The 134,317-nt window shown below is 46.1% G+C and overlaps 2 protein-coding genes across 6 annotated transcripts; one reads left to right on the top strand and one right to left on the bottom strand.

Annotated features, from left to right (window-relative positions):
• Nucleotides 1-14,929: 14,929 nt before the first annotated feature.
• On the bottom strand, nucleotides 14,930-42,905 carry GVQW3 (GVQW motif containing 3). 2 transcript variants are annotated; one of them, XM_028167828.2, is made up of 2 exons: nucleotides 41,999-42,905; nucleotides 14,930-15,298 (listed from the first exon to the last, which is right to left on the bottom strand). In XM_028167828.2, the coding sequence occupies exons 1-2, from the start codon at nucleotides 42,461-42,463 to the stop codon at nucleotides 15,014-15,016; spliced, it is 750 nt and encodes a 249-aa protein (XP_028023629.1). In that variant the 5' UTR covers nucleotides 42,464-42,905; the 3' UTR covers nucleotides 14,930-15,013. The 2 variants fall into 2 exon arrangements, with proteins under 2 accessions (XP_028023629.1, XP_007187613.1); XM_007187551.2 differs by lacking the exon at nucleotides 14,930-15,298 and having other exon boundaries at nucleotides 41,622-42,905.
• Nucleotides 42,906-43,104: 199 nt separating this feature from the next.
• THAP12 (THAP domain containing 12) lies at nucleotides 43,105-98,933 on the top strand. Of its 4 annotated transcripts, XM_057553815.1 has the most exons (9): nucleotides 43,115-43,550; nucleotides 56,334-56,454; nucleotides 59,845-59,952; nucleotides 63,966-64,002; nucleotides 65,510-67,304; nucleotides 73,312-73,461; nucleotides 80,488-80,686; nucleotides 81,851-81,890; nucleotides 98,875-98,933. In XM_057553815.1, exons 1-9 carry the CDS (start codon nucleotides 43,462-43,464, stop codon nucleotides 98,880-98,882), a joined length of 2,547 nt encoding a protein of 848 aa, XP_057409798.1. In that variant the 5' UTR covers nucleotides 43,115-43,461; the 3' UTR covers nucleotides 98,883-98,933. The 4 variants fall into 4 exon arrangements, with proteins under 4 accessions (XP_057409801.1, XP_057409798.1, XP_057409797.1 ...); XM_057553814.1 differs by lacking the exon at nucleotides 98,875-98,933 and having other exon boundaries at nucleotides 81,851-81,950; XM_057553817.1 differs by lacking the exons at nucleotides 80,488-80,686; nucleotides 81,851-81,890; nucleotides 98,875-98,933 and having other exon boundaries at nucleotides 43,117-43,550; nucleotides 65,510-67,393; nucleotides 73,312-73,402.
• The last annotated feature ends 35,384 nt before the right edge of the window (nucleotides 98,934-134,317 follow it).

Here is a 134,317-nt window from a genome sequence, read left to right as displayed (position 1 = left end):
GACAAGCTGGAACCTGCTGGCACCTCCATGTCTGCTGTCAGACCCATGACTTCAGAGAGCAATGGCTGCTGATTCACTTCTGCTTCCCAAATCTCAAGCAACTATTCTTTTTAAACCAAGTTTAACCTAGAATCATACAGTTGCAGCTTAAGCAAGCTGACACACATAAACTGCCTCCATCATCACAAAGTCATTTCTGTCTTTTCCCAATTTTCTACAATGGAAAAAGAGTGTCCTTTTAAGTCTAACAGGACCTGAGTTCTAATCCTCCCTAGCTGTATGTTCTCAGGTAAATTACATTTCTGGACCTTAATGGATCAGGAGCCCTTGCTCTGTGCTACCATAGCTCTCTGCTTCTCTCTGCTGTAGCATTTACTTCATTTTCTTGTCATTATCTATTTATGCATCCATTTCCTCCACCAGACCACAAGCTCAAGCACGGGGATCATATCTGATTCTGCTCTCTAGTTATGGTACCTAACAGAACCTGGCACAGAATAGATGCTCAACAGATGCTTGCTGAGAATGAATCCTTGAAATGGAGAAGAGAAACTCATCAGACTATCAAGCTAATAATGGAGTTCAGCACAAAGACGTTAAGGAATTGTACCCTTCTCTGTCCCTATCATGCTCTCAGCACACTAAAAACAGGCTCCAGATACCCTTACTTCATCCATAGCTTCTATCTTAAACCATTCCACTTCCCAGCCTGTTTTAATCATCCCGATTCCTGGCTCCTGGGCTTGTCTTCTCTTTACTACCTACAATCACCTCTTGGACTTTTACTTGAAATGTTCAGGGCTTTGGCTTTCTATCTTGTTTTCCCCTCTGATTAAACTATTTCTACTTTCTTGGCATATTTCTCACCCTCCTAACCCTAGATTCTCAGGTCAAAGACTATAAAAGTTCCTGCCCTCAAGGAGTTCTCAGGCTGGCGAACAAAAGACAAGGAAACCAGCGATTCCAGGACAGTGTAGTAAGAGGTCTGGTTGAAGTATGTGCAGGGTACCGTGGGAGCAGAGAGAGAATGAAGAGCACCGAATCTTACAAAGAGAAGGGTAGCTGTCAGAAGGAAGTATAGTTTGATCTGGGTCTTAAGAAATTGCTTAAGAAATTCCCAGGCAGAGAAAAGGGAGGACATGCATTGCAGACTGAGACCAGCATTGCAGGGGTGTGAAGACAGGAGAGATCAAGTTCTGGGGGGGGACTGCAGGCGGGTTGGTGTGGTGGGAAGGGCTTGGAAGCACAGTTGGGAAGTGGAGGGAAATGAGCCAATGTTTTAAAATTCGGAGATTTCACATAAAATCCTGGATTTCCAGCTTCTGTTGAAAAATCAGAAGATCTGTCCACACCAGGCTCTCATTCTCACGTTAGCTGAGTATTGTTTGTCCTTCTTAGATGCCAGGGGTGTTATATAACTTGCAAGTCTCCACCACACCCTTTATCATCACACTTGCACTCTTGTTTTTCTTTAAGGGAAGAAATATTTCTTAGTACCCATGTCTCTGTGAAAAGTGGGGAAATGGAGGTTAGATTACAAGGGCCAGGCAATCAAAAAAAAAAAAAAATGAGGAATAGCATGTTTCTTTGTGGACGTGAAGAAATGTGTATCTGTTGGAGAACTGCAACTTTCTCTTAAACCCAGGTCCCTCACTCATTTATGTTACCTGCAGGGTTTGCTACATAAGGAGTGATGACTTCATGGGGCTGCCTTACTTTTCATAAAACTTTGCAATGTTCACAGGCCATCAAGAAGGAATGTGCCAGGAGTGCTAGTCTTAAAGAGGGTGTAGGAGACATGTGTATGTCTGGCCAGAGCCTGTCGAAGAGAAGCCAGCACTGACTTTCAGAGCCTCAAATAGGTGATGAATCAAGTAGGAAGAAATTGAGAGGGCTCAGAAAAGGGCTTGTCCATGGCCCAGAGGCAGCTAATGGCAGGGGTTCTCTGCAGCTGGTGACAGCGTGGAGGAAATGCTGTGCAACCCCTGCTTCCAGATCCAGGGCCAGAAGACCAAACTGCTCTCAGTAATCATGCAGAACTGGCCCAGCTTCTCAGTAAGAGGGTTACTGGATCCTTCAGAAACCCCCCTAGTCCTCACATCCTGGGGCTGACAGCCCTGCACTTCCAAGTACTATCTAAGGCCTCCAGCTTTCCCAGAGCCTGGAACTCCTCCTCTGAGCGCCTCACAGCTGGCTGAGAGGCTGCCTTGAGCTCCTTTGAGGCCTCCTGTCTTCAGTGATAATTCTCTGCAGCTTGGCTCTGGCAGTCTTACCTCCTCTCCCTGTGTAACTGATCCTGGTCCTCTGGCTCTGTCAGCGCCTCTGCTGAGTGCACCGTGACGTGTGTGAGCCTTGAGCTGGGCGGGAACCCTCAGAGCGAAGTGTGAGTTTCTTCCCAGGCCATTGAAGCTGCCTTTCCGTGGTATGCAAGACACTTGGGCTCTGCTAGTAGGAAAGGAATGCCTTCATTAGGTGGTAAGGGAGAAGGGATCCCTTAAATCTTCAAATTGATCTCCCCGATTCCCCATCTTTTCCCACATCAATTCTGCTTGTACCTGCTGAATTAACATACACTAAAGCCTGATGCTGAGCATGCTTGTGTGTGGTTTTCTTTGTTTGTTTGGCCATGCAACGCGGCTTGCGGAATCTTAGTTCCCCGACCAGGGATCGAACCCTCGCCCTCGGCAATGAGGGCACAGAGTCCTAACCACTGGACCACTAGGGTATTCCCATGAGGATGTTATGTTTCTGATCAAAAGCCTTCATTGGCTCCTCACTTCCTACCAAATTCAAACCAAGTCATCTGCCCTGGCATGCTGGAACTTTCTCAGAATGACCCCAAATGTTTTTCTAGGCTTCTTGGCACCTCTCAGGTAATCCTAGACTCTTCAGCAAAGGAATGGACCTTAGCTGTTATTTTGTCTAATCCTGCATTTGATTATAAGAATCTCTTTGTGACATCCCGGCTTCACTGCCAGGGGATGATGCAAGGTAATTTCCTGTCGGGGGAGTTGGAAAGTGGTTAGGTCCATCCAGGTAGAACTAAACCTGGGGCAAGAGAGAAATTTTATATACAAAAGCATTAGAGTTAGTCCAGTTGTGTCTTACTGGAGGCCAGGCTATCCCTTACAACAGATGTTCTCAAGCCACAGTGGCAGGAAAGGCCCAGTCTGCTGGTAACGGGGGACTCAGACCAAACCAATTCATGTGTCTGGGTCCCTTTCAATTGCAACCATCCTGCCTTGCATCCTGTGGCTGCCCCTCCTCTTCCTAATGGGCACCATCATATCTTAAGCACCACACATCATGGATTCAAGTTTCTGAGAATTTCATCCCAGAAACTGGGAAGCAATGAAATGTGGAGGAACAATCCTGGTCTTTGGAGCCAGCCAGACCAGGTTGGGTTTTCATTGTCTTGCATAGTATGATGTGGTTAAGAACTCTGGCTCTGGAGTTAGGCAGAGCTAGGTTCAGATACTATTCTACCATTTCCTATCTCTGTGACTAAGGACAAATTACCCAACTTCTCTGAGCCTTCATTTTCTAATATGTAAAATAGGGACAATAACAACAGCCTCATTGATTTTTGGTGACAAATGATAAAGTACATGTGTATCAGCTAGAACGTCTTCAGCTGCAAGTAACAAATAAAAACTCAAAATTGCTGAAACAATTAGGAAAATTTATTATCTCACAAAACAAGAAGTCTAGAAGTAGGGAAGTTCCAGGATTGGTTTATTCTTCAAGGACTCAGATTTGTTCCATCTTTATGCTCTTCCAACCTCAGCTTGTAGGCTTTCCTAGGCTGGCCTTCCTCATGAACATAAGATGACTGCCACAGTTCCAGACATCACATCCTGACACTACAATATGCAAAAGTAGAAGAGGATCATCTCTTTTGTGTTTTTTTTTTTAAGAGTAAGAAAACCTTTCTCTGGTGTTATCACAGAATACACTGTCTCTCTCCTCGAAGTCTATATATGCTACTTCCTCACCGATGCCCCCTCTCACATCTTTGGCTGGAGCTGGGTCACAAGCCTGCCTTTAATCCAATCACTGACAAAAGGGATAGAATCACCGTGATTGGCTTGGCCAGTCATACTGAAGATAGAGTCCCCTTTCCTTAGGGATGGATATCTGGACAAAACTAGGATTCTGTGAGCAGAGAAGGAGTGGGATGGTTGTTATGTAGACAACCAACGTGTCTGTTACCACATGGAATCTGGCACATGGTAAGCATTAAATATATGTTAGCTATTGTTGTTATTTACTCTTATTAGCTGTGCAAACTTATTCAAGTCACATATCTCCTAAAGTGCCAAGTTTCTAGTTTGTTGGATGGTTATAAAATTAAATGAGATGGCATATGTAAAGTCTTAGGTGCTTAGTAAATGTAGCTATTTATTGTAGTGGTACATAATTATTGCAGCAGGCTGACATCTCCAACAAAGGCTCCTGGGATTGACCTCACTAGAGCACTAGAAGCAGTTCAAATTTAATGTTCTATAGTTGTGATTGTGCATGTTAATTTGCCAGCCCTAATCCTTCAGGAACAGTTACCTATGCCTTTGTGTCAGGAGACCCCGTAAGACAATGATTCTGCTAAGTGACCCACTGTGCTGGCGCCCTTGCCCCTAGAGGGCACTGGAGGCCTCCCCTACTCACGGGTTTGATGGCCTAAGACTAACAACCCATCTACCACCAAGAGTAGATCTCACTTCTTGGCCTTGAGTCCTCACCTTAGGAGGGGAGCTTGATGGGCAAGAATCATCTTCTCCACGGCACCTAGGACTATAGCTTTGTCAGATCCAGATTCCCATCCCAGCTCTATCACTTACTAGCAGTGTGACCTTAGGCAGAACTCTTTATTTCTCTTTGAGTATCATTTTCCTCATCTGTAGAATGGGGATGATAATGCAATATCCATTAGAGTTATGGTAAAGATTAAATTAGATGGTAGCTATACGTAATGCTTGTCAAATTGGGTGAAGCTTAATAAATGGTGCCTGTGTTCTTTTAAGTACTCAATAACTATTTGCTGATTGATTACAGAAGGTGAATTCATGCACATATGCACTTGAAGACAGTGATAATTAACCCAAGTCCAATGCTTATAATTTTACAAACTAAATTTTCCCAGTAGAGGTAGAAATTAGCCTTGACCTAATTTTTACACATGATGATACTGAGCCTCAGAGAATAAGAACTTAGTCTGGATCTCAAAGCAAGTTAATGGCAGAGCAGGGATTTGAACCCATGTATCTCTGATGCCAAAGCCCCATACTCTTCCACTGACCCATCTTTCCCTCTTACTCTGCTCATTTGAAGGCAGTGACCCTCACTAACCACACTTTCCACATCCTTCCCCACAGCAGTCTCTTTAGCCTCTGAGTTCTGAGAGCACTTGCTTGAACCTTCCATTGGTTCACACTTATGAGTACCTCCAGTTAGCCAGGCCATAAACCTGGGCTTACCCTCCACCCTTCCCTCTCTTTCACTCTTCATGTCTAATAGGTTACTAATGTCTGTCAATTCTACCTTTTAAATAACCCTGAAGTCGTTACATGCTTCTCTCTTCCCACTACCACCACCCAGCTTCAAGCCTCCAACATCTCTCTGAGTAATGCGGCCTGGAGTAATGCAGCAGCCTCTTAACTGGTCTCTCTGCCCCCATGCCATTCTCCAGAATGACATTTCTGACAGAGAAAGCTGACCGTGTCACTCATACGCCTAAAACTCCTTCAGAACAGGTGTCCCTGCTCACCTGCGCAGCCTCATCTTTCATCACTTTCCCTTCAAATTCTGGTCGCTGGTCTCTTGTGATGACCTGCCATCCCTGAACAGACACACTGTCTCTCCTCTCCAAGCCTTTGCACATGCTACTTCCTCTGCCACGATCAATGCCAACCCCACTCTCAGGCTTGCCTGGAAAACCCCTCCTCATCCTTCAGGCTGAGGTTCAGGAAAGCACCCCCTCTTTCTCCACCTCCTACCCACAACTCAAATGATCCTGAAGCACCTTGCACTCACTTCTATCATTGCACTGATCTCCCTGGATTGATAACTTGTAACTGTCTTTTTCTTCTCAATCTTTACCATGAGATTGTAAGACCATTAGTTGAGGTCAGGGTTCCCCAACTTATTCATTGCTCTACCCTCTGATAAGTAGCTCGTTGAAGTGTTATCACTGCACTGAAGTCTTATCAGTGAAGGGGAGCTCTGCAGTTTCCAATGAAGTTGCCATGGGTGTTGTGTGGAGCCCGACATAGCACCACGTTCACCTTCCCTCCCTCTTCTCCCCCAGAATCCCAACCGCAAAAAAATAGCATGATGACTTACTTCCTTGGGAGCCTTCCAGCAAGTGGAGCATTTCAATAAACAAATAATAAAAGTGTAGAACAAATGGGAGAGGGAAAATGTAGGCCCTCAAGAGAAGGATTGAAATCAGACTTGGCAAGAGGCTGTGAATGCTTCTAAGTCTGATAGATTTATGATTGGGAATTTTGTGTTTCCACATGGACCTTGCCTGCCTCTATTATGCTAACAGGCAGGGCTGGAGTGAAAGTGGTTTGAGGAGAGGAGACCTAGATTCTTCTGACTTGGAAAGAGCTTTGAGTTTGTACATTCCATCTTCAAACACAGGGATCCTAAATGGTCTTAGGGGGATACAGATGCCTTTATGCACACGTGTGCTCTCTCTCTGCTCTCCCTCTCTTTCTCTCTCATGACACACACACACACACATATCTATATGTAAGGATTGATTTTTTTAAAAAACTTGGTCACATTCTCATACTTACCCAAGAAATTAGATAAGATAGAAAAGAGACCCATAAGCTTTTTTATTTTTCTGGATCTCAGGAGGATTTAGGCATTTTAGATTCTCCTATTTGTCTGAATCAAACCAAATGTCTCCATCCCATGTCTCAGGATTCCATTCCTTCTCATTCATGCCCTAACTTTCATCAAAGAAAGCCAGGGAACCTGTGACTTCCACTAACATTATAATTGGGCAGCCACAGGATCAAAGTTTGAGTCTGATTTTCAATTACATTAGTCCTGAAGCTGTAATAGGTAAAAAAATTATTTTAGGGCTTCCCTGGTGGTGCAGTGGTTGAGAATCCGCCTGCTAATGCAGGGGACACAGGTTCGAGCCCTGGTCTGGGAGGATCCCACATGCCGCAGAGCAACTGGGCCCGTGAGCCACAACTACTGAGCCTGCGCGTCTGGAGCCTGTGCTCCGCAACGAGAGGCCGCGACAGTGAGTGGCCCCCACTTGCAGCAACTAGAGAAAGCCCTCGCACAGAAACGAAAGACCCAACACAGCCATAAATAAATAAATAAATTAAAAAAAATTATTTTAGAGCCATAGTAGAAGCTCTCCGTTTCTCTTAATGTGCCTAGAACTGAGAGTTTAGAACTCTGAGCTTGTGATTTTCTTCCAATAAGCCTTCTGGTGCCGTCAGAAGCAGCCAACCTGTCTCAAAATCCTTGTAGTCACAATTCCCACCATAATAGTCATTTCAGCAGAAATTTGGTCTCCCAAAGACTGGCCTTGAATAGGCATTTCATCCCAGGTATTCACAGGTGACAGCTTTTTTTCATTTTTTTTTTTAAATTTCACAGGCGATAGTTTAAGTAACTCTTGCTGTTACATGTCATGGATTACTAATTACTGGAAGAGGCAGTCCAACCAGGGGCCCCAAGGGTCCCTGTACATCCTTGTTTTATATTTATTTATTTTTGGCTGCATTGGGTCTTCGTTGGGTCTTCGTTGCTGCATGCGGGCTTTCTCTAGTTATGGCGAGTGAGGGCTACTCTTCGTTGTGGTGCGCGGGCTTCTCATTGCACTGGCTTCTCTTGTTGTGGAGCATGGGCTCTAGGCCTGCGGGCTCAGTAGCTGTGGCTCACGGGCTCTAGAGTGCAGCCTCAGTAGTTGTGGCGCACGGGCTTAGTTGCTCCGCGGCCTGTGGGATCTTCCCGGACCAGGGCTCAAACCCGTGAGCCCTGCATTGGCAGGCAGATTCTTAACCACTGCGCCACCAGGGAAGCCCACTGTACGCCCTTGTTGAGTGTGCCAAACTGCAAGGCCTAACCATGCTTGGACCCTGGGTCATTTCTGTAACTAGTCTCAAAGGCAATTAAGTAGACCAAGGTGACCACAGCATGACTGTTGTACAGCTATTCACTCACTCCCTTGGGGAAGGAGACTGGCTTGTTGGTTGCTTGTTGTAAAAGGTTCTGAGCCCTTGTCCAGGGCTCCTCAGTGACAGTGCAACCCCATTGCATGTGTAGCTGCCATCTGGGCCCATTGCATTGCCCCATGGGACTTGGGGGCAAGGAAACCAGCTGTACCATGCTGTTGTTCCTGCTCTTTGCAGTGCTGTGAAATACACTGTCTTTCTCTGATCCACTGAACTTGTCTACTTTGGGGACCTCTGGAGTGTAGCAAGCCAACTTGGAGTCTTGTTACTGCCTGCCATCTTCCATGAGGTTGGGGTTCTTCCCTGACCAGTATCCCATTTTCCACTGGCAAAGACCTCATAGCTGAATTCAAGCCCAATCAGGTCATATAACAATCCCAGAGTCTCATCTTTGAGGGTCAGTTTCCCAACCACTTTCCATATCAACTACTGCATCAGCCAGTGTTTTTCCAGTCAGAAAAACAAATCCTTCTAGGTCTGTGCTGTCCAGTACTGTAGGCATTAACCGCATGTGGCTATTTACATTTAAATTATTAAAATTAAAAGTAATTAAAATGTCAGTTCCTCAATCACACTAGCCACATTTCAAGTAGCTACATATGCCTAGTCGATACTGTATTGGTCAGCGCAATTAGGACATTTCTATCATCACAGAACGTTCTATGGGACAGCACTGCTCCAGATCATTTCAAGCAGAAAGGGATTTAAAACAGGAAATTGTTGAGCATATGGGAGTAGACCAAGGAAGAAAGGGCTTAGGAGGGTTAGAAGAGAAAAAGGGACATGAAGAAGGTGCCGCCACCCTGGGAGAAGCCAGCCCACAGTAGGTAACTGATCTATTAGGGGTGTCACTGCTGGGGGCACCACCAAAAAGCGGGACAAAACGATGCCTTCTTCCTTCCTCATGCCTTTCAGTCTCCTGCCAATACCTTCCATCTGGCAAGGGAGGCTTGAAAAATGTAATTTGTGAGTTCTTATACTTCTTGTAATAATAAAGAGAGCAAAGGATGGGGGGAAGTGTATCTTACAGCAAACAGAAATAACTGCAGAGTAGGGGTCTTATCAATAATAATAATATTATTAGGAGCCGCCAGGAATCCCACCCTGTAGCTCACATCCATTCCCTTATCTCTAGCAACTGCCCCCTGCCCTTTATGTTCCAACTACATGGCACTACTTTCAGTTCTGCCCTGAAACCTTATGATATTGCACCTCCTCAGATCTTGCATATACTGTTCCTTCTGCCTGGAACACGCTCTCCCTTGCTCTTCACATAGCTGGCTATTCTCATCCTTCAGATATTAGGTCAGATGTCACCTTCTCAGAGAGACTTTCCATGACCATGCCAATCTGTCTAAACCAGCCTCAGCTCCCCTACCTCCTGCCTCAGCCATCAAGTCATCCTGTTTATTTTATAGTCCTTGTTTCAATTGAATATTATCTTCTGTGTTTATTATGTCTCCTCTCACTAGAATGTAAGCTACAGGAAGGCAGGGGCTTTGTCTGTCTTGTTTGGTACTGTGTTCTCAGCATTTAGAACAGTGGCTGGCATGTAAGAGGCCCTCAGTAAATATATACTGTCTAAATGAATAGTTTCCGTCCATTCTTAAGGTCTGAAATCTTTCCTGTCTCTCTAGCCGGGTGAGGTATTTCTGCTATGTGTTCTAAGAGGAACCCATACTTCTCCCATTGTGACACTTAAAATTACTGTAATTACTTATATCTGATCCCTTGCTGGACTTAAACTCAATGAAAGCAGGGACCATGTCTTTCTTGTTCACAGTTGAGTTCCCAGTGCCTAGCACAGTGCCTGGGATATAGCTGAAAGTGAGAAATTACTTGATGGATTTGGTAATCATATTGTTCTACCAAAGAGTTTGGGAGAAGATTTATTAGTGATGGGTATATTGAAACTAAGCAAAAGAAAACAAGGCAGTTACTAACTTTTGGAAAAACTCCAGGAAAAATCTTAGCAAAACTGGAAATGCTATCACACAGCCCTGCACAGCTTGACTATGAATAATATTTACACAGTCGTAATCAGGGTCAACAGAACTGTATAAGTTATATTAGACTTTGTAAGTTGTAAACGTTTTGACATTTTTCTATACTGGTTAGTAAATATCAATAGTAGCTACCCCAAGCTCCCTGAGTACCCCACTGCCACTGCTCCAGCTGCCCTTGCCCCCCATCTTAAAACTCCTTGAAACTTCTCAGGATCCACAACTACAGAGACAATACCTGGCACAGCCTGGGGCTCCAGACCCTGCTGGAAAGGCCAGCATCTCTTTGGATCCGTCAAGTGTCTGTGTCAGTCAGCAGCCTACAGCCCCTCCTGGGCACTGCCTTTGGTTTCCCCAGACAGCTTAACTCAGCACTGCTTGTTACACGTACCGGGGCCCAGGGAGCCCTGCGTAGGAACCATCCAGAGACACCCAGCTACCAGCCAGTGGCCAGCCTGCCCCACCTCCCACATATCAACCCCCATTCCTGAATGTTCCGCCTTCCCCCAGCAGGCTCAGACCTCACCCCTGAGAGACAGCAGTCCTGGAGGGAATGCTGGCATCTCAGATGGCAAATATTTTTAATGGTACTCCTGGTCATAATATGTAAATACCACAGAATGATGTAACCCAAAATTGTGATATAATTATATTGGAAGATAGGCAGGGAAGTGGTGTTAGAGAAATCTTCCATTGTTCAACGTCAATATATAATGTCTGAACTTAAAAATCAAGAAATAACAGTAGAGCTATATTATTTGGAAAACAGAAGTAAATACCAAAAGAAACAGCTGGAAGAGTTGAAAGTGTCTAGTTGTCTCTGAGGAGAAGGGCTTGGTGTGGGGAGAGATGAGACAAGAATCTAGTGTTTTCTATTATAAGCTTTAAAGAAAATTTGACTTTTGAACCATGTACATATTACTTTTTTTTCTTTTAGGAGACTATTCCAGGAATCCTGATGAGAGGTGATGGTCAATGGTGATGGCAATGAGAGAGATAAGTGGATGCAAAATTATAATTAGGATATGAATTAGCATAACTTGGTAATTGCCTGGTGCAAAGAGTGAGAGAGGAGGAGAGGGAGGAGACTCACACAGATTTGGGCGTGTAAGCTGGGATTAGAGGATGGCGGTTTCTTGGTGAGCACTTGGATGCCAAGGGTCCCTCCAATCACCACATGAGGCAAGAGTGACTAACTCTGCTTAGGAGGATTGGAAGTAGTTCACAAAGAAGGGGTATTTGAACTGGGTCTTAAAGATAGTATAGAAGTTCCCAGTTCCACAAAAGATGAGCTCTGTGGTGAGAGGGTATGTTAAGGGAAGGATATTCTCAGGCAAGGGTGATGGGAAATAATAGGAAGTACAAAGGCACAAAAACATGGAAGCATTATTTTGGAGGGAAGATATTGAGTTGTCCTGTGTGGCTGCAGTGTGGGAGGCGAGAAAGAAAGAAAGATGTTGGGGAAGAAAATGGTGAAAACTAAGCAGGAACGAGAGTCTGTGGCCAGAATCCAAGAGCCTGTAATGTAGTCCAAGTGGTCCTCTCTCTCGAGCTGGTGGCGGAATAACAGGTACAAACCTTCTGGAAAATCAACTTGGAAATATACATCAGAAGCTGTTCAAATGTTTCTAACCTCTGTTCTAGTGATCCTATTCCTGGGGATTGTTCTTAAGGAATACTTTTTTTAAAGGATGGAGTAAGCAATATACATTAAGATATTTATTACATCAGTATTGAAAACAGTAAAAAATTGGAAAACAACCAACATTTTCATCAGAGGAGAATACCTAAGTACAAGATGGCACATTCATCCAATGAATAATAAATACACAGACTGGAGTGCTTGTCAGAATTTAGGTGAACTCACCCAGGAGGCCTGCTGGGCTCAGGGGAGAGGAGAAGGTCCAATGTGGGCAGGAGAAGAAGGGTGGAAGCAGAGTGGACCCAAGGCCAGTCCCAGCAAGGGCACAGGCAGGGCAGCCACCGTTATGGGGCATTTGCCTTTTTGGTATCTCATTTAATCCTCACAGCAATAGCAATCTTATGAGGGTGGTACTAATACCAACCCGATTTTACAGACAAGGACCTGAGGCTCAAAGGAATGGAGCAATCTGCCCAGGGATATCTAGCTTCGAAGTAGATTCCAACCCAAGTCTATGTGATGGCAGAGCAGTCAGTGCTTTCCTCTGCACCATGATGGCAAGTGTCAACAACCACCACGTTATCTACAGGGCATCCCTTTTTACATGGCCCTGGCATCTTTCTTCAGTCTTGGGGTAACAGGGCCAAGACTGTGTGGACACCAGAGATTGGCAGTAAGTAGCAAAATGAAAAAGCTGTATGATGACATATTCTTATTGCTCACAAAGCTGAGCAATAAGAATATGTAATTGTATCAGTGATCAAAGCTGCCCCCCAAAACTGTGCTCACAGTCAACAGCAGGAAGGGGCAAAAAGAAATGGAAACAGATAATGTGTGAGTGGGTTATCTCTTTCTCCTATTTTTGAGGTTTCTGTTCTTATCACTGTATTATTTGCACAATAAAAAACCAATTTACGGGGCTTCCCTGGTGGCGCAGTGGTTGAGAGTCTGCCTGCTAATGCAGGGGACACGGGTTCGAGCCCTGTTCTGGGAAGATCCCACATGCCGCGGAGCAGCTAGGCCCGTGAGCCACAACTACTGAGCCTGCGCGTCTGAAGCCTGTGCTCTGCAACAAGAGAGGCCGCGATAGTGAGAGGCCTGCGCACCGCGATGAAGAGTGGCCCCTGCTTGCCGCAACTAGAGAAAGCCCTCGCACAGAAATGAAGACCCAACACAGCCAAAAATAAATAAATTAAAAAAAAAAAAACGATTTACAATGAAAAATGGAAACATGGAGAAAATATGAGTCCCTGGGGTGGCCCATGGCCATGCCTTGAGCCCAGCTGCAGCTCCTGGCCTTCCAAAACCATTCTGACAGCAGCATACATAAAGAAGAAGTTGGCTTCTTCTGAACAAAGGAGGAAAGGAGAGAAATGTAGTGTGTGACCCATGCCAAGAGGCCTCAGGTCCTTGCCATCATGCTTCAGATGTTGGTGTCATGGCTGCATCTATGTGACCCTCTCACCTGGGCCGGGGATGTATGGCTGTGACCAGAGCTTCCCAGTCCAGGCCACTTTGTATCTGATGGTCGTTGCTGTTCCCCATTCATTTTTGTTGTTGGCTCTCCCACCTGGGGCTTGGGTTTGGCCTTGCTGGAGGAAGAGCCAGTACAGGATTCTCTCTGATTGAGGGACAGAGGCCAAGGTAACCTCAGCCAGCAAAGACAACAGTGAAATAGCAACATCCATGCCTGGGTTTCAGAGCTGGGGCCTAGCGACTCTTCTTTTGTTCATGCTCACACTTCCTATCTGGCTCAGTTTTACTCTGTCGTCTAGATCACCATTCCTTTCAGGATTCCATGCACTTGCCCACGCTGTTCCTTCAGTCTAGAGCACCCTTTCTGGTGCTTCCTGACAGAGCTAAACCCTGCTCATCCTTTAATACCACGTCCTTGATGAAACTTTTCCCAGTCTCCTTTTGGGGAATGAATCATTCCCTCCTCTGACTCACACAGAACTTGATTTGTATCTTTCCTATGGCAATTGTATTTTTCTGCAGTATGTTATAGTTATTTGTGTCCATGTCTGTTTCTCCCACTGAATGGCGAGCTTCTCAGTGTGGCCAAGGAGCATGTCTTATCCAACTCTGATTCCCCACACAGCGTGGCCAACGCCTGGTATATGGTAGGTGCTCAATCAAAGTGTGGAATGACATTAAATTACAACGACTGAGTTCTTTGTCTTCCTGTGTCATGGATTCTCTGGGAAAGCTGTTGAGATTGTAGGCAGATGACCAATTGGTTTCATATCCCTTTCTTTCCAGTGCATTTTGAAAGGGGCTGGAAGAGGAAGAGAGTTAAAGCTATCTGTGGATCCATATTGCAGAGATTTCAGCCAGGGGTCCTTGGAGAGGGTAGTAATATGAATAATAACTAACGTGTGCAGGGACTCTTATACTTTCACACCCATTAACTCTGCTGGGTCTCACAAGGACTGTAGGATGTAGGCTGGGTAGGCAATATCTGGCTTGTCCCAATGTTACAGCTGAGGAACCCAAGGCTCAGAAAAATGAAGTGATTTGCTCAAGATTACATCAACTCAAAGGAGAGCTGGGACTCAGACCCAGACCTGTTGACTTCAAATCACACGCTCTTGGGATTGCAGAGGCGACAAAGACACAGACTCTCTTCCTCTTGATAAATGTTTGCAGAATGAAGGAAGGAAACCCACAGTTTAACCCTTGAGGAGGTGTACCTGCATCAGACCCCAGTTGTTATCCTTACACATGTTTATTTGCTCATCTAGGGGTTTAGCTCCTCAAAGGTAGGATCCATGCCTTCTCCTTTATTTCTCTCCCCACAGCTCAGGCCTTTGGCAGGCGCCTCACTTTTGCTGGCTCTTGGCTTCCATGTCTATAAAACGAGGAGGCTGAGCTAGAAGTTTAAGTCGGGTCACATCCCCACCAGCGCCCAGCACAGAGCCTGGCCCACAGTTTCCATCACCCTCCCCGTGGATGACTCTCAGCTCCAACACTAGAGGCCTCCAGGACTCCAGCTGACATGATGGAGTGTGTACCCTGCACGTCGCAGCCTCTTCCCAGGCTGGCTTTGGAAACCGAGCCTCCTCCAGAGAGCAGGACTGCTCCGCTCACGCAGATCAAGTTGGGAGCCTCATTAGTCATGTCAGATGACATAGTTAACACTTGGGGCTGGCACAACCAGTTCATCAAAAGCGCCTATGTGCCTGGCTCCATCGCTGCAGCTGAGGAACTACTGTATGTGGAGCAGGCAGCACATCAGAGGAGCAGTGCCAGAGAGCTTCCAAATTGGTTTTGATTAATTGCATGGACATGTCTTTAATTGGTGCCAGGGTAGCGGCCAGAGAACTTATGGGAAAGCAGGATGTTATGCTTTCATTCCCTGAAGTCCCATAAAGCAATGAAAGATGAGGAACAGAATCACTGCTCGTTGAAAATTTATTGACCGTGCAGACCCAGAAAACAAAAATTAACTATCTGAATCGAAACCTAACCTCATTTTCCCAACTCATTGGAAGCCATGCATGTTCCCCTTTGTGCCCCTGGCTTCCTGCTGAGATGTACAACTGAGTGAAAGGTGTGATTTCTAAGGAATGAGTGCTGTAGCATGGAGACGGCACCCTCAGCTTTCCCAGATGGGCGCAGAGGTATCTGGGAAGGTCCCTCCCCTCAGAAACATCTCTTCCTCCAGCGCATCACCATCCTATGACCTGATATCAGAAGTTGATCCGCTTTGGGTGAAGTATTCATTTACACATTCATTCTTTCTTTTCCATCCTTAGAGATTTGTGTTGAGTGTGTCCTAAATACATAGCACTGTTCTGGTGTCATGGAGAATACAGAATGGAATGGTGTCAAGTACAGATCCTTCCCAAAGGGAAAAGGTTATCTAGGAGAAAGGAGAGGACGGGTACGCAAATGAACTAATGCATGATGGGTACATCACAGAAAATGAAGCATTGAGATTTGCCATCAAGAGGACTTGGGTTCAAATCTCAGCCCTGCTTCTTATTTCTGAGTCACCATGGAAGTCACTCTGATCCTCTGAGTTTTAACTACAGGATAGGATAATAACACTGCACCTGGCTGCCATGAGGCTTATAAGAGGTAGCAGAGTTGAAAGAACACAGTGCAGGACCTGGCACCGATCAATAAAGGGTTGCTAATCCTGAATAAGCGGCACCAGAGAGGTTCTGAGAAAGTGCTATGTGAGAGTTCATGTATTCAAGGAACAAATATTTACCAATTACAGACTCTGTGCCAGGCTCTGGAACGGGCATTAGGGATTTAGACAGGAAGCTCTGCCATTGACAAGACGGAGATCCACTAGGGAGTAGCAATGCTATAGTATGGTAAGAATGGCAAGTCGTTACATGTGTGCTGACAGAAGTCTGCTCTGAGCCAGTGGGGAGGAAAGGAGACAGTGGTCACTTTTACCCAGGGAAAATAAATAGGATAGATTTGCCTGAAGAGGCGATGCTTGAGCTAAGTCCTAAAAAATGAGAAGATTTTTGTTTGCAGATAAAGCACAAAAGGGTATTCCATGCGCAATACCATAGTGTTCTTTTTGTTTCTAGAACAAGCAACGGTTATCCCCTGAGATTTTGGAATTAGCTGCATTCTTTGTATGGAAAGTTCTTCCCCTAAATTTCCCCAAAGGGGACTTCTTGACATTTATAACCTGGTATTTTCTTATTTATTCCTTTGTTTATTTTATGTCTCCCCGACTAGAATGACAGGTCCAAGAGAACACAAGATCTTGGCTGTCTTTCTCTCCACTCTATCACAATGTCTAGAACATTGCCTAGCATAGTGTAGGTGTTCAATACATGTTTGTTGCCTGAATAAATAAATAAACAACAGGAGGCACAGGAGGGCCTACTGCAATCAAAGAACCATAAGCACACTGCCTGGTGCACAGTGGGCACTGAATTTTTTTCTCATAAAATTGAACAACAAGGAATACCTAAAGCATAGGCTGGAGGAATTGAGGTGGGAGATAACAGAAGAGGTGGCCTCTGAGCTGCTCGCTGAAGGCCAAGAAGGATGACAATGTGATGGGGATGTTGGGAGGGGATCAGGAGGACTAAGTAAGATAACTTTTAAATCTCTTCCAACCTTGAGCTTCTAAGACTTTCTCCCAAACAAATCATCTCTTGCCAACCTTCCGGGTCTCCTCGCTCACACTCCTCCTTTCTACTCCACTCTGTCTGGAGGCTGTAAGGACATCTGACACACCATTTCCTGCCAATGTAAATCATGGACTGATATGTGATGCTTGTTCTCAGTTTTTACCATCCCCCAGGTGGAGATGGCCCTATAACTCAGGGTGGAGGCCCCAAGCAAAGGCAGCCTTTCCACAGGATGGCAAACAAGGGGGAACTTGTTGACCCACCAGCACCTTCCTGGCCCTGCTCCCAGGTAATTTTATGTCCTCTGGTCCTGGATATGCTCCTTAGTTGGATGCACCTCAGTTCACTTGCTGGAGCACTGATGTGTGACTGTTTAACTGCCGCTGCTTCCTGTCCCAGGGATCCTGGGCCTCAGGGAGCATGGGAAAGAGACAAGAAAGAGAGCTTTATATGAGGTAAGCTTTGCCAGTCCTAATAAAGGCCAAAAACTAACTTACACTTATAGAGTGCTTAACAATTTACAAAGCCCTAGAGAACTCCTGTTCATCCTTCAAGACCCTGCACAAATGTTACCTCTTTTCACCCAACTTCAACTCCAGGTAGAGCTAATCCTTCCCTCCATTATAGCCCTTATTACCTTGTAACGAATTTATTTGCGTATGTGTCTCATTTCCTTCATCAAACCATCGGCTCCTTGGGGACAGATCTCTTCTCTCCTAGTAAAACACATTTCTTTTTTCTTAAAAAGTAATTTTCATCATACATATTTTCTACTTATGAAAGTAATATTTATAGATATAATGATACAAAATTGTATATATAAAAGTATAATGAAGAAAATTTTAAATCATTTACAATTTCATCACCCAGATAAAACCACTGGTACCATTTTGAGTATATCTTGAGCCTTTTTTTAGCATATAGAAAGTAAAAATGGACTATGTAATGCATGTGGTTTTATAGTCTGGCTTTAGCATCTATTCCATTGTGAACATAAACACGTCATTGACAGTTCTTCAAAAACATCATTTTAAATGGCTGCATTATTTTCATGTAATGAGTATACCACAATACACCTGACAATTTCCTCATTGTGGGACATTTGGACCAGTTACTTCTTATTACTGTTTTACAAATAAAATAAATAGCTGTATACATAAATCTTTGTCTGCATCTTTGGCTATTTCCCTAAGAAAGATTCCTAGAAATGGAATGTCTAGGTCAGCTGGTTAAAACTCTTCAAAGGTTCTTGATGCTCACTGCCAAATTGCTCTGAGAACCAATCTACAATTCCACCAATGCATGAGCGTGCCTATCTCACAACGCCCTGACCTACATTTAGTATTATCCCATTGGGAATCTTTACCAAGCACCGTGTTCTTTTCACAATGCCACTCAAGGTGAGTAATTTTTTCTTAAACACACCAAAAATTATTCAACCACACTTAGAGTTGTCTTCTTCCAAGATATCAACCTAGGAGGGTATATTTATTTGAACAGTTCTTCTGCTGCTTTTCCTATAATTTTGATTTGAAAATTGCCTGAAGAGCAGACAACCCGTTCTTTTGCATCTCAGTTGCACTACAATTCTGTCTTTGGGGAATGATTTTTTATTTTTGGCAATAGTCAAAAGCCATTTGGAACTCATGGTAAATGAGATGAGGAGCTGCAGCTGGGCTTGGGTCAGAAACGTTGTGTAATTTTACAGTCATGACATTGAGGTTTTTTGTGACTTGTGAAGGGTAGTCCCACAGGAGTTTTTGGGCAGTAGTGGCATCATCAGAACAAGTGCCAGGCCTCCCAGCATGATCATGCCAAAGTGGCTACACGCAAGTGTAGGCACAAGTCTAGCACGTGTAATTATGGGACCTCTTCTTATGACTTCATCGTTACTCCGTGTATAGCTCCAGGTACAGGTGTCAATTCATTTCAGAGCTGGTCCTATCCCACTTTCTCTCTTCATCAAGCCCACTTGAGCCTGATGTGACTCCAACACCAAGATCTTAGGGGCCAGTTTAGGGGGAGGGTGGGCCATGGTGAGGCAATGGAAAGAGCGTTCGGACTGCAGTCAGAAAGAGCTGGGTCTGAAGCCTGGCTCTGCCTTTTACCAGCCATGTGTTAGGCCTCATTTGTAGATGATTTTACTACACAGGATTGTTAGGAGAAATGGGGACTGCATAGAACCATACAGACATAGATACACACATACACACACGCACACTCACACACACAAAATAGCTAACATGTATTGAGCACTTACTCTGTGCCCAAGTACTGTGCTTTACATGCATGTGGCACAGCCTGCTGTTTGGTCACCCAGAAGCCATTTCTCCCTTGCTCCCTCCCACCACAGCTCTCTCGTAGTTAGGGGTGATCGCATATGGCCCAGTTCTGGCCAATGAGATTTAGATAGAACTCTCCTGGGAGTTATTGAGAGAGCTTTTGCTTTCCTGATGAAACAGGACTGCGAAGTCGGAACTGTCTTCCCATCCTCACCCCTTCCTGCTTTGAACTTGGAGGTGAAGGTTGGGCATCGCAGACATTTTGTAATCGATGGAAAGACCAAAGGAGCACCTCTGTTATGTCAGAAAGTAACTACCTATTTGTTTAAGTCACTGTTAGTTATTGCTTGCAGCTAATAATATTCTAATACACGTGCATAAAAAGTGTCCACACATAATAGATGCTCTATAAAGTGTTTCCATTTATACTCATATTCAAATATACTTCCTCCATCCAAAGAACTAATGATATAAATGATGATCGTCTCATATTTATGCAGTAGTTGGCAATGTTCAAAAGGTTTTCACATCCATTTTGTCATTTGATCCTCACAACTCTGTAAGGAAGGGAACTTTTTATCCTAAAGATCCTTTTTAATTGCAAAAGAATACTTAAGAAGTATTTTAGAATGCTTATATGTTACACATAGGCTTGTCTTCTTTTCTTCCTTTTTTCCTTCCTTCTTTCCTTCCATGCCAGTCCTGGGCCTGTTTTTCTCAGACTCACCCCTCAGCCTTCTTCTGCTCTGCCGTGCTCTGTAGCACAGGGAGGTTGACCCATTCAGGCTGTGAATCCAAGCCCTAAGACATCTGACTTTGGCCCAAGGGAAGTACTAGCAGGAGACTGGGGGTAGGTTGTGGTGGGGGAGGGGAGGCAGAGGGATGTCCCACCCCCCCCACCCCCCCATAACATCTGCCTGAGGTGGTATTTCCAGATACACATTTTCCATGGCTCCTGCTTCCACTGCTAGGGCTCCAGCTTCTGATCATGTGGCTCCTGGCTTCCATCTCCTGGCTCCTGGTCCCTGGTGACACTGCCTCCTCCCTCTGCCCCTTTGCCTTATGGGTAGCAGTGGTCTCCTTGATAAGCTCTGGGATGCCTCTCTGTCCCCTATCCTATCACCTGTGTAACCAGTCCTCCTCATTAAGGTCCCTCTACTGTAAATACTTGATGTGGCTTCTTTTTCCTCAGTTAGAGTCATTGATCCACATCACCTTTGTAGGGCGCCCACTCAGGGCCAGGCTCTGTGCAGAATGCACAGGGCAAGAGGCACTCTGTCTAAGGAGCAAAGTGAAAAGCCTCAGAATGTGCCAGTCTCTGCCATCACTTGGGCTTCTTCCTTCTTCCAGAGGCAAACCAAAGACAATGTGCAGGACCCTTGGTATGTCCCCTTCACTGCCCACTGCACGAGTGAGCTTGGGGGTGCTTCTGGATGGAGCAGAAATGCCTGTTGGCTTTCACTTCCTCCCAGGCAAATGCTTCTGAGAGCCAGGGGCTCTCAGGCTCAGGACAGCCCAGCTTCCATGGCCTACGTTTTACTCCCTCCCCTTCTCTTCAAAACAGCCTTAGCTAAGAAGCAGGAAGAATCTTTTCCAGAGTATTTGCTTCAGCAAAATGCCAGGGGTGAATTATCCATAAAGGCTAATAATGGAGAGAAGCCAGAGGTACCAAGTCAACTTTAAGATGCCTAGATATCTTGCATGGGATTTTGCAAACAGACTGGACACAAAACCCATTTCCCCATTTAAAGTTTTATGGCTTTGGCAATTTGGACAACCATTCTGAGTTTCCATTTTCTTATCTAAAAAATGAAGACAATAAATGTCTTTCTCACAGAATGATTCCTTCTGATCTGGGAATTTCCAGAAACATGATCAACTATCCTAATATAGATGGGTTTCCCATCCCACCCCCTGCTACAGACACGTAGAGATGCTGGATGAACTATAACAGACGTTATATTTTTATTGCCAAATTTGAAAAATATAAAGAGAAATCCCCAGATATCAAAAATGAAAAAGAAATGAAAAACTCAAAGCCAGAACAGGTCATAGGTGATGTGCCTTAGCTGCCACAGGGATTTCACACTTAGCTATAGATCCAGAGATCTGCAGGCCAGGGTTCCACCGAACACTACGGAGTAGGAGATGGGGCTCCGGCCCTGGGCAGGTGAGAAAGCTGGAACTGAGCCCCTTGCATACAGCTCTGACATTGGAAGCTCTGTCCCCTTCCATGAAAAGGAGACTGGAAAAACTCTACCCCAAGGTTAGAGAAGTTCAGGGAACCTTGATGTCTGAAGAGGCCTTGGGAAGGGAAGAAATGGCACTCAAGAGAAACAGAAATCCCAATCGGTGCCAAATGCATATGGAGGTTTAAATTTACTCTACCTGTATGTGCAGACAGCTAGTGAGATAAATTAACAGAAAAATTGGTCCAGACCTTAAAATTCTTAGGTTAGGGCTGAAGTAAGACCTATTAAAATTCTTAGGTTTAGGCTGAAGTGAATTCAAAATAGCTCTGCAGGGATGTTTACCAATCCAGGGCTTGCAGAATCCACTAGAAAAAACAATCCCTGATGAAGCTGCTCCTGAAAAGTATCAAACCACAAGGAAAGAAGTGAGCAAAATGGAGAGTCAACCAACACAACAAACTGGAGAGAAGAAGGGTTAAAATAGAACCATTTAAAAGAGACTGTGGGTGGGAGGGAGTGTCAAGAGGGAGGGGATATGTGGATATATGTATACATATAGCTGATTCACTTTGTTATACAGCAGAAACTAACACAACATCATAAAGCAATTATACTCCAGTAAAGATATAAAAAAATTAAACCTCTTTTCTATTCAACTATAAATTAAAAAAAAAAAAAAAGAGAGACTGTGGGGACTTCCCTGGTGGCGCAGTGGTTAAGAATCCACCTGCCAATGCAGGGGACACGGGTTTGAGCCCTGGTCCAGGAAGATCCCACATGCCACGGAGCAACTAAGCCCGTGCACCACAACTACTGAGCCTGCGCTCTAGAGCCCGCGAGCCACAACTACTGAGCCTGTGTGCCACAACTACTGAAGCCCACGCGCCTAGAGCCCATGCTCCGCAACAAGAGAAGCCACCACAATCGCACCGCAACGAAGAGTAGCCCCTGCTCACCGCAACGAGAGAAAGTCCGTGCACAGCAGTGAAGACCCAACTCAGCCAAAAAAAATTTTTTTAATTAATTAATTAATTATTTTTTAAAAAAGAAGAAAATTCAATCTAGAAAAATAAGTTAGATGTAAGGAGGGGGATGCAGGTGAGGTGCTAGAGTCAGCTCTTATCAGCCCAAAGAGCGACTGTTAAATTTTAAGGAGTTTTGAGAACTGGTTGTAAAACAGTCATTGCTAAAAATTAAATTATACAAACTTGCAATTAAATGAATTACTTTTAAAATAAAGGTAAAAAATCCTCACAATGCATCACTTCTTAATTATTTTACTATAATTTTTCTATTATCTATGCACTTGAGGTTATTATCTCCTACATCTATATGGTAGAAATACTATAGAACGGTGTGCTGCTATGCATCTTTTTCCTTCTCTATATTTCAGTGATGTCACATTGGTAACTTGAGTATTTGCACCTCAGAGCTCAACAAATGCTACAAGTCAGGGCTCCCTTACTCTTACTACATGAGAACTGGTTGTTAAACATCTATCAGCACACCACTGAACATAAGAAATAATGGTTTACACTGCTAGGTATATATCCAAGAGAACTGAAAACATATGTCCACAAAAATACTTGTACACAAATGTACGTAGCAGCATTATGTATAATACCAAAAAGTGGAACTAACTCAAATGTCCACCAACTAATGAATAGATAAATAAAATATGGTTTATCCATAAAATGGAATATTATTCAGGCATAAGAAGGGATGAAGGACTGATACATGTTCCAACATGGATGAACATTGAAAACATTGTGCTAAGTGAAAGAAGCCAGACACAAAAAGCCATATATTACATGATTCTATTTATATGAAATACCCAGAATAGGTAAATCCATAGAGACAGAAAGTAGATTAATGGTTGCCAGGGGCTAGGGGTAGGAGGAATGGGGAGATTTCTTCTGGGGATGATGAAAATGTTCTAAAATTAGATAGTGGTGATGGTTGCACAATTTTGTGAATATGCTAAAAACTATTGAATTGTATCTTTAAAATGATGAATTTTATTGTACACAAATCATATTTCAATAAAAAGAAAGGACTAAAGAAAGGTAGGCAGAGAAATTGCTATTCATGTTTGTAAATCTAAATAAATTCTGGCTGTTAAAACATCTAATGGGGGGGGTGAGTGGTTAAAAGTCAGTTGGAACTAAAATACTAAAAACCAAATTAAGTGGAAGATAGAGGGGGTGGAGAACAGAATTAAAGAACTCTAAAGTTCCTGAAATTTTCACAGTGTGCTAAAGATAGTGATTAACTTAACAATGTTAGGTTGAGTATGCACATTGATAACATAAGAACACCCACTGAAGGAATATAATTAGAATGTATAACTTCCAAACCACTAGTGAGACAAAAAAGGGAGTAAAGAAAACAACCAAAGTAAAAGAGGGCAGGGTAAGAGAATAAAGCAAATAAAACACATGGCAAAGGACAAAACAAAGGGGGAAAATATCCACAATATGTCATAAGAAGAAGAAATGTAAACATGCTTAAGAAAAGACAAAGATTCTCAGATTGGATTTTTAAAAATCCAGCTGTATGTTGGTTACAAGAATGCATTCAAAAGATAATGACACAGAAATGTTAAAAGGATGGGGGAAATATATTAGGCAAATACAAAATGAAATAATGCAACAGTAATAGATTTTAGGCCAAAAAGCATTATTAGGGATAGAGTCAAATGCCTTAATGATAAAAGAGACAGTTCATCAGGAAGATATAATGACCAGCACATATTTGTACCAACTGGAAACATTGCCTCCAAATATATAAGACAGAATTAAAAGGAGAAATGGACAAATCCACATAGTGGGAGATTTTGACACATCTTCCTCAGTAGCTGATAGAGGAAGAAGACAAACTATTTGTAAGGCTATAGAAAATTTGAACAACGCAAAGGTCATTTTTTCTTTCCATCTTTCCATACATCCATTCCTGGGCCTTGAAAGTTCCTCCTCCCTGTAGCTATACACTGAGTAAATTGCCAAGCCTTGTGGATTCTCACTGTGCAGTGGGCTTGTTCCCTGCCAGTACACTTTCATCCTGGAGTTAGTTCTTTGGCTCAGGCTTTAGTTGTCTTGCCTGAACCATTGTAATTGGTTCCTAATTGACCCCCTATATTTATGCAGAACTGCCCAAATGACATGTGGTTCAGTAGTTTTATGTTGACACTATACATTTTATTGTTGGATTAAGCCAGACCAAAGGTACTACAATATTTCAGTCCCAGTGGAGTCACTTTTACTGAACTGAGCTCTGGTGTGAAGCTATCGGCTATTTGGAGGGATGGTGAAGACAAAATCCTGGGAAACTCCCTCTGGCTGGTATATTATTCCAGGCACACAAAGTATCCTCTTTATGAGGAAATATTGCGAGGAAACATTCTGAAATCTGTACTTCACTTATACAAGAGTTCGTATATATTTTATGGACACTAAATCATGTAACCAATATTTCCACTTTGCTAGGGTCACTAGAGAACTCACAGCCAAATTTGCTGGCTACTTTTAACAAGTCCCCCCTTATCCGCTGTTTTGCTTTCTACAGTTTTAGATACCTGTGGTCAACTATGGTCCGAAAATATTCAATGGAAAATTCTAGAAATAAACAATTCATAAGGTTTTTTTAAAAGTAATTTAATATTTTATTTATTTATTTATTTTTGGCTGGGTTGGGTCTTTGTTGCTGCGTGCAGGCTTTCTCTAGTTGCGGCGAGCAGGGGCTACTTTTCGTTGCGGTGCGCAGGCTTCTCATTGCAGTGGCTTCTCTTGTTGCAGAGCTCAGGCTCCAGGCACATGGGCTTCAGTAGTTGCAGCACGCGGGCTCAGTAGTTGTGGCACACGGATTTAGTTGCTCTGCAGCAAGTGGGATCTTCCCGGACCTGGGCTCGAACCCGTGTCCCCTGCACTGGCAGGCGGATTCTTAACCACTCCGCCACCAGGGAAGTCCAACAACTCATAAGTTTTAAATTGCACACTATTCTGAGTAGCTTGATGAAATCTTGTGCCGCCTGCTCTATTCCACCCAGGATCCCCAACCATTAATGTCGTCCACTCCTGACATCCAACCATCAACATTGTCATGATCTCAATGATCATCTCAATAATCCAGTATCACTGGAGCAGATGATCCTCATCAATACATCAGAAAGTCAATAGTAGCCTAACAATACGTCACAATGTCAACTTTATTCACCTCACTTCATCTCATCACATAGAGATTTTATCATCTCACATCATCACAAGAAGTGGGGTGAGTACAGTACAACAGGATATTTTGAGAGAGAACACATGCACAAAATTTTTAGTATAGTATATCATTATAATTGTTGTTTTGTTATTGGTTATTGTTGTTAATCTCTTACTGTGCCTAATTTATTAAACTTTATCATAAGTGTGTATGTATAGGTAAACAGTACATACAGGGTTTAGTATTATCCATGGTTTCAAGCACCCAGTGGGGGTCTTGGAATGTATCCCCTGTGAATAAGAGGGGAGACTACTGTATTCAGAATAGTAATAGCCAATATTTATTGAATGCTTGCTCTGAACCAAGCACTGTTCCAAATGCTTTACATGTTAATCTATTTAATCCTCATCTCATTCCAATGAGATAGGACCATTATGATCCCCATTCAAAGATGAGGAAATGCAGGGGACACGGGTTCGAGCCCTGGTCTAGGAAGAGCCCACAGGCCGCGGAGCGGCTGGGCCCATGAGCCACATTTACTGAGCCTGCGCGTCTGGAGCCTGTGCTCCGCAACAAGAGAGGCCGCGATAGTGAGAGGCCCGCGCACCGCGATGAAGAGTGGCCCCCGCTTCCCACAACTAGAGAAAGCCCTCACACAGAAACGAAGACCCAACACAGCCATAAATAAAAATAAATAAATAAATAAATAAAAATTTAAAGATGAGGAAATTGAGGCCCAGAAAGATTACATAACTGGCCAAGGGTTTATAGCTAGTAAGATGGAAAGCTAGAATTTGAATCCAGGCAGTCTTTTTTCCAGAGTCCATACTCTTAACCACTATATGATATTACCTCTTTAAGTTTTATGATATGCATGCCTGTGTTCTAATCATAACCCCTAGCTCTATTAATTTTCTATGCTTATACTGTTGCTTCTGGCCCAGATGTAGTAATAGGGTTTGGACTTACCTCTGGACAAAATGTATGAAACAACAGTTTTTAAGACATTGGATATCAGACAACTAAAGATAGTGATTCCTAAGAGACAGGAAATAAGTGAAGTAAGCCCTATGATTGTCCCTGCTTACCTCCTGGAGAGGATTTCCAGGCCATGGTACCAAGGGAGTAAACCGAGGCAGAGCCCAGTAGTTTCCCTGAGTTCAGGAGATGGAGTGAGGAATCTGGGCTGGTCAAGGTGGTGAGTTCACAGGGAAGAATGCCTAAAAGAAGAGAGGTGCACAAAAAGGAAGCTGTGGCTATCTGCTGAGGGTCCCCCTTGAGTCTTCAGCATGCATGTGAGGAAACTACCTGAAGCCAGAAAAAGAACCATCCAAAAGAATTAGAAGGAACAACTCTTGGAGATCACACAGGTCCAGTTCCTGTTCCCAGCATTCAGAGTGGCAAGGCATATTTCACAAGGCATCAGATCGGCTTTGCCACAATAGTGGGGCAAAATTAGCCCTAGGCGAATTTAGTACTCTAGTCCCAACAAAGCTTAAAAGCTCTTTCCAAAAAGCCAGAGGGCCCATATAGAAGGAACCATGATGAGGGGGAAAAAAATCAGTCAATTTAAACTGACCAAGATAGGTAGAATGGATAGATGAGGACATTAAAATAGTTATAACTATATTCCACATGATCAAGAAGCTAGAGAAAAGAGTGAGCTTGTTAAATAGAGACATGGATGATATAAAAAAAAGACCCAAATCCCAGTAGTAACAAATGCAGTATCACCTGGAGCAAATGATCCTCATCAATACATCAGAAGGTCAATAGTAGCCTCACGATACATCACAATGTCAAATTCATTCACCTCACTTCATCTCATCACACAGAAAGACAGATAAGGACATTAAAATAGTTGTAACTATATTCCGCATGATCAAGAAGCTAGAGAAAAGAGTGAGCTTGTTAAATACAGGCATGGGCAATATAAAAAAGACCCAGGGACTTCCCTGGCAGTCCAGTGGTTAAGACTCCGTGCTTCCACTGTAGGGGGCATGGGTTCTATCCCTGGTTGGGGAACTAAGATCCTGCATACCACATGGCACGGCCAAAAATTTGAAAAAAAAAGACCCAAATTCCAGTAGTAACAAACACAGCCAGTGTCCATGTTCTGGTTTCTAAAGACCATTCTCCAATAAAAGGAACCAGCGTTCTTTAGAGAAATGGTTGATTGCAGATCTGGAACAGGGAAAACGCAAGATGATCCTAGAGCATAATGTAACAGTAGAAAGTAAGGAAGTGTTCAGAAAACAAAAGGATGGAGCATGTCAAAGAGACACAGAAATCAACCTGATAGGGCATCCAATGGCCAAAGCTGGAACAATTTGACCAATAAAATAAATAACATAGTATTGGATTATGATCCAAAATATTAAATAAATATACATGAGTCCAAACTGATATTAACAAATAAATTGGGGAGAAAAGACAACTATTCCATATAGGAGAATTCTGAATAATATATGCAGATACTCCCCTCCATAGGAGGTAGAACTTAATCACTCCCCTCTCCTTGAGTGTGGCCTGAACTTAGTGATTTGCTTCTAAAGAACAGAGTATGGAAAGGGAAGAATAGTCACTTTACAGTAGGAAAATCTAGCAAAACTACCTTAACCAAGTGTTTAAAGATAACATCACCAATGATGTTGTGTGGCTATCATGTGCCCTCTAATTTGATGTAATAAGGACACTTCACCTCTATGTTATTCTTTCTCCAAACCCATAACCCCAGTCTAATCATGAGGAAAACATCAGACAAACCCAAACCCATTCTATAAAATACATGACCAGTACTCTTCAAAACTTTCCAAGTCATTAAAAACAAGAAAAGAGTTAGAAACTGTAATGGGTCAGAAGAGAACAGGAGACATAACAACTAAGTGAAATGTGATATCTTTAACTGGTTCCTGGAACAGAAAAAAAGACATTAATGGAAAACTGTTGAAATCTGAATAAAATGTGAAGTTTAGTTACTATTAATGTACCAATGTTGATATCAGTTTTGATAAGTGTACTATGGTAATGTAAGAAAATAACATTAGAAGAAACTGAAACTGGATGAGAAGCATATGGAATACTTTGAAAATTTTCTATGAATCTAAAATTATTCCAAAATTCAAAAGCTACTTTAAAAAACCCAAATCAAAATTCTAGGGATAGAAACTACAATGTTTGAGATAAAAAATACATAAAATGGGATAAAAATAGATTAGATATTTCAGAAGAAAGGATTAGTAATTTGGAGACACAGCAATAAAAACTACACAAAAAGACACAACAAGATGGACTTCCCTGGTGGAGCAGTGGTTAAGAATCTGCCTGCCAATGCAGGTGACACGGGTTCCATCCCTGGTCCAGGAAGATCCCACATACCGCGGAGCAACTGAGCCTGTACGCCACAACTACTGAGTCTGTGCTCTAGAGCCTGCGTGCCACAACTACTGAAGCCCACTTGCCTAGAGCCCGTGCTCTGCAACGAGAAGCCACCGCAATGAGAAGCCCACGCACCGCAATGAAGAGTAGCCTCCACTCGCTGCAACTAGAGAAAGCCCAGGAGCAGCAATGAAGACCCAACACAGCCAAAGATAATTAGTTAATTAATTAATTCGAAAAAAAGACACAACAAGAGGAAAAAAAGACCAAAAAAATTGAATAGAGCATCATTGAGTTAAGTAACAACTTCAAGTGGCCTAACATACATGTAATTGAAGACCTTAAAGGAAGTAGAGGCAAAAAAATTCTTTTGAAGAAATAACAGCCATAAATTTTCCAAAAATGATGAAAACTTTAGGACCACAAATTCAAGAATCCCAGTGAACCCCAAGCAAAAGAAACAAGAAGAAAACTATACCAGGTCATATCTTAATAAAATTGCTAAAGTCAGTGATAAAGAAAAAGTCTTAAGAGCAGCATGAGAGGAAACAGTACATACAGGGGAACAAAGATAAGAATTACAGCAGACTTTTCATCAAAAACAATGTAACCCAGAAGATAGTGAAGCAAAATCTTTAAGATACAGAAAGAAAAAAAAAAGAATTGTTAACTTATAATTTGAAAATATCTTTCAAAAACAAATGTGAAAATGGGGAAAGAATAGTCTTCAACAAATGGTGCAAGGACAGCTGGCTATCCACATGCAAAAGAATGAAGGTGGGCACTTACCTCACACTATATACAACAACAAACTCAAAACGGATCGAAGACCTAAATATAAGAGCTAAAACTGTAAAACTCTTGGGAGAGAACATAGGGGGAAATCTCCATGACTTTGTCTTTTGCGATGGTTTCTTAGCACAAGCAACCAAGGGAAAAAATAGATAAATTAGACTTCATCAAAATAAAAAACTTTTGTGCATCAAAGGACACTATCAAGAAAGTAAAAAAACAATCCATGGGAATTCCCTGGCAGTCCAGTTGTTAGGACTCTGCACTTCCACTGCAGGGAGCACTGGTTTGATCCCTGGTTGGGGAACTAAGATCCCACAAGCCGTGCAGGTTAGCCAAAAAATAAAATTAAAAAGTATTTTTTTTTAAAAAAGAAAAAGTAAAAATACAATCCACAAAATGGCAGAAAATATTTGCAAAGGATGTATCTGATCAGGGTTTAGTATCCAGAATATATAAAGAACTCTTACAACTCAACAACAAAAAGACAAATGACCCAGGACTTCCCTGGTGGCGCAGTGGTTAAGAATCTGCCTGCCAATGCAGGGGACACGGGTTTAAGCCCTGGTCCGGGAAGATCCCACATGCCACGGAGCAACTAAGCCCGTGTGCCACAACTACTGAGCCTGTGCTCTAGAGCCCATGAGCCACAACTAGTGAGTCCACATGCCACAACTACTGAAGCTGGCACACCTAGAGCCTGTGCTCCACAACAAGAGAAGCCACCGCAATGAGAAGACTAGGCACTGCATTCAAGAGTAGCCCAGCTCGCCGCAACTAGAGAAAGCCCACGCACAGCAACAAAGAACTGACACAGACAAAAATAAATAAAATAATAAATTAAAAAAGACAAGTGACCCAAATAGAATGGGCAAAAGACTTGAATTGACATTTCTCCAAAGAAGATACACACAAGGGCCAAAAAATACATGAAAAGATGCTCAGCATCATTAGTTATTAGGGACATGTGAATCAAAACCACGAGATACCACTTCACACTCATTAGGATGGATATAGTAAGAAATGAAAAGTGTTGGAGAGAACGTGGAAAAATTGAATCCCTCACCTCGTACACTGTTGGTGGGAATGTAAAATGGTGTAGTTGTGGAAAATAGTCTGGTGGTTCCTCAATAAGTTAAACATATAATACCACATTACCCAGCAATTCCATTCCTAGATATGTACTCAGGAAAATTAAAAACAGATGTTTAGGGACTTCTCTGGTGGCGCAGTGGTTATGAGTCCACCTGCCAATGCAGGGGACACGGGTTCAAGCCCTGGTCCAGGAAGATCCCACATGTTGCAGAGCAACTTAGCCCATGCGCCACAACTACTGAGCCCATGCCTAGAGCCCGTGCTCCACAACAAAAGAAGCCACGGCAATGAGAAGCCCGTGCACCGCAATGAAGAGTAGCCCCCACTTGTTGCAACTAGAGAAAGCCCACATGTAGCAATGAAGACCCAAGGCAGTTAAAAATAAATAAATAAATTTATTAGGAAAAAACCAAAAAAACAGGTGTTTAAACAAAAACTTGTACACACGTGTTCATAGCAGCACCACTCATAAGAGTCAAAAGGTGGAAACAACCTAAATATCCATCAGACATTTAAACATCAACAGATAAACAAGAAGTGGTATATCAATACAACAGCCTATTACTCAGCCCTAAAACGTAATGAAGTTCTGATGCACGCTACAACATGGATGAATCTTGAAAACATTATACTAAGTGAAAGAAGCCAGACACAGAGATCACATATTGCATGATTCCATTTATTTGAAATGTCCAGAATAGGCCAATCCACAGAGACAGGAAGTTGATTAGTGGTTGCCAGGGGCTAGGGGAAAGGGGGTGAATGGGGAGTTCACTCAATGGATACAACATTTCCTTTTGGAGTGTTCTGGAACTAGATAGCCGTGATGATTGCACAACACTGTGAATGTGCTAAATGCCACTGAAATGTACACTTTAAAATGGATAAAATGGTGAGCTTAATCAGAAATTTAAAGAAGCAATTTCCATAAGTCTATTCTTTCATTCATCTATCAAACATTTATTGAACAGCTCCAGGCAAGCTTTATTCTGGATGCAGGCAATACAGAGAAATCAGATGTGGTCTTGGCTTTTGAGTTCCTAGGTTGGTAGGGGAGGAAAAACATTCTGCAGACCATTAAGTTCAATTAAGTGTTAGGGTTTCCTTCACTTAGGAATGGGCATTGTACACTGTGGGGACCGCTTTGCCCCACAGAAGTGAGGGGTAGAGAACAGCAATGGTAAGGCTGAGGCTTGAGTGCTGAGTAGTTTTCCAGGTGGATGGCAGCAAGGATGGATTCGAGACAGCGGGTGTGACTTGAGCAGGCTCAAAAAGCTGGCATCAAAAAGCCTCCGGTTTTCAGCAAACTCCAAACTAAATAGCACGTGTGCAGCAGCACAGAGGATGGACTTCAGGACAGTGACGTGAGAGGTGGGTGACCACCCTGTCTGGCTGCAGTAGGTGACACTAAGACATGTTAGGGGAATGACCTGGACTTGACTGGATGTGAGAGTCAAAGGAAGTGTGATTCCAAGATTGGGCCACTTTGTTGGTAGTGGAAACTGCCAGTCCCTAAAGTGGGTCTGCAGGACATTCTGTTCTCAGGGGACGTGAAACTAGAATTTATACTCCTCCCCATCTTATGTATTCTACTATTTTTTAATGATTTTTTTTGTATTTATATTTGAAACCTACTTCCCTTTTCTCTGGGCTTCCTCTGTTTTCCTGTTTGAAATATATGTTACTCTGGAAGTGTCATGGCATAGTATAGTGGCATTTACAAGTGAAGTGTAAAGAATTTTCAGAACATCTAGAAACGCAAGTCTAGGGTTTAGGAATATAAGCCCTAACGATGTGATATCGTTCATGCCTTCAGACACTGTGTCATAAATATAAACACACCCGGAAATTTGAGACAGGATAGAAGAGATAGTTGAGAACTCTATTAGGATTATGTGCCCAGATTTTTAAAAATGTATATGAGAATTTTTTTTTAAATAAATAAATTTATTTATTTATTTTGGCTGCATTGGGTCTTCGTTGCTGTGCACAGGCTTTCTCTAGTTGCGGCGAGCGGGGGGGCTACTCTTTGTTTTGGTGCGTGGGCTTCTCATTGCGGTGGCTTCTCTTGTTACAGAGCACGGCCTCTAGGCGCACTGGCTTCAGTAGTTGCAGCACGCAGGCTCAGTAGTTGTGCCGCACGGGCTTAGGTGCTCCACGGCATGTGGGATCTTCCTGGACCAGGGCTCGAACCCGTGTCCCCTGCATTGGCAGGCGGATTCTTAACCACTGTGCCACCATGGAAGTCCCTATGAGAAATATTAAAAACACAAAACATAACACACTACTTGGGAAGAACATCTGGAAAAAGTGAATGACAGAATGCCAACATTTACTTGTGAATACACAGTCTGGGAGAAGGACCAGGGGGCCTGGACACCCCAGGAAAACTTGGAAAAACCTTTGCACCACCTTCTCTGTCATAAATATGTTCCCCCCAAACTGCATGTAAATCAGCTGTTGGTAAATCATATTTATCAAATGCAAGGGTGACCATTATTTTAAAGTTATCTTAAGAATGTATACTTTAGCAAAGGAAATTATTACCAATGGAGTAATGGAAAAAACCTCACTGGACTGAGAGAAATTCAAGGTCCTTCATTATTATCCTGGCTCTGCCACCAACTAGATGTGTGATTCAAGAAAATTCATTCAATCTCCCTGGGCCAATTTCTTCATCTAGTCTGGGTTGTAATTCTGAATTTTCACTTATTAGATTCTTAAAGCAAGATACAGGGGTACTGGCCCACAGCCTAACGTCTAGTTTCTTCTGAAAGGTGATACTGCAGGACAGAACTGAGGGCCCTTTTACATAAGAGGAGCTGGGGATGGCAAGGCCAGCAGGCCAGTTACCAATGCTTTGTGTGTTTTGCCTCTTTGTACTCCACTTTCTCATTCCCACAATCACCCTAACTGTGATGATAACAACTTTTGTTCCAAATTCTTTACAAAAGCTTGTTCCTTAGAGCTGTCCTCTGGGAGAGACTGACAGTCTAAGATAGGAGCCCATTCTCAGTGGTCTCTCCGCCTCCGGCCCTTTCCCTACCCCCACAAGGCCGGTACTGCCTAAGGGCAAGGGCTATACCCTCTGTGCCTAGTACAGGCCCAGGCCTAAAGAAGGAATTCAGTAAATGACTATTCACTGGATGCTTCTGAAGGAGAAAGCTGAGGCAGAGAGATGGGTCTGGTGAAATAACTGAATCCTAGGGGTGAACTTTTGGCTGCTTCTTTAAACATTTCTGAACTTCCCAAATTTTCTACAATGGGCAAAAATATATAGAAACCACAAGTATTAAACCCTCTTTTTCCAGGCTTTTAGTCAATGCCCTGGTTTCCCATAAATAATGTAAATTTTGTCCAGTTCTCCGATGTTTGGAACAGAACAAAGGTCAGACATCTTTTCTTTAAGAGAAACAGCCAGTACAGTTTCCTAGTCCATTTTGCTTAAACAGCGAAGAAACAATGCATTTGTCTTTGTGGACAAATGCTATCTAGCTCCAAGCAAGGACCCCTGCCAACTGGCTTCAGAAAAGGTCAATTATCAACAGTGTTTAGGCACCACCTTGATTAATCTGCCATACAGGAAGTATAAAACACATCTGTAAGCATTCTTTTGTCTTCTTAAGCAAAATAGGTTTAGGCCATATTAACTCGCAAGAGGTAGAAGGCAAAGGGTCAGGCCTTTCACTGATTACTACCATGCTGTAGACTAATCAGGAACTGTTAGGAAGACTGAAGAAGCAAAGGAAATTACTCTCTATTGAGTACATACTACATGCCAGATATTGTGCTGGGCACCCCATATACATTATTTTAATGTAAGCCTCACATCTAACAATCACTATCTAACATACTATATTTTCATTCATTTATCTTTTTTCTTGTCTGTCTCCCCCACTTAAATGTAAGCTTATAAGAAAAAACATTTTTTTTGTCTTGTTCACTGCTGTATTCTCAGTGTCTAGAACAGGGTCAGATACATATAAACAATCAATAAATATTTGTTGAATGAACAAAGTGAACATCTCCATGAGACAGGTTTTATTATTCTCCTTTTATGGATGAGTAACCTGAAATGCTCCAGTGGTGCAAATGAACTGCCCAAAGTCCCATGGCTTGTTAAGGAGCAGGACTAAAACCCCAGTCTCACTCCTTTGTTCTTTCTATAGACCAAGAGACTTAGACCTTGAAGAACTTTTCCAGCTTGACAAATCTGTAACCTAGATGCCTATAAAACATGTATTTACTTTGGGTACTCATTTGAAAATCTGAAATTTCACCAAGGAGCTATATTTGGCATTTTAATGATAAACATTTTGCTAAAGTAACAATGAAAGACACATTTCCCCAACAGAACAACAATTTCATCTATGGATGGACAGGAATTATCTACATCATTTCATACCTGAAAATCCTGTGAATGATTACTCTTCAGATATAAATAAAAGCACAGTAATTCTGGACACCAACAAAAACATTTGCAAACCTTCAAGTTTCCTAAGTTACATCATTAAGATGACTATTGATATTCATGTGGTATTCTCAGTGTGGAATATCAAATACTCCCATGTACATCCGTGTTGAGTGTCCCAGCATGGGAGGAGGTAGGCTCCGCACATCGAAAGCCATTCCTATCCTAAAGAAATTATATGAAGCTCAAGGATTCTTCAGAGAATCAGTTGTAATAAAATCCATCTCAAGAATATTCGTTTTGTATGAGAGAATGCAAGAATAAGGTTAATTTTACCCAGGAGAGTACTTCAAATCCTTTCCATTTGTCAGAATATACTTGATCCATATGTGCTCCTTTACCTCCCTAGGACCACATAACAGGAACATGCCATTTGTGGTGTCTTCTCATATCACTTGGGATTTTTGTAGGGATTCTGATCCCCTTCTCCTTTGGGGAAGGCCCGTTTCCCTTCTGTCCCACTCCTGCTACCAATACAATAGTATCATACAGTCTCCATGTGGACCCAGCCAGTTAATTGTTCCTGGACCAAACTAATGGCTTGGCCCCATTCTCTCCATTGCCAACTTTTGGTGCTATTGTTTTATTCTGATAATAAAAGTATTAATAGTTTAGAAAAATATTTTTGGATTTATGTATATAATTTTGTATGTCACTCTTTTCACTTATAAGTATTTTGCCATGCTGTTTTAACACTTCACAAACATTAATTATAATGACTGCATACTAGTCTATAGTATCGTCATAGTGTAATTTACTTAACCAATTTTCTACTGTTGGACTTCTGGATTGTTAAAGCATAAACTTTGCCCACATTTCAGACTATTTCTTTAGGACAGATTCCCAGAAGTAAAATTAGAGGATCAGAAGTTATAAACATTTTTAAGGCTCCTGATACATAACTGCCAAATTGCTTTTCAGAAAGCTGTTGCCAATTTACACTTCCAACATTGCCAGCGTGTTTTTCTACCAATATAGATTGGTCTAAAGGATAATAAAATTTAAGTGGAACAAATAGTCCTTAAATTATTAATGCAGCTGGAGAGGCATCATGACCACAGCAGAGAGGCCTGTGGCAAAGGTCAAACCTTTTTCCAGGTATGCAATTAACAATGAGTTAGTGTGAGCACATGGAACAGAAGTTTTGCAAGAGTGAACAGCAATATAATTAGATTTCAGACTGTCAGATCTAAGGCTTGTGTCTGCTTTGTCTGTTGCTGTACCCCAGCACATAGGACACTGCCTGGCACATAGAGCCACTCGATAAAAATTTGCTGAATTAACACAGAATCTCCTTTCAGATGCAGTTTTTCAGCAGCTGTAGGATTTAGCCACTCCTGGATTCAAAGGAAACATGACTGGCTGGATTAAACACCCTTGCAAAGGTCTGTTCAATCCTGAGATTCTATTTCAACTTTGGAAAATCAGTTTAAATGAAGGTGACACAATATGGCACTCTTTAGGAGAAAAACAAGTAAACATATCTAAAAGAACATAGCTTGGTACCAGTTGCCAATATATATATGTAATTTTTTTACAAGCATGCAAAATAATATAATGCAATGAGTTTTCTCACCTCCATAGTAGTCACTTTCATAGGTGATAACAAACTTATCCAAATGCTGTTCATGGTCAAGGCAATTTTGGAATTACCTTCAGTTCATTCTGTTATCATTGGTTATAACTTGGCACCATTTTCAGTATTGCCAATTTTTTCTGGAAATATTACAAGGGCAAAATATAGGTAGTAGTTTGTGTATTATAATTTTTAGCCGAGAACAGCACAAAACTTATTTTGTGAATCAGAATATGGTCAAGGTAATACAGTCAATCATTCAGCTCTAGTTCACGCTCCCGGCACCATAAAGACTACCTTCAATATTCCACAATTTCTATAGTAGTAAATTGTCAGGCATTGCCAGATCAGTTTGGCATTAACAATGTTACTGATGGATCAATCATCTGTCATTTTTATATACACATTTTATATACATTAGATGAGGGGTCAGAAAACTATGGTCCATGGACCAAATCTGGCCCACCATCTGTTTTTCTATGAACTGCAAGCTAAGAATTTTTAAAATATTCTCAGTGGTTTGAAAAAAATATTTTGTGACATGAGAAAACTATATGAAATTTAAATCCCCGTATCCATAAATGAAGTCTTATTAGGACACAGCCATGCTGATCTGTTTCCATATTAGCTATGTCTGGTTTTGCATTAAAATGTTGAGAAATTACACTAGCCACTGTATGGCCCACACAGCCTAAGACATTTCCTTTACAGAAGAAGCTTGCTGACCTCTTCACTAAATCCAAGTGGGACCTAAGAAGTACTAAAGTTTCCCACTACAGATTTTTTGTTTCTGGATATTAATACTGGGAGAAGGGTGATGCAACTGGGACAGTATTTGCAAGGATCTGATAAGACAGAGACTACAGAAGATAAATATGAGTGCTGCCTCAAATAGGATGTAAAAGCCTAGCAGAATCTGAGGGGTCTGATCCAACTAAGGAGTTGGAGAACGCAGGGTTACATATACAATCCCAGCAGCAAAGAAGACTCTTATTGAGCCACATAGGACCCTGGTGACCAATCCCAAGGAGCCTAGTGAGACTTGCTGGCAATGAGGTCTGTAAATGGCAGGCTGGCTGATCAGTACATGTGATACAGTGACAGTTCCCAATAGTACCCCATTCCTGTACTAGATATCCTCAAGTCATTTAGCATCCAGATTTATCCGGGCACCTCCAAAGTCTGAACTCTAAGAAATGGATCTGAAGGGAAGACTCTGGAAAGCAGGCCCCAGGTACACATTCTTCCCAAACAATAACATTTCAGTGAGAACTCAGAGCCAGGGGCAGAATTCAGAAGACTGCAGAACTACCCACGTTTTTCGAAATCAAAGATTGGTGAATATTTTATTCTTTCTGTTTTTGATCATTACCAGTGGGACAGGTGGAAGGTGGGATGATGGGTGGAGAACGGACTGGATAAACTCAAGGATGGAATGATCTGCCCTGGAAAGTGTTTATTCCTCCCAGACTTCCAGCTGTAGTGTATACCATTCCATGTGGATTTTGAACCAGAATGGGGAAGGGGAACGTCAGCCTGAAACCCAGAGAGATTCCTTGACTGTGTGTTTAGCTTGAGAATTATGGTCAAGGTTTGCAGATGGCCAGCTCTCTTCCTGACATCCTACAGAGAGCCAGGCTTCATCTCTTATGGTTAGATGGAGCTTCTCCTGCCAGGGAAAATAGAGTTGCTGGGAGAGTGCGATTTGCATATTATATCTCTGAAAAACTTTCATAACTCCTGAGTACTAGAGGTAACCAAATTGCCTCAAGAAACTGGTAATACTGGTTGCCTCTGGGGAGTGGAACCCCTGGTGGCTAAGGGTGAGAGGGAGCTTTTTTGTTCCTTCCCAGTGTGCCCCTTATATATGAAGGCAATCTGGGGCCAGGGATGGAGCAATTTCTTTACTCAAGACTATAGGGCTGGGAATTCCCTGGCGGTCCAGTGGTTAGGGCTCTGTGCTCTCACTGCTGAAGGCCCGGGTTCAGTCCCTAGTTGGGGAACTAAGATCCCACAAGCTGCGTGGCACTGCCAAAAAAACCCCCCAAAAACAAAAAAAACAAAAGACTATAGGGCTGAAGTGGGGACGTGGAAGAGGGATATAAAAATCAGAAGAGAGAAAAGTTGCAGTTGAGTGGAAAACCATGACCAAAAGGGGAATTCAAGGACAGCACACCAAAGTGGCCAAAAGCAGCTATTGGAGGGTGTGGTCCAGAACCAGAAAACAAAGCCCAGGGAAACAGAAGAGCAAGAGCAAACTGGAGAATAAACTGAGCGATATCTGAGAAAAGTCAAGGACAAAGGCCTAGGGCATGATGGGTGGAACCCTGAGATTACAGGATCAAAAATCTCAAGAGGCCTAGGCAGCAAGGTGCAGGCCGGGCAAAATTCATGTCAGAAATAAAACAGATTTGGCGGGTGGACACATAAGGGGTACTGTTACATGAGAACTCTCTTGTCTGAGGACACTCTTTTGAGATTATGCTCTAAACTGGTGTGTAGAGATTCTGAGCAGCCATGTGTGAATGGTTTGCTCTGCATGAATATTTTTACTTCCCTCCAAACTTGAGGCTTCCTAGGGTTTATTATCATCTTATTGAATATTTTCTGAGAAGCCTTGCAAATGGGCAATGGGTTCAGGTAGTGCAGTTCAACCTGACTACTGCCCAGGACATGATCTAAAGTAATAAGTTAAGTCCTTTTCATTACAGCTACTTGTAACAATTTGAATTCACCCTCCTGATTACCTGCTTCTGGTTGCTTTGTGTCCAAACCCTGTCTGGGACAACATGGCTTCCAGTACCCTACTCTCCAACATGGTCTTGGTCCAGCATCTTTGGCAGGGTCACTCCAGCCCTGTTTACAGGACAGGAATAAATCTAGAAATAAGTTCTCTCAGGACCTCTGTGTTATCACAGATTGGAAATAATGCCTGTAGGTACTGTTGTGGGAACCTGGCCTGGGCATAGGGGCATACAATTCTGCAACAATTACCCCCTGGGCTGAGCAAGGATTAATATTGGTTCAGTCACCAAGTTGCCAGCCGTGGTGGCTTTCTTCCAGAAGTGCATTGTCCCTGTTGCAAAGGCCTCATGGGGAGCCGAGGGCATTATCCGATGCAGGAAGATGTAATGATCCTGAGATGGAATGTTTAGAAATTGCTAAGTAGGCAGACGTTTGTGAGCTGTTGCTTGGTTTGAGAACTTTCCTGAACAATATCTTTTATTTGTGAGATAAGGTCTAAGTTTCAGAGTGCCTCAAAGCTGACAGGTATTAGTGGGAAACATGTTATTTTTTGAAGGTGATAGTGAAAAGAACTAAAAACAGCTGTGTTGAATGAATGTTGGGCCTCTACTATCAACCAATACTGTTTACTAACTTACCAGTTAAATAATAGGAATGTAAAAATCCTTGGGTTAAAACATAGACATTGGCCAATCCTGTGAAATGCTGTTACTAATTATTCCCCCCACCCAACACACACACACACACTCCTCCACCAGGTGTTCTGAGATGTTTCCAGTCTATGTGGTATTACTTGGAACCCAATTGGGAAAAGTTCCATTCCATAAACCCTGGCAGAGAGCCAGAAAGAGATAAAGGAGTCTAAACTAGGAAGGATTGCTTTTTTGAGGGTTTGATGAGAAAATTAGATAATCAAATAAGTAAGCTATTATAAACCTATCCACAGACTCGGGGGAAGCAATTTATAAACTACTAGCATAGAGTTGGGGGCAGAGGGAGGAAGCAAATCATCCCAAATTATTTATCTTCTGTATAACACCATTATCTTCCTCTTTGGACTTTGCTATTTCAGCCAATAGTGCCCTCATTTTCCTACTGATGGAGGTTCGGAGCCTCATGCTGCTCCACCTGCCTGGGAAGCAGGCCCTAATTTCCTAGCTTCCTTGTCTCATCCTTCCTTACGGATCCAGCCCAGGAACCACCTTATCCATGGAGTCCACCCAGCCCTTGGTGATCTTATTTCATAATGTCACACTGTCAATGCTCAGCAGCGTTCTAAACACTGCAGGTGCTCAAAAAAAACACCTGACAAGTTTGATATTAGTTACTAAAAACAGGCTGCTGTGTGGGAATCAGCACGTAGGCAGCAGACTCCCTTAATTCAAGATCTAGAGTGTCACCTTGTCTTCCTCCTCACATATCACAGCCTGGACCTGAGTGCCCTGGTTTCTATTTTCCAGGACCAGATCCTCCTCCTCCATCAGAGGGGATACACCCAAATGAGGGGGGGCGGGGTTCCAAAGCACAAGACTAGAATGAAACAAACCCAGCACTTCTGTTAGGGGTAGGTCTGTGAGAAGGTCAGGATGGGTGGCCAACCCCTGAGTTCTGAGGGGCTCCCACTGAGTCATTTGGGAGGGATCGGCCCGTAGCATTGCTCAGTATGTCAGTATGCCACTGCCTTCTGTACCATACCTCAGGCCCTGACTGTGAAGCAGGCTGGAACTGTAGGCCTTCTTTTGGGGTCCTCCCAGCAGAGTATGCCTCCCGGGGCACAGAGAGAGAGAGTCCAAGAGGTCCTGCTCCCACTTTTCATTCGTATGATCCCCTGAGGCAGAATACTGAGAACAAAGGAAGAGGACAGCCACAACAAGCTAAGGTCTGGACAGTGAAGAAAAAACTTAAGGAAAAAAAAAAAGAAAAAAGAAAAATCAAGCACAAGCAAGTACCAGAAGTCAACAGCCAATAGTTCTTCAAAGTTGTGGAGAACAGCAAGGAAGATGGCCCAAGAGTCCAGCAAAGAGTAAGTAGCAGGGCCATGACATGTAGAGAGGAGTCGTAAAGAAGCTGAAAATAGATGAGCAGCAAATGAAGGTGCCTAACCGTGATGCAGCTTTCTAGTTTGGGTTCAGCTACCCCAGATTCCTTTCACCACGGTGCCTGAGCCGCCCTGCTGGGAAGGCTCGTTGAAGATGAAGTCTGCAGCAGCTGGCTGGAAGGATGGATTTGGGGATGGGGTACAGGCAGAGGCATTTCCCCACCAGCTTCGCCCTGGAGATGACTCCATGGTTCAGAACTTGTTACTTTTACCCTCACACATGAGCTATTTTTCCTAGTTTCCTTTGAATGATCAGACCGAAAGTCAAGTTTTCGAGGTTGAGGTTCATCCTTCAAAATACCCGATATAACTTTTGCAGGTACCTTCCTCATATTCAAGTTTTCTTTCAGAATGAGCCTAACGGTTTCTTTATCTAAATTTAACTCTTCAGCCATCATCCTCACAGTTAACTGCCTATTCGAACAAACCAAGTCCTTGACCTTCTGGATATTTTCATCCGTCCGGTGGGTGACTGGACGACCACTTCGGGCATCATCTCGAATGTCTTCCCGCCCTTCTTTAAACCTTTTGTGCCAGTCGAAAACTCTGGCCCTTGACATGACTTCATTCCCATAAGCTTCTTTTAAAAGATGGTGGGTTTCACTTGCAGACTTGTTCAATTTCACGCAGAATTTGATACTAATCCTTTGTTCTAGATATCGGTCACTCATTTTGGCACTCAAATAACACAAGAACGTTAAAAGGCCACGACTGTGAGGGGAAGACAGAGGGACCAATCTCTATAGGGCTGCAGGTGGAATCATGTCGCTATTCTTGCTCCTCTGGAAGCCTCATCAGGGAAGAGTAATTGCTTTTCTGAGTTTCAGCCCCTCGGCTTCCAATCTAGAAGCTAACGGGGCCAAAGAGTAGCTGCAAAGCTGGGGAAAATGAAAGCTCCTACAACCCACGTCTGCGTCCAACTCCGCGGCACGGAGATCTGCTGGGGGTGTGCAAACCAGTTACGAAGGCCGTCCCGTTCCGCGGCCCTTAAGAGTCTATGGCGATTTCCGCAATAAAAGCCTATGTGGTGTTAATTTAAGCAAGCAAGAAGCGATGCACCGGTGATGTAACGTGCAAGCTCGCCCCAGATCTGCAGAAACCCGCGCACGCCAAACCTACCGGACCTGCCCCAGGATCCGACGCTCTAGAGTCCGGGGAGACACGCCCGCACGCGCCATTCCCTCCACTCTCGGGGTAGGCCGTGCGCAGGCGCACTGCGGCAGCCTGGGCCAGGCCCCGCCTCCGCCTCCGCCTCGCCACGCCCGAGCAGGCGCGCTTCCTTGCGCGTGCCCGCCCGCGGAGAAGTCGGCGGAAAGGAGGGGGCGGGGGAGGAAGGCTGAGGGAAGAGAGGGCACCCCCGGGCGCCAGGGTGCATTGTGGGAAGGAGGCGGCAGCGTCCCGGGCGGGCGGGAGGTGCACCAGCGGCGGCGGCGGCGGTAAATCCTCCCGGCCGCTCACAGCACTGTGGAGCCGCATCCCCAGCCCGGCCTCGGACCGCGGCGCCCCTCCTGCCCCTCGCGGCTTCTCTCCCGCCTGCCCCTCCCCCCGGCGCGCCGGCCCTAACGAGCCGGCCGGCCGGCCTGGCTCCCCTCCCCGGCCCCGACGGGCGGGCGGGCTGCCCTGAGGAGGCGGGGAGGGGAGGGCTGGGCCGGCCGGCGGGCAGACGACGATGCCGAACTTCTGCGCGGCCCCCAACTGCACGCGGAAGAGCACGCAGTCGGACCTGGCCTTTTTCAGGTTCCCGCGGGATCCAGCCAGGTGAGCGGTGGGCGCGGAGCTGGCAGCCCGGGCCCTCCTCCGCGATGCACGCTGCCAACCGCTGGCCCCGGGCAGGCTCCGGGGCTAAGAGGGGCGTGGGGGGGCACAATTGTCGACCCCAGCCTGGCCCCGAGGTGGGGAGCGGGCCTCTAGCCGTGGGCTGGCTGGCGCTCGAGGGCCTTGGAGCACGTGCGCCCGCGGGGGCTCGGCGCGTAGGGCTCCACCCGAAATTAGAGGCAACTGGGGCGGCGCGGGCGGGGTAAGGTGGGTTCTCGCCCTGATTAGCTCCTGTGACCTCGGACAAGTCTCTCTCCTCTCTGGGCTTTAGTTTCCCCAGCTGTCAAAAGAGGGACTTGGATTCTATGGTTGTGGTCACCGGGGCCCTTCTACCCCCGGGACAGTGTTTCTTTTTGGAGTCCGGCCACCTTTGATCTCAAGTCAGGTCACAACTATTCCCTCCTTCGGACTTGTTCATGGTTCGGATTTTGGCTCTGACCGTTACTCATTATCTCACTTGGTTAATGTGGGGATAACGGGGGGGGGGGGCGGGGGCGGGGTACGCGAGAGGGCATGGGAGTTGGTATTGAAACCTCTTCTCTGAGGTAACCCACACGCTCTGACTTGTATTTAGAGAGTGGTAGAGTAGGGGCTGTGTTTGAAAGGCTGAGGATTTTTTCCTTGGCATCCCTTGTTGATTCATTCATTTCAGATCAACACCTACTGTGTGCTAGGGCACTAACATTAGAGGTACCGGAAATTCACAGTGAACGAGGTAGCGTTGCTGCCTGCAGAAAGCTTACAGTCCATTAAGGAGGCAGATGTGTAAGCAGGCGATTATAATATAGCATGCTGTTTATTAGTTATGCAAATATCTATGGAAGGCCTACTAGGTACTAGGCATTATTCTGAGCACTGGGAGGGTACAGATGAATAAATCGAAGTCCTTGCTCTCATGGAGTTTACGTTCTAGTGGGGGGAAATAAGTAAATATACCTTGTGTCAGATGGTGATAAATACTATGGAGAAAAAGCAGGTGTTTGACGGGGGGTAGGGTAGGGGAATAGGAGTAGCAGGGGAGGCACGATTGCTATTTTAAATAGGATTATCAGAGAAGGCTTCACTAAGAGGGTGTATTTGAGCAAAGACCAGAAGTAGGTAAGGGGGTCAGCCATGGAGGTATCTAGGGGAAGAGCATTTCAGTCTCTGGAAACAGTAAATGCACAGGCAGGGCATGCTTGTTAGAGGTACAACCAGAAGTCTGGTTGGACTGCTAAAGCTGGTTTAATGAAGGAGGGAGAGGAAGGGATGAGACCAGAAAAATGTGTATGTGTATGTGGTAGGGGCAAATTGTGTAGGCCATTGTAAGCAGTGGAAAACACTATGGTATTTATACTGAGTGAACTAGGAAGTCATGGAAGGGTTTAGAGAGGAGAGACGTATACTTTAAACAGGATCATTGGGTACTTGTTAAATACATAGTAGGGAGGCAGAGGTGAGAACAGAAAGGCCAGTTAAAGGCAATTGTGATAATCCAGGTTAATAGAGGAGGAGGTGGTAAGTAGTTGCATTTGAGATATATTTTGGAAGGTGAAACCAACAGGATTTGTTAATGGTGTAGATGTAGGTTGTAAGAGAAAAACTGAAGTCAAGAATGACTCTAAGATTTTTAATCTGAGCCTTTATTGAGCTGTGGAAGACAGGGAGGAGCAGATTTGATGGAGGAATGTTAAAAGTTTGGTTTAGGACATGTGAAGTTTGAGAGGCTTGATAGACATTCAAGAATAGATGTCTTCATACTATATACATCAATGAACTCAAAATGGTCCATATTTAGATCAATGATCTAAATATTTAAGAGCTAAAACCATAAAAAGATATACAAGTCAGGAATTTAGAGACTTCCAGACTGGAGATTGTAAATATGGGTGTTCTCAATTTATAGAGGGTATTTAAAACCGTGGAACCAGGTAGGTAAAGCAGAGTAGGTATGAGGATTGAGCCCTGGGGTGTTCCTAGTCTTTAAAGTTCAGGGAGATGAGGAACTAGCTCAAGAGAGTGAGGAATAGCTGTTGGGTTCTGTGGGAGCAGAGAAGAGGAGCACCTTAATCTGACTGAGCCTCACTCCATTCAGCATTATCTTCCTTTGAGCCAAATTGGGAGTATATTTCACTTGCATAATGAGGGCACCACTAGTCAATTCTGGACCACAGGTTGTTCATGTTCATAGATAGTGAATACTCTTTTCATTACACTTCTTAGTCAGGGAGTATGTCCTTTAGGGGCTTACAGTCTCAGATTTGGAAGGAGTTTTTAGATCTAGTGCAGTATCCTTTGAAGTGTCAGAATTCCCTCAAGAATAGTGGCTTTTAAACCTTTTTTGGGTCTCTGTCCCCTTTGGGAATCTAATGTAAGGATCGTTGAGAAAAGAGATCGACACAATTTCATATCAAATTTTTTATGGACCCTTTAGGGATCCTGTGCATTTCTGACAGGTGAGCCTTTGCTAAAACACCTCCAGTGCCAGTTTCTCTGCTTTGTGAGGGGATACTTGAGGATTCTGGACAGCATTGGCTATTGTTTCTTCCTTTTATTGAGTGGAAATGTGCCTCGCTATAATTTATGCTTGGGGGGTCCTAGTTTTGTTCTTAGGGTGACAATGAACAAAGCTGTTCCCTGTTTTATTTTATTTTTAAATTTTATTATTTTATTTTATTTTATTTATTTTTGGCCTCGCCGTGCAGCATGTGGGATCTTAGTTCCCCAACTAGGGATCAAACCCGTGCCCCCTAGAGTGGAAGTGTGGAGTCTTAACCACTGGACCGCCAAGGAGGTCCCCGGTGCCCTTTTTATGTAAGAGCTCCTTGAGTATTTCAAGACCAAATTATGAACTTCTCTTAATTTTTTTTAAAAAAATCTTTATTGGGCTTCCCTGGTGGCACAGTGGTTAAGAATCCGCCTGCCAATGCAGGGGACACGGGTTCGAGCCCTGGTCAGGGAAGATCCCACATGCCGTGGAGCAACTAATCCCGTGAGCCACAACTACTGAGCCCGCGAGCCACAACTACTGAAGCCCACGCCTAGAGCCCATGCTCCGCAACAAGAGAAGCCACCACAATGAGAAGCCCGTGCACCGCAACGAAGAGTAGCCCCGACTCTCTGCAACTAGAGAAAGCCCGTGCCCAGCAATGCAGCCTAAAATAAATAATGCAGCCTAAAATAAACCAATGCAGCCTAAAATAAATAAATAAAATAAGTAAATTTATTTAAAAAAAATCTTTATTGAGATATTCACATACCATACAATTCACCCATTTAAAGTGTTCAATTCAGTGGCTTTTGGTATGTTACATTATTAATTTTTAAATTTTTTGATAAAAATATACTGTCGTCCCTTGGTATCTGCAGGGGATTAATTCCAGGACCCCCCCCCCCCCACCCCGTGGATACCAAAATCCATGGATGCTCAAGTCCCTTATATAAAATGGCAGTAGTATAACATAAAATTTGCCATTTTAACTATTTTTTAAAAACCATTTTTGAGTGTATAATTCAGTGGCATTAGTTACATTCACTATGTTCTGCAATCATCACCACTATCTATTTCCACAGCTTTTTCATTACCCTGAGCAAAAACTAACCATTAAGCAATAACTCCTCATATCCCAGTCAACTTTTCAGTCTCCATGAATTTGTCTGTTTTAGGTACTTTTTACTCATACTATGAGTGGAATCATACAATAATAGTCCTTTTGTGTCTGGCTTATTTTACTTAACAATGTATTAAAGGTCTTAACTTTTTTCTGAACCAAAGGTCAATACTATAGAATTTCAAATTCTACTGAATTTGACAGTTTTTTTCCACTGTGCCCAGAGTTAATTATAATAAAGGAGTACAGTAGTTTCCAGAGTTGTTTATTGAATTAATAACAGTATTCTTAGGGTTAGTGATTATAACTAGTTTTTTTTTTCTGTAAATGGGTTGTAGGGAGGGTTGATAAAAGGTGACATTGCCACCCTACCTATTATTCAAAAGTTAACTCACATTGTTAGCTAACAATAAAGATAAGTATATTTAATGCTATTAAATAGTACATTTCCCATTCATCATATTTATAAATGCCTTGCACACTTTTAGAAACAGCTATTTAGAGGTAACTTAAAATTCAAGAGTGTAATCAATAAACAGCACTATGTGGAATTTCATACCCTAATATCTCATATTGGTTTAGAAAAAGTGGCATTAATGTACTTTTTAAAAAATATAAAATAATAGAATCAACTCACCTTAGGGCAGTGGCAGGGAGATAGATTACCTAAAGTTAAAGTTTAAAAAAAAAATGCCTAAATCATGATTGCCCCAGGATGGCTTGACTAATGCCCAAGCTTGGCAGGAACCTGGGGGCAGGTCACAGTGGAACTCATCCCCAGACCAGGTAAAGGTAGAGATAATGAATTGCTCTTATTATTAGAGAGAGTTGGGCAGTTGAAGGGCTCTTCTTCTTCCTCAGGCAGTTAGTACTGACTCATCCCTGAGGTAGTGAGGTCTTCCAAGTTTCTCTGGTAATTTAATCAAAGTTAATTGAGAGTTGATGTACTCTAAGATGTAAAATGTAAAACGGTGGTTTCCCAGGCACTTGTGAGGGTCTCCAAGACCCTTTCAAGGAGTCTACAGGTAAAAACTACTTCATAATAACACTGATATTATTTGCTTTTTTCATGCTCATTCTCTCAGGAGTGTACAGTAGAGTTTTTTAGGGGCTACGTAACATGAAATCACTGCTCAGATAAATTATATTTTGTGTTCTATAAAATTTTCTAAGTATGATTATTCAGATGCAGGTGTTTGGTAGACATTTTCTTGGAAATGAACAAAATAAGCCTGCCACTTCAAGGAAAGCAACTGACAGCCAAGCATTCAAGGAAAAATTAGAATTTTGGAAAATTTATATTCATCACTTTGAGCTTGACAGCTCTCTAATATTTAGACTTTTCTGATGCGATCTGTGGTGATATTGATAAATGTGACTTTTAATATATTGTATAATGAAATGTGTTACCATTCCGATGGTCTGCCTAACTCAAACTGATAAATTCATGATTTTACAAAGACATGCATGGATAAAAGTTCTATTCAAAGTGCAAGTTAGACTAATGGATTTTAATGAAACAGTGTGAAAAGGCTCATTCGTCTGGTTTCAGATTCCACAATGCTGAAAAGGCTCATTCGTCTGGTTTCAGATTCCACATTGCAGCTAATCTTTAAGAAACCACCGCTTGTGGACTTCCAGTGCCCTATCAAAGAACATCCACAATTATATGGGAAACAGAGGAATATTGTAATAACCTTTTAAACTGCATGTCATTGAGGAGTCGTTGTCTTTGGTTGAAGTCAACCAGAACAACATATGGCAACAGATTAAATACAAAAGCAGATGTGAGAATCTAGGTATCTTCTGTTAAGTTAGACATTAAAGAGATTTGCAAAGATGGTGAACAGTGCCATTCTTTTCACTAAATGTTTTTTGTTTTGGAAAAATAGTTATTTTTTTTAAATGTTATCTATGTTAACATGTAATGGGATTGCTATTTTTAATGAATTAATAAATATTTTTTAAATTTCTAAGTTTTAGTTTCTGTAATCATGAACATTGTTAGATAAAATGCACATAAACAAAAGTTTTTTAGATAGTTAATAATTTAAGAGGTAAAGGGGTCCTGAGACTACAAAGTTTGAGAATCACTTCTGTAAAGTACAGTCTTAAAGTACTTTCATATGCTCTCATTTAATCCTCCAAACAATGCTGTGAGTTGTAATAATAATAATACTTAGAGAATACTTTATTCTGTGTGCCAGGCACTATTCTATGTGTTTTATGTACAGTATTTCAGTTAACCCTTGCAATAAATTTTGAGATAGTTTGAAACAGGAGGGAAAGGGGCAGAGCACAACCTTTAAAATAATGACATAACCATAGGACATGACAAAAACTGGTTAGAACCAGCTAGCCATAGGACATGACAAAAACTGGTTAGAACCAACTAGATCCAAGATGGCAGAGGATTCGACTTCCAGTAGACCTTGAGCCTCATTATATGCTCATTGTAATACATTAGCTAAATGACACACCCACCAGCGCCATGACAGTTCTGAGGCCAACCATAAAAGGCCAAAAAGTGGGAGGTGGCCCAATTTCTGGAAATCCCAGCCCCCTCCCCACCCCCCCAAATAGTTGGAATAATCCTCCCACTTATTAGCCTATGAAATTACCCAGCCCATAAAAACTAACCATGCCATATTTTGAGGCTCTCTTGCCTTCTGAGATGGCCCACACTCTGTCTGTGGAGTGTGTTTCCCAAGGCCTCTCGCTTCCTGAGATGGCCCACACTGTAGAGTGTGTTTCTCTCTAAATAAATCCACTTCTTTTAAAAAATTTATTTAGTTATTTATTTTTGGCTGCATTGGGTCTTTTGTTGTTGCAAACAGGCTTTTCTCTAGTTGCAGCGAGCAGGGGCTACTCTTTGTTGTGGTGCGTGGGCTTCTCATTGCAGTGACTTGTTGTGGAGCATGGGCTCTAGGCACGCGGGCTTCAGTAGTTGTGGCTCGCAGGGCTGTAAAGCACAGGCTCAGTAGTTGTGGCGCACGGACTTAGTTGCTTCGCGGCATGTGGGATCTTCCCAGACCAGGGCTCGAACCCGTGTCCCCTGCCTTGGCAGGCGGGTTCTTAACCACTGCACCACCATGGAAGTCCAGTAAATCTACTTCTTACCTATCACATCATCTCCACATTCTTTTGCGAGGAGGCAAGAAGCTTAAATTCACTGGGAACTCTTTCAGATGAGCAAAGCAGACACAGAGAGGTTAGCTAACTTATTCAAGGTCCTACAGGAATATCTAAAACCCCAAATGTAGGATAAAGTATGTAATATTATCCAAACTTATTTGACCGTGAAACCTTCTTTTTTTTTTTTTTTTTGGAACAATTCTTTGACTAGTGTTCCTTGGAATATGGTTTGGAAATTCTGCATAAGTTGAAGACCATTGAAGGAAAAAATTACAAACAAAACTTAAAAAGGAGTGGTTAATGATGGTTGAATAGTACTGAAAGAGTGATTAAGTTGAGGAGAGAAAGTGACCATTGGATTTGGCAGGATGAAATTCATAACTTTTAGCTGTCCCGGGTAGCCATGACGAAATCTTGCACCATCCTACTCTGTCCTGCCCAGAATGTGAATCATCCCTTCGTCCAGCACATCCACACTGTATACACTACCCACCATTTAGTATTGGAAAAACAGTGTATATAGGGTTCAGTACTATACGTGGTTTCAGGCGTCCCCTGAGGGTCTTGGAATATATCCCCCACGGATAAGGGGGAAACTACTGTACAGAGAGGTAGAGGAGTTTTACCTATCTGGGTGTGTGTGTGTGGGTACATACTCTTCAAATCTGAAAAGTTTTCCTCAATAAGTGACGTTTGAGCTAGATCTGACGGCTGATGTTTGCAAAGGCTTTCCTGTGCAAAGGAAATGAAAAAAGGCAATGAAGAGGATTCTAGGTTGAATAAACAGCATGGGGAACAGCTCTAGGATAAAAGGGATCACAATGCATTCATGAAGCTGAAGTAAGGCATGTGAGGGGGCAGAGTGCAATGGTGGGTGCGATATGAAGAGGGAAAGGTCGACAAGATCTAGATTGTGCAGAATCTTATAAGACATGTGAGGAGTTGGTTCTTTATCCTAAGGGTAACGGGAAGTCACTAAAGGATCTTAAGCAGGGAAAGATATTCTCAAATTGGCTTTTTAAAACATTTTACACTTGGAGAAGGGGTGAGAGAAAGGTAAGACTAGTTTGGAAGTAGATGGATTTGGGGAGTCATTCCACTCTGCCAAGGGAAAAAAAAAAGGCTGCAGAATCTGAAGTACAGGGCACAGAACAGCGACAGAGAGAGCTAGGACAGGGAAGACATTGGTTAAAAAAAATAATTGAGAGATAACTGTGTAAGTGTGTGTATACATCTTAACACATACACAAATACATGTATGAAAAAAAAAAACCCAAGATCTAGCCACAAGTCTCATAGCTACTACTAAAAAAACAAAACAAAACAAATACATGTATGCATGTAAAAAAGGCTTGTGGTTTTATGTAATTTTTATAACTTATTGATGTGAAACATATATATACAGAAGATCACAAATCATAAGTGTATGGCTTGTTAGATTTTCAGAGTAACATGTCCATGAAACTTTTACCCAGATTTTAAAAAAATGGAATATTACTAACATCCCAAACTTCCTCTCCCCTGCGGCCCTTTCAGTCATTATCCTACTCTCCCCCATAGTAGACACTGTTTGACTTCACACACATTAGATTAGTTGGTTATTGAGGAGAAGGGGAAGAGTGATGGGGAGCTGTTTTATTGGTATATGACATACATAGGAAAAAGTGCAAAAATGGTAGTCTAAAACTTGATGAATTTTTACAAAATGAATATACCCAGGTCACATTCGAGATATAGAACATTACCAGCACCTCAGAAGCCTCCTTTGTGCCCACTCCTAGTCATTACCTCTCCCCAAATGTATCCACTGTTCTCACTATCATTACCGTTTTGGGAGTCTCCAAGCCACCCCCATATCCAGAGATTTACCAGGACTCATGGAACTCAGTGTTTAATTGTACTCACAGCTAAGATTTATTACAGCAATGTAGTAAGAACACACATCTGGATCATGAGAGGAAAAAGACACAGGTAGAGTATGGAAGGATCCATGTGTAGGCTTCCGTATGCTCTCTCCCTCCCATGAGGGGTCACTCAGATCCCACTTTCCCCACCAATGAAAATGCAACATGTGTGCCATGTTTCTGCCCAGAGAAGCCCATTAGAGACCCAGTGCCCAAAGTTTTTATTGAGGTCTGGTCATTTAGACACACTCTGCTTAGCATATGCTAAAATTCCAGACTCCCAGAAGGAAGGCAGGTGCTCATTAAAAGTCATACTGTTTGCACAGTCTAGGCACCATAAGTCACCTTATCAGTTAGAAGAAGTTTTATGTCAGTGTAGGAAACTGTTTACCAGCCAAGTTCCCAGACATCAGCCAAAAGACCAGCCTTAAAAACAAGCCTTTCTGAGGATAGCAGTCTCAGGCCTGCTGTGTTAACTCTTTTTCTGCACAATCACCATAGATGAGTTTTGCCTACTCTTGAACTTAATATGAAAGGAATCACATAGTATGTACTCCTGGCTTATTGTGCTCAACATTATGTTTGTGAGATCTAGCTAGTTCATTCATTCCCATTGCCATAGTAGTCTATATATAATAGTATACCACAGTTTATCCTTTCCACCCTTGATCGGCCAAGTTGTTTCACCTTCTCATCAACATTTGGTATTATTTCTTTTATATCATAGTCATTCATATGAGTATGTAGTAATATTTACAGTTTTAATTAGTATTTTCCTCATGACTAATGAGATTGAGCTTTTTAAAAAATTGTTTATTATTTTTTAAAAATTTATTTATATTTTATTTTTGGCTGTGTTGGGTCTTCATTGCTGCATGCGGGCTTTCTTTAGTTGCGGCGAGCAGGGGCTTCTCATTGCGGTGGCTTCTCTTGTTGCGGAGCATGGGCTCTAGGCACGCGGGCTTCAGTAGTTGTGGCACGTGGGTTCAGTAGTTGCGGCTCGCAGGCTCTAGAGCGCAGGCTCAGTAGTTGTGGCGCATAGACTTAGTTGCTCCGCAGCATGTGGGATCTTCCCTGACCAGGGCTTGAACCCATGTCTCCTGCATTGGCAGGCGGATTCTTAACCACCACTCCACCAGGGAAGTCCTATTATTATTATTTTTTTTTACTGAGCATTTTTTTCATGTGTATTGGCCAGCTTTTATTGTTAATTGCCTGTTCAAGTCTCTTGCCCATTTTTATATTGGGTTGTCTGATTTATTTGTAGGAGTTTTTCATATATATTTTGGATATGAGTTCGTTGTTGGATCTATGTATTGCAGATACCTTATTCCATTTTGTGGGTTGCCGTTTCACTCTTAAGTGACTTCTTTTAATGAAGAAAAGTTAACTCTAAAGTAGCCTAATGTATTCATCTTTTCCTCTAGAGTTTATGTTTTCTGTTGCCTTTTTAAGAGATCCTTGTGCCAAGGTGATGAAGATGGTCTACTGTGTTATCTTTAGAAACTTTGTTTTACCTTTCTTTCATATTTAGATCTACAATTCACTTGGAATTAATTTTTTTGTAAATGGTGTAAAAATACAGGTCAAGATTCATTTTTTTTTCATATGGATATCCCATTCAGCACTATTGAAAAAATTTGACTTCACTGCTGTGCAATGTTAACCTTTGTCTTAAGCATCCACAGCTCTCGATTTTGTTCCATTGTTTTATCCTTGTGCCAATACCACACTGTCTTAATAACCTTTATAATAAGTCTTACTGTCTGGTAGTATAAGTCTTTCAACTTTTTTTCCCCCAAGATTGTCTTGACTCTGCTTGGTCCTTTGAATTTCTGTGTAAAGTTTTAGAATGATCTTTGTCATTTCTCTCTATCTCTCTCTGTCTCTCTCTCTTTGACTCTCACACACACACAGAGACATGCACAAAAGAACTTGTTGTGATCGTATTAAATCAGTAAATCATTTTGAGGAGAATTGATACTTTTTTTTTTTTTTTTTTGGCTGCTTTGGGTCTTCATTGCTGCATGCGGGCTTTCTGTAGTTGCGGCAAGTGGGGGCTACTCTTCGTTGCAGTGTGCCGGCTTCTCATTGGTGACTTCTCTTGTGGAACACGGGCTCTAGGTGTGTGGGCTTCAGTAGTTGCAGCATGAGGGCTCAGTAGTTGCGGCACGCAGGCTCTAGAGCGCAGGCTCAGTAGTTGTGGTGCACAGGCTTAGTTGCTCCGCGACATGTGGGATCTTCCTGGACCAGGGATCGAACCCGTGTCCCCTGCATTGGCAGGTGGATTCTTAACCACTGCGCCACCAGGGAAGTCCAGGATCTTCAGGATTCAGTGTACCAATCCATGAACTTGTATATCCCTCCATTTATTTAAGCTATTTAAAAATTTTTTTCTGTTAGAGGTCTTACACATCTTTCACTAGGTTTATTTCTAGGTATTTGATATGGAACACGTAGGTGTAGTTAATCGGCCTCTCTGCTCAACCTTTCTCTTTTTTTTTAAATATCTTTATTGGCGTATAATTGCTTTACAATGGTGTGTTAGTTTCTGCTTTATAACAAAGTGATGCTCAACCTTTCTTGATTGAATCTGAGTGTTCTTTTTACCAGAAAGCTATTTCAACTTAGTTCAGAAATAATACAGACAGTAGTGTTCTGTGTGGAAGGTCTTCAGAGATTTAAGAATTAAAAAACAAACTTAACTCTAGCAATATGACAAATTATTTTATGGTGAGAGTTTTTATACCAAATAATTTAGATGTTGAAACATGAAATATTTATAATCATATTGTACAGCTGTGTAAAACTATGATTAAAATATGGACATCTTAGGCATCATTACTGTGTATAGTATTACTTCTTGGTCAAATGAGATGCTGAACAATTTAGGTGTGGTTTTAGTTTAAGGTTAGGTAATCAACATTTCACCATGGTTTTACATATTGAGAGTGGAGCGAATTAAGTATCAGAGTGTTGTGTGTGTTTAGGGGTGAATTTGTAATGTTAAGACATAAGAAAATATACTATGATGTAATTATAAAATAAATATGTTTTCAAGTTTGTGACACTATATATTGATGGCGGACTTTTATTCTTAGAAGCTTGAAGAATGAAGGAAAGATCTAGTTGTAACCTTTAACAAATTACTTAACATTTCTGTGCCTTTGTTTCTTTGTCTGCACAAGGGGAATAATAATAATAGTACTCCCTTTGTTTTTGTTTTTTTTAATCAACTTATATTCAATTTTGTTTTCCTGAAATTTCTACCAGTAGAGCTTATTTTTGCCCCTTTAGGTACATAGAACATTTCTTTCCCCTTTGGAAACAATTTAGAATAGTGTCTGGCTCTTAATAAGTGCTTAATAAGCATTGTGATGATGATGATGATGATGATGAAGAATAAGCATGATGATGAAGAAGAAGAAGATGATGATGATGTTTTTTTTGCAGATATTTAAGCATCAAGAGGACATGGACTTTGTCTCATTCACTATCTTTAACATTGTCTGTGTACTAGATTGTGTAGACACAATCCCTGCATTCATGGAGCTTGCAATCTAGTTTGTACATCATTGTAGACAATCATGTTTATAATAAAGCAAATGAATACAGCCATCATGCTTCCATAATCAACTCTAGTTATTTATGGAACAAATACTTAATAATTTTCTACAATGAACGTGTCTTTTCATATGCTTGTTTAAGTTGAAATCCTGAGGGGAATGTTAAGCCATTGGCCTCATGGTTGTGCAGTTTTTTGCTTGTACTGCTGATGATTGAGTCTTCTCTGATGCTAGGATGTCCTGGGAGTTGAAAGATTCAGGTTTAAGTTCTAGTTTTGCTGCTGATTTTGTACATGACTCTGAGTGAGTTACTTCTTAACCTTGTCTTTAATTGAATGTACTAAATGATTTCTAAGGTTTCTTCCAGCTCTCATTTTGTTATTAATCAGCTTCTCCAAATTATGTTATGTTCTTTGGTTATAGGGGAGCAGGAATCCATTGTCCATAATAGATATTTACCTTAAAACTGAATGCTGCAATTTAAGTGTTGAGCTCATATTCCATTATTGTATTTTGTTTTTACTTTTATAGATGCCAGAAGTGGGTGGAGAATTGTAGGAGAGCAGACTTAGAAGATAAAACACCTGATCAACTAAATAAACATTATCGATTGTGTGCCAAACACTTTGAGACTTCTATGATCTGTAGAACTGTAAGTAACCAGAGGGCTTGTTTTTTTTTTGTTTTGTATTCTCTCACTTACTCACTATTTGGTTGGAATGTAAATCTTTATATATTAATGTTGGAGACTATCCTTACACCCTGCCACTTTTTTTTTTTTTTAAGATGAAGACAAATTTGGAGCTTAATAGTATCTATTTTGTTCTTAAAAACCTGTTTTTTTTTTAACCCTTCTGTTTCTGATGCCCCATTCCTACTCACCAGAGGTAGCCACTTTTAAACTTCTTTTGTAGCCTTCAGAAAATTTTAGATGATTATAAATGTGTATATTTAAAGTAAAGTTGGCATTTTTATTTGGATCAGCTTCTCTAGAGCTTTTTTATGAGTGGAATCTTCATCAAGGAATAGAGCTCTTTGTTTTCAAAGTTTTGTGTGTACTGTTAGAACCAACCCTAATTTTTATTTGCTGGATACAACAGGAAGCAAATCATGCAATTAATGTGAGAAAACATTTCCGTCAGTAATTTGCAATTTCATATCAAAACCTGACTCTCTCAGCCTTGCTACTGTTAACTGTGATTTTGGCCAAGTCACTTCCCCTCTCTGAGCCCCAATTTCTAATGAAGAAATTAGATCAGATAATTCCTGAAGTCTAAGACTTTTAACCCTCTGTGATTCTGTTATTGCTATGATTCATAAAAGGCACAAATAGGACAGATTTGATTGAAATGAAGCAGACTTGAAACACTTAAAAACTAGTTAGGAAGACAGTTTTGTTAAACAAATAATATATTCTTGTTTAGGTATTAAAACGTATCATCTCAGTTATTGGGATAGACATAAACTTGATTTGAAGGTACACTATATATTGTTATGCAGCAATTTATTTTGATATTTTTTTCAGATACATTTTGCAGAGGCATCAGAAAACTAAAGAATGATTGGGTTATTTTATTTCTCAAAATTAATTGAAGCAGATACTTGTGAAGTCATTGGGAGGTGAGCCAATTCCGGTTCAACAGTTTAATCACAAATATTTGAGGGATATTTTTGCCTTGCTTTGTTAAGAGGGTAATAATGATCAAAATAAGAGATTTCATATGTTTAAAAGGCAAACTTTATGTTCTTGACATTAAGTAAAAATATCCCAAATTATTTTAAATACGCAAGCCGTATGCATTTTTACATTTTTATTTTATTAATAAATATGGTCTCTTAATTAGTTAATTCCAATAAGACTAATGTGAGAAATATAAAATATAGTTCACTCATATTGTTGTTTATAGTCAGAGCATAGAACAGAACTATTTTCGCTTTTTAAATTTCCACATAATTCTTTAATCTTGGATCAATTAATGCAAATGTGAGACATTTTCTTTCTACACATGTAGAAGATATTGCTGTTAAATCTGGATTACTTAATACTTATACCCAGATGTTTTAAGAGTTTTGACTTCATTAGTTTGACATTTAAGATCTCATCAGTAAACATTTGTGGCTAGTTCAACGAAAACCAGATACTATCTTTGATGCTAGAGTAAGATCATTACTTTATGCTTAAACCTTAATTCAGCAGTTAAAGATTAAATCTGGATACTGAATAAAAATTATCATGCACATGAATTGAATATAACCCTTATTGGCATGTGTACTTATAAATAGATGTAAAAAATTGCATGTTTTTTATTCATATATTGTTTTCTGGTCTATAATATCTTTCCTTGGTAGCAAATTAATTTTATTTGAATTTTTAAAGTCTTTACAATGTTTTATCCCTCCTCTCTTTATTTAATTGGTAAAATATCAATAATTTACTGTGTATGTGGATATCTTTGCTTTTTGAGATGTTTGCTAAGTAGGAAAGATGAGACACTTAGGGTATAGTATAGTTTTTGTTCCCTTCACTGATTGTGTCCAAAATCAATCCCTGATTCAAACTCCGTAGTAGACTCAGGATATTTGGCCCAACACTAGAAGCTGAACATCCTTAAGAAATAGATTTTCTTCTTTGTGTTTTCTATGAGGCTTGGGGATTGAACTAGAAAATATTGACTGTAAATAGAAATTCTTCCCAAATGTGTTTAACAACTCTTCAGATGAAACCTAAGATAGTGTGTTCCCTTTAATTGTATATTTTTCCATCATATTTTCCTAACCTTCTTTCCTTGGGTGCAAAAACATAGGAATTGTTATTTTTGTTTGGCATATACTTTGAATACGCTTTGTTAGTCATCTTTGAAACAATCACTGCTCCCACAAAAGCTTTTTAAACTGAAGTGTATTTTGTTTTTTATCAGTGCAAATTTGGGAAGAAATTAAAGGCACTGTTTCCTTGGACTAGCTAGGGAAATGTAGTAGCAGTTATTCATCTGTTACTCTACCTCTCAATAAACTTCTTGTCCCTACCTGACCTCCTCTGGTCTGGCTGTGGAAGACTGTCACCATCTAAGTATGCATCCAGCTTCTAGCCAGGTTGGATTAGGTTAAGAGGAATTAAGATGGAGAATGGTCATCCTTCAATGATAAGAACGTTAGAATTAGAAGGGGATTTAGAAATACCTAGTTCAGTGTTTGCAAAAGTGTGATTATGTATATCACTTGTGGTATATGAGTGATTTCAGGTGGCACATGAACCAATTTTTATTTTAGAAGTTTTGTAATATGTGTTAAAAATATAACTAGCTCATCAAATCATTATTGTATAGTTTTTATTGCTTAAGATAATGTTAACTAAAAAAGTGAGTGGATTATGAAAAAGTATAGATGGTTGTGTAACTGAAATGGCAAGCATTATGATCATTAGTATGTGAATAACTTCATTTTGGGAAATACTGATCTAATTCAGTACCTGAGTTTTATTCAGAAGAGGAAACTGAGTCCAGAAAGGGAAAGGATTTAGTCAGGGTCTGAGAGTGAGTCACTGGTAGAATTTGGACTAGCCCCTAGGTCTCCTGGGTCCTAGTCCAATATTATTTCATGGTGCCTTGATGCTTCTCAGTAATAGTAGCAAAAGTGGAGTGAACAGCAGGTAAAGGAAGGAAGAATTATTATAAAACATACAGGCGGATAGATTATTTGAGAAACTTTTGTGCCTGCTGTGTTTTGTGGGCTCATGGAAGAACAGAAAAGTAGCTGGGAGATTGAATTAGAAAAATATATGTTAAATGCAAATACATTTTATTTTTTATGCCTACCATCAATTCAGTTCCTTCATTTATAGTAGTAAGATTGCCAGAAGGGCAAATGCAAAAAGAGTTAGAAATAATAAGCTGATCTGGACTGACATCATCCATTCTACAAGTCTCTACACTTTAGAATTGGAGTTGAAGGAGTACTGGGGAAATCATTAACACTAGAATTTTATTTATGTGTGATACATTCTTAAGGACCATCTCTGAATTAACACGTTTTTCTTTTTCAGAGCCCTTATAGGACAGTTCTTCGAGATAATGCAATACCAACAATATTTGATCTTACCAGCCATTTGAATAATCCACACAGTAGACACAGAAAACGAATAAAAGAATTGGTATGTCAGTGTGCTTCCAGATTTCCTATCCTCTATAATATTATGAAATCAAATATAGATGCATTCATGTAAAAATTGAACCAAGTTACTTTCTACTTCAGAGGTAGCATTATGGGAAATTAATGCTATGGTCATTGTTGAAGTAGTGTGGACATAAGATGATTAGTTTGTTTTAGTATTTACATTGGAAAATCTTCTTCAACTTTAGCCAGTTGATACTCGTTGACTTGAGCCAAAGTATGCTGTTAATTACAGGCTCCTAACTCATTCTCTTCCAGGGAAGAAGAAAAAAAAAACACCACCTTTTCTTTTGTAGTAAAGAAAGTGGGGCTGAGGTATATTTCCAGAATTCAGCACAAAGGGATAAGTGAAAGTTAAGACATGGGTAGTTTTACTAGAAATAAGGGTTCTATCACTATTAAGTACTGACAGGGTTTACAAAAAGCTTTTAAATCTCTGTATGTGGCATCTTTGTGCATGTTTTTATAAACCTTTGATATCCTTGAAACCTACCTGTTTTTTGTTGACCTCAAATGAACAGAATTAAATTACTCAGACTCCTCAGACCATTGCTTTCTGTCATCATTGCCACCAGGAAGCCCGTTGTTTGTTTATTTTCTTTCCTTCTTCCATTATTACCATTTCCTTTCCTCCCCTCCCTTTTGTATCCATGCTAGTGCACTTAATATGTCATTTCAGTCCACTGACTATGTGCTTTTTTAAGATAACAACTGTCTAATTTTCCTCATTTTCTTCTCTGTTTACCTTTCATATTTAGATCTGTGATCCATTTAAATTTGTATGTGTGGTGTCCAGTAGAGATCTAATTTTATTTTTCTCTTTATAGAGATCAAGTTTTCCCAACATGGTCTGTTAATCCGTCTGGTGTAAGATGCCACCTCTGTCGTATACCAAGTTTACATATATGCAAGGCTGTTTCTGGGAACTCTTTTATGTTCCATTGGAAGATTTGTTTGTTTACAGCTATACCACACTTTTTAAAATTACCATCGCTTTATATTATATCTTATTTTCAAAAAGGGTGATTTCTTAATTCTTCTTTTTCAAAATTGTCTTAGCTATTTGTAGACCTTTATTTGTCCATGTGAATTTGAGAATCCTTTTGTCGTGTTCTAGAAATTCTGTTGAGATTTTCATTGTAAGTACTTTGAATTAATATTTTTCCAATGTTAATTAGTCCTATCCATAAACAGAAAAAAAAGCCCAATAGAATAGCTATCAAGTAGTAGCAATCATTGACAAAACTACTGGTTCTTTGAAAAGACTATTAAAACACTTTCAGGAGTGCAAAAAGTAAAAAATTTGAAAAAATTTCAGGGTTTTTGTTGCAGTTCTTTAGAAGAGAACGTGAACATCCTTCCTTAGATTAATTTTTTTTTAATTTAATTTAATTTATTTTTTATACAGCAGGTTCTTATTAGTTATCTGTTTTATACATATTAGTGTATATATGTCAATCCCAATCTCCCAATTACCTTAGATTAATTACTTCCTAAATACCTTATGGTTTTTGTTGATATAGATAATGTACTTCTGGTTGAGAGATCGTTTCCACCAATTTTGAAGATCCCTTTTTATTAATTCTAATAGTCTCCTGAGTTTTCTATGTAGTTGACTGTATCATCTACAAATAAGGACAAATTTGCCTCTTCTTTCAGTTCTTCCAATTTTAATTTTTTCTGTAGCCTGTCTTATTGTTTAGTCAAGATTATCTCTAGTACTGTATTCAGTAGTCCCAGTAATGTCACGGCTGGTACACTTGCCTTGTTCCATTAAGTATGATATTTTTGTTGGTATTGTTAGATAATTTTTATCAAGTTAAAGAAATTCCCTTCATTTCCTTCTAGTCCTCACATTCACAGTTTTTATCATAACTTGTTGAACTTATCAATACTTTCATTGCATCTGTTGAGTTCTCATTTTTTTTCGTTCTTTAATGCTGTGAATAACATTGTTGGATTTTCTGTTGTTGAACCATCTTTGCATTCCTGTGATGAACCCTAATTGATTGCAGTATATCTCCCTTCATTTTCATACACTGTTCGATTCAGTTGGTCAGTATTTTATCTACAGTTTTGCATTTATAAGTGTTGGCCTATAATTTCTTTTCATGTATTCCTTTTATCCAGTTATGATATCAAGGTTCTCTTAGCCTCATAAAATAAGTTAGATAGCTTTTCTTTTTTTCCTCCTAATTTTTCCAGAAAAACTTGTATAAGGTAGCTATTGTCTGCTCTTGAAAGTTAGGTTGAACTTGGTAAAACCATCAGAGAGCTTTGGGTGAATGAGGGAATATTTTGATTACCATTTCTGTTTATTAGTTTCTCTTTCTTCTTGTGTTCTATATGTTTCCAAAAGTTTATGAAATTCATCTAGGATTTTAGGACGCTTGCCTTTCTCTGCTCCTAAAATTACTTTAGTAGTCTTTTCGAAGAAACAGTAGTGAGTTTTATCACTGATTGCCTTACTTGTGAGCTGTTTTATTGGTTTCTTCTTGATTTGAAGGATTTACTTTTTGGCTCTTTTTTAACTTCTTGAATGTTTAAACTCATTTATGTGTATTCAAAGCTATAAATGTCTAAGTATATTTTAGCTGTATCCTACAATTTTAGACATGTAGCGCTTTTATTGTTCATCTGTGAGTGTTTTGTAATTTCCCCTATTTCTTTAGTATAAGATTATTTTTGTTCTTAGTTTCTAGACATGGGTTTATTTTTTAAAACTTTTTCCCCCAAATGTTGTTAACTGATGCATAGAGGGTATGTATAGTCTATGTGATATTCTTTCTAGTTTTTTTGCATCCATTATTGGTATTGAAGTCTGATGCCAGCCTGATTCTTGTTCCTTTTAATCTTCAGTTTTTATTTCTTCATGCATTTCTTCTCCTCTATTTATTTGGTTTTTTCTGGGACTTCTTGTAGTTGAATGCTGATACTACACAACAACAGTCTTCCACCTCAGCTTTTTTCTTAGTCATATGAACCAGGGGTGAAGAGCTCAACCACCTCCCATCCTGTAGCTACCATTTCCCTGCTCTGCTCCTCAAGGAAACTCAGATATCTTACAGCAGGCACACTCTTCCAGATATGCCGTCCTTGTAACTCCACAGCCCATAGGATAAGGAGGGAATGTTCCAGATTGGCTAACCTGCTGACATTCTTGTTATCAATATCATGTCCCATGCTACCCAGCAGGCACCGTGACGTCTCCAGCTGTCACTGGTACTGCTGCTTTCATGCCCCACAATAGTAATGGGATGGGTTATGATCTAAGAATTCTAGTGGGTTAGAGGGAGAGAAAAGGACATAATTGAAAAGTTCTTCCTCAGTCTAACCCTGTATATGCCACTTGGCTCTCTATGCTGTATGTATCCATTTCTCTTCCATATTGGCACTGTCACTTTCTGCTTCCCAGAGATTTCTCATAGCTTTTGTGTTAGGTTCGGGGATCCAGCAACTCCCTTTTACATGGCAATCCCTGGGGTTAGATTGGGCGGGGGGCATGGTTTATGGCCCCTTGGATTTGACCTCAAATGCCATCATATACTTTCATGCCTTTTATCAATATTAGCCAGTACACACTTATAACCCTAAATTATGATGATATAGGTATAAAAGTAAGTTAAATGATGTATTCTTTACCCTCTAGTATTTTATTATAAACTTGGAGTCATTAACAAATTATTGTTCCAGTTTTCCTGTCATCTGTCTGTTTGAAGAATGTTTTCTTTATGAAGAATTCATGCTCTTGAAAGAACTAAATTTGGGACTTCCCTGGTAGTCCAGTGGTTAAGACCCTGCGCTTCCACTGCAGGGGGCACGGGTTTGATCCCTGGTTAGGGAACTAAGATCCTGCATGCCAAAAAAAAAAAAAAGAAAGAAAGAAAGAATTAAATTTGACTCATAATATGCTTTTTACTTGTGAGTCTGTGATGATAATACTAGAGTTCAGTTTTCTCAAAGATATTTTTTTCTTTTTTTCTTGTCATTTAGAGTGAAGATGAAATCAGGACACTGAAACAGAAAAAAAGTAAGTGATAGTGTTAATGACTCAACTTCTGAATGCCTTTTTAAAAGGCCTAGACCTGGTAAGGACAAATAAATATGTTTTATGTCCAAAAACCTACTGTGAGAATGATGTAAGAGTGTGGTAGGCATTGTCCTGTGGTCTGGAATTGTCTGTGAGATAAAGTCTTAGTTTGTCTTTATTGAGTGCCACTATGGCATGCACTTGGCCTTCTCTCTCTCCACTAGGTGCTCCCAGTGTGGTCAGGATGGCAGGCACACAGGCAGAGTGTCCTAGTGTAGGGAAAGAAAGGAACAGAATCTCTGTCCACCCAATGTGTGGTGCATACTAAGTTCTTGGTAAATATTTAAGGAATAAATGCTGTTGAGACACTTGGGCTTACAGAGAGTAGGAGTCACAATAGCTGTTCTCCAGGTACTGATGCCTGAGCTGTGTCACTAAAGAATGAGGACTGGAAGGTTTTTCTGTTCTTGTCAGTTATTACTATTACTCTTCCTTTCCTATCTCCTCCTACTACTGCTATTATTATTAACATAACTTTTTTATTGAGTGCTTACTGTGTGCCAAGTCATTATTATAAGTGCTTTACTTATATTAATTCATGTAATTCTCATAGTAGCCCTGAGGAAAGTACTATTATTTTCCCCCTTTATAGATGATGAGACATGGACTCAGGCAAAGAAAGGAGGGAAAGATAGTCTGTGCAGTGCCTTGAAACAGGGTGCCAGATTGGGGGAACTACACACTCATTTTGTTGTTGGAGCGTCTAATAACCCATGATGGTTAAAAAATGAACCTAAAGGGACCACAGGGGCCAGGACTTTCAGGGTTGTGTGTATGACTATGGTCAGGACCCTTATTAACCTCAGGGCTGCAGTTTTCCCATCCAAATATGAAGAGATTAGGCTAAGATTTCTAATATAGCCCTAAAAATTGCATGAATATGCTTTATATTGTATTGTCTTATCTCCCATATAAAAGTATAGATTAATGGTTTGATAGAAACAATGTCAGCATGTACCTTGGAGCTAGAGAAGCTTGGATTTAAATTTCACCTCCATCTGTGACCTTGGGCAATTATTTACTGTCCTCATTTGTCAAATGGGGTTGATATCACGTGCCTGTACAGGGAGCAGTGAGCTACGTATAAAATGCCAACGCAGTGCCTCAGTAAATATTAGTTCTCTTCCCCTTCCTTTTTGTGAGGACATGGACTATCTTTTATTACTCTGTATGTGTGATGTGCCTTATTAAGTTTATAAGAAATTGTTCCTCTCACGATAGCATTGACATACAGGATTAAAATATATCCATTCACAGTGTTTGTCTCCTCCACTAGAGTGTATCTTATTTTAACCTGTGTATCCTAGTCTGTGGTCCAGTAGGTACCCCATGAGTGTTGAATGAATGAATTTGTGGATTTTAAATATGTAACCAATCAAAAATGTAATTTTTTTGTTAGTATGATTCCTTATGAGCCTGTTTATAAAATTAATTCTTTGTTTTCCAGTTGATGAAACTTCTGAACAGGAACCAAAACATAAGGAAATAAACAACAGCAATGCTCAGAACCCCAGTGCAGAAGAAGGGGGTGAAGAGCAGGATGGAGACATTTTACCTTTAACCCTTGAAGAGAAGGAAAATAAAGAATACTTAAAATCTTTATTTGAAATTTTGATTCTTATGGGAAAACAGAACATACCTCTGGATGGACATGAAGCTGATGAAATCCCAGAAGGTCTGTTTACTCCTGATAACTTTCAAGCACTGCTGGAGTGCCGGATCAATTCTGGTGAAGAGGTTCTGAGAAAGCGCTTTGAGACAACAGCAGTTAACACATTGTTCTGTTCAAAAACACAGCAGAAACAGATGCTAGAGATCTGTGAGAGCTGCATTCGGGAAGAAACCCTCAGGGAAGTGAGAGACTCTCACTTCTTTTCCATCGTCACTGACGATGTGGTGGACATAGCAGGGGAAGAGCACCTGCCTGTGTTGGTGAGGTTTGTTGACGAAGCTCACAACCTGAGAGAGGAATTTGTGGGCTTCCTGCCTTATGAAGCTGATGCAGAAATTTTGGCTGTGAAATTTCACACTACGATAACTGAGAAGTGGGGATTAAACATGGAGTACTGTCGTGGCCAGGCTTACATTGTGTCCAGTGGATTTTCTTCCAAAATGAAAGTTGTTGCTTCTAGACTTTTAGAGAAATATCCCCAAGCGATCTACACACTCTGCTCTTCCTGTGCCTTAAATATGTGGTTGGCAAAATCAGTGCCTGTTATTGGAGTATCTGTCGTGTTAGGAACAATTGAGGAAGTTTGTTCTTTTTTCCATCGATCACCACAACTGCTTTTAGAGCTTGACAATGTAATTTCTGTCCTATTTCAGAACAATGACGAAAGGGGCAAAGAACTGAAGGAAATTTGCCATTCTCAGTGGACAGGCAGGCATGATGCTTTTGAAATCTTAGTGGACCTCCTACAAGCACTTGTTTTATGTTTAGATGGTATAAATAGTGACACAAATGTTAGATGGAATAACTGTATAGCTGGCCGAGCATTTGTACTCTGTAGTGCAGTAACAGATTTTGACTTCATCGTTACCATTGTTGTTCTTAAAAATGTTCTATCTTTTACAAGAGCCTTTGGGAAAAATCTTCAGGGGCAAACTTCTGATGTCTTCTTTGCAGCCAGTAGTTTGACTGCAGTGCTGCATTCACTAAATGAAGTGATGGAAAATATCGAAGTTTATCATGAATTTTGGTTTGAGGAAGCCACAAATTTGGCAGCCAAACTTGATATTCAGATGAAACTCCCAGGGAAATTTCGCAGAGCTCAGCACAGTAACCTGGAATCTCAGCTAACCTCTGAGAGTTACTATAAAGAAACTCTAAGTGTTCCAACAGTGGAACACATTATTCAGGAACTGAAAGATATATTCTCAGAACAACACCTCAAAGCTCTTAAATGCTTATCTCTGGTACCCTCTGTCATGGGACAGCTTAAATTCAATACATCAGAGGAGCATCATGCTGACATGTACAGAAGTGATTTACCTAATCCTGACACACTCTCTGCTGAGCTGCATTGTTGGAGAATCAAGTGGAAACACAGAGGGAAAGATATAGAACTTCCATCCACTATTTATGAAGCCCTTCATCTGCCAGACATCAAGTTTTTTCCTAATGTTTATGCATTGCTGAAGGTCCTGTGTATTCTTCCTGTGATGAAGGTTGAGAATGAACGCTATGAAAATGGACGAAAGCGTCTCAAAGCATACCTGAGGAACACTTTGACAGACCAAAGGTCAAGTAACTTGGCTTTGCTTAACATAAATTTTGATATAAAACACGATTTGGATTTAATGGTGGATACATATATCAAACTCTATACAAGTAAGTCAGAGCTTCCTACAGATAATTCAGAAACCATTGAAAATACCTAAGAGAATTTTAAAATAGGCTTTCTCTTATATTTGATATTTGAAAAAATCTGTAAGAAATTTGAAAATATCTTACAGAAAAGTTGTAAGGTGTACGTAGGCCACTTAATCACTGAATATCTTGACCTGTAGGCCTCCCATTGAGTACATTAGTCATTGATAATCTGCCTGTTTATATGGCCCGTTTGAAGTCCCATGCTTTGGAGACCTAACTGTCCCATGCTTTGGAGACCAGAAGATAGCATTGAAAGTACCATGTTACACTCTGTGTGATCTCTGCTAATGGCACTTTGAAATTGTATTAGTTTGAATTGTATTAATTAAGTCATTTTAGATATAACATTTGTCACTGTGGATCCAATTGTCAGGTACTTAGTTATCAGTTCTTTGAAGAAATAAATTTTGAGGAGGTATGGGAGGAAGGAATACATTTTATAAAACATTACAATGAAGCTCATGACTGACCTTTGAATAGTAGGAGTTTTAAGTATGCTGTTAAAAATCTGTAAGGGACCGTTAAAATGATCAGGCTGTAAGAGAAACATGTGAGCTCGCCAAACAAGGATTTCAGTGTAGATTTTGCCTTTATCAAATGCAGTTGAAGGAACAAGTTATAGTTAAAGTTTGAATGGAAGAGCCTGCCATTGTTGTTCCACATCTGATTGTTGCTGTTTACATTCCTTTATTGAGCCTACATCTTCATAAGCTTTTTGACAGGTATATGTTGAACACTTCTGTTTCATGGTCAAGACAGGATCAGAGACCATGGATACTGACAACTGATTAGTCTGTTTTCTTCTGTCTTTTTCCATGACTATATCTACTGCCTCATCTTGATTTACAAGCAAAACCTAGAAAACCTACAAAAATAAGTGTTTTGTGGTTTATCTAGGAATAATACAGAAAATATTGCTGTTATTTTTGGTGAAGAAAATCAATTTTGTATAGTTTATTTCAACCTAAATAAAATGTGAATTTTGTTTAAAGTTCAGGTACATTGTTTTTGATGGGGACAAAACAGATTCTTGTGGTAAATTCTCTTTTCAAAAGTATTTATCACCTTCACAATTGAAGATAAGGTCTTTTTTTTTTTTTTCTTTTGGTGTATGGTTTACTACTTGGAATAAAAAAAGCCATTTTAATTGTGAAATTATTAAATGTAAGATTTATCTAACTTTTTAAGTATTATATGCTGTATGACCCCTGATATAAATTGTTAGTGTTTGCGTAATTGTTGCTGGCTAAAATGTAAATGAATGAATATTGCAAATATGTCATTGCATTATTTTATGTTGGGATAAGTTAGTGTTATTTGAGTTTCAGAAAACAGGATGGGAGTATATTTGCGGAGTGCTGGGTCTTGCTGATAACAGTGCATTTCCCTGGTGTGGACAAACCCGGCAGATGTGTCAAATCAGGACACATTTCCCATGCAGGCTATAAAAAAGATAACAGAGTTTATCTTATATCCAGAGCTCTAAGAGGTGCCTCTGTCCTTGACAGAAAGAACTGATCCGGTTCATGATGGCAGGATGACAGAAAAGGAGACACAGAGCTGGCCTTTTAATAGCTGCATACAGTTCTTAGGACACTTAATAGTGGTGTGACCTTGGCAGATTATATAATCTGGGTATATTCCCTCAACTATAAAACCACACTTAAGCTTGTGCTATGAGGGTTAGATAATTTATTATCAATTATCTATTACTACTTACTGGTGTCTCAAAACTTAGTGGCTTAAAAAAAAAGTTTACAGTTTTGTGGTTTAGTTGAGTGGTTCTTTTGCTGGTCTCATCTGGACTCTGCATTCAGTTGGTAGATTGGCTGGGGGCCTAGATGGGACAGCTGGGCCTGTCATGTGGTCTTTTATCTTGGGCTTATGGCATGGTGGTCTCAGAGTACCAAGAAGGCAAAGGCAATAGCTTCAAAGCCTGGGCTCAAGAACTCACAGAACGTCACTTTCACCACATCTTTTGGTCAAAGCAAGTCACGAGGCTGGCCCAGAAGGGGTAAGGATAATAGACTCCTTGTCTTGATGGGCGGAGCTATAAAATAGGGCCTGTTTTCAGTCTACTATACTAATTTATCCAAAACATTCATGCTGCAAGCATTGGTTAAGCTTTAAAGGTGCCCACCACTTGTTTTTATAATCTGTATGTTCTCAAAGTTAATTTGAGAATTTATTGAAAGCTTGAAAACCCTAATTTGTTAAGAAGCATCTTCACAAACTCTGGTCTTTGAAGATAGATTGAGTCAATGGTAGTCTCCCCATAGATGAAACTGATTATCATTTTTGCAAGATTAGATAGTTAGAAAGAGGTTGATGTAGTGACTGTTTATTCCTCAAGTATTAGTTGAATGCTTACTGTGTGCCAGGCTTCTGGGTTAAGTGCTGGCAATAACATGCACTTTCTTACAGAGCTTACAGCCTAGGGTTGGCCCATAGGACTACAATTGTACTTATTTATAACCACACACACACAAACACATACCTTATAGTTAAGTGGATCAGATTATTGAAATTAAAAGAAAAGAAAATAACACATTAGGGTATCTATAAAATCCTTGTGCGATTTAAAAAAAAATTGTGGGGACTTCCCTAGTGGTCCAGTGGTTAAGAGTCTGCGCTCCCAATGCAGGGGGCTCAGGTTTGATCCCTGGTCGGGGAATTAGATTCCACGTGCCAAAACTAAAGATCCCACACATGGCAATGAAGACCCCGCGGGCTGCAACTAAGACCCGGCACAGCCAAATAAATAACTATTAAAATTTTTCTGTATCATATCTAAACAGTTTTCAAAAGATAACTAGGAAATACATTCAAGATTTAATATATATAATTGGAGGAATTTTTTTTTAAAGATTTATTGATTGATTGATTGATTGATATGTTGGGTCTTCGTTTCCGTGCTAGGGCCCTCTCTAGTTGTGGCAAGCAGGGGCCACTCTTCATCGCAGTGCGCGGGCCTCTCACTATTGCGGCCTCTCTTGTTGCGGGGCACAGGCTCCAGACGTGCAGGCTCAGTAGTTGTGGCTCACAGGCCTAGCTGCTCCACAGCATGTGGGATCTTCCCAGACCAGGGCTCGAACCCGTGTCCCCTGCATTAGCAGGCAGACTCTCAACCACTGCGCCACGAGGGAAGCCCTAATTGGAGGAATTTTTGCTTTTGACATATCCACTCTCATTTTGGGGGAAAAAAAGCTGAAGCCTAACATAGGATTTGTTACCTGTAAATTGATGAGAACAAATGCGTTATTAATAATTTTATGTAATTTTTATTTAATTCTTAACAATGGCCCCTTGAAGTAAATAGTAGTTGAAAGAGACCCCCCACTGCCCCCTCCTCTTGTGGCCACTTCCTCTGCAGTAACTTCGTTGGATCTGGTTTTTGTTTCATATTAGGGACAGCCACTTTTTAAGTGCTATTTAAAGTGAATAATTCATAAAACATAGGAAAATTGTACTTGCAGTGTTTATTAATATTTATATGATACTCTAGAGCTTACAAATTACCTTGATTGTATCATTCAAGTTCTAAGAAAAATTCAGGCAAGAATTATCCCCATTTTTCAGTTGAGAAGTTCAAGCTCACAGAGGTAAATGAATTGCCCAGAATTATAGCTATTAAGTGCCAGAGCCAGGTACTTCAATCCAATCCTTAAATCTTAAAACTGATTATGAAAGCCACTTCATTCTTAAGGTTTGTAAGAGAAATATTTGCTTTAGGAATAGGCTTCTTTTATGTTCTTGCTTTATCCATTGCCAACTTTCAGCACAGCATCTCTAAAATGTGCTCATTATAGTCAACGTGGGTTCCTTGCAAAACAAAAAAACTGAAGCCTGAAACTTCTGAGACTTTGCAAACTAGGTGTAGAAATGCTGCCACCTTTGTTTGGCTGCCAAGACACTACCACAAAGGGCTGTAGCTCCAGGTCCATTTACTTCACTAGAGTGGATGCAGCTGTCTTCCTTGCTGTAATCAAATGCTCCTCTGTAGCCAGCTTTTTGTGGCCAGAAAAAGCAAAGTAATTTTTAGTACAGATTAGCATAAAAATCTCTACTAGATCAGTTTCAGGAAACAATTACTAGCTTAGAAACAAGTGTGATCTATAGGTTGGCTAAAATGGCAGTTAATTTCCAGACCTTTTAAAATGCCCCTTATTTCTCACCATGAATACTATATAAATAGAATACACTACCTGCCACTGTATTTGGTTTCATAAATTATTTGGACAGGGTGAACAACAGACTTCAAAATTAAGTAGAGGTAGTAAATCTGCCCTTTTTAATGAGTTTGAATTTACAGTAGTAGTTTAAACATCTGGAAGTTTAAAGTCTTAATTCATTCCAAATGTTCAACAAGGATATACTGCAAAGAGGATATTGTAATTGAGGGATAAAGAAAACTACTGTTGACTCAATCTGAAGCCTTTTCTAATTTTCTCTATATACATTAATCACATAAAACTTGAGAGGCTGACAGTTCAAAAAGAGAAGAGATGGACCAAAATATCCAAGTTGGCATGCTTGTAGAAAAATAACTTTTAAAAGAGGTCATAGTTATAACAAGGATGAAGTTTAAATGCTGTTAATTAACATGTCTAGGATATGGCCAGATAGTGCTGCTGTGTTGTATGTTCTGTTCTGGTGGATATGAGGTGCGGTTTTCTTTTATTATTTAAACTGGACTTAGAAGAGTCAAACCTTTTGACTTCTAAGTTGTAATTTTTTTTTTTATTTTATTTTATTTTTTTTTTGGCGGCGGCATGTGGGATTTTAGTTCCCCTACCAGGGAATAAACCTGTGCCCCCTGCAGTGAAAGCACGGAGTCTTAACCACTGGACCGCCAGGGAAGTCCCACTAAATTGTAATTTTGATTAATGCATTTTGTAGTCCAAGAATCTGGTCTGCTGCCAGCTTGGTCTAGCATAAGACCAAGTATTCGTTCAGTGCACACTTATTGAGTGCCTACTGGATGCTTGTTAGGTGTTGGTTTACGTTTCTTAGAGCAGAGTTGCAGCAGCAGCGGGAGTGTTCATCATTGTCTGGTAGCAGCTGCTGCTAGGGAGAGTGCTCGCTGTATTCCAGCGCTGTGCTCAAGCACTTTACCTGAATTATCTCATTTAAACTTTTCCACCCTATGAAAAAGGTAATATTATCCGTATTTTCTTCAGGTGAAAACCTAACAATTAGAAGGCCACACAGCTAGTGAAAGGTGGAACCATGATTCTAACGTGATGTAAAGAATTGCAAATCTAATTCCTTGTCTCATATTTGCTTTTCATTCTTATTTCAAATATTGTATTGAATGCCTGTGGTGCTTAATCTAAATTTAGCCTCAGGCATGAGGCTAGGGTCATGGATACAAAGATGAATGAGATGAATCCCATGCCATGGATGCAAAGGTAAGACTGAGCCCATACCCTCAGTGAGCTCAGTCACATGGGGGAGCCAGACATGCAAGCCAGGAGCTGCCAGGAGCAGGGCTAAGGGTAGGGGAATCCTATCACTGATCATCCCAACCGGGACACTTTTGATAGTGTACGGGTATGATTATTAGTTACGCCAGAACAACAGATAAAGCAGGACTGTCTGGAACAAACCAGGACGTATGGTCACCCTAGCTGGCGGAAAACCCACGGTGTGAAGGGAGGGCCCTGAGTGACTAGAGGAGGTGATGCCCTAGCTAGACCTTAGAAAAGTGTGAGACATGCTCTTGTCTCCAGTCATCACCTGCTATTTAAGGCTTTCAAGATACCCAATTAAGATGTGATACTTCTTCCTTAAACCAGTATTATACATATTAAATTAAAATCTGCATGGTAGAGTTTAGAGCAGTAGAGTTATACAGATGACGCTTCATTTTACAGAGGACTAGACAGGACAGCTTGCTCAGGATCAAACCACTCGGTGGTGGCAGAGGCCAGGGGAGAACAGAAGTGTCCCAACAGTGCTGTGCTCTGTCCTACCACACAGACGAAACTGAAGATGGAAAGCCTGAAAGAATCATTTCTTGGCAGGTGAGCAGTGTCCACCCTTCAAACTTATTAATGTAAACAGTAATCCCATAAGTATGTCAGCTTTATAGGAGAGAGGTTTATTAAACAGACCAGGGTCTGGGGTTAGTTCTTGGCACACTGCTGTTTTGCATACTGTAAAATTTTGGTTTTAAAAATATTTGGTATTGCTACATCTTATTTGGCAAATTCCTATTCTTGGTATGATTATTTTTCTTTGGAAGGGTACATGTGGTTAGAGTGTGGGTTTTCAAAGCCTTTTTCCTAAAAAATGAGATGTTGAAAGCTTTCCTTATAATTGTGCCTTGTGGGATTTGGACTGCCTTTTATTAATAGCAGCTACTATATACTGAGCACTTACTATGTTCCAAGCATCATATTAGGTACTTTGTATGAATCATTTTATTTAGGCTTACAGTAACCTGAGTCAGTAGGTGTTACTATCCTCATTTTATGGATCTGAAAGTGACTTGTAAAAGGCCATTCCGCTGTGGAGTGGCAGTCAACCCGACCAACTATTGCTGTTAGAGCAGGCTGCTCCTCAGAGTGGAAATCCTCACCTTTTGAAAAAAATCTGTGTGAAAAGACTGGGGTGGGAGGAAGTACACCACAATACTAATGTTTGTCTCTAGGTGGTGGGAGTATAGGGGATTAAAATCTTTCCTTATTTTCTACAGTGTATTTATTTTTCTCATTTTCAGAAGCATTGTATAGCATTCTGAAATGGAAAACTCAAGATTAGTTACATGAAAATATTTTTCTTCCAAAAGATTTGTTGCTACTTTTCCAGTTCCATTTAACACACATCATGCCAAGCATTATTCTAAGTGTTTTGGCTGCAAAGATAAGTCACTGGCCCTCGTGGCAAGTTGTTAGGCTGCTGATTCTTCAAGGCCCAGCTCAAGTGTCTATCGCAAGTGCATCCCCATCACCTGTGCCCAGTTACTTCTCACCACCTCTGCTGTTACCACCTCAGTTCAAACCACTATCACCTCTCACTTTGTCTTTTTCTCCAAGTCTGTTTTCCATGTAACAGGCAGAGTTATCATGAACCTCCTTTTCTCAGACCCTTCCAGTGGTCTTAGGCCAGAATCCAAACTCCGACCGTGACCCTAAGGCCCTACGCAATCTAGTCCATGCCTACCCCTGGCCACATCTCCTAGTCTGATTCTTGTTCACTCTGCCCAGCTACTACGGTCTTTTTTGTTTCTCCCACTCACCAGGCACGTTCAGAGAAGCTTGTTCATGACCTTTACACTTGCTGTGCCATGACGGCTGTTAGCCCAGTTAGTTCCTAGCTCATTTTTCACGTCATTCAGATCTTTGCTTAAACATTATCTCCACAGAGCAGCTTTCTCTGATGATGCTTTTGAAACTAGCTTACCTTTTCTAGAAATAAGTTGACTTCCTGCACTAATACATAAGTTCTACAAGGGCTGGGACCTTGTAGTGTTTGCTGTGGTTGTATCCCATTGCCTTTAATAGTGCCTGGCAGGTAGCTGGTGCTCCATATTTGTTGAATGAATGGACAAATGATGTGTTCTATGACCAATGGGAAATTCAGAGTGGCTGGAAGATTGAGGGAAGGGGAAAGCAACTGGAGATAAAGATGTAAAGGCAGTTAGGGGCCAATCCATGAAAACCCTTGAAATTCCCACTCAGGAGTTGGCCATCACCCTCTGGTCAGGGGAATCCTCCAAGAAATGCTGAACCTCAACCCCTTGTCTGTGTGAACTGGCCATAGGAATGGAGCCTTTCAAAGGTGAGGTGTGTGGTGAAGTCTGGCCTGCAGTTTCTGAGCATGTTTAGAAAATGAGAGAACATGGTTGAACTAAAAAAGCAAACCCCACATTGGTCACTGTTAATCATAATTAGTAATGTCTGTGATTTGTATAATCTTTCTTCCAAAGTGTTCCAGGTCTTGAGACATGATCCCTTTGGTCCCTCCAGGCCCTGCCACAATAGCAACCTTGGCATGTGACTCACCACCCTCCCCTGCCATATAATACCCTATTTATCACCTGTCTTACCCATTCCTTTCCATGTCAAGTGATTTCTGCCTTGTTTTTTTCTTCTCTTCCTTCCCTTCTCAAACCACAACCCATATAATTTTCATTGCCCTCTTTAGAACCTTCTTGTGTCTCAGCTCCAGCCTTTTTATAGGGAAGGGGAGCAGACCTGAAACAGCGTGGAGAGGGAGATGTACATTGTTAATTTACCTCCGCTACATAGTGGCGTTTTCCTCTGGACTGCAGTTCCTTTTCCAGCTTTGTAGTCCCCCTGGAAGATAGATGACTAAACACAAGGGTGGTTGCTGGTGCTTTAAAGTCATTGGTGATCTCAGTGCTCACTTGGGGTTAGCGTCCCTACCCATAGCATGAGATTTGTCAGTGTGCTTAAATAATAGAATTAAAGTATTGATTTCTGCTGTGCTTCATGTAATGATGCTTATACTTAGGGAGGAATTTAATATTTATTGAGTGTCTCCTGTATGCCAGGCACTGTGTGAGATGCTTTATGCGTATATTCTCATTTAAGACTCATATTTTGATGAGGTTGATATATTATCCCCATGAGAGAACTGAATTTCAAAGAAATTATTTGCCCGCAGTCGCACAGTCCATGTCTGTCTATAGCCAGAGCCTGTGTCCTTGCATACACTGCACAGCCAGCCCCAACCCTGCCACAGCACTTGAAAGTGCATAAAGGGTCTTCACAGACATTGTCATTTCAGTCTTCATAACAACCTGTAGGATTGGCAGGGTCGTCCCCAACTGACTTGTGAAAATGCACCATTATGGGGACTTCCTGCAGCCCTATTGCTCTCTGGTTTGGAGTCTGGGGCTTGGGCAGGGTCCTGTGCTCGTCACTGTGCTGGATGCAGGATTCGAATCCAGCTCTAGAAGAGTTAGATCATTGGTGGGCAATGCTGGAGGGGCCAGACCACAACCCCTGTGACATCATGAGAGCAGGGATGTGGGTGCTTGTTCTCTGAGGGAGGCCTGGAAGAGCTGCTGTCCTTTTCCTGCTTGTGAGAGTGGATGCAGGCCTGCCCAGGAGCTGGAAGCATCGGAGTGAGAGAAGGTTGGACAAGCCAGTAGTAAGGAACAGGGGAAAGAGCAGAGGTTTGGTGTGAGGAGACCCAGTCTGAGGGCTGCTACTTGGGAGTTGTAGGGCTGTAGGCAAACCACTTCCACTCTGAGCACAGATACCACAGCGTTTATTGTGCAGTCATGGTCAAACCTCACCACAGCGTGGAATAATACTTTCTCCAAAGGAAAGTCTCTGCTAACCTGACTGCTAACCAGCTGGTTATGGTTAACTATCCCAGAACAAGCCTGAGTACTGATACGAAGAGCCTGGAGACTCACTTCTCTTCCCTGCCCTTGAGAGAGAGGCTAGGCAAGTTGCTGCTCCTCTCTGGGCCGCAGTCTTCTCATCTGTAAAGCAAGAATGCTAATATCACCCATGATTAAACGGAAAGTGTTTAGTCAGCTCTATGTTCTATCATGTCCCTGAAATGCTCTGAAAGAAAAAAAAGCCTCTAGGTGAAATTAGAAAGGGTGAGCTTCATGCCAAAGGACCTGGAAACACTTCTTGGAGGAGTGTGGTATGAGCTAGGTTACAAAGGCTGGATAGGGGTCAGCAGGGAAGGAGGCAGAGTTTTGGTGGAACGGCTGGCGCAGAGGACCAGGCAACATCCCAGTACAGGAAGGGCTACTGCTCTGTCTTTCCTTCCCATCTGACTCCATCAGCATCTCCCACATTCACAGCTCCTGCCCTCAATTCTCAATTCTAAGAGGCTATTAGTTATGAGACACAATTTTAATTAAATAGAAGCTTTGGGGAGAATAAAAAATTTTCTATGTAAACAAATATTGGTTTTAGTTGCATCTCAATTTCAAAACTATTGTGGGGAGAAAGCGTATCTTAGAATTGAGAAAATACAGAATATGTCACTTTAGAATGAATACTACCAGAAAAGTTTGTCATGTGGACCTTGAGACTGATGTTCGTGTTCTTGTTCTGCCACATAACGAGCTTTTTTATTCTGGGCAAGTTGCTTGGTTTTCCTAAGCATCAATTCATTTTTTACATGGTCTATAAATTGCCTGGGCATCAGAGGTGAGCAGTTAAGGTTGTTTGAATCTGAATGTTGATTCGTTTTGGAAAGAGGTCTACAGAACATATTTTGTCTGAAATCAGAGGTTGCTATATTAAAAAAACAAAAACTATACATATTATCATTTTAGAATAGCGTAACAGAGCAGTAGTTTTCAACCAGAGGCGATTTTACCCACCAAGTGACATTTGGCAATGTTTGGAGGCATTTTTTGGTTGTCACAACTATGGTGGCAGTGGTGGTGCGAAAGCTACTGGCATGTAGTGTGTAGAGCCTAGACATGCTGCTAAACATCCTACATCGCACAGAATAGGCCCCCAGAACAAAGGCTTTTCTGGCCCCAAATGTCCATAGCACAAGGCTAAGAAACCCTGACATAGAGATTAAGAATGGGGATTATGGAGCCCAACTATCTGGATTTGAACCCTAGCTCTGCCACCTGCTAGAGCTGTGCATCCTTGGGTCAGTTACTTGACCTCTGTCATCTGGGAAAGAATAGTAAGTTTCTGCCACAGAGGGTGCTTGTGAGGGTTACTGGGACTTAATGTTGGTAGAGCATTTCGAATGGAGACTGGCTTCCATGAGGCACCTAGTGAGCGTCCACTTTTATTTTAAGTAATTGAATAAACGCTAGAGTTTGTGAAAATACCTTGACTGGTATCAGGACCTCAGATAAGTTACTTAACTCCTTGTGCCTCAGTTTCTCCATCTGTTAAAAAATGTTGTGGAGGTCAGATGAAATTAAGGATATGACAGCACGATGGAATCTGGAAAATCTTACAAATACACTTGTATCATTATTATTGCCTCAAACTCCAGTAAGAGAATGTTCTGGGGCTGAAGTAATAAACTCTCCTGGGCCAGGCTGTAACTCAGCAGAAGGGACAGCCAGAGAGAGGAGGTGCTCAGAGCAGAATATTGCAGGCCCAGCAGTGGATTGCATCTTAAGTACATCCTCAGCTGTGAATCCCGGAAGTCGCCTTTATTGCACTGTTATGTGCAAACTGCGCCCCAGCTTTACATACCACTTTCCCCAGAGGAGTACTTGGCGAATCGGCATACATGCCTGCTCTGCAGGCTCTAAACTTAGGGAAAAACAACAGCTCAGATGGAAAGAGTGCCCTGAAAGCCCCTGGCCAGGGATCTGTTCCTGTTCCTCCTCTGTCTTCTCTGGTCCCAGTTTTTTCAGCTCTCAGATGAAGGAACTGGATTGCTGGCCTGGACTCCAAGGCTTGTTGGAGCCCTGGCTCTACCCACACAGGATTGAGTCAGGATTATTATTATCTTTAACAATTATATCTGTAAACAGTAATCTAGCAGGAATTGTGTCAAGCAATTTACATAAATAAACATATAATTCTCAGAACAACCTTGTGAAACACTGACCTTATGGCTGATGCTATCACTGAGGCTCAGAGATGTTAAGCAACTTGCCCAAGAACGCATAGAGCCAGATCCACATCACGCTTGACCAACACCCTGCAGTATCACAAGCCAGAATGTGCAAAGAGCCTGGCGAACACTAGGCACTTAATATTTGTTCATTGTGTTGAATGAATGAATGCCCAAGGGCAAATCACAAAGTAGCTTGTGCCTCATCCAGCTCTGTCCATCCCTGCCTCTCACCACCTCATCCGTTCTCCTTGCCTGGGCTCCCAGTGCCTGCTCTCTCTTGGCGCCCTTTCGGCAGCAAGTAAAACTGTTCTTTAAGGGACCTTCAGTGACAGCTGAAGAGACTAGCCTTTTCCACTACTCCATCTGGTGAGCCTGCTCTGAGGGGGGCTTGGGGACCTAGAGGTGAGTCATCCCCAGCACCTGATCTGAGGGGAATCTACATCTGCGGAAGGTGGGTGGGGGTGAGAGGGGAGACTGACGAGAAAACCAGCTGGTCACAAGCCGAATGATCAAAGCAGCCCTTGAAGGGAAAGGCTCAGGGAAGCCTTCCCTGGGGCTGAGGCTGCTTTTGAAATTTGCCTACCTGTACTTGGCACAGACTGGGCCACAGCTGCCTTCTCCCATCCATCCCAATTTATCCTTCATTCAGTGTCCTGACACCACACAATGGAAAACTAAGAAGCAGTCTCTCTAGCAGCTCAGAATCCACACTGGGGATAAAGGGAGAGAGAAACTGCTGCAAAAACCCTACTATGTGCCAGATACTTTCATCTACTTTGTTTAACTTAGTATTCATAAGTAGTCAATGAGGTAGACATGCCCCTTGTGGAGTGAGGGGAATATAGGGTTCAAAGAGGTTAGGCAGTTTGCTGAAGGTTCCAGAGGAAATTGCTTATGAGGAAGCTTGCTTAAACAGGTAGAATTGGCCTCTCCATTTTGGATCCCTGTGCAGGTCTACTCTCATAGGGCCCCCCTAGAGGCACAGTGTTGGGGTGTCTAGCGGGCTGCAGAGTCGGGTGGGGAGTGAGGAAAGCTCAGTTTCTACAGACCCCCATAGGTTCTCTGGTCAAAACAACTCAGGGGATGCCCACCTCCTAGTGAGTGCCCATGCAGACAAGGGCAGGAACACATAATGTGGCAAGACATCCCCAGATCCACATCCAAAGGTGGGCATTTTTCTTGGTGGGGCTTTGGATAAGGATGAGGGCCCAGGGGAGAGGCTTGGGAGAGAGGGACCTCTCCCCTCTTCCTGGGACTGCCCAAGAGCAGGCCAAGAAGCTGCTTTGGGGCAATCAGTCAGATCTACAGAGCTGAAGTTCTGCCGGCGCCATCCATGATGAACAGATTTGTGGACACAGGTATAAGAAGCTACTGCATCCCCACTCATTAACCCAATCACAGTCACCCACAGCAACCTAACCCTGCACCCATCCAGCCCTCTGTCCCTTTCTCCTCCCTCCCTCAGGCATTCCTCTATTGCACTCAGTAATTTCTTTCCTTCTTTCAACAAGGGTCTGGGACACTTGTCAGGCATCTCTAGGATTTTGCCAGGATCCAAGAAGTCTTCATCATGGTGCAGAAAGCATGAGACCCAAGCCTCGACAGATGAGCTGGAACTTTGGCAGGAAGAAGTGGGTTAAAACAAAGAGCAGTCCAGATGGAAGGGATGGTGTGAGCAAAGGCAGAGAAGCTGTAAAATCTGTGAGAAGTGTAAGCAATAATTTATCATCCGCATTGGCAGAACGGCGTTTCCCAGGAATATGTGACCACAGAGCATCTCATGAGATCAGTCACCTGAGGAATGCCCTTAAGGAAGTTCTTTGGTACCTTGTGTGTGTGTGTGTGTGTGTGTGCGTGCGTGTGGGGGGGGGGGGAGGGAGGGAGGGAGGGAGAGAGAATATAGTGAGGGTGAAGGCATTTGTGCTTGCTCTTAGAGATGGGGATTCCCAGCATCTAGTCACAGAATAGTAGACCCCAGAGATGCTCTGTGGAAACATGGTACCACAATAAGCGTGGGAAGTGCCACATATAGTGTCTTCCTTGGGAGTCACAAGGCACAGCAGCATATTAAAGGCCACACCCCCCCCACTCCCCTGCCCCAAGTCCTGCGCAAAGACACTTTAACTTTGCTTAACACTGTATGGACCAAACTTATTTCACCACAGACTTACTTCATCCGTTTGTTTCAGGGAACATTTTTGTTTGGGGGACTAGGGGACTAATTCTGTTTTTAAGTTAATGTGTGTTTACAGTATGAATACATTTCAAACTGAGCAATGGGGTATGCTTTGCAAAGCTTTCCTCCCACACTTGCTCCCTTGGACTCCCAGTTTCCTCCTTCCAGAGGAAGTTATTTGTGGCCTTTCTGTATTTTCCTAGGGAATTCTAGGTTACACAGGATGTGTTCCTTTCAAAATGTAGTTGGAGACAACTGATGAGCACATTTCTTCTGCAGGCATGTTCCATCCTAGGGATATGTCATGTGTGTTTAGCCATTCTTCTACTGATGGACATGGAGATCATTTCTAACCTTTTATTAATCTGAACCAGGGGTTGGCAAACTGTGGCCTGCTGACTAAATCTGGCCCACTGCCTATTCTTGTAGCAATGAGCCCGTATGGTCCTCAAGCCTAAAATGGTTACTATCTGGTCCATTATTGTTCTAAAAAAATACTGTAACGAATATCCTTATCCATTATTGCAAACACATGCAAGTAGATCTCATAAATAGCATCCTATTTGATCTAAGCCAATCTGAGGGCCATAGCTCAAAAAGTACATTTCACTGTTATTTTTAGTTGATTTTTCTTTTGTTTTGAGTGAGGTTAAGCATCTTTTCACAGGTATAAATGTTTACTTCTCTCTTTTTTGTAGGTTTTGCTTTTTTCCAATTGGATACAAAATATGAACAAAGGTATTTTTCCTATCACTTTATAAAATATTAAGGGAATTAGCATTCTGTCTTGTGTGTGTTTTCTCCATTTGTCATTTGTCTGACTTTATGATTTTTTTTTCATGTTGAAATGCTTACTTATCAGTGACGTGAAGGTGGGTTTGGGTGCTGACAGCAAAGGGGGTGGAGGTCCTGGGCCAGGCAGGCTGTTCTTGTTTTTGAGCCCCTACCTTCTTCTAGGCCCTGGGAATCCAGTGGTGAAGGAGATAGGCAGAGGCTCTGCCATGGCGGCAGTGATGGGCAGTAGGGCAGTGTTCAGCGAGAATGTCACAGGGGCACGTCCGCAGCTGGACCTGATGAATGAGGAGGGACTACCCAGGGTCCAAGCTGCAGGGGGAGAGTTCTGAGCAGTGACTCATACAAGGCTAAACCTCAGAGAGATGGAGGTTTCAGAGTCAGGTTCCTGGAGCCCAAGCTGTCCTTGGGTGGTGATGAGGCATCTGGCACAGCCATTCCTGGGTGGGTGGGGGGGCAAGGATAGAGTCTAAGGGGTCTCCTCGAGCCCCTGAGTGGACAGAAAGCTGCTCCACTAGGCCCTGCTCTAGGCAGGGATGTCCTCTCTCTGTACGAGGGAAGAAAGAGACTCTCGGGCCTGAAGCCATCCAGCCAGTGGAGACTTAAACTGAGGTCTGAGTGGTTAGGACTGGCCAGGGTGGCGATGAAGTGTGTTGTTCTAAGAGCCGCAGAGGATGGGGAGACAATGCTGACCTCTCCTGGAGTGAAGGCCTCTTCCTGCCTCTCCACAGCCCTGGCCCTGTGCACACCTCTCCAGAGAATCAAAGACCAGGTGGCAGCCTGGGAGGGGAGGAGGGGCCCTGAAGGGAGATGTGACTGGAGAGGGGGCTGAGATCAGACCCTCGAGCCTTGAATGCCAGGCTCAGGCAGTTAGCGATTGCTGGAGGTGATGGGGGCCAGGGAGCCTGGGAACTGCTCTGCTCCCCTGCCTGGAGCCCCGCCCCAGGGCTCCTTGCAGGTGATGACAGGATGAGGCGGGGAGCTGTGGGGAGAGCCAAGAGCTCACAAAGGTTCTGCTGTGCTTGGCCAGGGCCTCCACCAGGGCCGGCTTGCTTGCTTGCTTGCTTGGAGGGAAGGATATGATTTAGAAAGGTGATTGCCGGGGGCTCAGGGCCAGGCCTGCTGGCTGCCAGCCAAGCACAGCACCCTCACTCCAAGCTCCATATCTTGAGGCCTCCTCATTTCCCTTTATTTTGGTGCTCCTTATTAGACCCAAGTAGGATTCCACAGCCTTGAACTGAGGACTTACGAAACAGAAGGGCCAGTGCTTACCTGAGGACGTGGGAGGCGGGGGTGTGCGGGGCGTTGGGGAAGGGTAGGGGTACAGCACTGGCCCAGTGAGCACTTCATGGAGAAAGAAATGCATGAAGGCTGCCCTTCACTGAGCACCTACCATATGCCAAACACTGGGTGTTTATAGTGTTCATATTTAATCCTCTCAACTACCCAGCAAGGTAGGTATTATTATCTCCATTTTACAGATGAGAAAAGAGAGTCCTAGAAAGGCTACGTGACTTGCCAGGGTCACATGGTGAGTCAGTGGTAGGGCCAGAATTCTAACTCACGTCGGCCCTGCCTATGAATCTAATTTCCGCTTAACCCCTACCCTGCTTTGTGCAAGAAATGATCCTGTGTCTCACATGTGTCTGGCAAAGAGTAAGGGGGGGTGTCCCATAAATGTTGACTTCATCATGCACTCTCTCTGCTAGAGCTTGTGAACCTCACAGCAACCCTTCAGGATCAGTAATATTTCTCTCAATTTAATAATGCAAGCTCAGAGAAGCTGAGCAACTTGCTCAAGGTCACACAGCTTACAGCAGAGGATGGGGAACTTGGGGGAAATTCAGAAGAAGGTGGTGTGGAGTGGAGCAAGCTAGCCCAAGGAATGACAGGGAATTTTCAAGAAGCTCAGGGTGCCCACTGAAGACTGGGAGTGTCCCTGGAAGCTACAGATTTGAGGGTGGAGTAGTGGGGCTGTTCATTCAGCCCTGACCCTCGATGGGCTCTCACCCATCAGAAGAGCGGCACTCAAAGAGCTGGGCTCAGGACACCTGCCTGGCCCCATGTATTCCCTGTGTGACCTTTAACAAGAAAGGGCCTTCATCAGGACTATTTCCTCTTCGTCAGATGAGCACAGCTGGACTAGGTCTTTGATTCTCTTTTTTTAAGTACCTTTCTTTCTTAAAAATAACCTTTCTTAAAAATAACCTTAAGCTAAACCTTAATATTCTTTCATCCATTCAACAAATATTTATTGAGACCTTCCAGGTGCCTGGAACATATGGTTAACTGGATTTTCTTCCTGCTTTGAGGCACTCTGACATAAGGTAGAAAAATTAAGGGTAGCTACTCCTCCACTCAGGGTAGGAATCAGCCATCTGGGCTGCCAAGGGTCCACGTCCTCATCTGGGAGTGCACCCACCACAGAGCTGACCTGAGAGGCTCAATGTCTGTGCTGACAGGACCCTTAGAGATATTCCCACGCTCACAACTGTCCATTTCACAGATTAGGCAACGAAGGCCCAAAATGTAGACCAGATCTCAGGTCCCCAGTCAAAAAGGCTTTGTGGAGGCAGGCGTGTCTAAGAGGAAACAGAAGCAGGAAAAAGGCATGGCCTAAGCAAAGCTCTTGAGGAGGAGGGAAAGTAGCCGTCTTGCAGAGGCCAAGCCCTCCCACCCCCTTCCCTCCCCTGCCTGGCAGAGCCTTCTGAACAACCAGCCCCCCACCCCCCTACCCACCCCCACCATCCTCTGCCCAGAGCCAGGGTGTCAGCTTGGATTTGGTGACAGTAGCCCCAAAGGAGGTGTTGGATCGCTGAAGCCCTCCATTGTAGAAGCTCTGGCATCTTCCATGAGCCCAGCCTCGCCAAATTGTCCTCCTGCCAAGCTGGAGAGCGGCTGGCTTCTGGGGGGGACCCACTCCAAGCAGGTAACTTGATCCTCTGCGGCCCAGCACCAGCCTATCTCTGGCCACCAGAGCTGGAACCCTGAAGAGTTTATGGCAACATGGCAGGACCTGTGAGCCTCTTTCAGGGTCAGGAAAGGAGACTACCGGGAGCCCCAGAGCCGAGAGGGGTGGGGAGAATATGGAGCTGTCAGGCCAGAGACCCAGGTTCTAGCCCCAACTCGTCACTAATTTTCCGTGTGACTTTGGGTAAACCACCTCCTCTGTCTGGGCCTCAGTGTTCACATAAAGGAGTCTGATAGAAGGCTGGTTTCCAAAAGCCTGCAGATGCACTGATGGGCCAGGGTCTCTAACAAAAGTCTCCTTGGTCTGCAGCATCCCTTTCAGGTAAACGTCTTACTACTCTGTGCCGGGTGATCAGGGTGCCCGCTGGCTCTGAGTCCCACCACCTGGCCACCTGCCCCCTCAAGCAGTAGGGGGAGGAGGGGCTGGTGGTTGCCGTCTTGGTCCTCAGCCTCTCTCGGCTCTGGTGAAACATTCCAAATTCCGTGGAACTACGTTGGGTGTGGCTTCCATTTCCCACAAGATAACCAAAATGAAACAGGGTTTTTGTCAAGAACTGTGATAAAGCTTAAGAACAAGCTAGATATAGACTCCTAAATTGACAAAACCGATGTATGAGTAATACTGTAATATAAAGCTTTGTTTCTCCCCTGGAATTTGTTTTACTGTCATACATGCAAACTATGCTATTGTAAATTTACCACTGCCCCTTTTTAGAAGGACTGACTGTCCTTTATTGAGATTATGCCTTTCCCATTTTATAGCATTAAAATGTCTTTTAAGATGAATAATGGTGTGATAGTACATGATATTCTTTTTATTTTTATTTATTGTTTTGGTTAATATTTATTTATTTATTTATGGCTGCGTCAGGTCTTCATTGCGGTGCACAGGCTTCTCTCTAGTCGTGGCACGCAGGCTCTGTAGTTGTGGCACGTGGGCTTAGTTGCCCCGCGGCATGTGGGATCTTACTTCCCCAACCGTGGATCGAACCCGCATCCCCTGCATTGGAAGGTGGATTGTTAGACACTGGACCACCAGGGAAGTCCCCATGATAGCCCTTTGAGTAAACTTTTTACAAATTCTAACATATAGAGTAGTCACGCGCACAAGTGTCCAGCCTGATGCATTTCCACTAAGTGAACAAACTCTGTAACCACCACCCAGATGAAGAAACAGAACGTTGTGGTAATTCTTCTTTTTAATTTTCTTTACCGAGCAAAATAAAATCTTGGCAACTTTACGCTGGTCTCCCCCCTCTTTATGTAAAATTTACTCATCTGTAAGACTTGAAATTTGGCTGGATGATCTCATGTCCCGTGCAGTGTGAGCACTCTGTGGTTCTACCTGAGTCCCTAGAACTGGCATCTTCGGAGATGCACCAACCAGAGGGCAGCAGGCCTGGCCTGGGATTCCACCGCCCAGTCCTGGGGGATAGGGAGGATCTGGACAAATGTCCCTCCAGATGCGGGACTCAGCACCGCTGGCTGCTGGAAGCCAGGGCCAGGGGACAGTGAGGAGGAGTGGCTTTGGGCAGGAGATGCCGGGGATGAATCATTCCTCCCATCCGGGCCTCTCTCTAGCTGCTTTTCATTAGCTATAACTCTTCCCTTCCACCCACCCGCCCTCCTGGACACCTAAGAATCCCCAGGGGCTCTTTTGTGCACCATCATCGCCCCCTCCTCTCTCCCCAGACCCAGAAAATCATTCTCTACCTCTTTTTTTCTCTTGATTGATATATGGGGAAATCCTGGCATCTTTCTGAAAGGTTAAGAAATTTGTTAAAATCATACAGCAGGCTGGGAGTCCAGGAGGCCATATTCGCTCCACTGAGCACATTTATCAAGGACTTGCTTTGTACTAAAAACACAGGTGAAAGTGATTCTAAGGAAGAAGATCCTTTCTGTTCAGTTAATTATTATTCTGTTCAATAAGTATGTCCCCAGGCCTCACTAGGTGCTGACCATTCATGCACACAGCAAGTATGTATTGAGCAGCTTCTCTGTGTCACTTGGCTGAAGTCACTGTCCTTAGGGAGTTCACAGCCTGGTGGGACAGACAAAATATCTACCGTTGAAGCCAGGCAGTGATCACAGTAATGACAATGGGATAAGGGATGAGGGAGAAGGAAGAATCCATGAGGTTGCAGGGGCCACAGGAGGCTTCAGGAAGGCGTGGTATTTGAATTTGCCCTCGACAGATGAATTGCATTCCACCTCCTCAGCTTAGCTCCCCAGAGTCCCCCAGAATGTTCCTCTCCTGCTAGCATTTCGGAGTTGGTCAGTGTTAGGCTAAACCTTCTGCTGAAAATGACTGCCCTCCTGCCACTAGTGACCTTGGCTTAGGGGCTTTTTGTAACTCACTCAATTTTTAAAAACTTTAGTTGTACATGCACATAGTTTAGAAAGTCTATAAGGCTTGTAATGGAAAATAGTAGTCCCCCATTCAACACATACACACACACAGACAGACCACTTCTCACTCTGCAGAGGCAATTGCTTTCAGTTCTGAATTATTTCCTCATAATGCTACTTCTTGATTTCTTTTTAGTTTTAAGTACCTTTCTCCCACCCACCCACCACCTTTCTCCTTGCTCTCTCCACACCCACATGTCCATTTTGTGTTCCCTGTCATCCTCCCAGTATAATTACATCCCAAGTGTGGTTGGAACAGTATTCACTGTTTGCATTATTAGGCAATATAAATGCTGTTGACAAGTGAACCATGTAATATGCGCTGATTACTTTTCCTTTCCTGCATAACAATTACAGTTATGTAATCTCCTCTCGATATGCTTAAATTCTTTGGATAGTCTACCAATTTCATCTTCTGGAGTCTTTCAACCTGCTCCAGTCAGGATTAGTTACTTTCTACCTCACTACCATTGGCCTGGGGATTCCTCTGCCTCCTGCTTTGTGGCATCTTCTCTTCCTTTGATGCCATGTCCTCCTCTTTCTTGGTTTACTCACTCATTTCTGTTGAAGCACATTCTCCAGTAGCTTCCTGAGAAAATGTGCAAAGAGACCTTACATGACTAAATATGTCTTTATCTGCACCCTTGATGATTATTTGGCTGGGATGGAAATAATTTCCCTCAGAATTTTGAAGGCACATTGTCTCCTAGTTCCCACCTTACTATTGAGAAATCCAATGTCAGTGTGATTCTTAAGCCTTTGTTTGAAGCCTGCTTATTTCTTCTGCTATCTGGAAGCTTTTGTGAAGTTTTTGTTCTCAGGGTTCTGTAATTTTGATGTCTTGGTGTCAATCTACTTTCATCAATTGTGCTAAATCCTCAACGGGGCATTTCAATCTGAAACTGATGTATTTCAATTCTAGGACATTTTCTCTAATCCATCTTTCTAAAATTCCTGTTATTCAGATGTTGAGTTCCCTTGACTAGCCCTCAAACTATCATGTCTTTTCTGTTTTCCATCTCTTAGCCTTTTTGCTCTATTTTCTCAAATTTATATTCCAACCACTTTGTTTTTTTTTTAGTTTTTCATTTTCTGCTATTGAAGTTTCCCAAGAGTTCTTCTCCTTTTTTTTTTTCTTTCCTGTAGCATCCCATTCTTGTTCATGGATGCAATATCTTATCTCTTAGGACATTAATGACAGTCTTCTCTTTTAAGTCTTCTGCTTTTTGCATAGTCCCTATCTTTCACGTTCCTTTCCCCCCCACCCCGATGTTTGTTTTAACCTCATTCTTTTTTTATAAATTTATTTATTTATTTATTTATTTTTGGCTGCAATGGGTCTTCATTGCTGCACGCAGGCTTTCTCTAGTTGTGGTGAGCGGGGGCCACTCTTTGCTGCGGTGCGTGGGCCTGTCACTGCGGTGGCTTCTCTTGTTGCAGAGCACAGGCTCTAGGCATGAGGGCTTCAGCAGTTGTGGCTCGTGGGCTCTAGAGCACAGGCTCAGTAGTTGTGGCACATGGGCTTAGTTGCTCCGTGGCATGTGGGATCCTCCCGGACCAGGGCTCGAACCTGTGTCCACTACATTGGCAGGCGGATTCTTAACCACTGCACCACCTGGGAAGTCCCTTAACCTCTTTCTTATTAGAGGCTTCCCTCAAATGTTTATTCATCCTTTGCTGTCTTCTTATATTTAAAAATGGGACACTAAAAGACTTGATACATGATGATCATGACTGGGGCTGTGTACCGGGATCTGTTGGGCCATTCCATGTCTTTTTTTGTTGAGCTGGTCAAGAGAAAAGCTCTTCCAATCTCCTGCCTGGAGGGTACTCTCCTGGCAGCCAGAGTCTGGGTAGCCGAATGGAGAAAGAAGGCTAGAGGCCTCAATATTGAGTACAAAGTGTTCACTTTATTCCTGTTGTCAGAGTGCCCCCAGAATAGAGATCCTCTGTTAACCTCTCCTGAGAATAGACCTTCAGTATTCGACCAGGTGGGGAGGGTGTCTGGAGTCTGATTGCTTCTTAAATATATTTTCAAACAATTTTCCTGTTTTTAAGCCTCCCTACCCACCCAATTTCCAGAAGTACCTGGGACAGCCAATTCCTAAACCATATGGGGGTTTCGCAGTGTAAACTGGGCTGCTCTTCAACTTTCTTTATTGCCTGTTTAGGATTCAGTCAGTTAGTTACCATTCTTTGTTGGCTCTGTCTGGTTTCCAATATTTTGATAAATCCCTTTACTGTTGTTTTAGTTGGTTTCAGGAAAGACCACAGTGTGTGTTCAACTTGTTATCTTTATCCCATTTCAATTTCTAAATGAACAGCAACATATTTCAAAGCAGGAATTCTCTGCTTCCAATTTACAGAAGTAAATAGAGTGTAACCAGAATATGGAAGAGGGCCTGCAGGGGCTTCCCCACCAGTTCTTTACCTGTTAAGATCTTTCCCGGCTTAAAAAAAAAAAGATCTTTCCTGGCTTTAAAAGCCCAGGTCAAAAGCCACTCTTTGTGATGCCTTTCTCAGTCTCCCAAGCTTGTATCTTGTTTTACCCAAGTTGGACTTACTGAGTGATAGACATTACAGAACCTTACAGACATTATTCCACTTAAACCTTTATACTTTATAGCTATAGAGGCTCAGAGAGGTGGATCCATAGATCAAGATCCCATGACTAATGAGTGACAGGACTGAACTCCTGTCTCCACTACCCAGGCCCTCTGACATTATCCCTAACTCAGGGGCTCCCCAAAGGAGGGGCTCACATTCTGGTGGAAAACAAAAATGGCACATGTACTGCAAAGTCAGCCCCAGGCACAGAAAAGGAGTACCGAATAGGGATAAAGAAGTTGAGTGGTGTGCAGTCCAGAGGAAGGAGGGCTTCATCCCAAGTGACTGAATCAGGGTGGGCTTTACACAGGAGGTGGCATCTGAGCTCATCACCACCACCACCTCAGGCTGGCTTCTCTCCTTGCCTAGAGGACTGGCAGTGACAGCAAATAATCATGATGGTGGTGGTTCAGTGTGCAAAGCATTTTTACATAGATCTCTTTGATATTACAGAACTCTGTGGGCTGAATGTTATTTCCATTTTCGGCAAGAGGAAAATGAAGGCACAGAGAGGTTAATCACCAGCTCCTGGTAACCCAGCAGAAAATGTTGGTTTCAGGATTCAAATCCATCCCTTCCAATTCCAGGTTCCCTGCTTCTCCCACCCTGTTCACTCTTGCTTCATCCTGGCTATCAGTTGAGGGGAGCCTTCCTACTCCGAAATATCTCTTCACCATTGTTTCACAATGTGTGTGTATGGCCCGCCTGTTTTTAAAAGCCGGTTATTGGGTCCCACCCGAGACCTACCTAATCAGTAGGAGATGGGGCCCTGGAATCCGCATTTTAACAACTGTCCCTGTGATTCTTGTGCTCACCTAAGAGTGAACCGCCCTGGGCCCACAGTGATGCTGAACAGCGCAGTGGGCAGAGCGGGGACCCTGGAGTCAGCACTGCCCTTCTTGGCTCTGTCTAGGGACCACCTCAGTTTCCCGCCTTCGAAGTGGGTGAGTCACGCGAGGCTCCGAGGGCCGACGTGCCGCGGGCTGCCCGCCCCAGTAGTACAGGCACGCTCCACACCTGCCTCCCTCCCCAGGCTCCTTCCCGCCTTCATCCACCTCGCCCCGCCCCAAGTGGAAGGAAGCAGCTGGGGGCTCTTTGCCTCCAGGCTGCGGTCGCCTCTAATCGGCTACTGACGCGCCCTGATGTTGGGGGCTCGGGGTCCCCATTCCGCACGCGCCGGCCCCCCGCCGGGACCCGAGGGCACTGCGCTCCCCGCCCGCCCCGGCAGCCGAGGCCCCCGCCTCCCTCCGTCCACCCCTCCAGCAGCCCATAAATATTCCCTGGGTCCGGAGGGGGCGGAAACGGACTTTCCAGCTCCCCTTCTGGCCCTGGCCCGCCTTCCCCCGCGCGAACCATGGGAGGAGAAGCCTGGACTCGAGTCAGCGCCTCTCCTGCCCGCGAAGCCTGAGGGGCGCATGCGCGACCCGGGACAGGGCAGCGGATTAGCTCCCGCGCCCCCGCTCGCAGGTGCTGCCCACGTGCGGGACCTGGGCAGCGGAGGCAAACAGACGCACCATGGAAATCTGCAGGAAGGCTCTGCACTCGACAGGCTTCCTGAGGATATTTAAGAAAAGCTCTGAAAGATGAACGCATGCGATGGACAGAGGGAACAGAATATGCAAAGACCAAGAGGGTGGCAATTGCGGAAATTACAGGTATTTTGTGTTAATGAAGTATTGAGTTCAAGGTGAAACGTCACAAGGCAGGGCTGGAGAGAGTGGCAGGGACCAATCCAAGCAGGGCCTTGTAAACAGTGCAGGGCAAGCACTGTAGGATTCTAAGCAGGACCTGTGCTTCGGCCAGATTATTTGCTTTTAAGAAAGACCACTCTGGCTTGGTGTGGGAGGTGGAATAAAGGGGTTGCAGGACATGAGTGAGGAATCTGTAGACAGAGGTCATGGTGCCTGGCCAAAGTAGCTACAGTGGGAATGGAAAAAAGGGGATGGAGAATTCTGAGTGTTATGGGTAGGACTCAGTGATAGACTGGATGAGATGGTGGGTGGATGGCCCAGCCTTTCCCAAGTAGGAAGCAAGGGGGAGGAGGGTTCCTCCTCCCACAATGTGTCCCTCCTTCTCTATCCATCCAGCTTGGATCCAAGGCCTCATTCAGTGCCTGACCCCTCCACCTCCAGGAAGCCTTCCCTGCTCCTTTATGGATTTCAGAACGTCAAAACTTGCGTTTGGTTAAATTCTGTCTTGCTTTGTTCTAGAATTAATTTGTGTGCATCAGACTTCAAGGGAGCTCAGCATAGTGGTAAAGATCACATTAGAATCCTAGCAGTCCTGCTCTGTAACCTGGGAAAGTCATTTATTCTCTCTGAGCTTGCTTTCCTCATCCATACAGTGGGGCTAATAATCCCTCCCTTGAAGGATTCTATGTGCCAGGCATATGGTGTGTGCTCAGTGAGCGAGCTTTTCTTTCCACTAAAGTTGGTCAGCCTGGAAAACCAAACAAAGGTCTCTAGAGTATCTCCTGAAACTTCTTTTCTGGAGCTTTTGGATAGAAGTGACAGAGTGGGGTAATAGAAAGATTTTAAGGCTGAGATTGGAAGGCACGAGGCCCTGCTTTGGACTTCCCATGTGACTTCAGGCAAGTCAGGGCCCCCTTACCCACCTTGGACAACAGGGAGTGGATAAGATGGCCCCTGGAGTCCCCACTGCTGCCCCTCGGTCATCCAGTTTCCAGTGGAGTTCCATAGCTCCCAGAAAGCCCTGAGCACTGAGGGATTAGCGGTGCTCATTCCCAGGCTGCCATGACCTCCTGCCTCCAGCCTGTGAATCTGGCTTCCCCCTACAGCCATCCTAGTGGGGAAGCAAAAGTATCCCCCTCCTACAGACCTCTAGAGACCAGAGCTGGGGCTGGTCCTCCAACAGGGCTTGGGGTCTAGTGGGATTGTGCCTGGGTTTCCTTGGGAGACCAAGGCACCTGGAACACAAGCCCAGAGCTGCAGTTCCAAGAGGACAAACTGGCAAGGGCCTGGCTTGGAGCAGCTGCAGCAGGTGTCAGGGCATGGGAGGTAGGCATCTTGGGAACAGCAGGATGAGACATATGTGAGCAAAGCCATGGGATTTGGGTAGGTCCCAGCTGAAGGAGCCATAGCAGTGGTGTTATCACACGCTTCTCTTTGCCCAGATGAAAATTAAGTGAGCCACCATGGTCATGCAGCAGGCTACTGGCAGGAACAAGGTGGTAAAGGCTTCTGTGTTCAACACAGGTGAACTGAGTCACTGTAATGGGATAAGGCATGGGAAAGCATCTAGTCCAATGGCACTGAGTAGATGCTTAATAAATGCTACTTAATTGAACACCAGACCCTATGCTGGGAAGCAATGGGTCACACCCACACTCTCTTTCCTCAAGGAGCTCAGAGCCTGGGAAGACCAAAAGATGTACACAGAAACATTCCTGGCTTATGCAGAGATAAAGGGCAGCCCAGGGACTGGCAGGGGGTACCCAGAAGAAGACAGGCTTGAATCTCGGCTGTGGGGCAGGCTTGGGGCTCAGTGGTGAACTTGGCATGGAAAGGCGTGTTAAGGAAGGCTTCACCAAGGAGGTGACATCTGCAGTGGTCTTTGATGGCTATGCACGAGTTTTCTAAGCCAAGAAGTCAGAGAAGTACATTTTAAGCAAAGGCAAGAGCATATGCAAAGCCATGGGGAAGGGGAAAATATGAAGTGTTTAGGGGGCTGGTGAGTGTTTTGCTGTTTAGGAAATGAGGCTGTAGTAGTCAGGAGGGGCGGGAATGGGAAGGGCCTTGAATGTTAGGCTGAGTGTGCACGGAACCCCAGGGCAATGGGGAGCCATGAAATGTTTCTGAGCAAGAGAATGATGTGGTCAGAATCCATTAGAGAAGGGAACATTCTGTGTTTGGTAAGCCACCTGGAGAGGCCTGGGGGAAGGGGAACTGGGCAGAGGGCCCATTAGGAACCCCTGCCTATGCTTCAGTCCCCTGGGACTTGTTTAGGGCAGAGCCAGGCTCCTGGGACTGGTGGCCTCTTCCCACATGAACAGTAGGTGGCGCTGCATCCCTGTGCATCCAGCCTCATGGGCGGTGCTACCTGCTCCACACCTAGGCGGTGAGACCCCTAGCCCTGCTTGGACCCTATCTCTGCTGATGAGGCCCCAAGAAAGGGTGGGGTGGAGCTGGGCTTTGCTCCCCCTCCTCCAAGAGTAAAGAGGGCCACTTGCTTTGCTTTACAGAACCACAGGACCTGTGAGCAGGGAGGGCCTCCAGGGCTCCTCTGGTCCATTTCACAGGTAGGGTAACTAAGGTCCAGAGAGGGAGGGGCTTGCTTGAGCCCCTGAGTGGGTTAGTAACTCCGGGGTTGTTCCTGTGTGCCAGTCGCAGGAAGTATTCCTGTCCCTTCCTCTTCCTGCGTCTCTCGCCAGTTTGCCTCCGCCTTGCCATCCCCACTGCCTCCTTTCCACTCAGTCCTCGACCATCTGCCTGGCCTGGACCACTGTCCCAGTCTCCTCACAGGTCCCTGCACGGTGGTCTCTTCCGTGCCTGCCTGAGCCCCTCCCCACCCCACACAGCCCGCACCCATCCAAGGATTTTTCTCACACACAGATCCAACCTTCGCCCGCCCTGCTGAAGCCCTTCCCTGCCCCAGCAACCCCGGGGGCTCCTGAGCCCGGCAGTCAGGCCCTGGGAACAAGGCCCACGCCCCTCTCATAGGCCTCATCTGCTCTGGGCCCCTCATGCTGATCCTCCTTTCCCTGTCCTACTGTCAAACTCCTACTCATCACCCACGACTCGTGGGGCTTCTGAGACGTGGAGGTTTAGGTACCCCTCCTGGGCTTCCGTGGCTGTGACTGCACCGTGTGACTGGGCACCCCTGTGCCCGGCTCCTCTGCCGGGTGACCCAGAGGGCCTCCGGGCGGGGACCCCCGGCTGGAGTTCAGTGCAGCCTCTCTGGGTGACCAACCGACTGATAGGAACGCTCTGGGAGGAGCGTTACCAGGTCAGTGCGCGCTGCGAGCCAGGCGCCATGCTAGGCGCTTTTGCACGTTCACAGCCTCTCTGTCCACACTACAAGCCAGATGGGTCAGAGGCTGCAGTTATTATCCCGGTTTTGCAGAACAGGAAACAGAAGTGCAGAAGGTCAGGCAGTGAGTAAGTGAGGGAGTGGAACGGGGCTCAGCAGGCTGCGGACAGGGCAAGGCCTCGGGCCACAGCTGAAGGGTAGCGGGAGCCACAAGTACCCAACGGTCTGAGTAAGGCTAGTGTGGGGCTATCAGGCGGCCACTCAGGGTGCCTGGGGTGGACGGTCCTCAAATGTGAGCTCCCTTCCTGTCTTGGCGCTTGGGGAGCCCCCTGCCGTTCTGAGTCAGGCAAGGACCTGGGGCCTGAGTACCAGACGTGTTCACGTGGCGGCTGTGAGGCAGAGAGCAGCGGCCAAGGCCGGGGAAGAGGCTGACCTGGTGATCCAGGGAGGGGCAGGCCCCGCTGGGCAGGCAGCTCATGGTCTGAGATCAGGCCAGGCCAAAATACCAAGACTTTCCAAGGAGCCCTGTGGTGAGCAGGCCAGATGCCAGGAAGCCGGAGGTAAGGCTGCCCACAGAAGACAGGCAGGCAGGACAGGCAGGACGTGGTAACGAGCTGCAAATATTTGCTGCAGAGGATCCCAGGGCTGGGGATGGGCAAAAGGAGGGGCCCACAGAGTGTCTCAGGCTTCTGGGTCACAGTATCAATGATGGGAGTGACCTCAGCTTGCTGTGCGACCTTGGCTTGGTCTAGGTACCAGTAAGGAAAATTCTAGCCTGGAGTCCGCCTAGGGGCCCCTATGTCTGGTGCCCAGTGTTGAAGCCACGCAGAAGTCAGAGATAGAAGGGCCCTCGGTGTCTAAGCTTGGGCCCTGTGCTGTCTGAAGGAGAAACTGAGGTGTAGAGAGGGACTGCGCCTGCCCAGTCCCACAAGGCAGGCCCAGAACCCAGGTCTCCTGATTCCCAGTCTGATTTGGTGATGGCTCTAAGCACATTCCCTCCTGTTCTTCTAAGACTTGTGCTCAGATCCTTTGGGGGAACCTTCTGGGCGTCATTTGGTGCAGCCCCTGTGGCTGGACTTAATCCTTACTCTCTAGGAGATAGAGTTCAGAATGCCTTCCTGGCCTAAATCCACTCCAGACGGTGCTGGAGGACCTCCTTGAGGCTACCCCTGCCCCCTTTAGCTGCAGCCAGGCTGCTTGCGGATGTGTTTGGGGCAGGGCATTGTGAGCAGTTGCTGGTGAGGAGAGGGGTGTCTGCCTAGCTCAGGCTGACACATGCCCACCTGATGGCATCGCTCAGCTTGGTGAGGTCATCCGCTCTCTGGGAGGTTTGCTCCCGGCGCCTCCCATGGGGTCCCACTCAGGTCTTCTCCCAGGCTCAGCCAAGGGGCCCAGCCACTTCTAGAAGGCAACTCTTCCCCTGGGTCATCAATCTCAGGGTGGGACACCTCTTCCAGCCATCCAGTTCTGGATGACAGGGTTTCTGGTCACTGCTCCCCAGCTGTGGGCTGCAGAGAGAATCCCTGCTGGTTTCCTGGGGGGAAAAGTCTGATCAGCCACTGGGATGATGCCACCAGCTCCCCTTGGGGGACTTGAGGGGAAAAGCATCATCCCACCCCAAGTGAGGAAATCAGGCGAGTCTCAGCACGCCCCAGAGCCTCTGCTCCTGGCCTCCTGGCTCTTCCTCAGGCCCTGCCTCATCCCTGAAACATCCTCTCCCTTCCCAGGGAAGGGCGCACTGAAGGTGCTCACCCTGATGGTCAGGGGAGAGGGGACAAGCATTTACCGAGCTCCTGCTCGTGCTTGGTGTGAATGCCTTCTCTGGCAGTCCTTGCAGCCACTCTATGTGGTATGGGTGTCACCACTCCCAATGACCAGCTGAGACCCCAAATTTCCAAGCCACTAAGCGGGGGAACCAGGACTTCAATTAAGTCTCTCCAAATCCTTACAGAATCAGAAGCTGTCCCCATTCTTGTGTAGGGAAAGACCATTATTGCTGTTTCTTAAAATGATTGTAACTAGTGAGAATAAACATATATTTCAGCTAGCACGTAGTAGGGGCTCAAGAGGTATTTGTTGAGGGAAGGAGTGAGTGAATGAACTAGCTCTCAGGGATGGGGGGCTGGTTGAGAGGGCCTGCCCTTAATGGTGTTCAGTCCCCACCCAGGGAGGGGGCTGCCCCTTGGGACCCTGAGAGCAGAACCACCTTTGTCCCTCACATCTGGCTGGGGTGTCATTTCTTCTCTCCAGCCCTCCACCATTGAGGGGTAAGCAAAGCAAGTCTGAGAACCAGGATTTGGGTGGGGACTGAATGAACAGTGGGATTTCCCCTCTGTGGGCTCCTGTATCTTGCCCTCTCGTGTGGCTCTCCTACCTCTGTGCTCCTCACCCAGCTGGGAATATACCCCTGGGGGCCCCTCCTCTCCCATAGTCTCGACCTACTCCAGGAAGCCTCTTTGTACCCAAGCCTGGACTGGGCTTTGCTCTCTGCTCCCCAGCCTTGTGAATTGTTGTCACAAAAGTTCCATGTTGTCATTGACTAGTTATGTGGTTGTTTGCCCATCAGACTGGGAGTTCCCTGAGGGCAGACCTTGACTGATTCCTCTCTGAGTCTGCAGCTCCTATGATACAGCCAGGAAGGAAGGTTGTTGAATGAGTGAATAAATGAATGAATGAACGAAAGAATGAATGGATAAAAGAAACAGGCAGCAAAAGTCTCCCCAGTTGGCAAGCCTTGGGCCTCAGTTCTACCACCAGCTGCCGGGTGACGTTGGGCAGAGCCCTGCTCCACTCCGGTTTCAAATCTCCTATCTGTCCACTGGGGTGATGGGACCCTCCAGCCACCCCTCAGAAACTGGGAGTGAGGGCAGGGCTGCGTGCACAGGTGCATGCTCAGCATGAAGCTGCCCCCTACTCCCTGCCCCCTCCTTGTCCCCTCAGCCCTGAGCTCCACGAGGCAGGGTGCGGGAAGGACCCATCAAGTTGCTTTAGCTGCTTCACCTCGCCTCATCTCAGAAATGCTCCACATCAGCTCTGATCTCTCTGTCCTGAGCAAGCCTGCTTGGCCAGCGGACCCATTGACAGCAGCCAGGGCTTGCTGGGGACAGGTCCTGAAATCCGCTCCCAGGATCGGACGGTGTCTGCAATGCTCTGCAGGTCACCAGGCCTGTGCCCCTCCCAGCAGCCTGGGGGCCAGCCTCTCTGTGAGGAAGGTGGGACCTGCAGAGGGAGGGGCCAGACTGACCCTTAGCACTGAGTGACCAGTGGCCCAGCTGGGAATCTGAAATCAAGTCTTAAACTCCAAACTGCTTTACTTCAATACCCAGTTCTGCCTGAAGGTGTGAATTTGGGCAAGTGAGTGATTTCCTCTGGGCCTCATTTCTTTATCTGTTTCAGGAAGATTACTGTTGCCCAGTATTCCTGAAGGTGCCTGTAGAAATGGAGAGGCTGCTTGTGGAAAAAAACTCTAGACTGGGAGCCAGGCCTGGCTCTTCCTATCTCTGGGCCTCAGCAACTTGTCTGTACAAATGGGGCTCTGACTATGCCCTGTTCCTCTCCCTTCTCCCCTCTCTCTCCATCAGCCTCATAGAGAAAGTGGTGGCTACAGTAGTATCCTGCGTACTGGCCACTTTTCAGGCCTGGGCTGGGCTGTGGGCATCGCAGCCTGAGAGATCCCAAAGTTCTCCAGGGGGAACACATCTATCCTTTAGTCTGTCCTTCCATCCATCCTACCATGCATCCATCCATCCTTCTGTCCATCCATCCATCCATCCATCCAGCAAATATTTACCCAGCAGGGTCGCTGTCCCAGGCCTCGGCTACACTGTGACTGCAGAGCAGAACCCCACAGGGTCTCTGCCCTCAAAGACTCACAGTCCATCTCCCAGCTGCCCCCACGTCTGTCTCCGCAGCCTGGACTCTATTCCCAGATCCAGATTTTTATATTTCACAGATGCCTGAACTTTACCCCTTGGATGCCTCCAGGCTCCTCATATCGGAACACTTGAGCATCATGACCTCCACCTCTTTCTCTGCCAGTTTCCCCAGGTGAGTTAATGACCCCTCAAATCTCAGCATCTTTCCAGGCTCCTCTCTCCCTCTCACTCGCCTCTGACACGCAAACAAGCAAGCTGTAAACACTGAGGATACTACTTCCAAATACATTTCTGCTCTTTCCAGTTTTCTCCATCTCCATCATCACCACCCTCATTGAACCCTCATCACTCAAGTCTTATTTACCCGACTGGTCTCTCTCACCCATCCTCCATGTGGCAGTGGGATATCTCTCCAAAGTGCACACCTGATCATGTCTCTCTCTGCTGAAAACTCTTCCAGGCTCCCATTGCTCGTAGGCTAAAGCCATGTTCTATGGGTCCACGTCCAGCTGTGCCCAACCTTCCTTTCTGCCCTTGGCACCTGCTTTACCCTTGGGGAGCCGTGGAGGCAGCGGAGCACTGGCGGGTCTGAGGGGTACTTCACATAATTAAATGATCCAGTGCAGGGGCAGTGAGTGGTTGATCCCTCTGCCAGGTGGCCTCACTTGGTGGTTAGAGGGACATGGCAGAAGCCACCTCTGGGGGACACAAGAGGGCGGGAGAGATCTCGTGCCTCCTGCTGGTGTTTCACAGCCTCAGAACTGTCCTCACTCAGCCCTTGGTGCCATCCCTGGTCCCCCATACCTTCAGAGGCACAGCCTGGGTACCGGCTGAGAGCCAGCAGGTGAGGTAAGTATATGTTTTAGCGGAAAGACAGGTGAGCCAGAGCTGGGCCCTGACATTCCCAGGATCATGGGTTAGACAGGATAAACAACAAAGCAAAACAAACAAAACACCCAACTCACCAGCCATCTAGAAGTATTTGTCAAGTGCTTTACCTGAGCTCTGTATACACTGCAGGTAGTTCTCACAACTCTGTGAGATTTATTAGCCCATTTTAAAGATGAAGAAACTGAGGCTTGGAGAGCCGCAGTGACTTACACAGCGGTATCCAGTGAATAAATGGTGGACAGTAGGAACCCGGATGGGAGGAAGAGAATTCAGAATGGAGAGTAGGAGTGGGAGCCAGGAGGGAGTCCCTGACATGAACCACCACCACTTTCCTGGAGCCCTGGCAGCCCTCTGGGAGGGTGGAGAGGAAGCCCCAAAAGGCCAGGCCTGGCCAGGCCATCTTGAGTCCATGCCTGGAGGTGTGTTGAGGTGAGACAGGTTAAAGCTGCCTCAGCCACAGAGCCCTAGATGAATCTTGTCTGAACTTTCTTCTGCTTCTGCTGAGCCCTGGGTGTTGGGGGAAGAGACTGAGGGGGAGTAGACCCCCTCCCCCCACCAGCAGGGCCATTAGCTACAGAACAAGGAAAGTTCCATCCTGGGTAAGGAGGCTGGGGGCCTGATTTCCCACGTCCCAGCCCTGGGTGGAGATTCTCCTTCTAGGGCTAGATGTAGGGAGCAGGGATTTATTATCAAGAAACCTCTTCTTACCAGAGGCTGGAACTTGTCAGGACGACTTGAGTGTTGTCCTAACTTGGCAGCTCTGGGGCTGTGCTCACATGCTGCTTTATCTTGCACGTACTTAACATATGCTGAGCCCCACGTGGAGGTTTGTAATCAGTGGTCTCATCCAATCCACACAAGGGCCCAGTGGAAGAGAGATTATCACCCCCATTGCTCTGATGGGGAGATTGAGGTACAGAGACGTGAAGGGACTTACTCAGATTACCTAACTCCCAGCCCAAGGTTCTCTCTTTTACTAGTTACTGCCCCAAAACACAACTGTATAAATCCCTGAATTAGGGAGCAAATATCAGTGGGCAGGAACCTTTGGTTTGACTTTATTTTTGCTGGGGAGAGATTTTGGTTGGACCTGCCAACCATTACTTTCCCCATCTGTTAAATCAGTATTAATACTAGGAGTAGTGCTAATAAACTCTGCTTTCTGGATGCCGTGTGGCTCAGGGGTTAGTGCAGGCCCAGGGTCTGGAGCACAGGGGGACCCTACAAAGGTTGGTTGGTATTTCAGGGTGGTTAAGGGAAGGAGCAGGCAGACCCGTAAATCCTCAGCCACCCCACCCCCTTTAGGGCCTGTGTCCCTTGCCTCTTCCTGAGAGGTTCCTTTGCAGGGCTTGGGCCCCCTGTGAGTGTGTGGTGTGCGCACTTGCATTCATGCATGAGTATGCTGCTTCTGCCCTCAGACCAGGGCCCCCAGGGGCCCCCAAGGCCATGTCTCTCCTTTAGATTGGGGCTCACCCTGTTCATGGTGCCTGATTGCTTAATGAGCTTGGCATCAGGGTATGAATAATTGCACCATAAATTATGTAAATCTAATCATAACAACACTGAGCTGGGCAACTCGCATTCTCTCAGCTCTCGGGGTGCGCTGCTCCTGGGATAAAACTTTCGTGGGAACTGCACCACCCAGCTCCCTCCTACTTTTCTGAAATTATAGCTATGATGCGTACCTTGGCCTCAGCAATTACAGTAGCACAAAGGGCTCCCTGCCCCCATCGGAGTCTCACAACTATAATGGGAGAACATTGATGGAGCGCTTACAGTATGTCAGGCAGAGTTCTAATCATTTTACATATGTTAACTCATTTAATCCCCCTAATAACGCAATGAGATAAGCATTATTGGATTTCACAGATGAGGAAGCTGAGTCTCAGAGGGGTTTAATAACTTGCCTAAGGTCACACAGCTGCTAAAGTGAGAAGTCAGGAAATTTGGTAGGATGGGAAACTAAGGCACAGAGGGGAGAGAAAGACTTGTCCAAGCTCTTGTAGTCATTGGGGGTTCACCCAGGTCTCCTGGGACCTCCTCAGCCATCTTTGGGATCTGCAAGGGCCCAAGTGTCACCCCAATGTGTGCCTGTGTGGCTGAATGTGTGTGTGTTGGAGGTGTGGACCGGGGCCTCGTTCTGGGAAAGTCAGGGGATGCAGCCAAAGCAAAGAGCTATTTTAAGGCCTCCCCTGCCCGCCCTGCTCCCCACACAGCCCCTCTGCCGAGCCAGGCTGCAGTGGCCCGGAGCCTGGGCCAAGCATGGAGAGTTTTGTTCTGAGAACAGAGGGAAGTCTTGGCTCCAGAACATTCACACTCAATGAATAACTTCAACGCTAGATTAGACTTGCAGGCTTGGAACAAAGTGATAATAGGGCCCAATTAAATTAATTTATATGGACTCTATGCTCTGGGCCCCTCCCTCGGTGGAGGGGCAGGCCTGAGCCACTGCACCTCCGCCCCTGGGCCCAGCCCATGCTGGGAGATCTGGAAGGCAGCGGGCAGATGGGTGTGAGGGCCGCTCCCTCCTTGGTGGGAAAGCAGTGCTGGGGCTGCAGAGGGAGAGGCCAGGATTGTGGTTTTGTTTTTGTTTTCAGTCTGATGTGCAGGTCGGGAGAGAATGACCCTCATTAAACAAAGACTTCAGGAAGCGAATTCCTGGTTAGAGAAGGTAAGGACTGGCAGGTCTGGCTAAGGCCCAGTTCCCAAGGTCTAAGGGGGAAACCTTGAAGGGGTCACTTGGGGAGGTCCTCACCCATGGCCAGGCCTCTGTCCTCACTAGCCCAGGCAAGGGGGCATGTGGCTCTCTGTGGTAAGTGGGTGGGTGCAAGAGAGGGCTGGGCACCTGGGCCTCAGTCTGGGCTCTGTCAGCAACTTGCTGTGTGAAGGTCGTATTTGAACCCCTTTGGGCTCAGGATGAAGCCCACCTCCTTAACAGGCTCACAGAGCCCTCCCGATGCAGCCCCTGACCCTCTTCCTTCCACCCCAGCAGACACTGTAGATGCCCTGAATCCACCTGTGGTTCTCTGGCTGGCGAGCTTTCCCAAAACCCCCGCTCCCACCTCCGTGGGCCTTTGTACTTGTGGTTTCCTGGTCCAGGATGTCTTTTCCCCCCCACTTTCCCTAGAGAGCACCTGATCCTTTCCCAACACCCTGGATGTGGTGATCTGTCTTTCCAGGAAATGGAAGGCAGGGGCAGATCTGATCACCACCCCCACCCCCACCCCCCGCCGTGGCCCCAGGGCCAGGAAAGGCCCGGCACAGAGGTAGCGTCGAGGAAGGTTAGATAGTCTTGACTCCCTCCTGCAGCGCTAATGCTGTGACTCGTGTCACGGTTCTAGTCCAAGCACCAGGAGATCACTCAGCTGCACGGGCCACATGGGGTGAAGAACCAGGTGCCTCATTCATGACTCAGCTCAGCCACTGGCCTGAGACAAGTGACTTCCTTCCCCTTTTGGTTTCCCATTCTGCAAAAAGTGGGACTCACCTGTATCTGGTGATCGGGGATTGCAGCAGTTGCCAGTGTAGGTCTTACTGCACCAAGTAGAGGCCAGTGCTGTTGCCTTGCAGCTGAGCGTGGCAGAGGTGGGTCCTCGGGGCTGAGTCCCAGCCCACAGGCAGCATGAGGGATTTCCCAGGAACTGGGCCTACTTCCTGTCTTCTCCTGGGGAGGCAGGGCTCTTTCCACAGATGTTTCTCAAATTGCTCGGTGTGCTCGAGCCCTGGCACCGCTTCTGCCAGGGACACTCCACTTTGGGGTCCTGGCTGCCATCTGCAGGACTGGGAGCTTTGGCCAGGCCTGCAGGGCTCTGAGCCCCAGAGAGCCCACCGAAGAGTCCGGGGGTAAGGAGTTAACTTCCTCTCTCCCCCAGCCCGACCCACTGTTTTCTGAATCCAGATAAAGGAGCTTGAACGTCACCTAAGAAATGTGGGAGTCCATGCCAGGCAGGAAATGGCCTGGTCAGATGGGGGCTCAGGCGATAAGCCTGCTTTGCAACTCCTCCACATGGGGTCCCTGGGGCCAACCCCACCCCCCAGGCCCAGCATGGACAAAGCTCTTTATCTCCCTCAGGCTTTCCAACAAGTCCTTGACTCTGTAGGGCCATGGGGCCAACCACGGAAAAACTCGCCCTCCCCACCCCACTCCCGTCCAAAAATGCTGCGCCTTTTGGGGGTTGTGAATTTGCGGGGGAAGCTGAGGGCCGGCGCCTGCCGCAGGCAGCCTTTGAACCTCAGCCCCACGCTCAGACCCCATGTCGGGGGTCTTTCCTCCAGCCAGCGGGAGCAGGCCCTTGGCCCGGAAAATGAAAGGCATCTGGGGGGAGGCCAGAGCCTGAGTAACTCCCCTGACCCTCGGCTCACCCCTCTATAGCCCCAGGGGCAGGCCTGGCTAGCTGAGCTGTGGGCTGGGCTGATGTGTGGGGATGCCTGGGGCCACCTCCGGCCCTCTGCCTTTACAGGCCTCCTCTCCACGTTTCTCCGGTCAGGACAGCCAATGGACGGGGACTCAGAGCCTGGAATCCCGCCTTCCCCACTCTGCCTTCTCCGGGCCTCAGGTTCCTTTTCTGTACCAATAGGAGGTTAGATAAGGTCATCTGTATTATTATTAGGGATCTCGCGTTCCACTGCATTGCACATTCCTTTCTGAGTCCCTCCTCTGCCAATGCTGGGGTCTGGAGAAATGCCAGGGGCCTGTTAGTGTGTCGAGGGGAGGCGGGGGGACAGGGACTCGGGCTGAGGGAGCCCAGAACTAGCTGGCTCAGCTGGAGGCAGGAGGCAAGGAAGACTTTTTACAGCGGATGAGAGTTTTGTTGAGGACTGGAATTATTATTATTTTTTCACTATTATTGTTATTATTATTTTTAATAAATTTATTTATGTATTTATTTATTTTTGGCTGCGTTGGGTCTTCATTGCTGCGTGTGGGCTTTCTCTAGTTGCAGTGAGCAGGGGCTACTCTTCGTTGCGGTGCGCAGGCTTCTCATTGCAGTGGCTTCTCTTGTTGTGGAACACGGGCTCTAGGCGCGCGGGTTTCAGTAGTTGTGGCACGCAGGCTCAGTAGCTGCAACTCACCGGCTCTAGAGCGCAGGCTCAGTAGTTGTGGCTCACGGGCTCTAGAGCGCAGGCTCAGTAGTTGTGGTGCACAGGCTTAGTTGCTCCGCGGCATGTGGGATCTTCCCGGACCAGGGCTCGAACCCGTGTCCCCTGCATTGGCGGGTGGATTCTTAACCACTGCGCCACCAGGGAAGTCCCGAGGACTGGAATTATTGGTGCATTTGTGTATTGATTAGATAAACATGGAGTGCCTACTATATGTCTTAAAACATACTAGATGATGATGATGATGATGATGATGATGATGTGTGTGTGTAAAACAGAGATGAAGAAAGACATAACCCTGAGAACAGAAGTTTTCAAATGGATGTGGAGGGAGGGCATTCCTGGCAGAAGGAGCACAAGGCAAAGACAGTGACTCATGAAAGAACATCATGGGTTTGGACAGGGACGCAAAGTTCTGTGCGGCTGAATCAGGAAAGAGGTGACTGCTTTCTGGTGTAAATGGCTCTGGAACCAGAGAGACCCAAGATCAGATCCCAGCTCTGCTCTTACTAGCTGTGAGACTTACAGGGTTGTTTGATTTGTCTGAGCCTAGGAGTTTGTAGAGAAAGGGATATAATTCTAACTTCTCGGGGCTGTGGGAATTAAATAAAAGAAGGTAGGTAAAGCACCCCACCCGGGGTCTGGCAGAGGTCAGCGCAGAGGTAACCAGAGGGGACACCACCAATAAGCAGGGCTTTCTATCCTCCAGAGTCTTCTTACCATGGAAGCAGCTGCCAGGTGGGGATTAAACTCCGTGTCACAGGAGGTGTGTGCCCTGCATTAGGGTTTATCAGTTTATCATCAGTCAGGGAGGCTATGGGAAGAGAGCTTGAACCAGAAATCTCTGAAGTCATCTAGTTCTCAGGTCTGTAATGCCACCAAACACATACGGCCATCTCTCCCCAACATCCTCGTAGAGGTGTGGGACTAGTACCTTTGTCCCCTGAGTTTGCTTTTCTCCAGGTTCCAGAACTCTCACCTCCCTGGTCACCTCCTCTGGTCACAAAATTCTACTCCCACACTGGTCATCACTCTCTAGGAATCTTGTCAGTACGGAGTAGACTGAGAAAATCACCTCCTTGGATTTGGCACCATCTCTATTGATATGGCCAAAGAAGTCAGTGGTTATTTGGCAGCCTGCCTTTTACTCAGGTGCAACAGGGAGACCCACCCACTTTGCTAGATGCTCTCAGACATCTCAAGATTTGTAGAAGCACAGAGCATTCCAGGGAAGTGATAAATCCTTGTGGGATGAATGAATGAAGTGTCTGACTTTTGGCTCAGGCCAGCCCTCAGGAGGGAAATCCAGAGAATTAGGGGGTGCAGAAGGATCCCTGCAGCTGGGGGCTGTGTTGCAGGCTTTCCTTGGGAGCTCAAAATGCTTCCTGTCTCCCCATTCATGATCACCCCACCCTGCTGGTTGCTGTCTTCACAATACCCCTCTTTGGGGGATGGAACAGCAGGCTTAAAAGGCTTATGGACTCATGGGCTTCCCTGGTGGCGCAGTGGTTGAGAATCTGCCTGCCAATGCAGGGGACACGGGTTCAAGCCCTGGTCTGGGAAGATCCCACATGCCGCGGAGCAACTGGGCCCGTGAGCCACAACTACTGAGCCTGCGCGTCTGGAGCCTGTGCTCCGCAATAAGAGAGGCCGCGATAGTGAGAGGCCCGCGCACCGCGATGAAGAGTGGCCCCCGCTTGCCGCAACTAGAGAAAGCCCTCGCACAGAAACGAAGACCCAACACAGCCAAAATAAATAAATAAATAAATATTAAAAAAAGGCTTATGGACTCACAGCTTGTCAGCACTGAGGGGCCTCTACAGAGGGTCCAGTTCACCTCCTCATCATACAGATGGTGAAACCAAGGTCGGATAGAGGGAGGCTGGCAAGGTTTCCTAGAGTCACTCAGTGAGTCCCTGATGCAAGGCGATTCAGGCAGGTGGTGAGGACCACATTGGATGATGTAAGTGCAGGTGGCCCCTGACCTGGGGGTGACAGCTGGCTCACCCTATTTGCGAGGCTTCCAGGTTAACCCCATTCACCACCACCACCCAAGAGCCGTGCAAAAATTCTAAAAATCTCTGGGCTCAGTGACCCCAGCAGATTCCCAGACCCCAGGCCCCACTGGAAGACCCTGGCAGGGAAAGCATCCGTCCTGGGGTGTGATCACAATGCTTGTACAGGGACAGGGCCTCCAGCTCGGGTTCTGGTTCTGGCTTTGCTCCCATTCTCTGTGTGACCCTCGGCAGGACCTACCACTCTCTGGGCCTCAGTTTCCCCATCTTTGAAGTGATGGTGCCAAACTGGACCCAGAGGCCTCTGAGCTCTCACCCGCTGTCTATCTGAATGCTTTAGCAGGGAGGAATCTGCACTCACCTTCAGCATTTCCTGCCTTGGCACACGCCAAGCCCCCTATCTAATCCTGGTATCCCAGGCCTGCCCTCTGGGGAGAAATTGCTGTGATTTAAGGTTCCAGATTTCCTGGACCGTTAGTGTCATGATACTTTATATCTGGGCCTCGACTCCTTTTTAATTAAAAACGAATCCCTCCCAATCCTTGGTTTTACATGCATCTCTGGGAGCCTGCGGAGGCTCTGCTCTGCCTGATGCTTTGTGTAGCCCTACTTTTTGCTCTTCTGCTTCCTTCCTTGAATCCCCAGCTCCCCTTGTTTCAGGAAGAGAAGGGCCTGGAATTCTTTATGGACACCTTCTTTGAGTTAGGTGCTGAGGCCCCAAATTGCATACCACAGATCCTCAGCACCCCACATTTGAAAGCATCTGTGCAGGACAAGAAAAAGGAATGGCCCCAAACCAGTTCTGTGTCTGGCACTCACTTCCAGCCCAAGTAGGGGTTGGAAGGACAAACTTGGTGTGCAAGGACTGTCCCCTCCTCGTGTAGGTCCTGGAGTTTGGGGGTAGAGGGCTGTGTGTCTGATTCTCACCTGAAACACCGTCTGAAGCCTTGAGGCTGGAGAGAGAAGACAGGGGGCTGCAGGGTCAAGCACGCCCTGCTAGGGTTTGCAGACAAAGAAACAAGATTCCTGTGGGCCCAAATGGGCACTCTGGAATGGAGCGGGACACAAATCATGTAGCAAGGTCCAGTTGAGGGTCTGCTGCCTGCCAGGGTCATGTGACCCAAACCAAAGGTGTCTGCCTGGGATTGAGGGGAGAGTGGGAGACATCAGCTGGAAGAGGGGGCATTACGCATGTCAGTAAATTTTTCTTAGCAAGGGGGGGTCATTGAAAAATCCACAATACACCCCAAAGAGAGAAAGCTGGGTTTGGGGCATTGCCACTGCAAGAGGAGCCCCCAAGCCAGGTCCCGGCAGCCTTAGGCCAGCCCTACTGTCATCATTTTGTGTCTACCCTCCCACTCCCCCCTCCACACTGTCCCCCTCATCCAGACCTAATTCTGAAAGCAGTGGACGACACAGAGGAGTGGAGGGAGGTGAGGAAATAGAAGAAGCCCCCAAGCCCCTTCCCTCTCCCAGCAGCTAAATCTGGAAATGGGCCTGAGTAGGGGGAGGAGGAATTTTGAATCAGATGTGAGAGTGACATACTGAGGTCAGACTGGGTGCATCCATTACCACCTGGGAATGAGACTGTCACTTTATACCTAACCTAGAGCAGGAAGGCTGGGGTCCACCCTAGATCCCAGTTAGGGCTAGAGAGGGAGAGCCCACGGGGCAGGTTTGAGAGACAGTGGTGAAAAGTTAAGTTTTTTTCACTTGCACACCGCAGAGTTTAGCCTGTTCCACATGCCAGTTATACATCCATTATTTCATTGAATCTCACAGCCATCCCTGGGGTCAATTTTCTCATTCCCTAATACAGATGAGAAAATGGAGTTTCAGAGAAAATCAATGACTTGCCCAGGGGCCCTTGTTTCAGGATTTGAATGGATTCCAGTGTCTGGGCAGAACTTTTTTTTTTTGGGCAGTGCCACACGGCTTGTGGGATCTTAGTTCCCTCACCAGGGATTGAACCGGGACCACGGCAGTGAAAACGCCGAGTCCTAACCGCTGGACTGCCAGGGAATTCCCTGGGCAGAACTTTCTAGTCTAGTGTTTTTTTTTTTTTTTTTGGCCTTCAAGCTCAACCCCCCAAAACTCTGATTCAGATCGGGAGTGGGGCAAAGGATTCTGCATTTTCTTAAGCACCTGGGAGGCTCCGGTGCAGGTAGGTGGTCCAGAGAGCACGTCCTGGGAAACACCACCCTCACCTTGATGCCTTTGTGGTGAGAATAACTTTGCAGGCGATGGGGCAGCTCCAGAATGCCCAGGCCAGACATCACCCCTCATCCCCATGTTCTCTGTGCCCTCCAGTCTCGTGAAGGAACACAATAGCATGAGCCAAGAATGGTCATTCTGGGGCCCTGGAGCCAGATTTCACAAGCTCGAAACCCAGCTTTGCTCCCTCTTAGTTGTGTGACCTTTGGGCAAGTTACTTTTCTCTGTGCCTCAGTGTCCTCATCTGTAATATGGGATGATTTGGGTACTTACCACATAAGGTGGTTGTGAAGATTAATTGCGTTGGTTCATGTAACTCAATGATATGTCACATGTAATATACAGGGAGTGAGCACTCCATAAATTCTAGTTATTATTATTAATATTAGTAGTAGTAGTAACATTACCTGTGTGAGTGAAGCACGTTGGGTCCTTCTGGTTGGGGGAACCAGAGGGCAATGATAGGTCTACGTGGGCTGGGTGGAGGACGACCCTGAAAATCAGGCTAGAGAGTTTGAGGGGGGCTACTGGGTGTGGGTAGAGGACACTGGGGCCAAGGTTTCTGTTGGAAGATCTTGGCAATCCAGGAAAAAGAAGACCGTCAGCGGGAGTGGGGTTAGTTGCAGAGAGAAGCAACCATGGTGAGGACAGGACGTGCCCATCCGTTGAGTCAGTGGTTGGCACCATCTTACCTGGAGGGCAAAGCCGGGACCAAATAATAGCCCCAGTTGGGCACCTTGTTTGACTCCCACAACACCACGTGAGGTAGAAATAGCTGCTCTTGTTATTCTCACTGAAGGGGTGAGAAAATTGGGAGCTGGCTTGCTGGTGCCTTAAGGTCACAGGGCTAATGGCAGAAGCAGGGTCAAACCCGGGGCTGACTGTAGAGCCTGAGCCTCTCCGGCTCCCTATCTATTATAGATCTCCGAGAGCCACACAGGCTCAGCCTGGGTTTGGGCACAAAGGCCATCCTTTGGGGACAAAGGCCAGCTCACCCAGCACACAGGTAAGCAGTCTTGCAGCACCTTCTCAGTCGGGTCTGGCTGGTTTGAGAGCCATTCCCCAAGTCCGTCAGGCCACAGGGGCAGTGAGGCAGGCGGAAGATTTATCTTGGTGGTCCAGTCCCATTGGCCCCGGAGGCTCGTCCTTTGGTTTTGGGGCCCAGTCGCTCCCTGGTGAGCTCAGGTTTCCCTGGGTCAGGCGATCCTGGATGGTCTTGGGTCTTGTAAGCCATCTGAAGTGACTTTATGGGGCTGCCGTGTTCTCAGGGCCCATAAAACACATGGAGTCTGAGGCTCTCAGAGTTTCCCTGTCTTCCCGGCCCAGGGCCAAAGTGAGAGAAGCGAACGGCTTCAGAAGCGGCACTTGGTGGGGCTGCTCCCCATGCTGGCGCCTAACCCGGGGGCACAGGGGGTGTCCACGGCAGCCAGGCCCAGGGTGGGCATCTTCCAGGCAACTTGTCAGCCCTCAAAGTTCCCAGAGCATCCCTTTCCTTTTTTTAAAAAATAAATTTATTTATTTTATTTATTTTATTTTTGGCTGAGTTGGGTCTTTGTTGCTGCATGCGGGCTTTCTCTAGTTGCGGCGAGCGGGGGCTAGTCTTCGTTGCGGTCTGCGGGCTTCTCATTGTGGCGGCTTCTCTTGTACAGCACGGGCTCTAGGCGCGCGGGCTTCAGTAGTTGTGGCACCCGGGCTCAGTAGCTGTGGCTCGCGGGCTCTAGAGCGCAAGCTCAGTAGTTGCGGCGCACGGGCTTAGTTGCTCCGCAGCATGTGGGAATCTTGCTGGAACAGGGATCGAACCTGTGTCCCCTGCACTGGCAGGCAGATTCTTAACCACTGCGCTACCAAGGAAGTCCCCATCCTTTTCTTAAGAACTTTTTGTGGTTTGTTTTGATTTTGTAAAATAGTTTATAGTCTCATTTCACAGAAGATGAAACTGAGGTTCAGCGAGGTGAAGGGACTTGAATAATGAGGTGGATCTGGGAAGATGAGGATGAGAACGGGCCTATTCTGGGGGCCACTTCCCACCCCACCCCCAGCTATTGTGGGAGATTCTTGTACCTAAGAAATTGTACCCAAAGCTGAGTTGTGGGTTTTTTCCCCCACTGTATATAAATGGAATAATGTAAACATGTTTTTACGTTGCAAAGTGTGTGGAGGGAAATAGGAATTGTTTTGGCCTCAGAACAGCCCTGAGAGCCTACAGGGCAGGTGAGGGCCCTGAGGGGTCGAGACTTACAGGAAGCCACACAGTGAGCTGGTGGCAGGCTGGCTGGGCCATTCAGACAAGGAGGCTGTCTGGCGTGGAGGCCTCAAGCTCTCAGCAGGCCCCCGCCTCTTCCGGACCTTCAGAGGGGTCACCTTTCAGCTGGCTGGGTCTCCAGCCTGCCAGCACTTTCCTCCTCCTCATGGGAACTGGCTCTTGTCCCCAGCAGCAAGGTGGAAAGAATCTCAGAAACAGAGACACCAATTCCTCAGGAGCCAGAACCCTGGCTCTAGCAGTCCTGACCACGGGCCCTTCACAGAGTGACTTTCCCGCCCTCCCCTGATGGGGAGCTCACTCCTCCCGGGGCAGCGCCCTCGTGTGGGACCACTCTCCTGGGAGATAGGTCCTTGCAGACACTGGTTCAGACGTTTACCTCTCTGTGCCGCCTATCTGTTGGCCCTCACTTTGCCCACTGGGACCCCACTCACTCATTCATTCGTTCATTTATTCAGCAAATACTTTTTTCCCCAATATTTATGTATTTATTTGGCTGTGCCTGGTCTTAGGTGCCACACGTGGGATCTTCGATCTTCGTTGTGGGATCTTTAGTTGTGGCACGTGGGATCTAGTTCCCTGGCCAGGGATGGAACCTGGGCCCCCTGCTTTGGGAACATGGAATCTTAGCCACTGGACCACCAGGTAAGTCCTCCAGCAAATACTTATGAGCCTAGTGTGGGTAGTGCCTGTGTCTGCCATACCCTCTGCCCAGTCGGCCCCTCTGGGATATGAGCACCCCGACTGGGCCCTCTTGAGGCTGCCCCCAGTGTCAACGGTCAGTTCTCTCTCTGCCCCACCTTCTTGCCCCCTGGCTGCACCTCTGAACAGTTATCAAAGGCCCAGAGGAAGCTGCAGGCGATGCACAGGCCAGGGCGCTAGGCGGGATGTGAGGGCCTGGGTTACAGGTGCTGCTCTGCTCCTGCTCCCTGCATCCCTCTGTGGGGCATGTATGTGTCTCTTCTGTATAATGGGTGATCCAAAGCAGATGGTCTTGAGGGGTCATCCTCTCTCCCTGGCCCTCGAAGCTCGGCACAAAGGCCACCTCTAGCCCTCTAATGCCCCCGGTTCAGATTCTTCCAGCTCCTTCTCTGGCAGTGGCTACCTCCTCTTAGCATTGTCTGTGTGTGAGGCTAACCTACCCTGGCAGAGCCTTGCAGGTTTATCTTGTACCTCCAGCCCCAACACCAGGTTGGGCAGAGGAGGGCTTGGTTAACATGGATGTGCACTGAGAGCTGGGTGGCCCTGGCAGGGCAACAGCGCACACTTTAGGAGTACATGGTGGGGCTCGAACCCTGACCACAGTACATGCCTTCTCTGTGACCTTGAGCAAATTTTAACCTCCCCGGGCCTCAGTTTCTCCACCTGTAAAATGGGAATAGTACTCAGAGAGAGTGTTAAGTAATATAAATATGTCTCATTATTGTAGGCACTCAATAAATGGCTGGTATTGTATTATTTCACTTTTCCCATTTAGGGCCAGATGTATCTATGTGCCCATAGAATGTAACTATTCAACTCACCTGGCATTGGCTTGGTACCCACTCTGTGTCCATCCTGTCACATTGGGCTCCTAACCATGTACACCAAGCCTCAAGGACTCCATGCAGGCTGCGTGGCCAGTGGCAGACAGGCCTTGGAATGCCCTGTTGTTGGATGCTGGCAGCCGCACGGGCAAGCTTCGGGGGACCAGGCCGCCTGCCAAGCCTGGGCAGGCTTGATTGCCTCCACTCACCCTCCCGGCCTGTCCCAATTAAAAGGTTCTGCCCCACTGGACTTGGAGCCCCCGGGGCTGAGGAACTCATGGGAGAGGGGAGGCCCAGCTTGGGACAGGCTCTGCGTGCAGAGGCCCCCTCCCTTTCCAAGTCAGTTCAGTTCATTCTCCAGCCCTTTCCTGAGCACCTATTATTCCTGTTTTAGAGACGAGGCTCAGAGAGGGAAAGTTATTTGCCCATAGTTTCTTTCTTTCTTTTTTTTTTTTAATATTTACTTATTTGGCTGCACTGGGTCTTAGTTGCCGTACACGGGATCTTTGTTGCCACCTGTGGGATTTTTTTACAGTATGTGGGATCTAGTTCTCTGACCAGGGATTGAACCTGGACCCCCTGCATTGGGAGCGTGGAGTCTTAACCGCTGGACCACCAGGGAAGTCCCTGCCCATAGTTTCATAGTTGGCAGGCTGTGGAGGCAAGATTCGGACCTGGGTGTGTGTCAATCCAGAGCCCGAGCGTGCTCTGACACACACCCTGCGTGACGGGTTGTGACATAGGCCATCCTTTCCTCCCTCCCCTCCTTCTTTCCATAATCTTGTAGTGAGAACTTGCCCTGTCTGAGGAGAGTGCTAGATGGGTACACACGGCCCCTGCTCATCATCCAGTGGGGAAAGCAGACAGGGAGCTGATCATTATCCCATGAGGGAGGGAGAGAGGGAACGAGAATTGTGAAGAGGGCTGGGCTGGGCAAGAGGACATGTGTTTGGAGGATCCTTCATTCAACACACTTTTGTTAAACCTTTAGATGAATTTATTTCTAGCCCACCTCATTTCAAAAGGAGGTGGACTGCAAACATACAGAATTTAACCAGTTTTTAAAGGAACAAGGGACCAAAAGGGAAGAAAAAAATACAAGGATGCAAGGGGTGAGGTCAACTCACAAAATGCCTGCTGGGAGCATCTCTCTACTTACCAAGCACGAGCCTGGAGCACAGCTCTGTGCTTCCTACGGTGCACAGGAGGGAGGGGCACACCAGTGCTTTTCCATCCTGTTTCTCACATTGCAACACATTTTCCAGATGAACGCTTGTGTAGAAGCCCAGCCAATACATCTAACAAAAGGGAAGGTGCTCTGGTTGAAGGAAGGTGAGGGGGTCTTAGAACCCTAACCCCTCAGCCTTCCCTCCATCCTCTTGGCTGCTCCTGGGGCCCCTCTGAGGGTCCCAAGGGCTCAGTTTAACACCACCAAGCTACACTCTTCTCTATCCATCAGGTGAAAAGTGAAGGAAGCTAGGGGCACCCAGCTGTGGCGGACACTGAGCCCGAGACAGATCCCTCCTGTGAGCTCGAGGACCTCATCCTTGCCAGGCTTGTGCTGGGCACTGGGGACCCAAAGGAGTCACACACGTCTTTGCCTGGGAGCCTCCCTTCTGGTGGGAGAGAGAGATGTGTGATAGGGACATTGGCTGGCTGTGCCAGCGTTGACATTGCATCTGCCCTGATATCTGCTGCCATGTATCTGTTTATAATTGCAACATGGGTAGGGGGCGTTGGGTTCAATGGTGGGAGGAGGGGGAAGACCTTGACTGGCCTCCTGGCTAGAGCAAGAGGACCAAGTCAGAAATTTCCAGCACTACTGAGCACTTACTATGTGCTAGGCAGGGCCTGATCCAGTCTTCAGGGACCCAAAACTTATACGATTTGGGGAGCCCTCTTTAAGAAGAAAATACCAAAAAAACATACAAAACCAAGTACAAAAGTAAATAATCAGAATGAGAAAAGAAGTCACAATTAATTACAAATTTTTTAAAGTGGCTGAATACCACAAACACCAACAAATTCAGAAAAGTAATACAATCTTTTTAAAAAATTAAGTGTCAGAAATACCTTCATAACACATTTTTCTTATAATTTTGGACTACGTACTCTTTCTTTGCCTCCTCATAATAACAGTTGGGATACATAAAATAAGCAACTTTAGACACAAAGGTACTTGCTGTTTGTATACTGCTACAGATGGTGCCCTACAAACACAGAACTTCTAATCAGTTCTATTCCACATGATTCCCAGCAAGAAAAAAAAGATGCATTTATAATTTCTAATTATTCAGGCCACAGTGCCATTACTGACAGGAGAGAGTTTCTATTTTGATAAGGCCCAAATTCTTTGCCTACAGTTTGGCACAACTGATGCTTGAAAGAATATTCCACAGACTAACCTCCAGGTGCATTCATGTCACACCTTGTTTCTCTCCCACCATCCACATGCTTCCAGGGCCGGTTGCAGTTCCAACGCTGAATGAGTCTGCACAGTGCACAGCAGGGTTCTTCATGCTGGAAGCTGTTCCTATACTAGGACGGCTAACAATAACTATACCCGTAAGTGACTGCAAAGCATATACATATACACCACTAATCCCCCAGTACAGTAAGTATATCCTCAACTCAACCTCCCATTAGCCAGACCCCTAAATGCCTCAGCCGCTCAACACCACTCAACAGGAAAGGAAGACGGAGGGGGATTCAGGGAGAAAAAGTGCTATCAACCGTTTGTGGCTAAAATACTTCTTACAAAATTTTATAAAAATATATGACCATGAGAACACATTTCGAGAGTATCTTCCAGAGAAGAGACAAGTGTAAGCAAAGGGCCCCTAAACGCAGATTTCATTACCTTCCAGGTAAGTCTGCCTCAGTGCAGGCACTGTTCTCATCACTTTGCCTGTCTTGTCTCAGGGAATCTCATAACTACCCTGTGAGGCAGGTTTTTTAATGATGAGGAAACTCAGGCCCAGAGAGGTCATGCAATGGGGGACAGATCTGAACTCAGAACCACGTGACCCCAAAGCCTGTGCTTATAGCTTTGCTCCCCAGAAGCTGATGGGACTATTGTCAAGAGATGGATGGATAGATGGTTGGATGGATGGATGGATGGGTAGATGGAGGGATGGATGGATGGTGGGTGGATGGATGGATGGATGGGTAGATGGAGGGATGGATGGTGGGTGGGTGGATGGATGGATGGTGTGTGGGTGGATGGTTGGAGGGATGAACTCCTGACTTATCCTCTGATGCATTGGGTACCCAGGTGCTTTTCCTCCTAGACATAAATGACCCAAAGGAAAGACTGAGTCTGATGCTTCTTTGGTCCAAAGAGCTCAGCACAGGGCAGGGCACAGAGGAGGAACTTAGAAAAGGGCCAGGCTGGAGACAGAGGGATGAGGAGACTCAAGTTCCTACCCTCAGGAACTCAGCAACTCAGTACAGAAAGAAGCCACAGACTGGGCAGAGGTGGCGTGTCAGAGAGCCGTGCCTCCTGGGCACTAGTGCGGGGTTCTGATGAGAGGCAGTACTCAGGACAGGTCCTTCTCCCCTTAGGCCATAATGCAGCCTGCAGGGGATCCTTGCATGGGACTGGGGGCTGGATAAATTGACCTCTCAGGTCCCCAAGTCCTGCAAACCCAACCTTGTCCACTCCTCTGCTCCAAGGCCTTGCCAGCCTTCCCTCTGGAGTTTTTCAAGGTGTCTAGGGAATGAGATGTCCACCCAGGTGGTCCATTCCAAGGTTCAAGAGCTGGAACGGACAATGCCAGATTGCTCCAAGCCAAGCTCAGTTCCGCTTGAGACATTTTATGGGCCCAGCCTGGGTAAACACAAGCCCCATTAATGCGCCGGGGGTTCCACCTCTGCTGCTGTCGGTCTCACCTCCCACAGCCACAGGCGCTGGAGCGTGAGGCCCAAGGGCAGCTTGGAGAAGACATGGCAAGGGCAGAAATGGCTGCCTGGCAAGGACCCTCAGACACTTTCCGGTCTCCAATCACAGATCGGGGACTGAAGTTTTGGGGAGTGGAGGGAACAGGGACCCACTGAGGCAGAGCCAGAGCTCAAACCTTAACTCAAACCACACAGCCCACTGTGTACCCCACGACCCCAGGCCCTGCGCCCACCCGGAGATGGGGACGGTGCTTTCCGAAACATCAGTAGAGACACATGATCTGCCAATAGCTGAGTTCTTATGGTGACAACTGGAAAGAAACTGTGAAATCAGAACCGCCTAGAAAACTCCAGGACTCTGCTCCCTTGGCTCATTTATCACCCGATTCCTCCACTCACTCCACACAGTTTTTTCTTTTTTTGGCCACGCCATGCAGCATGTGGGATCTTAGTTCCCCGACTAGGGATCAAACCCAGGCCCGCTGCAGTGGAAGCTCAGAGTCTTAACCACTGGACTGCCAGGGAAGTACCTCCACACACCTTTCCTGATGCCAGCTCCACTCCAGGCCCTGAGGTGGGGCTGGGGACCCCAAGATGAGTCAGACCTGGCCTTTGTCCAGGATGAGGTCACAGTCTGGTGGGGAGACAGGTGTGGACACAGGCAATGACAATGACAAACCGGGGTGCTCAGTGCTGGGACACAGGGAAGCTCAGGGGCTGTGGAAGCCCCGAGGAGGGGCCCTTCACACAACCTGGGGTCAGGGAGTTCCGTGGGAGGATGGGGAGATGAAGCCTGGCCTGAATTTTGAAGATGAGTTGTCAGGCAGCTGAGCTATGAGAAGGCCCTTACGGCAGAGGGAACAGCATGTGCAAAATGACAGTCCTTTAGAGGGTACAGCACGGTTGGGGAAGAGGGCCTGGCACATGTTAAGCACTCAGTGACTATCTCTTGAGTGAATGTTAAGAAGTTTGGTGCTACTATAGTTAAAAATTCTGTATTGTATATTTGAAAGTGGCTAAGAGAGTAGATCTTAAAAGTTCTGATCACAAGAAAAAAAATTTTGTAACAGTATATGGTGACAGATATTAACTAGACTTATTGTGGTGATCATTTCACAATATATACAAATAGTGAATCATTATGTACACCTGAAACTAATATACTGTCATATGCCAGTTATATCTCAATATAAAAAAAGGAAAAAAATGGATAAAAGCTGTGTCCATTGATACGCTATGAGGAAAAAAAAGTTTGGTGGAGCTAGAGCGTGGGTGGTCTGGGGCAGCTGAGGGGGCTGGGTGGTGGTGTTGTTTTCACGAAAACTCGTTACTGAAGTATAGCATGATACAGGAAAGTGCACAAATCATAAATACAGGGCTCAGCAAATTATCAAAAGTGAACACACCTGAGTAACCACCAAGCAGGTCCAGAAACAGGACAGCGCCCTGTGCCCTGTCCCGGCAGGACCTCCTTCCAGGGTGACCGATATCCTGCCCTCTGTCACTGCAGGTTTATTTTGTCTGTGTTGGGGCTTCTTAGCGCAGTGTGTACCCATTTTGTGTCTGGCTGCTCTTGTTCAACACAGAACAAGTGGCGGTCACCCACGATGCTGCACGTAGCCCCAGCGGCTTGTCCCCTCGCGTGGCTGCATGATATTCCATAGTGTGCACAGACCACAGTTTATTTACTGTTTCTACTGCAGGTGGGCATGTGGTAGCGTCAGTTTGGGGCTATTAGGAGTAGTGCTGTGTGAATATTCTAGTCCTGTGTGTGGGATGTATCTAGTGGTGCCAGCACTAGGGCCCATTGTGTGCTTCTCTTCCCAACTCTGCATTCGGTGACATCACCTTGGTACATAGTTCCAAATGGACCGCGGGGAAATATTTACACCATAGGAATTAGCAAATGCTACAAATTGGGGCTTTTTAAAAAGAGCTGGCTGGTCAACATTTACCAGCACATCACTGGGTCCATCCCCAGTGCTGGCTCACAGGAGCCGTAACTCACAATATTCATCCTGAATGGCAACACTTTTCCAAAGTGCTTGTGCCAGTTCCTGCTCCTCCAGCAGCGAGTGAGAGTTACGGGTGCTCCCACCTTCACCATGGAGAGGTTTTCAAGAGGTGGAGCCACCAGGCCTCATGGACAGACTCACTTTGGGGAGTGAGGGAGAGGCAGGATATTCGGGGAATGGCCGAACTCTGGCTGGGCTTCGGGAGGGTAGGATCACCCTGCCGAGAGAGAGAGAATCCGGGGAGAGCGGGGCTGAGGGTGGGTGGTGAGGTTTTGGAGGGGTTGGGTCTGCAGGGCCTGCGGGATGTCCAGGGGTTGTTAGACTTTTCATCAGCCCCCTGGACTCCATGCCGGTGCGGCCACCCTGCCACTGATTCCTCTGCAGATCTCCCCCTCCTTTCTCACCCTCCTCTCCCGCCTCACCTGGCATTGTGGGGACACCTATGGTGAACCTGGGTTCAGTGCCCCTCCTGCCCCAGCCGCTCTGAACCACAATCTACTGAGACAAGTTCCCGCTCCTCTCTGGACCTCAGAGCTCCCTTCTGTCCAATGGGAGGCCTGGGCTGCGGGCCCTCCTGGAGGGAGTGAGAAGCGGACTCCAGGCTCCCACCTCCGGGGGTTCTGGGCAACCTCACCCACTTGGGAAACTCTTCAGTACTTCCTGGAGTGAATTGTTTCCTCAGCCCCGAGTATTTGTCGCCTTGTAGCCTGCTCATTAACTAAGGACTACGTAGGTTGTACAGGGGACAAGCCCGCCTGAGGACACCTGGTGGCATCTGCTCACCGCCTCTGCTCCTCCACACAGCCCAGCCCTGTGCCATCGGCACTTGGACAAGGTCCCAGGATTTGTCCTGGCCACACAGCCCTGTGAGTGGCCAAGTCAGGATGCAAACCCAGATGTGGGGTTACAGGATCTGACTTTTCTCCGTACCTCAGTGTTCCCATCCAGACTGACAAAGTCTTAGGGCAGGGCCAGGGCATGCCCACCTGACATCCCAGTGCCCAGCCCAGGCCCTGGCATGGAAAAGATGCTTGGTGAGAGTCTACTGAATAAAAGAACACTCTGCACCAGTCCCAGTCCTCTGTGCAGGGCTGGACACTTGGGAGGCCTGGGGTCGAGGCTGGTGATGGGCTGAGTGTGTATGCCTGTGGGGGTGTATATGAGCCGGGATGGGGGACGGGAGGGGGTGATGGGGAGAGGAGAGAAGGGGGACACATCCCTGACCAGCTGGCCGGTGGAGAGAGGCGCACACACTATTCTGAGACCATGGCCCATTTCACCCGGGCAGTTCTCTGCGAAGCCAGGAAGTGGTTTGTATTTTCAGAAGGAAACGAGTGGGTTTTGTTCATGGGGAGCAGACAGCTCTGGGAAATGGCTCCAAGGGAAACAGGCCACGGGGGGAGGCCAGAGCCAGGCAGGTGTCGACCAGTGGGGTGACAAATGGGCTGACTGAGCTGACCGTGTCCCTTTCCTGACGCTGTTGAGAGATGCCTCCTCCGAGGGGGTTCTCTGTCTCAGAGCCTCCAAAAGGTGCATGTGGGCCAAACAGGAAGGGGAAGGGGGCCCAGGCTCCTTTCACCACCTCAGGGACCCCCACAAATCAGGCCAGCAAGGGCAGGGTGAGGCCCACTCACCGGCTGGAGGCCATTTGGAGATGGGTGTGTTCCTTCTGTCACCCCACTTATCTGTCCGCTTTCCCCCATCCAACCACAGTCAACACCAAACCCAACTGAGGCCCCCTAGCTGGGAGTGGGGAACTCGGGACAGAGGCAGGCTCAGGCCCTGCCTTCAAGAGGCTCCAGACCTCATTCGGGGAGGAGAGACTGACTGGTAGACAGCTAATGAACGACACAGGGGTGTCCTGAGGCAGGGGTGGCCAACCCTGCCTGGAGGTCAGCAACAGCTTCAGCTTCAGGGAGAGGGTAACATCTGAGCTGGGTCTTGGTGGGAATAGGAGGATGTCACAGAAGAAGGTGGGGACGTGGCCCTCCAGGCAGTGTGGGTGGAAAGCCTCAGGCCTCAGGGAGAACTAGGGGCAGGTGAGGGGCAGGAGGGTGGCGGTATGGCCCTGGGCTGGCCTGGGTTCAGTCCCGCCTCTGCCTGAGTCTCTTTGTGAGGCCCACCAGGAGGGCCCTGCCCCGTCCAGCCCGTGGAGGCTGAGAGGGGCTCTGGAAACATCCCTGAGCAAGGGCCTAGGAGTGTGAGGCTCAGCTCCCCGCTCTGCCTAACTCGCTCTGTGGCCCAAGCTGTACTGCTCTCTGCCCCGGTAGGACGTACGCCCTGGCGGGGAGCCATCATCTAACCCCAAAAATGGCCACTACGGAGATGACTCTGCAGGGAGAGACGGGAGGAAGGACGGAAGGCACCCTGAGGGTCAGGAAGGGCTGTTCTGGGGAAAGGATGGTCTTTAAAGCTAAGACCTGATGAGCAGTGACTAGTCAGCGGGGCCCAGGTGGAGGGAAAGCCTGTGGAGGCTGAACGAGAAGGAGCAGGCAGAGCAAGTTCAAAGCCAGCGCAGCTGGAGAGCAGAGCCTGGGGAGAGGGACCAGAGGCGAGGCGCCATCCTAGGCAGCGTCGGAATCACTGGAGGGTCTCCGTGACTGTGCATCTTCGCAGCCAGTGCCCAGCTGGGCATGAGGGTGACCGGTCAGTGAGCAGGCCCCAGCCCTGCCCCAAGGCTTCGCCAGCCTGGATGGGACACTGAGGCTTGGAAAAGAGACTTAAAAAAATTCACCTGGACTCCTGGGTAGAGCATCCTGCAGGGGCAGAGGGACAAGTGAGGAGGATTTTGCAGGTCCAGGTGAGGGGTGGGGATGAGATTGCCCAGGAGGAGAAGTGCCAGGAGAGTATAGGAGAGGCTCAGCCCAGAGCCTGAGAAGCTCCCATGAATTCTTCTTATTTCCTCCCTTATTTAAGCTCCATTATTCCCTCCATAGTGGGACTTGGGCTGGGCCCCTGCCCCTCCTCGGGCCTCCAGTCTCACCCCTTCCAACCCATCTGCTGCCAGCAGCCAGTCACATCTGTCCAGCCGCTCCCCAGTGCCTGAGCCTGTCCCATGCCCCCCGTTTCGATCCAGCCTCCACTGCCTCCCCAGACCTCCCCCTTCTCCCAGCCCTTCCACCGTGTGCACCTCAGCCCTTCCTGTGGCTTCAGGCTTTGGGGCGTTGCTTGTGTTTGCCCACTGTGAGGCAGGACCCCTCACCCCTTGTCTGCCTGAAGAGTCGTACTCACCACTCAAAATCCAGCTCAGCACCACCTCCTCTGAGAAGCCTTCTTTGATCATCCCCTTCCCCGACAGAGTTAAGTCCCCTCCTCCGGGCAGTTCCTGGCCTCCCACATGCTCAGATCATTGTGTTTCAGAGGGTGTCACATGCCTGTCTTCCCAACAGACCTCCCAACTCTCCTTCCTTCCCTGCAGGGAGGAACCTGAGGGCAGCTCCAGGAGAGGAGCTCAGCAGGAGGGCTGAATCGTAAAGCAGAGAATGTCTCTGTCAGCCAGGATTCCGGTCAAGGAGGTGTGCTGGAGCGGGTATGTGTCCTGGGTGGGGGGGTGGTGGTGGTGGTGGTGTGTACTGTGCTAGGTCCATGGGGCTCAATGAAGAGATGGGGAGGTCGACATGGGAGAGGTCAGGGTGGGATGGGCAGGGCCAGCAAGTCTCTGGGGAGACAAATGCTGTAGAGGGGAAAAGGATGCTAGGCAGGGGGACAGCGTGGGGAAAGGCACAGGGCAGGACCGCATGGACAGTCTGTGATGGGGAGCAAAGAGTGGCAGGAGGTGACACGGGTGAGGGGTACTTTTGGAAGGCCCCTTAGGGATGGCTGTTCCCCTTTTTGCTCACCGGCCCAGGCCCTGAGCTGGCTGGGGTGTCTACATAGCTCATCCAAACCACACAGCCACCCGTGAGGTAGGTGCAGGTACCATCCCATTTGATGAAGGAGAAAACTGAGGCATACAGAGGCCTCACGACCTGCACAGGTCAAAGCCAGGATCAGGGCTTGGAGGCATCTGACTGTGAAGCCCAAGCTTGGGACCACCGCACCCTGCTGTCTCTCACAGGCTTTATTTCTGTAAATCTCAGGGAAACTGAGTTCCCAAGAGGGCAGTGGTTTCACTGGGGCTGCCCGAGTTCTGGGCCTGGGTTGAGCTCAACCATCCCAGCCTGGCTTCCCTAGCTGCACCCTCCACAGCACGGGCCCCTCCTTAGCACCCCTGGAAGAACTTCAGAAGCAGCTGAGCTGGTAAAGCCTGAGGGGCGTGGGAGGGGCATGCGGCCTGGCACCTCTGTCAAGAGGATCCCAGTTCCAGTGGCCTCTTTGAAGGAGGCTGAGGGCGGAGGTAGGGGCTATGGAATCCTTGGAATGAGCGTTTTCTCCAGAGCTCCAGACTGGGAGCAGGATCCCAGGTAGAAGGGCTCTGAGAACAATGGGGGCCTGGGTGGGGGGCAGCTTCTGGGACAGACAGGGCAGGGCAGGGAGGGGCAGGGCTGGGCATGAGCTGGGCAGAGCCCTCAGGGTGCGGGTGGCTCAGATGAAACCACAGACCAGACAGGGAGCAGCCTCCCTTCTTCAGGTCCCAATGAGTGCCAGGCACATGTAGCACCTGCGCCCCAGGGGAGGCTTGGTGATGACATGGCTCCTTGGCCAGTATACTTAGAACACCCAGAAATGCTCTCACCTACATAGTCTCCCCAGGCCCTTGGCAGCCTGTGGGATGGGCCTGATGATGATCATCACACTACTTTACAGACTGAGAAACTAAGGCTCAGAGACGCACGAATTACCCACAGTCACTCAGTATCTTGGGGACACACACCCCTGATTCAGTCACACCCAGGAGTCCCAGACTTCAGGGTGATCCTGGGAGCACAGGGCAAAGGACAAAGACTCAGATGTTGGACTTCCCTGGTGGCGCAGTGGTTAAGAATCCACCTGCCAATGCAGGGGACATGGATTTGAGCCCTGGTCCGGGAAGATCCCACATGCCGCGGACCAACTAAGCCCGTGCGCCACAGCTACTGAGCCCACATGCTCCAGGGCTCATGCTCTGCCACAAGAGAAGCCACCTCAATGAGAAGCCCGCGCACCACAGCGAAGAGTAGCCCCCGCTCGCCACAATTAGAGAAAGCCCCTGCTCAGCAACGAAGACCCAACGCAGCCAAAAATAAATAATTAATTATTTATTAAAATTAATAGTTAATTTAATAATGAATGATTAAAATAATTAATTAATTAATTTTAAAAACACTCAGATGTTGCCAACACAGCATGACAGAGCTGGAAGCCCAGGAATCCTGGGAACCCAGAGTAGGGAAGGCTCAAGGGAGGCTTCCTGGAAGAAATATCATTGATCCCAGCCTCGAAGCACGGAGATGAGTTCCGGGGAGATCAGGGCAGGAGGCGCTGGTGGGCAGGAGGCTCTGGGTGTCAGAGAGGGATGGGACAGGGGCTGTGTCAGCCTCCAGCTGAGGCAGAAGCCCTCAGCCCAGGGCACCCCAACCCTAAACCGGCCAAGTTGTCTTGGGGTAGCTGGTGACTGTCCCTGCCCCAGGCCGCCCCAGGTGGACTGCCCTAGACTAAGCCCCGCCCCCCACCCCAGGGCTGCATCGGGCTCCAGGCACTGCAGCTACTGAACCCCAGTACCACTCCTGCCTCTGCCCTGTGGTGGGAGACCCCAGGGCCCAGCAAGGCCCCCATCCAGTGGAGTGGGCACCTCTTCTGTGACCATCCTAGCACTTCTGTCAAGGCTCTGGAATCTCTCCCACGCCCGCCACACTCTCCAGGCCCACTGCCCCTGGTCTCTCCCTCGTTTCCTGGCTCTGTGCTGTGCCCTCTGCGCTGTGGACACAGGGCTCCTTCCTAGAACAAATGTGTCCTGTGCAGCGGCCTCCCCGACACCAGGTCTCAGCCCAGCATTCAAGGCCCTCTCAGTCTACTGCAAATGCCCACTCTAGCCCCTTCTTCTCCCACTTCTGTGCCCAGCCCATCTCGGTCCCTGAGCCATACCAGGGACATGCTGGGGCCCAAGTGGGCCAGGTCTCCTCCAGCTCTGAGCACTTCCCGTGCTGTTCTCTCTGCCTGGAGTTGGTCCTTCAGCAATCACCTCCCAATACCTCCCCTGTGCCGGGCACCTGCCAGAGACCTGCCCTTGAGGAGCCCTTTTTGTTGCGTGGGGGTGAGGTCTGCACACTCTGGAGGGGGTGAGGCAGGTGCAGGGAGACAGGGGCTCTGGGGGACGACGTGCCAAAGTCCAGATGAAGGACGTAAAGGAACAGGCCACAGACGTGGGGCTGGAGTGATCTGCAGAGACCTGAACGGGCGGCCCTAACCCTCCACCTACAGCCTGTTCCCAGCACAGGGCCCTGCAAACCTCAACCCTCAGCCTCTGTCAGGATCACCCATCTTGGAGAATTAGTCAGAAAGAAATCCTTCATCTACAGGTGGGAACCCTAATGTCCAGAGAGGGCCGGGGACCTCCAAGGTCCCTCCAGAGACAGGGGTCTTCCTAGTCCAGCCCAGCTCAGCCCAGCCCCCTCTGATGCACTGGTGCCCATCCTGGGGGGAGGCTGGAGGCACAGTTAGCTGAGACCAGCCCTGGGCTGGGGCTTTCCCCATGGATATCCACATAGGGAACAGGCAGGCACAAGGGCAAGTGGCCCCCACTGGCACACCCCACTCCCGCCATGCCACGCAGTGCCACCGTGCTCTTTCCCAGCTGCGATCTCTGGCGGCGGGACGGAGCAGGCCATGTTATTATTTTCCTGGCTCACCTGACTGTTCTGATGGCCCCTATAATCACACGGTGGTGCCCCTGCCATCCGGTCAGGGAGCCAGGGGACCTCTTATCTGAGCAGAGCATACCTCTGCCCCCATCTGAGCCCTGCCAGGACAGACTCAAGAGTGCCCTGAGGTTACGTATCAACAACAATGACAGTAAGAAAACAGAGAGGGCACCCCCCCATCCCACCAAGGGCATTCACACACATTGTCTCTCTGGACACTTCTGCCGCTCAAAGCGTCAGCGGGCAGAAACTGAGGCTCTGAGAGGGTACGGGGCTTGCCAAGGCCACCTCACAGGTCCCAGGGCCCGAGACCTGCGCCTGGCACCCTTTCCTCTGCACCCACCCCAGACGCTGAGCAGGGGAGGCTCCATGCCGGGGCCTCGGTCCCACTGCTGAAGACCTGGCTGGCCCTCCTTCCTGCCTCTCCTTCCCTGGGCGCGGCTGGAAGCTAGCTGCGGGCAGGAGGCCAGGTCCTCACCCGTCCCCGGACGCACAGCAAGATGTGGGAGTTCCTCTCTGAGTCTTGGACTCTTGGCTGCTCTGCGGACACCTCCCCAGCCATGGCCTCCCACACCCGGGCCCTCATCTCTCCACAGGGACGTGAGGCCGCCCAGTCTCTCCCTGTCGAGAGTGGGAGAGCAGGGGGAGTGGACAGAGTCTCTGCCCACAGGACCAGTGGGAAACCCAGGACACCACTTCTGAATTGTTCTAAGGTGGTAGGTAGTTCTGGGCCAGACGAGTGACCCGGGTGGCAAGCTGCAAGGGGCAAACTGCTACAGGATGGACAGGGTCCTGCAGCATGGCCCGCAGGCCCCAGAGTCCCTTGTGACAGGCTGGCTTTGCACCGCGACAAGTCCCACCAGCTCCCAGTCTCGGGATCCTTGTCTCTAAAGGGATGGTAATAGCAGCACCTACTTCGTGACCTTGCCTTGAGCATCCAGTGTGAGGGCTTGTCAAGCACTTAACAAGTGGCTGGCACTTACTAGATGCTTACTAGATGTAGCTACTTATGTTATGAATATTTTTAAACAAGTAGTAAACAGGCCAGCTTCACTCAGGTGCAGCCCCAGAGATGAAGGCTGGGCCTGATTTAGAGACAGGGGTGAGTTCCTCTCTACTGAACACCCGCTGCATATCCATCATCACCTCTGGTCCGATGACCTTGTAGGGGAGGAGAACCTCAGAGAGGGGGAGTGTCCTGGCTGAGGCTCAACAGATTTGTGGGGTGGAATGGGGATTCTATGGGACCCTTTGTCCAGCACACAGCATAGCCACAGCCCTTCCCCAGGCGGACACTGATGTGTCCTGTTCCCTCCGGCCCCTTGTGCTCAGCACCCTTGGGGTCTCTGGATATCCAGGCTTTCCCAGGGGCTGCTGGTGCCCTTCCCTCTGATCTGGAGCTGTCTTCTCATGCCCAGCTCTTCCCTGCTCAGACGCAGCTGTGGAGCTGTCATCCTGGCCTTCGATGACATCTTCACTCGTACCCTGTTGTTTAAGGGTCCCATCTGGCCCGGTCTTCTCCCTCAGTCTTTGAACTTGACTGGGGTTGGAGGTGGGTCACATACTGTCTGGGCCTCCCCACAGGTGTGAATTTTTGGGCAATTCCTTCCCCAGCCACTGCTCCCTGTTTCACCTCCTACGCACGCAGACACCTGCTGAGTGGCTTCAGTGACAATGCATTCCCTTGGTCAGCAAATATTTGCCGCCTGTGGCTCAGCACATCTGCGGGCCACCCAGGATGGGGGCAGAGGGGAGGGTGGCCACGAGCCAACAGTGTGAGGCTGCAAAGGATGCCAGTATTCTCTGGCTCCATCACCGAGAGGCGTAGGGACCACGACCACAGGAGGGGATGTCCTGCTCTGGAAAACTGCCCCCTCTGGGCTCCACGGACAGACTGGAGCTTGTTCAGAGGAGACAAAATGTTGGATAGGTCCTCAAGTGTATCCTGCGAAATGTGGCTGAGACGGCAGGGGTGCCCACGTGGAGAAGGGCAGGCTTGGAGGTGAGGGTGGGAGGCCACCCTTGCCAGCTCTCTCTCTCTCTGGGTGAACTGGGACTCCCTAGCATGTCATATCACAGCTCCACGTGGTAAATGACATTCTCCTGGATGGAGCCAGCTCACAGTGGGAAAGGGCCCTGGGAGGCTGACCTCCCTCCATGGAAGGCATGCAAGGCGATGGATGTGAATTCCTGCCTCAGGGTATTGAATCCTCACAGTTGGTTGAGTCCCACGGGGCAGCTGGTTGTAGGGAAAGCCCTGCAAGGGAGCCTAACACGTGGCCTCCAGGTCTGGCACCACCATGGACTGTGGGATTGGACATAGGTCCCCCGTCCTGCTGAGCTTCAGTTTCCTGATCTGTAACGCGGGTGTGCTCATGTTTACCTCTAATGGCCGTGGGACAGTCTATGAGATGGGGCCCAGCACACAGTAGGTGCTCTGGAATGCCTACTCTACCCCCACAGAAAAGCTGGTACGTGAAAATGTCATCATTCCTGCTTTATAAAACTCTTAGGTTTGATGATCTGTTTTAGGACGCCCAGCCGCTGGGCCAGGCTCTCCCTCCAGAGGACACTGCCGCTGGTGCTCCCTGACTGAGGGACATGGAAGCTGTGTGCTGCAGATGGGCAGGGCCTCCCTGGGGATGGACAGCAGTTCTGCACTGGGGGTGCCTGGAAGCTTACTCTCTCCTCAGAAGGAAGTTGCAACCTGTCAGACGAATGCAGAGCGGGAGGTGGATGAGCACCCCTTCCCCCCACACCTCTTCCCTGATTCCCCACCCCTGCCCCTGCTGAAGCCCGTCTCCCATCTGACCACTGCCTGCTCCAGAGCCTTCTGTGGCTCCCCAGTGCCCACAGCATTTTTCTAAATCTATAGGACGCAGCTGTCTCCTGGGCCTGGCCTCCCTCTCCATCCTCACTCTGGCCACACCCAGCTCCATGTCTTCCGGGCCCATCCTGGTCCTTGCTCTTGCTGCTCCCTTCACTTGCAATGCCCTTTGCACCCCATCTCAGCCTGTTAAAAAATCCCATCACCAGAGACTGGAGAAGGCTTGAAATAGGCACTGTGGATAGAGGGGAAATGAGTTAACTAGGTCAATGCATTTGGAGTTTGAGTCATTGTTGACTGTTCAGAGTGTGGTATGAAACTAGTGAAAACAATTTCTGCCCCTGTGTGGTTTCTTTCTTCAACAGTTGCTTGGGTCTAGGCATTAAAAAGGGGATAGTTGGGTTCATCCACCATTGGATTCATTTTAGATTTGGTGCAAAGAGAAAAGGGAACAGGGTTGGGGTATTAGCAAGGGTGTTATTGAAATGATGGACTGTGGATCAGGAGGAAAGCAAAGAAAGAAGAAAGCTTATGGACTGGGAGGAAGTAGAGAGATCAACTGATGGAAAGTCCCTGTGAGGTCAGAGAACCATTGACTAGGGGACTGACCGCACAGACAAACGGGAAGGAAGGTGTTGGAGAGTTGGGGTTTAAATCTGTGCTTTGAAGGTGGAGCCATAGTGGGCGGTGGCAAGGTCTGAGGTAAGACTGTGGGAATGAAGGCTGGAGGGGGTGGAGAAAGGGAGTGGAGACAACAGTGGGAAGGACTGAGGGGCCGGGGGTGGATCGTCATCTCCATGGTCCTGGAAATCACCCAGGACCACCCCAGGGCTGGAGAGCACGATTGCAATCCTGATAGCAGAGTTGTCTGTGAATAATGGAGGATGGGTGGGAGATTAGAACAGGAGTTGGCAAACTTTTCTCTAAAGGGAAGATGGTAAACATTTTAGGTTTTACAGCCGGGGTCCTTTAGGGCCTCTGTTGCAACTACTCAACTCTGCCTTTAGGGCAAAAGCAGCCACAGGCAAAATGCAAATGAATGGGCTGGCTGTGTTCCAATAAAACTTTATTTACAAAAACAGGCAGCAAGCTAGGATTTGGCTCATGGATCATGGATTGATAACCCCTGGATTCAAGGATAACAGCAGTGAACTGGGGAAGAGAGAGATTGTCTAGTTTTTCTTAAAGACTGTTACGTGTAGCTGGTGGTACTTGAGATAATTTTAGGTGATTAATGAAAAAGCTTTACAAACTTTAATTATGGAAAAATTTTAAACATACACACAATTAGATAGAATAGGATAATGAACTTCTATGTACTGATCACCCAACTTCAACAATTATGAATAAACATCCAGTCACCTCCACCTCCAGCAGGAAGCCTTCATTCATCCCCACATTTTGGCCACAGCGTTGGCCTCCCCAGGGTCCTTTGAGCTCCGGGAAAGCAGGGACTGAGGCTGGTCTATATGGGTACGCAGCCTACACCTGGGCCTAGCTCATTTTAGGGGACATCAAGGTGGTTGGACTGAATCACCAAGAGGAGGGAAAGCAACCATTGTCTTCTGAGCACCAACTCTGGTTTGAGAGCTCTCCCATGTGTCATTTCTCCGTGAGCAAGGGGATATTATTCTCATTTTACAGACAAGGAAATGGACACACAGAGAGGTTGAGTGTCTTACCCAAAGTCACACAGCATTAAGTGGAAGTGGGCTGGGAACCTACATTTATCTGGCCCCAACACACTGTAATCCTTGTCAATCCATACCCAGAGAGGAAGACTTTGCCATACTTTTGTTTTTGAAAGGGAAGTAGCAGCCCTGGCCCTGACTTGCAGGTTGTGAGGGTTAGAAGTTAATCGTCTTAACAACTTTATGAGGTAAACATTGATATCAGCTCTCAAGATATTGTATATCAGCTGAGACACAGACAGGTGAAGCGGCTTGCCCAAGGTCCCACAGAGGTGGCTGGGATTTGAACCCAGAAGTGTGGCTAGAGAGCCCCCAGGCTTAGCTATTCTGTTCTCACTAGTTGGAACCCACTCGGAGCTTGCCTGCTGGCCCTCCAAGGGTGCCTGGGGAAAGCTGCCCTGGGCCTGAGGTCCCCCTGGTCCTCTCCAGGCCACCTCCACCCATCCCCTGCCCAGCCTACCACCCATCCAGCTGCCCCAGCAAAGGAGTCTTTGATGGGTTATTTGCGGCCACCCCCTCCCCCAACAGGAGCGGGGAAGCAGGAGGGCCTAGACGGTGCTGCTGTCTCCCCTGGCTCTGCCGAGAGCCCCCCAGCCGACCTGGGGTAAGAGCCCCTGGCCCAGGCCTGCCTAGCCCCAGGTGGGCCTCACCAGTTCATCCTGCTCGCAAAGCCAACAGACCGTGACATCTACAGACCGTGACCTCCTCGCAGCAGACTGTAGCTCTGTCATCATCGCCAGCTCCAATGCCTCAGTGCGCTTGGTGAGGCCCAGGCCCCAGGCTCAGTCCCCTGCGTCCCTGAGCCCACCCGTGCGAGCCAGAGAGGGGCCATGGGTGGTGAAGGAAGCCTGGAATAGAGAGGCAGGCTGGTGTTCCTGGCTCAGCTGGGCTGCAGCATGGCTGTGTGACCTTGAGCAAGTTACTTGAGCTCTCTGAGCCTCTGTTGCCTCACCCATTCTTTTGCAGGTTCAGTGAACCAACGTGTGGAAATAGGCTTTGCACAGCCTGTGTGGATGGGAGGGGCTCCCGTTACGTTCGTTTGCTCTCGCATGACCCATTTCTCCTGCCCTTTCCTAGTGACCCCTGTGGTCACGTCACATTGAAGAGGAATGCTCTCGGGTGCTTCAAGGACCATTACCCTGGCTTGAGGGCCAGGTCTGCACACTCTCCCACGCAGAGAACCCAGACCATCCCAGGCAGGCGGGGGCCTTGGGGATCCCTCATTCAGCCCCTGCCCGCGCAGTGGAGGTACGGGGCCTGGTCAGGAAGCTACCAGCCTAGGTCAGGGAGAAGCAAGTGCAGGAAAGCATGTTTGCTGCAGGGAGAGAAGCTGGGGACATGCTGTTGGGCAAGCACAGCTTTGGAGTCAGACAGACCTCAGGTCAGATTTTGGCTTGGAGGTATGGGGTGCAGGGGGGCTATACAGCTAGGCAGGCTGGCTCTGTACCACTCTGGGGGCCATCCTTTGCATTACTGTAGTCTGGGATTTGTATATTTCTCTTTTTTTAATTAAAAAAAATTTTTTTAATTTTTATTTATTCATTTCTTTTCTGGCTGCGTTGGGTCTTCGTTGCTGTGCACGGGCTTTCTCTGGTTGTGGCGAGCGGGGGCTACTCTTTGTTGTGGTGCTCGGGCTTCTCATTGTGGTGGCTTCTCTTGTTGTGGAGCACGGGCTCTAGGCATGCGGGCTTCAGTAGTTGTGGCTCGTGGGCTCTAGAGCGCAGGCTCAGTAGTTGTGGCGCATGGGCTTAGTTGCTCCGCGGCATGTGGGATCTTCCCAGACCAGGGATCAAGCCTTTGTCTCCTGCATTGACAGGAGGATTCTTAACCACTGCGCCACCAGGGAAGCCCCAGGGATTTGTATATTTATTAATATGCTTTTCTGCTTTGAGGAAAAGACACCTTTCATACATGTGTGAAGGTGCTAGCTCTCCTTTCGTCACTATCTCTTCCTGCATCTCCTGCACTTGCGCGGGACTGCTCTGAGGTAGGGACTGGGTCTGATCATCTCTGTCCAGAGCCTAGTACAGAAAGGACCCTTGCCAAGCATTTGCCAAGTGACTGAGTGACACCCCTGTGCTGCCACCACCCCTGCCCCCACGTGCCTTGCAGCTGAGGACCTTTGTTAGGGCCTGAACTCAAAAAAGAGGGCCCTCAAGCCCCAGACTGATGGGGGGACATCAGAAATGGCTAGGTGAGAGAGTGCAGTGGGTCAGGAAGGTCAGTCCCCCCAGGCCAAAGCCCATAGCGTGAGGCACCCCGCCAGGGCCATGTACAATTGTTCAGGCTGTGCACTGCACAGAGAACTGAGGGGCTGGGGGCTACAGTCCATACCATGCTCCTGCACCCTGGTGTGAGGCTGCACTGTCGGGGGAAAGAGAAGATTGTCCTAATTTGCACTGAGGCACCACTACATGGGGCAGCAGCAGCCCTGCCCTTGCCCTTTGTCCAGACTCAGACCTCTCTTCAGAGCCTCCCAGGCCTCCCAGTCACTCTCTTGAGTCTGGGTTCAGCAAATTGGAACAGGGCTGCAGACTTGAGGGATGGGAAGAGCCACTGTGAGGCAGATATGTGACACAACAATATGGCAAGGGTAGTGACCGTGGCCTCTGTGGTCAGACAGATCCAGTTCAAGGCCCACCCAGCTTTGCTGCCTGCCAGCTGAATGATCTTGAGAAAGTCGCTTAACCTCTCTGAGCCTCAGTTTATTCTTTTTTCATCACAGCACTTTTAAATGGAAGTGTCATTGACAGAGAATAAAGTACACTGATTTAAGTGTACACCTCCAGATGTATATACCTGTGTAACCACCACCTGAATTAAAATACAGATTTTTATCCCCCTAGAAGGTTTCCTTGTTGAGTCTCAGTTTCTTCATCTGCAAAATGGGGAAACAATAGCTCCATAGAATGTTACAAAGACAAAATGAGATGAAGCTTGCCAGGCATTTAGCATGGTGCCTGGTACACAGAGTGTGCTCAGTCCATGGTGGGCTGTTATTATTTCCCTCTCCCATTCAGACACTTAGCAATTTCTGCCTCATCTGAGTTCACCACAGGCCTGCACTTTACCCCTGGGGAAACTGAGGCTTGATGAGGCACGAGCCCTGGCTTTGCTATGTGACTTTAGGAAAATCACCTCCCTTCTCTGGGCCAATGAAGGAATTAAATTAGAAGCTCCCTGGGTCTCATCTGATCTTTTGGAGTCTGTGTTTAGGTTCTGTGGTCTGAAGCAGGGAGCCCTTGAGTGTTTCCACTCAGTCAGTGGGGGTCTGCGCCTGGCCTCTGCACGGGTTGTGTGTGTTGGGGTATGGGAGGCTGGGTTTGGCTGGCAGTCAGCTGGGCCAGGCCCTGGGGATGCACACACGGAGTTCTATCTCTGCATGAACTTTCAGTCCCAAATTACACACAAGGCGCTTTTAGGAATCTGTTTACCTCCCCTGCGGCCCCCGACCCATTTCACATTTGTCAGGGAGAAACTGGAGGAACCAGATCTGCCCTTCCTCACCTCAGCCACTCCTGGGACATTCTTGGGTCAGAACAGAGTGACGGTGACAACAGAGAGAAGAATAAATCCTGCAAGACAGAGCTCCACTTTTCCTCCGTTTGATACAAAGCGGTGCATTCCAGGCCCTTCTCCCTACAGCTGAGGGGAGCTCGAGGCTGGAGACGAGAGAGGAGAGCAGAAATGTAGATTTTGATAAAAAGAACTTGCTCCCCCGGGGATGGGAAAGCTCAGCCTCAGTCCCGCTATCCAGGCAACTCCGTCCTGGATTTATTGCCCACTGGCTGGCCCAGAGTCTGACATTCTAGCCGCCATCCACTGGGCTGTCTCGTACATCAGGACCAGGCAGGGAGTGAAGCCAAGAAGGAGCTGGGAGGCCTGGGGCAGGAAGGCGGCTTTGCAGGGCGTGAGCCCCCATCACTGGAGGGTTCAGGCAGAGATGAGAGGCCCACTGGACAAAGAAGTTTTATGGAGACCAAGCCAGGCTCAAGGCCAGACAGACGAGAGTTTGAATTTTGGCTCCCTCTTCTATTAGTTGGTTGATTCTGGACAAGTGGGCTGTTACCAGAGTCTCAGCTTCCTCAACTGTGATGTAAGGATGGTCACACCCATCTCCCAAGATGGCTAGGGGAGCGAAAGTGGCGGTATCTGTTAAATGCCCAGCCAGAGGCATAAAAATAGGATCCAGAGAAGTACTGGGGGAGTGGGCTTTGTTGTTTTGCTATCTGTATTCATTTTCTATGGTTCCTGTAACAAAATAGCACAAATTTAGTGGCTTAGAACAACACAAATTGATCT

Source organism: Balaenoptera acutorostrata, chromosome 9 (genome assembly GCF_949987535.1).
Source record: "Balaenoptera acutorostrata chromosome 9, mBalAcu1.1, whole genome shotgun sequence".
Taxonomy (NCBI): Eukaryota; Metazoa; Chordata; class Mammalia; order Artiodactyla; family Balaenopteridae; genus Balaenoptera; species Balaenoptera acutorostrata.
The sequence above is the reverse complement of the archived record's forward strand: the minus strand, read 5'-3'. Positions and strand labels throughout refer to the sequence as shown.

What these genes read in the sequence shown, in the direction of transcription:
- THAP12 (XM_057553814.1), top strand. Translation starts at nt 43,462, where the DNA reads ATGCCGAACTTCTGCGCGGCCCCCAACTGCACGCGGAAGAGCACGCAG. An exon ending in AACACTTTGACAGACCAAAG is followed by an intron (nt 67,305 to 73,311) that starts GTCAAGTAACTT and finishes TTCATTTTACAG; the next exon opens with AGGACTAGACAGGACAGCTT. An exon ending in AAAGAATCATTTCTTGGCAG is followed by an intron (nt 73,462 to 80,487) that starts GTGAGCAGTGTC and finishes TCTTTCAACAAG; the next exon opens with GGTCTGGGACACTTGTCAGG.
- GVQW3 (XM_028167828.2), bottom strand. Translation starts at nt 42,463, where the DNA reads ATGAGTGACCGATATCTAGAACAAAGGATTAGTATCAAATTCTGCGTG. An exon ending in GCTCATGTGTGAGGGTAAAA is followed by an intron (nt 15,299 to 41,998) that starts GTAACAAGTTCT and finishes CGATTCAGATAG; the next exon opens with TTAATTTTTGTTTTCTGGGT.